General features: G+C 29.9%; 4 protein-coding genes and 19 pseudogenes across 13 annotated transcripts; 16 read left to right on the top strand and 7 right to left on the bottom strand.

Moving 5' to 3' along the window:
• LOC143194199 (endocuticle structural glycoprotein SgAbd-4 pseudogene) overlaps positions 1 to 393 on the top strand; it is a 572-nt pseudogene extending 179 nt beyond the window's left edge.
• A 7,076-nt stretch (positions 394 to 7,469) lies between these two features.
• On the top strand, positions 7,470 to 8,034 carry LOC143194198 (larval cuticle protein 65Ab1 pseudogene; annotated as a pseudogene).
• A 3,102-nt stretch (positions 8,035 to 11,136) lies between these two features.
• Positions 11,137 to 11,547, bottom strand: LOC143193687 (larval cuticle protein III/IV pseudogene; annotated as a pseudogene).
• A 2,375-nt stretch (positions 11,548 to 13,922) lies between these two features.
• On the top strand, positions 13,923 to 14,401 carry LOC143193326 (larval cuticle protein III/IV pseudogene; annotated as a pseudogene).
• A 1,660-nt stretch (positions 14,402 to 16,061) lies between these two features.
• Positions 16,062 to 16,888, bottom strand: LOC143194196 (larval cuticle protein III/IV pseudogene; annotated as a pseudogene).
• A 12,220-nt stretch (positions 16,889 to 29,108) lies between these two features.
• Positions 29,109 to 31,880, top strand: LOC143194194 (endocuticle structural glycoprotein ABD-4). Its single transcript, XM_076400789.1, has 2 exons — positions 29,109 to 29,322; positions 31,544 to 31,880. Exons 1-2 carry the CDS (start codon positions 29,143 to 29,145, stop codon positions 31,745 to 31,747), a joined length of 384 nt encoding a protein of 127 aa, XP_076256904.1. The 5' UTR covers positions 29,109 to 29,142; the 3' UTR covers positions 31,748 to 31,880.
• A 2,972-nt stretch (positions 31,881 to 34,852) lies between these two features.
• Positions 34,853 to 36,345, top strand: LOC143194195 (endocuticle structural glycoprotein SgAbd-1). The gene is made up of 2 exons (XM_076400790.1): positions 34,853 to 35,137; positions 36,064 to 36,345. Exons 1-2 carry the CDS (start codon positions 34,961 to 34,963, stop codon positions 36,262 to 36,264), a joined length of 378 nt encoding a protein of 125 aa, XP_076256905.1. The 5' UTR covers positions 34,853 to 34,960; the 3' UTR covers positions 36,265 to 36,345.
• A 10,059-nt stretch (positions 36,346 to 46,404) lies between these two features.
• On the bottom strand, positions 46,405 to 46,934 carry LOC143193355 (endocuticle structural glycoprotein SgAbd-1 pseudogene; annotated as a pseudogene).
• A 4,436-nt stretch (positions 46,935 to 51,370) lies between these two features.
• Positions 51,371 to 51,742, top strand: LOC143193685 (endocuticle structural glycoprotein ABD-4 pseudogene; annotated as a pseudogene).
• Positions 51,743 to 55,218: 3,476 nt separating this feature from the next.
• Positions 55,219 to 55,567, top strand: LOC143193021 (endocuticle structural glycoprotein SgAbd-1 pseudogene; annotated as a pseudogene).
• A 3,585-nt stretch (positions 55,568 to 59,152) lies between these two features.
• LOC143194193 (endocuticle structural glycoprotein SgAbd-1 pseudogene) lies at positions 59,153 to 59,643 on the bottom strand (annotated as a pseudogene). The gene has a single exon (XR_013005211.1). The product of XR_013005211.1 is annotated as an endocuticle structural glycoprotein SgAbd-1 pseudogene (transcript).
• A 6,205-nt stretch (positions 59,644 to 65,848) lies between these two features.
• On the top strand, positions 65,849 to 66,321 carry LOC143194192 (endocuticle structural glycoprotein SgAbd-3 pseudogene; annotated as a pseudogene).
• Positions 66,322 to 72,844: 6,523 nt separating this feature from the next.
• On the top strand, positions 72,845 to 73,330 carry LOC143194191 (endocuticle structural glycoprotein SgAbd-3-like). Its single transcript, XM_076400788.1, has one exon. The coding sequence runs from the start codon at positions 72,875 to 72,877 to the stop codon at positions 73,265 to 73,267; it is 393 nt and encodes a 130-aa protein (XP_076256903.1). The 5' UTR covers positions 72,845 to 72,874; the 3' UTR covers positions 73,268 to 73,330.
• Positions 73,331 to 77,439: 4,109 nt separating this feature from the next.
• On the top strand, positions 77,440 to 77,962 carry LOC143194190 (endocuticle structural glycoprotein SgAbd-3 pseudogene; annotated as a pseudogene).
• A 2,234-nt stretch (positions 77,963 to 80,196) lies between these two features.
• Positions 80,197 to 80,674, top strand: LOC143194188 (endocuticle structural glycoprotein SgAbd-3 pseudogene; annotated as a pseudogene). Its single transcript, XR_013005209.1, has one exon. The product of XR_013005209.1 is annotated as an endocuticle structural glycoprotein SgAbd-3 pseudogene (transcript).
• Positions 80,675 to 87,260: 6,586 nt separating this feature from the next.
• On the bottom strand, positions 87,261 to 87,746 carry LOC143194189 (endocuticle structural glycoprotein SgAbd-3 pseudogene; annotated as a pseudogene). Its single transcript, XR_013005210.1, has one exon. The product of XR_013005210.1 is annotated as an endocuticle structural glycoprotein SgAbd-3 pseudogene (transcript).
• A 3,677-nt stretch (positions 87,747 to 91,423) lies between these two features.
• Positions 91,424 to 91,923, top strand: LOC143194187 (endocuticle structural glycoprotein SgAbd-3 pseudogene; annotated as a pseudogene). The gene has a single exon (XR_013005208.1). The product of XR_013005208.1 is annotated as an endocuticle structural glycoprotein SgAbd-3 pseudogene (transcript).
• A 2,850-nt stretch (positions 91,924 to 94,773) lies between these two features.
• On the top strand, positions 94,774 to 95,234 carry LOC143194185 (endocuticle structural glycoprotein SgAbd-2 pseudogene; annotated as a pseudogene). The gene has a single exon (XR_013005207.1). The product of XR_013005207.1 is annotated as an endocuticle structural glycoprotein SgAbd-2 pseudogene (transcript).
• Positions 95,235 to 99,993: 4,759 nt separating this feature from the next.
• Positions 99,994 to 100,475, top strand: LOC143194184 (endocuticle structural glycoprotein SgAbd-2 pseudogene; annotated as a pseudogene). Its single transcript, XR_013005206.1, has one exon. The product of XR_013005206.1 is annotated as an endocuticle structural glycoprotein SgAbd-2 pseudogene (transcript).
• A 2,407-nt stretch (positions 100,476 to 102,882) lies between these two features.
• Positions 102,883 to 103,251, bottom strand: LOC143193684 (endocuticle structural glycoprotein SgAbd-3 pseudogene; annotated as a pseudogene).
• Positions 103,252 to 106,715: 3,464 nt separating this feature from the next.
• LOC143194183 (endocuticle structural glycoprotein SgAbd-2 pseudogene) lies at positions 106,716 to 107,181 on the top strand (annotated as a pseudogene). Its single transcript, XR_013005205.1, has one exon. The product of XR_013005205.1 is annotated as an endocuticle structural glycoprotein SgAbd-2 pseudogene (transcript).
• Positions 107,182 to 109,065: 1,884 nt separating this feature from the next.
• LOC143194182 (endocuticle structural glycoprotein SgAbd-2 pseudogene) lies at positions 109,066 to 109,515 on the top strand (annotated as a pseudogene). Its single transcript, XR_013005204.1, has one exon. The product of XR_013005204.1 is annotated as an endocuticle structural glycoprotein SgAbd-2 pseudogene (transcript).
• A 4,417-nt stretch (positions 109,516 to 113,932) lies between these two features.
• Positions 113,933 to 121,453, bottom strand: LOC143194181 (endocuticle structural glycoprotein ABD-4). Of its 2 annotated transcripts, none has more exons than XM_076400784.1 (2): positions 121,221 to 121,453; positions 113,933 to 114,308 (listed from the first exon to the last, which is right to left on the bottom strand). In XM_076400784.1, exons 1-2 carry the CDS (start codon positions 121,404 to 121,406, stop codon positions 114,093 to 114,095), a joined length of 402 nt encoding a protein of 133 aa, XP_076256899.1. In that variant the 5' UTR covers positions 121,407 to 121,453; the 3' UTR covers positions 113,933 to 114,092. The 2 variants fall into 2 exon arrangements, with proteins under 2 accessions (XP_076256899.1, XP_076256900.1); XM_076400785.1 differs by lacking the exon at positions 121,221 to 121,453 and adding an exon at positions 119,668 to 119,951.
• Positions 121,454 to 144,179: the final 22,726 nt, after the last annotated feature.

Genomic DNA, 144,179 nt, shown 5'->3' with positions numbered 1-144,179 from the left:
GGAGTTTTGAATCTGGCGACGGCACCAAACTTGAACAATCCGGAGCTCCCAAACAAGCAGAAAATGGAACAATCGAGGCTCTCCAAGGTTCAGTGTCCTGGACTGATCCCGAAGGTGGACTGCACTCCTTGACCTACACTGCCGACGAGAATGGTTTTCAACCTCAGGGATCTGATGTACCTGTCGCTCCTGAGGTTCCCGCAGCAATCGCGAGAGCTCTGGAATATATCGCAGCCCATCCAGCAGCAAAAGAAGAGAAATAATGGGAATGAAAAAGTGTTCAGGATAAAGTTGGCTGTGGTACATCAGTAACATCATCAATATGGTACATTCATAAACGCTGAATATCATCTTTTATATGTTTTTTAAAATTAATAAACATTTCATTCTGAATCTCAGTATTTTAATTATTAAAGACTCAACACCATTAAAAATTACTACCTAATATATAATGACCTGTATATTGACATATAAATACATACATACATTAAATTGGAAAAAGTAATTATTCATTTACGAATATTGGGAATGAGAAACAAAACTAAATTTCTTCAAAATACTCTTTCTGATATAAAACAATTATTTTCCTAAGTAACAACTTATTCCATTGGTTTAAAACTAACAGGTAATACATTAATTTCTATAACTATCTACTTTCTATAAATAATACAAAAAATATTATATTAAAATGTATTAATTTATTAATAAAAAATATCATAGATTACCTAACCTCAATCGGAAAAACCATCAAATATTATTTTCTTCTTCCTTACTCTTTGAAGGTTCAAGATATCGATAAAGGGTATACAGCATATATGGAAATATGTATTTGCACATGGACATATTCGAAAAATCATTGAAAGGATGAAAACATTTTTAACAACTTTGTATGTATGGTATATATAGGTATAACACAAGATTTTAAGTCAGTAAATCAAATAGGCCGACTAATTTCTCTTAAATTAATAATATGGTATCATACATATATATTACTTGAATAAAAATGAAAAACCATTAAGTTAAAAAAACTGGGTTAAAATTCTATTATCAATACATGTTTTACATGGACTTAATTTATACGGATTCTTCAGAAATCTTAATTCAAATAAAAATATACAACGAAGTTAAATAACATACGATTGCTGTCAATAAACAAAGCCACTGTTTTGAATTGTTTATGCACTAAAAGGTGATGTATTCACTGGAACAAATAATACTGAAATGGGATCAATTCTAATAAATATGTCACGGTCTTTTAAACAATGTAAGGTCGTATATCTCTATTTCTAACATAATATTCAATTAGAAGCAATAATCTGTATAAATTAGGTCATGCAACCGATATTAGACTAGGTAGGTATTAGGTATTTTAAATCTTTATAGACACACTCCTTGATATTAATGAAAAGTAATAACATGTATATATAACATCCCATTTGTTATATACAACAAATCTATAAAATAATATCCAATAAAATGCTAAGAATAATAATTTGATCAAATCACTAGTACTAATCATTTACATAAATACAATAATAGGTAACTAATATTCAAAATATTTGCGGTGGTAGTAAGACAAATTCTCCACTTATTGTTAGACGATATCTCTAGATCATATTTTCTATGATTGAAGATTAAAACAATTCCTTCAAGAGAAGAATTAAGTCAAGTCAAGAGACAGAAGACATAGAGACAGAATAATACTTTAACAACCAAAAGAGTACCAAAATATAACCATTAATCTTAAATTAATTCGAGTTAAGCTATAGAATTTCAAAACAGTAGGCTCTCTCTACTTAAAAGATGAATTTTGCAATAAAATTAATGTTACTTCAGTTAGTTTATTACTTTGATAATTGTATTTTCCTCATTTTAGTTTCTAGTGGTGTAAAATTATTGTGAAATTTTGAAAGTTCCACATTATAGTAATTATAAATAAAGTATTATAGTAGTTTTTGTATTCTTGTAATTATTTCATATATTACACCGCATATACAAAATTATTCATAAAAGCAAGTATATTAATTCGTGTAAAATGTGCTTCTAACTTTTCACGGTGGTCAATACGACCCAATAGTCCTCCACTATGCGATATTTCTGTTCGAAACCCACTTAAGGAATAAATGTTTTAAATTTTTATTGATAATTGTTTTATTAATAGGCTTTATTATATTATTTAATTTATAAAATTTAATGCCAATTTAATGCCAAACACCATGACTAACAAGCCACATTAAACAAAAAACCCACAGAAAAATTATATGTGATAAAACTATAAGAACGCATTAGTCAAGTTTTAGTCAAAACAGTATGAAGAATCACAAGAAAATGAACATATACAAATGGACTTTAAGACAAAAGTTGCTTTATTTTAGGTCCATGGATATGGAGATATTCAATTCAAGATATTCAAGTTCAATATGAACGCTACTTTCTATTTATCCTTTGATCTCTAGTAATATAGACACTTATAGTTCTTTTATATAGATCATAGAGAAATGTTTAATGCACTTTATTAGAACATCGATAGTAGTAAACTTGTTAACTAGTTTTTAAGGAACTCTTCAAGTTTAAAGGTGTTTAAGAACGTAAGATATCAATATCCAAATAGAAATATTAATTAATAAAATTAAAACAAGTATAATAAAGTAATTAAAACTAAAAGCACTTATAAAAAATTGACAAGTACAACCTAAATAATGGGTCTAAATTATCCAATTTCGTATTGTAGTTGATGATCATTCTTAAATTAATAAATTGCATGAATTTTAAAAGACTTATTATGCCAGCTATGTAGACGCATTGGTTAAGATCCTCCTACTGTTGCGATAGTCGCGAGGCAACAGCCTGAAATCCGACAAAGAATAACCATTCCATTAACCAGGCTAGATGACACCAGATGCTTTCTGGGATTATCTCCGTGTTGGCCACTGTTTGACTCACAAGACTATGGTTCGGAGCCAACATTAAGCAGCAAGCCCAGTCCAACAAAAACCCTGGTTCGTAAACTTCGAATCCCACGTTAAGTAATAGGTATAGTAATCACAAGAATTCAAGAGATTTAAAAATCAACAAAACAAACAAATAGAAAAAACCTTTGACAAAAAAACACTCATAATCATATTGTTTCATAAAATATGAGCGCATTCTTCCATGTACAAGACTGAATCTATTTAACTTTTTTTAATGGTTTATCAAGACCCCTCATAAATAGTCATTCGTTGTCATAAGTTCTGTTTTTTTTTTTGCTAGTTTGTATGAAGACTGCAATTAAATTGTATACTTAACAGTTACCTACTTGTAAATTCAAGGATAAAAAAGCCCAGACTTCGCCGGTATCTAAAGAACAATGTACATAAAAAAGATCTATAGTCGTACCTACTAGTTTCAATCATACTCAAAATTTAAAAATAAATAAGTAAATACTTGAAAGTTTCTGGTTCTATTAATTTAAACTGCTGGCTAATTTATTCGCGTTCAGCTTCGTGTTGGTAATACTTCATACTGATACTCAGTCGCTAGCATGTAATTTAGACTACAGAACTTTAGGTCAGCAATTATATCTAATGAAAACTCTGGTCAGATTTTTACCACGAAGCTTTATCACTTACTTAGTAACTTATCACTAGAAATTTTATTATTGGAATCAGTAAATGACAAAGTTTAATAGATATAGGCAATTTTAATGTCTAGGGACTATCTCATGAGGACTTGAGAATCTTGCCCTATACTCGCATAAGCCCTGATCATCATTGTCACAATAGAAAGAGCTTACAAAAATTATAGAGATGTTAAATGGATAAAAATTCTTAATTACTTTTGAAATTTGGGATAAAGTGAGCCGCAGCGAAGGATTTTTATCAAATATAGATAAATATAATAAAAATATGATTCTGATGAATCGTGAAATGTACAAATAAATGTAATTATTAATAGCCCCCGAACTTACTCTACAAATAATTTCTACAGTACAGTACAGTCACATCTGTATAATATAACAAATTATATGAACGGTATATGAAGTATCAGGCTATTTACTCTCCAACTATTATATTAAATGAACCGGTGCGACCAATAAAAGTGTATCATGACTCAGTCTTAACAACAAAACGCGACTGAAGAATTTATTAACAAGCAAGGAATCGTCTTCCATGATGAATACATATCCAATGTATGAATGTGTATATAGTTTCTTCTGTTACTACCTGTATACATCTTTATTAATAAAATTAGATTTAATCAGTGCTCCCTAGTGCATTTGCCATATCTGGAAAACTATTAGTATTCTTTCCTTCGTCACATATTTTGACCAAATGTTCATGAATATTATAAACAACTAGACACATATCTACACAAATATTATAAACAACTAGACTCATATCTACACAAATTTTGCATATATATATATATATATATATATATATATATATATATATATATATATATATATATATATATATACCAACTTTCAGTTGTTTCCACTCTCATCATCATGTCTGGGTAATTGTCAGCATCATAATCCCACATTCAGAAATGTTCACTCAATCACTGTCACTTTCGCCATACAAATATATAACTAATCTGTTAAATTCCAGTCTATCTAACACATGTTCATGATTCCATCATTTCACATAACATTCCACATATCTAAACAATTCCTGATTTTATATCCTTCTCGACTTGAATTTCTATTGTAATAATTCTTTGTCATACAATATATCGATTGGATTTAATATACAGTGATATGGAGCAAGACGTAATACTCTGACCATTCGTATGTAATCTATCATGTGTTTCTTATTAGGCTTCTTTTTAAGTAAATTACATAAAAGGCAATTTGGAATGGTTTCTTTAAAACTAAGGAATAAAGCCATTCCTGTTTCCATTTCTTAACACTATTTTTATTACGTTGGCATGGCAAATATCTATGTTTCATCTAATTACACAAATTGAAATAATAAGTCTTCCTTGATTTTATTATGTACTTTTAAATACTGTATTCTTTTAAAAGTAGTTTTTCAGAACAACTCTTCGTGGGTTATCCATACACCATTTAAATCCTGTATTTCCAACAGAGTATGAAAGGATGTTCCATTTCCCTCAAACAGTTTCATACAGCTTAGCTTTCTATGGATACCCTCCAGGCTAATAATTTGGATAGAAGTTTGGTTTGTTAACACATGGACTGATAATTTAACGGGTGTAATAAACAAAACGGGATTTTCAACGCGTTTTTCAACAAGTTCAAAATTGACTTTATTCGTCAACGTAATCTTCATCAAGAACCTGAATCGTTCTAGCGCCACTCATCATTTCAATACAACTTTTGTAGAACAAGTTATCTTTTGCCTCAAAATAGACCTGTCACCAGTTGCTATCCACTCAGATGATGATCGTATTGATTCCTAAGTGAAGTGATGAATCCATGTTTCATCCACTATCACATATAGATGCAAAAATTCCGGTTTTCTACATTTAAATATTGCCAAATGCTGTTCAGAATCATCAACGCGTTCATGTTTTTGGTGAGCAAACGCAGCACCCACTTTCAACAAAGCTTTCTTATAGTCAAATGCTTATGCAGTATAAAACCAACACTATCTTTTAATATCTTTATGATGTTGGCTAACTCAAGCAACTTCACTTTTCGATCATTCAGAACGATTTTGGGGATTTTTTTAATGGTTTTCTGGTATTACCGCCTCATTTGAACGTCCACTGCGGGCTGCATCATCGGTATCTCTCCAGCCACATTTGAAGTCAGCAAACCAACGTTTTGTTGTTGCTTCTAATGGAGCAGAATCAAGGAACTGAAGAACATATAAGAAGCAATGTAAAATTAAAATACGAAATTGTTTTTGATCTATCGTTTTGAAAATAACAGAAGTAGTGTCTTAGCACAATAACACACAAACTCTTGAGTGGAATGTTATGATATTTTCGAAGCTTTCTTTTGAAGATTAATACTCACTAAAACGCGGTTAATGCAACTAGCGTCACCTATGTGTTAGGCCTGGGAGTTTTCATCTAATGTGTAAGAGTTCATGAACATCTCTCAGAGGTACTTCAAGTATGGAATTATGATTTTACTACAAAAATGATAAAACACATCGACAACAAAACCTCATGTATAGGATAATGATATATGTTTAGTATTTACATTTAATTCTAGGAATACATTAATTTTGTATAATATTTAAGAAAACGAAATTATCCCTAGTCTATTATATCGTGATGATACCCAGACAACTCCCGAAATATGATCTTGATACAATCACAGATTCACTCATAGATAATTTTCACCTAATTTTTGACAAAATTTGTTTTTTTGATAAAATCATATTTTTTTCCATAATCATTATATACTATTTTATAATGCATTATATAGATTGCTATTGAACCCAATAGACGTTAGTATGGGTTAAATTATTTCGACAAGAAAACAAATAATAAAGACATTGTTAAAATTATCACTTAGATTATGTTATGATAAAGGAACCCTTTACATGACAATACATGACAAAGGTAGACTTATGCATTTTTGACAGCTTTTGTAATGATTTTTTGATATGAATTGATATGTTAAAACTGTTATTACATACTTTTCAGTAAATGGAAATAACTTTATAGTGTCTACAATTAAATTAAATTGTAAACCTCGGAATTCAGCCTACCAACTGGGCCAGAAGCAACTTAGAGATCATCTTAGATAGCTTGTATATATATATATATATATATATATATATATATATATATATATATATATATATATATATATATATATATATCGGAATCCGAGCGCTGTTCAATTGAACTATTAGCCTTCTAAATCGCAAATGTATTTAAGAAAATATTATTTTTTATTCTTTACTCTTTTTTCTAGATCACCAACAATATAAAAAATTCGGGTATTATTGTTTGGTTTGGTTTGATTTGGTAACTTACCAACTTTCAACTTCATATACAATGGTTCGTTGCATGGGAAGTCTTTTTCGATATCGAAAGAAAATGCTCAACATGTTTCTGTAGTCACTTTGAAAAAAACATGTTTACCTTGATGGATTAAAATACACAAATTAAAACATCTTTAGTAGAAATTATTCTTGATCTCAAATCCCGAAATATAAAAATCAGCTATCAAACCAAAGAAGAAAAAAACAAAAATTTAATAATTAAATAAATCGTCACCCTTATAATGCAATTATTTAAAATAGAAATGACAATATTAAGTGATAATATAAATACATTTATTTTAATTATACATTTGTAGAAAACTAGTAAAAGGATTTGGTTATTCTATTAACATGATCTAAAATATATGTCAAGTTCATCGATGATGTGAACCTTGTTTAATAACAAATAGGTGCGATTTTGACACAAAATCAGTTTTATTTGCATTCCTAATATTCCTTCATGGTAACATTCAAACGAAAAGAAGGGAATGAGAAGTATAGTATAAAAGACGAAGCTTTTCCATTTGCCATTATAGAGTTCTACCTTTACAGTATTAGCATTATATAAAAAAGAAACATGTTCAGAAACATTTTTCCAGTATATGCTTTATTAGCCGTTGTGTTAAGTGCAGCTGTACCTGAAGAACCTGTGAAACAGCCGGTACCCATTATCTCTCAAGAATCCGATATAGAACCTGATGGAAGTTTCAAATGGAGTTTCGAAGCTGGAGACGGCACAAAACTCGAACAGTCCGGGGCCCAGAAGCAAGTCGAGAACGGGACAGCACAAGCTATCCAGGGTTCAGTAACGTGGGTTGATCCTGCAGGTGCTCAACACACGCTTAACTACACCGCAGATGAGAACGGTTTCCAACCACAAGGATCGGATATCCCTGTATCTCCCAATTTACCTGTAGCAACAGCTAATTGATGGGTGAAGCTGAACATAAATTACGACGAGAATGCGAACACGTAAATACCAAAAACAACATATATTTTAACAATATTATATTCATATAAAAAAATATAAAATGCTATTATATATTGTGCCAAAATATATTAATTAAAATATTTAATTCAAGTTGCCTTTTTTTATTCCTATTTGTACAAAATTATTCCAGTATGTAACCGAATTAATAGTAGCGATAAGGGACACTTTAAATCATTTTAAAAGAACGTATTCAACAATATAATAACATACTCAACATAATTAAAAGTACGGCACCAAATAAAATCAATTATTTTGATAAATATTATATAAACTCAATCCAATAATATATTACATATATTTTTTAAATAAAAATATTAACCTATATATAATAACCAAAATTTTGAAATATTCTTAAATTTAGAATTTATCAATGCCATTGTAACACTTCGCCGAGCAATTCAGTTTTCCACATATAAGGTTGAACTAAATAATACACATGGTTGATAGGAAAAAAACAAATTAATTATTTTCTAGAACAAACTAAAGAAGAAGCAAATTATATGTGAATCTTCTCAACTAATACTTTCTACTAGCACCATCGTGGTCAGTGTCCCGAATGAGTATCTGTTTTTCATCTAAAATGCTGTGCTGTTAGTACCGCAAGACCTCCAATATGTTTCATCGTCTCGCTTACTACTCTTGGCGTTGATCTTCAACTGTTCAGATCCATTTGCATGATCTCAAATGTCTGTATGGATTACTCACTGCGTTTTCTACAAAAAAAAGATCGATTTCTCGATGTCCAAAACATTTTAATCTCTTTTATTTTAGTCTCGGGGTGTTTTCCTCAACTGTGCATTAATTACCGTATCTTAATCGAATACTTTCATTTTAAATATAACATAGAAATTTAGACAGAATATAGATATCTCATTTCAACAGAATCCAGTTCACAGAATTATGCAGAAGAATTGGAAAAATAAGCGTTTGGAAAAGCGAAATTTTAGTTTTAATTATATTTCCTTTCTTCCATGTAACTTTAGAGAAGTGAAAACTACTACAGCTTATAGTATTCGGTTTATTACTTCAATATTGGATCCCAATTTTATTCTGGCCTTCTACAAACTTTACCCCTACTCAGTGAGTGCCGCAATATATCTATGAACTAAGAAAATGTCCATTCAAATGTTTCCCATAACGAATTTATAACGAAATTAAACTCCTCATTAACAGAAATGAAAATGATACTAATGATCTAATAACTTTTTAAAAAACTCACCAACTGATTACCACAGTCAGTAGTAAAGACAAATAAAGCTTTGTGAATTACTTCAATTTGTTAATATAACCTTAATTAAGTTACTTATCAAATGTCAAATGCAAAGAGTGAATGCGAAAAGAAATGTTCTATTTTATAATATATATATATATATATATATATATATATATATATATATATATATATATATATATATATATATATATATATATATATATTATACTGTATATACTTGTTTGTAATTGAAAATATTAGATAAGACTTTATGCAACGTCGCCATATAGTGTTTTTCATTAGCTTTGTGCGCCTAGCGAATTAAATATTCTAATTGGACGAAAAAGTCATAGCTTTTTATTCTAAGACACAAACATATTAACACCTATTGTGGAGTAATATTATCACTTTTCGAATGTGGATAGAACCTGTTCTTTTTATATTAATGATTTTGCCAAATAAAAATTATTTTAAAATAAATATACAATACTTTTTCATATATTAAAACTTATAAATTAATGAAAATATAACTTCTACTTTACTTACTATAATGAGACATGACATATGGATATTTATGACAGATATTACGAATATTACCTCATAAATCAATTAATTTATGTTAATATTTTCCCAGTACGAATCCTTATTTCAACATTTGCCTTTTTTAGCAAGTCAACGCATGAACATAATAAATATTTTTATGTTATGTAAAAATTCACATAAAATGTTGTGTTTTATTATCTCTTATTTTATATTTGTTGGAAATAATTTCGTATTTGCTATAAGATATACGGTATGCTTCTATGAAGTATTAGTTTTATAAATGTGATATAACCTTTATAAAAAAAATATTAGTAATCATTGTACATTTGGTTAGTATAAACAAACTTTAACCATGAGTATAAATTATATTAATTAGTATCGCTTTTAGTTTATTACTTTAACTTATCTAGAATATTTTTAAATAATAGTTAATTTCTTTTAATTTCAAGATATTGGTAGACATATATTTATCAGAGAGCTATAAGAGACATTAAGACAGATTATTTAGAATCTGACTAAAATTACAATTTATAAATAACATCACGGTACAACCGCCTACTTGGTTGTTGCAGTTGCATCAAATTAACTTTTGATATGATTTAGTTTTTTCGATATCTGTTCAGATAAAAATTCTTGATCCTTCTGAAGCTTAGTGGGTCGTTTGTCAAATGCATTAATCGAATGTGAAATGCATATATACATGTCTCATTGTCAGTGATAACATGAATGATTATTGTGAACAATAATCTTTAATACACCCAATATCATACCAATTAAAAGACGTCTTCAAAAAAATTGTAGAAATTCGACTTTTTGGTTTTTAATGTCCATATTACTCTATCATACCTGAACTATTCCACAGAAACTGTATAAGTTAGGAAATGTGAAGTGTTAAAACATTTCATTTACTTTAAAACTATTTTATTTTAAAGAAAGAAGCGATCGGCGATACAAAAAAACACTGATGGTTTATATTAATTATAACAAACCAAAACACTATGCCTATATATCTCACTTATCGCTGTCATTCAGTATTATAACGAACAACTTACTTCCGTTTCGAATACACAGTTTTCACAGCAATAGTAGGAACTGTCACGCTGTATAATATATACCACTCTATTTACCAAAAAATTGTTACCCATTTTACTCCTACCATTGCAGCACAAAAATTAAAGAGCAATTTTTTTTTCTAACTATTGTTATAACTAACAAATATGTTTGAATAAAAATGAATTTGCAACCAAATTCAGATCATTCATTTTAAAAATTATATTTTAACCATCCGCTAATTTGACATTAACGATGTTGTAATGTCAATTTAAAGAATTTTAGATCGTAATAATATAATAAAAAATATTTTAACTATACTTTAATAAACACTTTTAATAATTTACATATTATCAATAATTAATATTTTATAAATACAAACTAAATCAATGTTTCGTTTCCGATTCTGGATGTGCAGATATCCATTCCAGAGCTCTCACTATAGCGCCTGGAATTTCAGGAGCAACCGGTAGGTCTCCGCCTTTGGCTTGATATCCATTTTCGTCAGCAATATAAGTAATTTTGTGATGTTCTCCTTCGGGGTCAGTCCACGAGATAGAACCTTCAATAACAATAAAGGTTTCTTTGTCTACGTGCCTAACCGTCCCTTTCTGTTGATGCTTGGATCCGTCAGCGCCTTCATAATTCCATTCAAAACTACCATCAGGTCTAACATCACTGTTCTGCGATAGTATAGCCACTGGTTCCTTTATTATTGCACCGTAGCCAATCGCAATGATACCAAAAAGTAAGAAAAGTTTTGACACCATTTTAAGGTGATGAACGTATTTGTCTTAATGATTTGATGAATATTGGCGAACATATTTATACGAAGAAATTTTCAATATTTAGCTCATACATATTCAAGTGAAAAATAAAATGTCTATTAGCGCGTAAATTTTGTGGTGCCGTTATACAAGGAAATAGGTAAGAGGTGAAATGTCGCTAGTAGATACTCACTTTAGGTCATGATGGCAATAAAATATCTGAATATTAGATCTAAAGAATTTAGGAATATATTATCTTATTGTTAAATTAAATATATCATCTAAATAAAATATCACGTTTAAAAATAAGTCTCCAAGATTTGGAATAACTGGAAGCTATCAGGATGAGAGTAAATTATATAAAAACTATTTTTAACTAAAAAATTTAACCAAGTTCAAAAAATAAATAGGGAACTCGCTAAAAATTAAAAAATAATCATACTTAGATTTTAACACAACAAAAAAACTTTTAGAAATAAAATATGTACATAATAATCGTTGTAATAAGTAATTAAAAATAAACAGAAACCTTACTTAAGCTATCTACTACATGTATATTATATTCTACTATATACACTCAATTTAACTTATTACCGACCTAAACCTATTTATCTATTTACAATATTATTTTAACTAATACCACCTGACCACTTTGAAGTCGGTGCCGAGCAAGAAATCAGAATTATTTTGTTCTCAATTTAATTTTAAGAACCAAACAAAACACAAACAATTAATCATACTTAGATTTTAACACAACAAAAAAACTTTTAGAAATAAAATATGTACATAATAATCGTTGTAATAAGTAATTAAAAATAAACAGAAACCTTATTTAAGCTATCTGCTACATGTATATTATATTCTTCTATATACACTCAATTTAACTTATTACCGACCTAAACCTATTTATCTATTTACAATATTATTTTAACTCATACCACCTGACCACTGTAAAGTCGGTGCCGGGCAAGAAATCAGAATTATTTTGTTCTCAAATTAATTTTAAGAACCAAACAAAACACAGACAGTTTAGATTTGGATTGTTGGTAAATTAATTTTTTGTATGTAATGTAATAAAATTATATTACTATTTTTGTATTGTTTGAATTAATCCAATCGTTACTCCAATCAATCAATAATTAAGGCCAAGTTGTGAGAATTTACAGAAGATATAAAACTGTATTTTATTCAATATTATGACACTATACATTGCTAGGCCATGCATTTATATATTTGTCCAGATAAAAGCAGAAGAATAAAATCTGGCAAAATATATTTCTACTATATTTAATTTTACATTACTTATCCGATGCCATGTGACTTTTTATTGGAAGCTTGGCATTATTAAACATAACTTGGTCTAGAATATTTTAATATTGCGTCATCATATTGCCGAAAAATGATTTGTTGAAGCTCGCATTGTCTGACAAATGCTAAAATGGCTTGTATTGATTTAAGCGTTGCAAACATTTTAAACATACGTTCAATGTGGACTTAAAACTGTGTGCAACATCTACACAGGTGATAAATCATGAATATATGCCTATAAACCCGATACAAAACAAGAACTGACTATATAACTCTTCCAATAAACGCCAAACCCAATTTCTTCCCTGAAGAAATAACTGGTCACAATTAACGACCAGGTTATTGATGACACATTGACTGCAATAATCACGTTTTGCTATTTTCATACTTTAAAAATAAATTACGCTGTCAGATATAACAGAAGACAATATTTCTCGAAGAAGCAGCAGTTCAAAATGTGCATTTTGGAATAATCTCAATCACAGCGGAAAGAGTATTACAAATGTTGTTTCCAATGGCATGGAAAAGTGCATTGATTTTGACGCAAAAAAATATTCTTAAAAATAATAAATTCACACAATATTTGCTATATATTTGTCCATCTAAAAAGTAATCTTTATTCGAATCATAATTGGTGGTAACGGTAAATTATTTATTAATATGGTGCAGACCTCCAGTACTAAAAAAGTTATTATGTTTAATATTTATATATTAACGATATAAAAATGTGTTCGTAAATGTTCGTTTGCAGCTTTCCGCCAAAATTGCAGAACAATTCGTAACCATTTTGTGTAACCTAAATTAAAAAAATATTGTTATACATCATGGACAGCTTTTCAAAATGTTTTTAATTTATTACGCTTATTTAAATTTTAACAGTTATCAATAATTTAATTACTATTTATCACTCTCAAAGCTTCTGGGAAATCAACTCTTGACATTTCTCTCTTCCAGGTGTACCTATAACGGTATGACTTAAGAAAAGTGTGGCAGCAAACAACTTATTATAAGTTCAAGGAAAAACAAATAATTCCTGTCCTTGGTTAATAGCATTACAAACAACGAAAAATTAATATAAATATAAGACAAGCTTTCAACACAATCAGTATCAATTAATCAAGAAAACGTTAAATATGTTGGCAAAAGTATTAATGTTCTGCGGCTTTGTAGCTGTCGTGTTTAGTGTAATTATTCCTGAACCTGTTGCCATATTATCGCAAAGTTCTGACATTCAACCAGATGGTAACTTCCTGTGGAATTACGAGTTAGCTGATGGGTCCAAACACCAACAAAAAGGCTCTGTAAAACAACTCGATAAGGAAACGATCACAGTTGTGGAAGGATCCGTATCATGGACCGATCTGGATGGTAACCATCATGAAATAAGCTATGTAGCCGACGAAAATGGTTATCAAGCTAGAAGCGCCGATCTCCCAGTTGCTCCAGAAATCCCGAAAGCCATTGTCAGAGCTCTAGAATGGATTGCGGCTCATCCAGAACCAGAAAAGAAACATTAATTAAACATGTGTTTTATTATTAATATTTTAGGTTATATGTAATAAATATTGTTTTTTAATTTTTTTTCATTTATTTGATACTTCAAAATATTTAAATACAATTTCTTTAAATTTTTGTAACAAATACCTTCTCATTTTGATCTCTTCTTATGATCTTGATCATCATTAATTTATTAAGCTCATGTCAGTACATAAAACATTACAATTATTAGTATATAAAGGCAGTTTTTCAGTTTTGTGTAATTTTAATATTATTAAGCATCGTAGGCCTTTAAATTTTAATTAATGCTTATTTGAATGTATACCCGATATCATAAAAAAATTATCATTACTAGGAAACTACGACCAAGAAGTATTCTTTGATGATATATAAAGACTATTCTTTTTCTTTCTATATATTAAAATAATAGTACTAGTTCAGTATTACTTTTCACTCCAGTAGTTTTTGTTTATAATGCCACGTTTAAAGGAATTAGCTATTGTTAAAATGTACGCTTTAGCTAATGTTGACTAGATCTTGTTATAGCTAAATTCTAGGAACGAAAGGGTGATTATTAATCTTATCTATAATCTTTATTCAATGTCTAAGTACTATTGATAAATAGGAAATGCATTTGATATGAAAAAAGATCACAAAATTATATATCAACAAGGAGTATGTTCTTGTTCTATATTTTGTAATACTAAAACAGTATTACTGTATACAGGCTCGCTTCTAACTAATTCTACAGTAGATAATCTGATTAACATCGGATGTAAGATGGAATAATGCTATGGGATGGTTTCTATGTTGGTCACTGGCCAGTCAACAGACTTAATACCGTGAATATACCATAATAACTGAAAAAGTTGTTTTTAATATTATTTCAAAGCCGTTATACATATATTCATTATTCATATATTCATATTATATATATATATATATATATATATATATATATATATATATATATATATATATATATATATATATATATATATATATATATATAATTAAATGTAATTAACTTCTCTGACTATTATGCTATATTCTATAAAAAAGACTATGTACTAAATAGAGTATTTACAATTAAAAAATAAACAATTAATTTTTCATGACAAAGCTTTCGAGAAAATTCTGGAAAGTTTACCCAACTGTGATTATCTGAACTGTCTACCAGTCTGGACTCAGTTAAAACTCACTTCAATCTTCTTTCGCAGTGGGATTTTCTTTTATTGCAGGAGGTTTGTCATACTTCTATTCGTAGAACAAAAGCCTTGGACACAGTTTACAATAAAAACAGTTAATACAGTACAGTAGCATCATCAATAATAATATCAATTCCACAAAATATATCTGTTTGTCCTCCTTGATTGTAAGAGAGATTTATTTTGTATGGAGCTACAGTTAAATGGTCTTGATACCTACTAACAAGTAACCGACTATGGACAATCCCAGAAAACCCAGTATCACCAAACATGGTTATTGTTCCAAATCGCATTTTTCATCGTTGTCTCGTAAACTAGGACAATAGCAACCGGAGACCCGCGTTCGGATTCAGATTATTCTAATATAACCTACCTGGGAGTTAAAATCAATATTACTTTTTTGCACAGATTTTTTAGAAAATAAAGATAAAAAGAAGTAGCGTAGGAGTTAGAAGCTGAGGTGAGTACGGTAAGAGAAGGAATGAATGAAACACAAAATATTTTAATTAAAAATCACTATATATTGCTCAGGTACCCTATATATACATAAAACTATTTCTAATGTTTTTTCTCTGGCTCAGGGTGGGCTGCAATCCATTCCAATGCTCGAACTATAGCTTTTGGTACTTCTGGAGCAACAGGCAAATCAGCACCTCTAGCTTGATATCCATTTTCATCAGCAATATAACTAATTTCATGACGGTGTCCTTCGAGATCCACCCAGGAAACTGTCCCTTCAAGTGTGGTTGCAGTTTCTTTACCTACTTGCTTCACAGATGCTTTTTGTTGATGCTTCGATCCATCGGCAGCTTCATAAATCCAATCGAAACTGCCATCTGGTCTGATATCAGAATTCTGAGATATAATGGCGACAGGGTCCTTGACAGATGCACTATACACAACTGCTAAGATACAGGAAATGACTAGAATTTTGTATGACATGTTGGACGATTTTATCTAACTGTTTGACATCTTCAAATTTCCTCGCCTTTATATATGAAATTTTACTTGTATCGGAAAAACAACCGAAGGTTAAAGTCACTAAACGAACAGCTAGGTTCCCTTGATAATATCATTGTTATTGAAATTATAATATATATACGTTTTCCTTAGTTACTGCCATATTAGATGTTTTTAACAATTTTTAAATATGCGTTGATTGTGAAACATTTAGGTTCAATAACAATATTTTCCTTAATTTATTTCAGAAACCGCTATGATTAATAGATTTGTAATTATTATTTCAATTAATAGTCAGTTTTCTTCACAACTAGGATGCAACAGAGTAGCAAACCTCAACCTTTTACAAGTATTAAATGCATTTGTGCCTTGGTAATAAATTTCCCCAAATCAATCATGAAATTGAAAAATAACTAACATTCTATTTTAAACAAACCATTTTAAGTGTTTTAAAACAATAAATAAAACAATGAAAAATATCGCTTGTGTAAGACAAAATTCTAAACCCAAATTTGGCATTATAGTCTACATAAGTTACAAAGTTTAATTGGGTTGAAATATTTTACAGGCTACAGAAGAATCTAAAGGTATTAAGATATCGTACAGACTAATATTTTGGATAATACAGAATTTATTATTAAACTTATTATTTCTTAATAATATATTTCTATAAACTGAAATAGCAAATAAATATTTTTTTTAATATACTGACAAAATATCTGTAATCTTTACTACCCCGTATCTGTCAGGAAATATGCCAGCCACTTCATGCTTTCCAATTGATAACATAGTAATTTAGACTTCATGGGATCTTGATATCGCAGTATATATATTAAAATAAAATAAATTGTTCTACAATATAACTGTATATTGTAATTAAAATATCTCTAGTAAAAATTTATATATGTCTATATTAAGTATTAATATATTATTATATAATATATAATATAATATATTATATAATTAATTATATATAAGTTCAAGGAAATCAAGTAGTCTCTATTTAGATTTATCACAAACGAGTCAACATACCATATATAAACGTGGGACAACGAATGACATATTATTTTCAGTTAACGGTAATTAACAAACATGTTGCCTCATCTATCAATGAGTCAATTGCTTTAACAGAACCTAGAATGATTCAATCTGAATACAAGTAGAAATATTTAATAAGACAAATAAGTAAATAAACAGCACGACTATTATTATTAAAAATATGTATAATGAATCAACAAAACAATAATTTGTGTACCACTGGATCGAAATCGTTTTTCAAATATGATTATTTTGAGATATGAGGCCCCTCAAAGCTCAGAGAACCTTCTCTAAAATTCTTCACAAATATTTACCTGGACATTTTAAATTTATTAATTCAACTCACTTGAATGTGCTCTTGTAATTCACGATTAACATAAAAAGTCAAGAGTTGAGGCCTACTTATGTTATAACCCCAATCAAATCACTCTTTAACATTTTTTTTTCAATCAAAATGATGGCTGTTGTTTCCAACATTCAGATCCAATAATCAGGGACATCATGATTATTGGAGAACATCATGATGTCCATAATGACGAAACGTCGCATGATCACTTTGTCTAATCCGATAATCAACTTCTTTTCTGGTAAACTAACATCCGTATCAGGTTTTCAGATCCTTTAAATTACTCGAACGTTAATGTGGTGGTTAATGTTTATTAAAGTTGATTAATCATTCATATAATAAGACACAGACTCAATAAATAAATGTTCAACTATATCTTATATTATTATAGCTCTCCTACATAACTATGGAATGCTTTGGTATTAACAAAATTAATTCTAAACAATTACTTGACCTGATTCTATGTTAATACTACGAATTTGACAAATATTGCTTCCTAAACATTGATCTTAATAATGATGTAAACTAGAAAACACACTAAACCAGACCCCAGTATCTATCTTCGACGTTATGAGCAACTGCCATCGCCTTTCCTCTGTCAGAATGAGATTCAAACTTAATAAGTATAGTAATAACAGGCTAGTAGGCAAAAATAGTGATCCGTTGATGGGCTTTTAGCGATTATTATCAAAAATATAGCGTATATGAATCCCGTAATTCTCAATAATTGTCGTCTGTCTTTGTATACTTTAACTGTTCACCCCTGATCCTGTCATCCTGAACGTGTTGCGCTGTTACACGATTTCGCGGTTGACATTAATTTTTTCTATACCAAAAATTATTTCTTTGTCTGTATTTTTGTATATTTCTACACATAATCATTTATTTTCTCCGCGTCCTTTGTATCGAATGTCCTGTTCTAATCGCAAAAGCACGTCGTAGCAAAAGTAAATAGTCGCGAAATAACCATAAAAGCGACAAAAAATGTATATATGCATATGTATTTTCCTTTCAATACCCTCTTATTTTAATTAGATATGTTGATGTATATCAATTTTAAAGGAATATGCACAAGCATGTAATGCCAATAGTAGTGCCAAAAAATTAACATATTATGGTTTAGAAGTAATTCGTGCCATGTTTTGTAACAAGTAACGTTTTTGATAGAACCACATCTTATGAATACAGAGAAAAAAATATTAAATATTTTTTGAGCGATTTTGGAAGGTTTGGACGAGCATTGTAGCCAGAAAAATGGGTTTCTCGGTATATTCCATCTGCTTTTCCCTCAATAATGTTAAAACTTTGAAACAGTTCTCCATTTCATCATCACCAATTACATATTTTGCAATTCAAAACCAAGACATTTCAAATCCGTAAACTTTCGGTTCGTCTGTTTAGCTGAATCATGATTTACTAAAATTTCAGCATTTCTTTTTTAAATTAAAATAGTAGAATAAAATCGTCAGTAAAATTATTCTGTCGATTTTTCGGTATAAAAACCAACATATTTCATAGAATGAAAATTATAATTATTTACTATTTAACCAAATAAGATGTATTAAAATGGTTAGGGTTGGTTGCATCTACATTACGACAAATTGAATGTAGGAAGAAACAATGGAATATTCTACTCCAAAATGCTACCAATTTATTCCAGGTTAAAGTAAGAAAAAATAATTATTCTGCTGAAGGAAGCAATGTATTAAATATAAATAATAGGTTTAGTAAAAAAAATCCACTATTTTTACTTGACGTAAAACGATTTATTTAACATACATCGAATGTTCTAATTTAAGTCAAATATACAGAGTTTGTTTAATACCTTGTTGACTTTTGATTTATGTGACTTTTGACTTTATTTGACTTTTTGTTTATTTGAACAATTGATTCCTTGGACATTTTGTAAGTGATCGATCCATTTTTCGAAATTAGTCAATTTTATTCCAATTCGCAGATTGAAATTCGGACCATGAGGCTTTTTTTGTTTATCTTACTTTTGTGCAATGTTTAGTTCCTACCAAAAGAAACCAAAAGAGACAGTTCTTATGTGACAGTGAAACCGTACTTGTATGAAACATATTCAACAAATGGTCTTCCATAGCTTGGAGCATCTTCCAAAACTATGCTTATTATAAAGTATTTTTATCGCATTGCATTGCAAAATATAACGCATATTGTCTTTATTAATCATTGACGTGAATTCAAACAAAACTGAGTTAACCATTCACAAAACTGTCAAATAAGCTTTTTGGTACTAAATGTCAGAATTTATTAAAGCCATCCATTTAAAAAATAATGGATTTCTTTTTACTTGACCTAATACTTATAAGGTATTAAACATGTAAATGAAACGACATTTTAAGAATTTTTTAATATCCTAAAATATCTCTTACTATGATTAATTTAAAATGGTATTTATTTTGTAACATATATTTAGCAATTACCTACAAGGATGACTTCTTTAATTGCTCTAACACTTTAAGTGTAATGCCTTATATATAATTTTACATAACTCCGAGCGTTTAAAACTTTATTATCTTGATATTACATTTAATGTTTAATAAGTCCATAAAAGTACACAATTAATTTCACTACTAGTCCCATAAATACCTATAAAAACAGTTAAATATAGTATAACCAAAATATTTAATTAAAATCAAAAACATTTTTGATGCTAAACCCATTAATGTATTTATAATAACAGGGACGAAAAAATAAAAAATATTAAAACTGAAAAAAAAAGTTCCAAGAAAAAATAATTCAAACTAATTAAGACATTTGCGTATTAAAGGTCGACGTGTTTCGCTTCTACTAGCTTACGTAACATAATGAAGTTATCACGACATCAGAATAAACGACAGACAGAAATAAACAAATAATATAAAGGGATTGGAATTATAAATGTTGTATAAAATTATTTATATTTTTTTTGAAAAGTATTGTTTTTTATTCATTATTATAGACTGAAGTAATTGTAAGCTTTTTTATCATTAAGCACAACTTTTTGTCCTTTACAACTATATTGCGGCTATAAAAAAGTTAGGTAAATTTTGGATATAATTGATGTTCTAATTAAAAATGTTTCGCTATGGTGTTTTAAATTTTAAAACCATATTTCACAAAAACTGTTACATATCTTTAGGGAACAGTGATGTTCAGCTACCCTGGCTCATTTTTGGTAACATAGGGAATAACATAACATATACACAGATCGACAAAATAAATCTTCTTTAGTGGCGACCCGAGAACAGGCAAAAGTTTTGATAATTTCAAAAGAATAAAACTGATAGATGCGCCAGTTTAGGACACAGTGAGATATTTTAGTATAGTATCAAGTATTCACATATTAGAAGTTGAAGATGCGTGGTTTAAATTTCACTGGCTCAAGAACCATTTCTGGTTCACCTCATTATATATAATTAATTGTTAGATGTATTTACTCAATAAATATGTTAGACACTATGATATGATATTTTGATCGCATCTAATTGAAGTTCAATTGTGGGTAACCAATGCCTCTAGAAGAGGAAGATGACACCAGATTGACACCAGATAAGGTTATTCAATATTTAAAGGAGAATACACAAATATTTATTAATATACATACATTTACAATGGTGAAGAATCGTTTGGAGGAAGGCGCTAAAGATGTCGAAGATATAAATGAGTAAAATTGGTAAATATGTTTCTAAAATTTTAATACTCATTTCCCAAAATACCGCTTTTAAATTATCTGAATTTTTATAGCTTTATGGCGGTATTTTGCCTTTCCGGCATATTGTCTGTCAGTATTTGATCATGTTTTGTCACCGCTACCCGACTTTTGCATTATTTGGTATATGGAAAACAGTTTATAATTGAACATTAGCCAGAAAAGAAGGCCTGACATACATGCCCCCTTAAATTCGTCAAACCAAGGTGCTCTAATTCTCCTTTACTTCAATTCGGTTAACCATAATTCGTGATTATTGGTAAAGTCAGGATCGAGGAATCTAGATAGAAAGATCCATATTAAAAATCGCCTTGGTTAACTTAAATTATAATTAGTGCAAATAAAGTAAGTAGTGCTATGTAAAAGTGTTTCATTAATTTGCAAGAAATTCTAGCTGAAATCGTCAGCTGTGAGTAACCAGGGCGCGAAGAGAATTAGCAACAATAAACAAATAATAAGGCTCCAACGGCAGGCGCTACGAGAGCTATCCAAGAAATTCTCCAACGAGGAAGAGAGAACTAGTCTAGTTTTTTTACTAAGAGAAGGAACAAATAATTTGCCTTCATCTATCAAATTTTCGTTGGCCATTTTGAACTCCTGTTTTTCGTAATTTAGGCATTTTTAAGTTAAGCAGTAGGTTTCAATTTGTAACGCTATCATTTAAAAAATGGGCACTCGGACTTCGCATTGGTCACACTGATTTCTACCCTATATTATATTATTTAAATATTTCTTGATAGGTTTATATAGATTTCGCTCAACATACAGATGAGCCTTTTGGTATAGTATAACAATAGTTTTACAAAAATTTTCTTTTTCAATAAACCAACATGACTTGTCAATTACTTCATTAAAATAGAATATTAGAAGGATTATTCGACAATAAATCGTCGATAATGAAAAATGATTATTGACTGTGGAGAAGCCGTAATAAGCCTAATGTCTAATTCAGTTAACATACAGAAAAAGACCTGCATTTATTATTTACCAAAAGTGTCCATTAGATCGAAAATTATCGAGATGTGATGATGCACAGTTTTTGATCTATTGCGTGTATTATCACCAAAAAAGTAATTTAACTCATATTTTATATAACTAAGACATTACATTAGATTACTAAACATACCAGGCACCAAGATAATAGCATCATAAAAAGGAGAAATTAGTAACTCAATATTATACCGAAGATGAAATTATTAGATATCAAATGTAGCGCGATTTACGGTATTTAAATAAAGAAACTACAGTAACCTTAAAGTACATAAGTAATTTCAAAATTGTACATGTATGGTCATGTCAATACAGATGTGGAAAAGGAAATATGTCATATTAACAAAATTATATAATGTATACTGAAATATATATGTTCAATAAATAGAATAATATAATATCCCTGTACTTAAACTTCTTGTGATTCTGTGTATGCAAACAATATTAATGAATTATCTAAACATCTAAAATGTTATAATATGATCTGTTTCGTTTTTTATCCTATTTGATATTAACATATTTTTCTTTTGCCATAAAATGATATGGTGATACTTATTCAGATAACTAACTTTAATTTAAAATTCACCCTGAACAGTTTTCTAATTCGATTATTAAGTTCTGAGTGTCAAATACGTTATTTCTGTGCTATAATTGTATAAGTACTATTTGCAAAAAGTAAGGGTTAGTTGCTTAGTGTTAAATATAACTTATAATAAAGTGAGAGCGATTATAAAAGGGAAAAATTTTGTTATTTATAAAACAATAATCCGAAAATATCAATAACTTTATTTGTACTAATTAGAATTTCTGGGATTTAATAAATCTTATACTGACAGTATAACAATATTAAATTATGCAAAAATTACATAATGACATTCCCATTAGTCACTGTTTAGGAATTATAGATACTTCATAAGATAAAAACCAAATACTAACGCTATTACAAAGAAAGTTGTGGGAGATACTTTACATGAAAAGATTTTGCAATTGCCAATACGATAAATTCAATAAGAATTACAAGGATTGCCCGGTATATAATTATACGTATATTTTTATGACATATTTTCAATTGAATAAGAAATAAGCCAAAATGTAATCTTCAATAATTGTATACCAGGTCTTTGTCAGTTTATTGTATTAGGAACACATTGCATAACAGCCTGACTTCGCATCAAGTGAAATAAATCGGCTCTTCTATGCGTTATTTAACAATTTTTAATAAAATAAATAAGAGGTAATAGTATATATATTTCGCATACATCCATTCAGAAGTGATTGAAATACACGACTATATAGTAGTATAATATGTTATTATAATATTTTTATATCCCAACGAAACGAGTCGATTACAGTCTACAAGAATTGCCTACAGATACATTATTATTAATATAATAACTTCAGTAACTTGAATATAAGATATTACCTATGATAATAACTATCGTGATAGTCTATGGAATTCTCAGAGCTCCCACTGCGAAAACTGCTGTTGGTACCAAAGGATTTTCAATATTCAATTTTTTACATAATAAAACTTTGACATTACTGAAAATTGACAGCATTAAAAGGTGTTAGCCTACAAGATTTCCTTTTTTCTATTCATTGAAATTACCAAATCCGTTTCTTTATATTTTTTATAAAATTAATTGAGACAGCGTCTCAACAGAATTATATGTCCATTGTAATTTGTGTTATTCATTTCCAGGTATTGTTCAGATACTTTCTTTTCAATTCCATAGGTTTGTAAGCAATATTTAAGAGCTGTTTAGATTTCGTAACGTAATATTTTCCTTTTTAGGTGTGCGAAATATGAAAATGGCCTCTTTTTTGAACGTCACGTTTCTTGACAATTTAAATTGACAAAAATATATTAGGCGTGTTAAGACATCAAAATAGGCAATAAATATAGACAAATAGACTATAGACAATAGACCTAAAAAATATTATTTTATTAATACACCATTAACGACATTTTTTTTTAATCATATTTCATATTTGTCTCATATTTGTTCTCTAGTACACATTAAAACCTTTTATTTTTCCCGGCGAGGCTCCTTTTTAAACATTTTCGCTTGTGGGATAAATCTGAAAGGTATGTCTAAAGCGTCCAGTAGTCTGATATTAATGATTTTCTTTGGTATCTTCTCACAATCCCTTTAATATTCTCGTCAAATCACCTTGATCTTCACACACCTCTACCAAATTTTCCGGAAAGTGGTCGATGTGGGAAGAAGAATATGTGCTTTTAGGCTCATTGGGCAGCCTAAAGCTTAAAATGATTTTAGCATTATGTTGACTATTTGTTTCATTCACACTAACCACTGACCTTATCCCATTCGTTTCGTGTTTCACGAAAAACTAAAAAACCCTTTTTTATTAAAACTTAACTTTTCCCCTATTTTCACGTTCTCCCCTTCCATCGCCATCCCGTAGCTCTGATTCGACTCGAACTCATCCAATGAGTTTTCTAACCTTGCCCTTACTTCATTCTACCACATACTGGGCGAGTGATCTTTAAGAACTTTAAGAATTCCTTAACAGGAGAAAATTCAAGAAATCGATTATTTTCATATAGTCTAGCCTATGATGAAATAAAAATCGATGACCAAATATCCATTAGTACTTCGGTTTGGGTGCTAATGTGTGATATTTGGAAAAAGTGTCTACTTCGTCGTGGTTGTGTTTGTTGACTTATATTTCTGTCCATTATTAAATTGGTTATACACTTTTTATACTGTTACTCCCCCCTATTTGTCTTATTCATTTTATTTTATTTATTATTTTATATATACACTTCATGTCCGCCCCCTCCCTCTTTTTCAACACAGTGCTCTATTATAGTCGCGAAATGACGACATCCGTCTAAGCGACAAAAAAATTACAATAGTATTTTTCAAATTTATTTCTTCTTCTTTGAAATCTTCAAAGTAATATATGTTGAAGCCGTCTTGGTTGGCGCAAGTAAAGGTCCTCTTACTATTGCGATAGTAGCCGGTTAGAATCCTGCTGGGACATGGTCGTAAATTTATGTTTTTGATTGTCCTTAGGTAAAATGCGACCAGGAAAATGATCCCAGTTATGCCAGTAACTAGACTGGGTAAGACAGGATGTCTTCTGTGATGATTTCTAAGCTGGCTACTCGCCAGTCAGTAGACTTAATGCTGTGGACCGTAGTTATGAGACCACGTTAAATAGGTCCAGTCCAGATAAAGCCTCGTTGGTAAATGTTGAACATACACATTCTATTCAGTTTTGAAAGTAAATAGTGTTGAATATTGAAATAATAATCATTTATAACATCTTTGGTCTGATGGAAGGAGTTAATAATGAATATTTTATGTCATATTTTTGTATGAGAGTACTTCCATCGTTAAATTTGACGAATATGAGGCCGAATCAAAAGCTATTCGTAACATTTTGAAGTAAATTAAGCCTAAAAAGATAAGCTAAATGAAAATTGGAACGTTTCAGAGTAAAGTTCGCCTGCTAAATAAATCTTATTCACTGCTAATCTATTAATTTATACAAAAAATCCAGAATAAGACCAAATAATTATGAACTAATAACCGTGAAGATATAACAAGGAAAGCAAATCTTTGTTCCTTAATATGTTACTGCAAGTTACCAGCAGTGAATAAAAAAAACAAAACTAAGAAGCACCGTGCTATATATACGGACGTGTTACACTTAGTATGCACTAGAATGAATTATTCTTAAAAATTAAAACTAAAATATATCTTAAAATAGCTAAGCGCAAAAAATAATATCTATTACTATGTTATAGAACTAATATGCTTGAATTTAGTCACTGATTTGCAACTAACAACCTTACTATTTGTGTTTATACATGTGTTTTATTGTATTTTAATAAATATTATATATCCAAAATATAACACAGATGATAAATTATAATAATACAATTAAATGTTAATCTTACAGTTGCACAGAACATCTAGGATATTTCGTATGATATAATGGCTAAATAGCAATAAACTATGATAATTTCAAAATATATTACCCAGGCTAGATATTGACATATGTTGAACATTATCCTTTATTTACACAATCACATATTGCTTTCGAAGTCAAATTACAAATGGACTCACTAAATATATACAAACAATTGCAAATTAGATTTTTGCTTCAACTCGTATCGCCAAAAAAAATATTACAACTCACAATTAGAAAGCAAATAATTAATGAAAAACTTTCCAATACGAGAATATGCTAAAAATTGCCATGATTAAACATTAAGCTAAGATAAACATAAATAACACTATCAATAGCAATTCGCAGATCTAACTTATAGTAATATTCTAAAATCTCTTAAATACTGATGGAAATCTAGAAAATCTAGAATATAAAGTAAATTTAAATTAATATTACGTTATATGTGTATTAAATAAAATATGTTGTTATTAAACGTTTGACCATTTAAGTTTTCGACGAAGTTCGTGCAAAAATCGATGAAACCTATTATTGAAATATTGATAATTATTGAAAATCTAGGGGAACTCAATAGCACTTCTCCTAATTTTATCTACCTTTTCTTAATTACATGTCAAAGACCTTTTCTTGCCACTTGACTTTGGAATACTTTAATAGTCAGTTTTAATATTATAGCTTAGAAGAACCTAACAACTGAAACTATTGTAACTATATTGGTTTTAAAACATAATATGAATTTGTTTAAAATATGCAACAAACAGTGTCTTTACAGTTTCTCTCAGGTTCCAGCTTCATTGAAGCTTTTACAAGCAAACAACAAGTTTTACACGTTTTGTTTTTATTTCACCATGCTCCTTTCTATAATTCTTTATATGAATAAAAATGAAAATTAATTTCATTAACGCTGATCAGAAATTATTTGTTTCATGTATTTAAATTGAAAAGCTTTTTATGTAACATTAACAAATGTTACTAATCTAAATATCCATTGAAATTATATGATGGACTTTGTAATAGAATACAATACAATAAAAGTATAAAGAATATAAAGAAATAATAGAATATAAAGGAAAACATAAAAATAAATAGCGCAATAAGTACAAAGTGTTATATTTGCGTATAGAATACTGGCATTTTATTCAGCAATTTTAATTAACACAGATTGCCAAAGCATCAAATGCTTAGACCCAAACACGATTTTAGCTATCATATTTCCATCAGCTAATTTGACTTCGTATATTGACAATTATGTGATATTTAATAAATCATTTTAACACCTACCTACATCAACTCCATCTTAAATAAATTGAAACTGTGCACAGTAAACCTTCACAAACAACTACAAAAACCTAATTACTCGTATCACCAAAGATCGCAATAATATATGTCTATCGGGATTGGAAGGGAATTCTCCGATGTACTACCACCAAGTCCGTCCACTAATTCGAAACCTAAATACTAACATAAACGCATCTAAAACTAAAATACAATCAAGATAAAATGGAATGAAAAAATTGATAAATAACCTAACTTTTCAATATAAAAATTTACCAGAAATATTTACCAAAATTTAAGATAAGGCAAATAGACCATTAAAAATTAGTTTTTCAGTTGTATTCTTGTAATCGTTCAGAGCATCTATGTTTTATTTAACAGATTCTATATTTAATAGAAAATCAGATAAACTCAGAAATTTTCAAAAACATATAATCCCATCTTGTTATAAACTAAATATTATAATAAATAATAGGATTTTTGACTTTCGAAGCTTCTAATATCCTTGAAAATAGAAAATTCGCAATGGTTTTCTTATATCCAGTTTTCTTAACATAATAATAGTACAGTAACATTTTTAATAAAAAAATTACTTAATTAAGCACTTAGATGTCCAGTCTTTAGTAACAATTTATCAAAATATTTCATTTTAACTAGATGTTGTTAGTCACCAATTAAGCGAACAAAATTTCGTAGATTTATATAACCAACCAAGAAACTAACGTAAGATATCTGGTAATTGATCTAGCTGAATTGAAGATGTTCCAATCCCATTTTAAGAAGAACAATAAAATGCGACAGTTGGGTCGTTTCATATTACATAATTGTCTGCGCTTTATTCTATAATAAACGTTTTTATTGAAAATGTCGTGGTTATTATGTTATTTAAAAGGTATAATAAAATAAAGTACATATCGTACGTAAGAAATAAAGAAATGATGACACTATGCACTTACTATCTCGTTAAAAGATGTATAGGTGAGATGGTGACGAGCTTCAGCACGCATTGCTTAATACCATAATACATGGTGTGTATAATTTTGTCGTAAAGGTCATTTTGGTCGTGAAATGGCTTTAGCTGTGACACATACAACTTATTCCTGCGGGGTAACGCCAAAAAATGCCGAATCGGATCGTTTCGTCAACTCCAAACTCGTTATAAATCATTTTTACGATGGGACGCGAACCACGCGACCGTTAAATAATCAACGCGTCACCCTGTATGGAGCAAGACAACAACAAACCTTAATTTTCCTTTGTACAGGAGGGGTCGATAAATAACATTATTTTCATATAAAAAGACCGTCTTCGTCGTCAGGTAATCAGTAATTGTCATCATCAACATGGCGTTTGGTATAGTCGCGTTGGTCTTTCTGGTTAGCGTGTGTGCTGTTTCTTGTGCTCCAGCCGAGCCGGTGCCGATCATCTCGCAGGACAGCGACATTCAGCCAGACGGCACCTTCAAATGGTCTTACGAATCTGGCGATGGTACAAAACAAGAGCAGAGCGGCCAACCAAAGCAAGTTAGTATTTAAATATTCAAAAACATTTTTTTTTCAATCTCAAAAGGCTTATAACATAAAATATTCCAAAATAAATTCGATTTTTATTAATAATATAATTATTTTATTAACTAACATTAAATATAAATCGACATTAATATATATCATACACCAACATAATTTTATCAGTAAATAATTTTATCATTCCATACCAACATTTAGTTCATTTCATTATTTACATATGTATAATAACACAATAGCAATTCACCTGATTCATCTGTCACTATTACTTAAAAGTTGACCCTTTTAATCTTATCTACCTACTACTTAATATGGGCATCAAACTAAGCTCCTCGGCATTATTTCTTAAACCACAACATGTTTTATCCATCCTGGTTACTGGCGTAACTGAGATGCTTATTCCTTGTCACATTTTACACTGTAAAAGAAAGAAAAACGAGTATTATAACTGATTGTAGCTTAAAAGAACTTTGCGACTGAAAGCATTATATCTATATAAGTTTTAAGATTTACCGCTAAACCAATATTTTAAAATATACAACGAGAATGTGCGAGCAGCTGCCAAGAGCTTTTCTATATTTGTTATGTTTTAAAACCGCAAAACAAATGTTTCCAAATATACCATAAAAATTGTCCTTCTAAGTTCCTTAATGTTCCAGCTTCCGCAACCTCTTTCTAGCAGCCCTTTAAAAATTTTATCTATATAGGTTTTATAACTTACTGCAAAACCAATATTTTAAAATATATGTTACATCGAAAAATGTCTTTCCAGTTTCTCTTAGTTTGCAACTTATAACGTAACTTTTTCCAACAGCCATTAAGAATTGTATCTATATATGTTTTAAATCTTATTACAAAACAAATATTTACAAATATACCGTGAAAATTGTCCTTATATATTTCACTTTCCAGCTTCCTTACAGGCTCTTTCTATCAGCCGTTAAGAATGTTATCTATATAGGTTTTACAACTTAGTACGAAGCCAATATTTTAAAATATACAACGAAAATTATAAATCCAATTTCTCTCAGTCTCCAAAACTTCTTTTCAAAACCTTCAATCCTATCTTCAATATTTAATAACTGATTTTATTTTATTGTGCTCCTTAATATCAGATGCCTTTTAAAGTACTTTTCTGAATCCACAGTCCGGCAGCTTATTTTGCTGTTCCTTTGAATAAAAATTAAAATGACTTTCATTAAATTTCATCAGAAATTATTTCTGTCATGAATTTATCTTGTTCATTATGTTACCTCTTCTGTAATATTTCTGACTATTTCCATAATACTAACAGATACTACTATTCTAATATTCATCAATATTGCATTATTGAGACCATGACAGAAGACAACTGGTATTAAAAAGCATAAAGCATAAACAATAAAGGGAATATAAAGCGTACTGGCACTTTACGCTGTAATTTTAACTCACTTAAATTACTAAAACATCAAATGAATTTCGCTATTTTGAAGAAACTTTAGAACTATTATAACTACTATGTACATCAACTCTATATTAAATAAACTGAAGCAAAACGTATAAGAGCCGATCACTAGCAATTAAGAGAATTTATTTGACATTTTGAAACTTCTAAATCCCAATTGTTTTTTCTGTCATGATCAAATCGCCTTTGAAACGATATTAGCAACAATACTTATGATATATAAAGAAACATTTGACAGACAATCAATTTATAGTATCTTTAAAATCAAAATATCCACACAAGATGGAAAGTAATTGAATAAAAAGCGATATTGCCCAATATTATATAACTTACTTATATATTGTTGCTCCATTCATATCATATTCGACGCGAACATTTCTAACATATCTCACAGGAGAAATTTTGGGATTAGTTTAATCTATGCACATGCTTTCTCATCCGGATTTTTTATCAGAAATTCCAACAACTTTTGATGTATACAACAAGAAATTTAATTAGTAAGCAATATATTGTTATGGTAATTTTATCATATCTAAAATAGACACACAATTCGAAGACAGCCTTTCACTTACATAAAACAAAAGATTAACAAAATAATAATTAATGCAACAATTATAAATTTAGAATTATAAATATTTAAAAACAAATATACTGATATAATTTCAAATAAACCGTAATTTGTTATCGAAAACTCATTGCAGCATTTGGAAGTTATATAAAACTGGCTTTTTACTCCTTTTATATAATCAGATCGTTTTATTACATTTTTGACTTCAGATTGAAAAAGAAACTCCTGTGGTAATGCAGGGATCCGCATCTTGGACCGACAACGAAGGAGGTGGTCATCAATTGACATACGTGGCCGACGAGAATGGTTACCAGCCTCAAAGTCCTGATATACCGGTGGCGCCTGAAATTCCTCCCGCCATCCAGAGGGCGCTCGAATATAATGCTGCTCATCCCGAACAGGACGGTAACTAATCAACAATCACGGATAAAACGGCTGTCTTACTGGACCTATTTTTGTTGTGTTGTGCAAGTCTGATTATTGTTTCATTATATTTAATTCTGCATGTGCTTTGTAAATAAAGTTTTATACTGTTTCATACCACAACGATCGCCGTTCTTTATTCACCTGAAGGTCCTTAAAGATTGCTTATTTTGTTAACTGGTGATGCGTTATTAATAAATGAGTATTACTAAGGTAAGGTAAATTTAAATTTAAATTTCAAGCCATTTTCCCGATGGTTAAGTAGTTTCTTTTGTCGTAAATATAACGGAAACTCCATCCAAGGAAAATATTTGATAGGATTTTATTGGTTGACTTCAGCGCACCAACTTATTACAAAAGCTCTGCAGCTAAATAATATATAATATTTACAGAAGTTTCTATGGAAAGTGGGAAATGCTCCAATACACACAACATATAAATGTAAGAAATTGTACTCGATGCTTTACAAAGATCTCACAATAGTCAAATATATTTGAAAAAAAATTTCGAAAAGATTAATAACATTTTTTCTTTGCATCAAATAGTAACTAGATATAAAAATCCATAACGGTAACTCTAAACAGAAATGACTCTGAGATAACAACAACCAAGCACCATATTTTTCAGAAAAATGAAATATGCGTAATTTACAACTTCTAAATTTATATTGGACGATTCAATAAAAATAGCAAAAGCTAAAAAGCAAGATCTGAGAGAAAAACATTATACAGTCATTAAACGATTACAATTCTCAATAGTTAATAAATGAAACCCTTATTTGAGTAAAAAGGACCACTTTTGCTAAATTATTTATTTCTTCAACGAAATATCAATAAATACTTGTAGTTTTTAAAGGTTTATGAATATTTAGGCTCTTTAATTTTGTAATCTGTTAACATACGAATTGATGAAATATTGAAAAAATCAGGATATTCGTTATTTTCTTAATTTAGGAAAAACAATAAATTAAATTGGTTATACTAAACTTATATGTCTTGACACTAATTAATAATTAATTAAATTAGGTTATTATAAATTAACTATATGTTATACTTTCAAAAAATTAATGCTTTACTCTAAAAATGTTATTATTAAGATGCTTAAATCTAAACAGCAAGTAATAAAATTTAAATAATAAAAAAACTAAATTAAAATATTACTTGTTTATGCTATTTTTTCATTGAGGAATATTTTTAGCTTTTATTTTTAATAATACTAGACTTTAATATTGACATTAAAGAAACTTTCCAAACTTTTATATTTATTCAAAATTGTTTTTAATTTCTCGTCATTCCTATCAATTAATCTAACTAGCCACTGAACTGTAATTAAAAATCGACACTTAATTACCAACTGAAACAAGAAAAATATCTCGTCTAATAATATAATTCGAGCTATTAGAAATCAAAAAATTAAACACCAAAATATTGAATATAAAATAAAATAATTATATATTTTATACCCCTTACTGCCTAAATTCTCTTATTTAAATATTATCCCATTTTTAATATTATTAGTAACAATGAATAATTCTCGATTCATTAAAAAAAACAATAATTCATTCTTAAATATATTAGCATATAATAAAATTAAATCAAGATCAATAATAGTGAAAGATATTTTAGGAATATAAATTACGAAAGGAAGTGAAGCGTTGAATAAACATCGACATCAGCTCAGCTCAGCTTTCTACTTAAAAAAACAAAATGTAGGAAAATCCGAGAAAAGACACTCCGCTCCTAATTCTGGCCATCCATATTGAATTCAAATTTATTGACTAAAACTAGCCAACATTTCACAGTTGTTACATATTGTAAATTCAATACGGAAGCTCTAATACAGATAGAGATCAAATTGAGAAAAGTAAACTCACTAAAGAGGGGTTAAAAAGCATATAAAAATGGTAATATATTGGAAAAAAATATTAAAACAATTATTTCAATTTTATGATTAACAAAAAATATACTTTCAGTAAATGTTAACGATAAAAATATTACTCAAGAGACGTATATATGATTCGGTTAACATTATTATTTGTACAAAATTCTGAATTTGAATGCTACTTTGGGATAGGTCAAGGGGAACTATAGAATGATGTAATATTAAAAAATATACAAATTAACGTTATCTTGTTTTGGTTTATATTACCATATACTGCATATTTTGTTCCGTACATTGTTATTATTCAACAAATTAAGTATGCAGCATAAATGTCATGCATGGTACTATGTAACAATTGGGTTCGAAGAATACTCAAAGGGAAATACATTATTTATCTTTCCAAATTAATTCTATATTCTTCAGAGAATTACCCCTGAAAACAATTTGCACGTATACTAACATTTTGTGAATATGATTCTTCAAAACAATCCAAACTTCTTGAATTACCAATTCAAATCTTTCGTTGATCCTATTTTGACCTCCTTAGATTACTCTAAGTGATTGAAATAATATGAGTATAATTTTTAATGAAAAAGCCTCGAAAAACACAAGTTTTATGTAATTAAAAAAAAACAATTACTGATAATTCTGCAAAATGAAATCATATTGAACTATACATAATTTTCATCACACTAATAATATATTAATCAAATAAATTTATTCTTTAAATTAGTTTGACATCTTCAGATATATTATTTTTTTAATGTATTTGCAATAGTGAATGACTGAATAATACACTAACAATATATTTACAATTATTAATGCACCTCATAATGATTATAAACTTAATACATCGTATTAAGTTTGTAGAAATACATTAGCTCTTAATACATTAGCTTAAATAATCAAAATATGATAGAACACTTACATATACACATATAAAACAATCTGAAAATCAAATTAGCTAATTACATGTACTAAACACACATCATCAAACCAATCTAAAAAGCGAAGACATTTGCCATCACCTTTTGCCGGATTAACAATAAACAAATCTATGAATAAATAATCATGGAACTGTCTGTTATGCAAACGAGGCTCATCTTCTGCATCGGAAAGTTGGTCTCTAATTAAATCTATTCATAACAAACGTGCGAACATGAAGCGGTATCCTTGAACAAGGCTCGGTTCTAACGAGCCGATTCTTTTTGGTGGTGCAGCCGAAATTTTGATGGTTCCGATGATGGAACTTGTATATATAAGCCCGACGATTTTTTCTTTATCGCTGAGTATCAATCGAATTATCGAAGAAGTAGAAGAACATGTTCGCTAAAGTCGTAGTTTTATCCGGTCTTGTCGCCGTGGTGCTTGGTGCCGCCCTTCAGGAACCCGTCGCAATCCTATCTCAAAATTCCGATGTATCACCCGATGGTTCATTCCAATGGAACTACGAATCTGCCGATGGTACTGCTCAGCAACAGAGTGGTCAACTAAAACAGGTAATTGACTCTGATTCGCTTATGTTCATACACGAGCATGGTAGTATATGCTAATATTTTTAAAGTTAATGTAAACATAAACTGTTTTGAATACGTCGTCGAACATATTTCGCATTGCATTTTAATTTTTTCCTTTATTATAGTTTATACTATCAATGGCACCTTTTTGTTTTCGTTTACTAGTACTAGTTTTTAGTTTACTAGTAAGGGTAGGGTTTCTTGTGTAATGAGGTGTACTAGATTTAAAGGATAGGTATTACTAACAGAATTAGTCAATTAAATTAGCACAAACTAGGTTCTATAACGTATTCTTACGAATGTAGCAATCTAAGATATCTTAAGCAAACTAACTATTATTGTATGACCATATTAAACTAGATGGATTACTAATCTCTTCAGCTTATCACCACCAAGCATGCCAACTTCAACTCATATTAAGTAAATTAACACTAGCCTAAAAGAGTATCAATAATTGTAGAATTACGCAACTTAATGTAATTACGTATCATGGGTGTACAACTAATTTTTTTTATTTATTCTTGTGCATGTAATTGCTGAAAATAGTATTAACAAATGATTTTAAAATCCGGAATAGCATAAAATATTGAAATAATATTAAAATTGTTGTATATTATGTTATATTTCAATAAGTTATAACTAAGGACAAAATTTAATCAAAGATTTTTTTGATATCTCCTTTGTAGTTTTCTGAAAATAACTCCGTTAGCCATTTATTTGCCATTTCTAACAATAACAAGTATATAATAGAATAGAATAGCATCATTCAAATTAATTAACAACATGTTTTCTTAAGTTAATCCAGTAACCAAACCAACCAAGTTCTAAAAAGCATATAAAAAACGATACACTATATTGAATAATTAACTGTGAACTCAGTACTGCTTTTGTTGTTGTTTGATTATTAGGTTGGAGAAGAAGCTGGTGAAGCCGTTTCTGGATCTGCCTCATACACCGACCCTGAAGGCAACTCACATCAACTGTCTTACGTAGCTGATGAGAACGGATACCAACCACAAAGCGCTGATATCCCTGTCGCTCCTGAAATTCCCGCCGCCATCGCCAGGGCTTTAGCATGGAATGCCGCCCACCCAGAAGAAAACGAATAAACACCATGAGACTTGATTTTTTTTAATGTCTTCGTATGAAGACTTTTTTGTAAATAAAGCATGTTTTGTTTTGAACAAAAATTTGATAATTTGTATTATTGTGTGTAGAGTTAATCCATAACAGCTGGCCGATTGTCTCTCCTCTTATTGCCAACCTTCTATCTTCAGATCGGCCTTTTTTGTTTTCTATTCAAAGTACCAACGACAATATCTAGACCACCCTAACCCCAGCTTTTGTTCTTTAACTGTGAATACTTCAAATTTAGAGATGTGTGACTGTCTGTTGACTGTTGAGAATCGTTGCCAAAATCGGCCAAACAAACCTTCTAGAAAAGGTTGCGAATCTGCTACATACACTAGAAAACCGAAGGCTTCTACAGCTTAACCGATTTACTTTATGGCTCTACTAGCTTAACAGTTTGCCATCTGAATGTAATGATTTTATTGAAATATCGAAAACATGTATTAGTAACATTGTTATATCAGACAACATCAACCTATGAAAAATTAAGTATTGTCATGACATTTTCGCATATACCATATATTTCTTAAATGATAAAAACTAATTATTAAGCTAATTGTATTACTTACGGTGTGCGATGTTTATTATGTTGTGCTTATTATTCAGATAATTGAATATTAAATGTAAACACCAAATAATTATGGTTATTTATAATAATTAAGTAACTGCGATAATCACAATTTCGACAAGACAAATTAGCTACATCTACAATGGAGGTATGAAGATATTAGAAAACAATAATAACGTCAGTAATATATTAATAATAAGTATAAGTATTATCCCTCGTGTAATATAACGGTAATAACTGTATATGTAAATTTGATTTAAATTAAATGTTAATAAAAAAATAAAATTTCGATATTCCTTAAAAAACTGATTGTAGAATACTTATAAACATAGAAACATATTAGATCAATATAAAAATTAAGAAATGATTAAGTATACCGTTATCTTTTTTTTTTATATAAAACGCCCATCTATATAAGAATATATGTTCGATAGACTAGTAGACCTTCTGCAGAACATTCTACGGTCAATACCAAGGCTGGTCAACGATGTTTTAATATACCCATATAAATTAATAATTTTATTATTTCAAATATTATTTTTTTAGAATTATTACAATTTCTTTTTCTTAAATATTATCAGCAGTAAATTTAACAAGTCACTTGTAAAGTCTCTGGCCTGACACACAGATGGCGCCACTAGAATTAAATCCATATGTTTTTTAGTTAGCCCTAACCCTCAAAAGATACGTATATAAATTTGACAACTGTCGGATCATTAGTTTGTGAATTATAGCATTTTGAGTGAAGCTACTTTTGTTATTGTGAAAAAAATGGATAAAAAGGAAATTCGCGTGTTGATAAAATATTGCTTTTTGAAGGGAAAAAATACAGTTGAAGCAAAAACTGGGCTCGATGTCGAGTTTCCGGACACTGCCTCGGAAAGTCAACCATCAAGGATTGGTATGTTAATTTTAGACGTGATGAAATGAGTACTGAAGACGGTGAAAGCAGTGGACGCCCAAAGGAAGTTGTTACCGTCGAAAACATTTAAAAAATCCACGAAATGATTTTGAATGACTGTAAATTGAAGATGAATGAAATAGCAGACACTCCAAAGATATTAACTGAACGTGTACATCATATAATTCACGAATATTTGGGTATGAGAAAGCTCTGTACAAAGTGGGCACCGCGCAAGCTCACTTTTGACCAAAAACAACGACGAGTTGATGATTCAGAGCAGTATTTGAAGATGATGAAGAGTAATAAACCCTAGTTTTTGCATCGACATGTGAGAATAGATGAAAAATGGCTCCATCATTTCATTCCAAAGTCCAATCGACAGTCATCCGAGTTAATTGCACACGATGAACCCGCTCCAAAGCGTGGCAAAATGCAACAGTCGGCTGGCAAGGTTATGGCGTCTGTATTTTGGGATGCGCATAGAATAATTTTCATTGACTACCTTGAAAAGTAAAGGACCATCAACAGCGACCATTACATAGCGTTATTGGACCGTTTAAAGGACGAACTTTCCGAAAAATGGCCGCATTTGAAAAAAAATAAAGTGCTGCTTCACCAAGACAATGCACCATGTCACACGTCAGTGAAGACGATGGCAAAAATCCATGAATTGGGCTTCGAATTGTTTCCTCATTCACCGTATTCTCCAAATCTGGCCCCTAGCGCCTATTTCCTGTTCCCAGATCTCAAAAGAATGCTCGCTCGGATTTTCGTCGAGTGAAGAGGTGATCGCCGAAATTGAGGCCTTCTTTGAAGCAAAGGACATATCGTACTACAAAAATGTCATCGAAAAGTTAGAGGGTCGCTATCAGTGTATCACCCTTGAAGGGAATTATGTTGTATAAAAAAAATTAATTTCGCCAATAAAATATGTTTTACTATGGTAGGCCGGGGACTTTTCAATTGACTTTTGAATTCACCTGTTAAACATCAACTTCTTCTCTTATACTATTTGCATCTGATTTATTTTAGTTCTGTGAATGTTTTTGGCTCAGATAATTAATAATATTCTGCAGTAAACTATAAGCCCATCAACCAAGAACATAGTAGTATAAAAATTGACCTGAAAAATTCTGCTAAAATCTCAACCAGAAACTTAACTTCACGGATCATCCCAAATGTCTATAAATGAATAACTAATAGACAATATCACTCAAGAAAAAATGTAAAAGGCGCTACATAAATATGAGTATACCTACACTAAATAGGTTAAACATCTATAAAAAGCTTGCCAGAGTCTTGGAAATTTTGAATTAGATTATTCTATCCATCTATATGAACTTACACTTTACACCTGATAGTATATTATAGGGAAACTACAATCACAAAAACCTAGGTTGTTAAATATACAACTTATTATAAGTTAGAAACAATAAAAACAACAGTAACTCCAAAGAAACGAGTATTAATAACACAATGCCTACTAAGGATGAAGTAGAAAACCCCAAACGTTTTGTGGAACGTTTGTTTTCCCACATTTCATAACCTCTTGAAATATTTTTAAATCGTCTATTATTAAATTATTCATCTGATCTTACACTGAGTATTAAAATTCCTAAAAGTTCTACCAAATATCTCTCAATTACTCTAATATTAATCAACTAATAAAGCAAGCAAGCTGATAGCGCCATCTTTTATTATACAGAAAAACTTAATAAATTAGTATTAATTTTAGTTTTTTAAATTAAATTTTAATAAAACATTATTATTTTTAAAGTGTTTTTCACCATAAATATATACATTTTATCACAGAAACTGCGATGAAATGTAATGTATAACTGCAGTTAAAACAAAATCTTAGTTTATTTTTGCATTATTATATCTATAAAATATTAAATATAGTAAAAAAAAATTATATCATTATAATCATTATGCTTGAAGATTCACATTGTGGGTAATATATAGTCTAACTATTTATTATTTATTAATAATATTTAATAATAACTATTTATTAAAATTAACTTCATATTCATAATGTTGCTAAAAAGAAGAGTTAATGACGTTTTCAATCTGTAAAGCAAGTAGGTTTTGCATCTATTCATAAACATTGGTGGAAGGTTGTCCCATTTGTTTACGCTTAAGTTAAACTATTGAGCTGAAAGAGCTCAAGAGAATTTTGACATTGTAATATTATCAGAGTTAAGAAGGCAAAATTAACCCTCAAATTTGAATCAAACTACAGTAATTAACCGCAAACATGCTACAGATTTTCAGAAATTTTGGAATGATGCTATATAGAAACAAAACGAAAGTTTTGGTGAAGAGAAATATGTCTAGAGTGTTGTAGCTGTACTGAAACTTGTATGGACACGGTCACTGCAATATCTCAAAATTTAAAAAATATAATCAAAATCAGCTTGATGTATGCTCTATTAAACATAATTTAATACAATTATATCAAAGGAAAGTGCCATTCTAAGAAGTATCGAGAAGATCTAATGAAACTTCCGAATATTGCTTTTAACAGAATACAAATGTTTAAACCATATAACAAAATGAAGGAAGACTATTAATTATCTTTACGTATTTAGATGAGACATGGATATTTCAGAACGGCACCAATATACCTAACGGTCACCCATATCAAGATGATATCAAAATAGTGTTATGACAATAACATTTGATGGAATAAACGTTGGATAACAATTGATTAGACTTTATACTCATAACATATATAATTTTTTCATTGCAGATATATTTCACTTCATGCTGAAAACTGGAACATTTAATAACACCTTCAATTTGGATGAACTCGGTCAGACACATTGAAGAAAAAATTGACAAATGATGGAAATGCGAACAAATGTTAGATAGATTGGAAATCAACAGCTTAGTTATCACTTGAATGAAACTTTATAGACATGATATGATTCAATGCTGCCAATTTTTTCAAACTAGGGTGATGAGAGTGGAAACAAGTAAAGGTGAGTATATAAGTAATATATGATGGCTGTAGGAAATGTCATTGTAGTGTATAAAATATTTATGTGCACAGATACGCGTGTAATTGTTCAGAATATACATCAGCCTTTGGTTAAAATGTGTCAGGAGAGATAGAATAGTAATTTCTTTGCAGATATAGCAAATGTAGTGCAGAATATGATAATTAAATCTAGTTTTGTGAAGAAAGATGTATACAGGTATTAACAGAAATAACTAAGGAGAAATAGAGTGATATCAAAATGTCTTTACAAGAAAATACTATCCCGAATAACACAAGAATTAAGCGTAAAAGATAAATGTGCTCTCTAATGGAAGTAAAATATATATTACTTGGATAAAAAATTGTTAATTAGGTGGATTAAGCCTAAAGGAGATACAACTACAAACGTTCCTAGAACTCTAACCCATCGGTTGTATGGAAAAAGGTTCAATGTAAATATAATCAAACACAACCCTAACTTACAAACTATTATAAAATTGTACTTAATTATTGTTTTAAGTCCTTCCAATAATATATGCATTAGATTTATTATAATGTTAAAATAAATTTTATTTGGTAGCAATATGTATATAGTATGTCAAAGCCAAACTGAACTAAAACTCGGAGATGATACGGCTACATTGCGAGGTTTTGACATCACAAATTTAGATCACGTATGTACAAAATAACTTTGGATAGACTGTAGAAAGGATATGGTTAAGACGGAAATGTGAACCTAAGCAAACCTAAAACAAGATGTTAGAGAGATGCTGTGAGAAAAAAAAGCCAGCCATGTCAAAAATGCTGGACGGAACGCAAGGTAGAAAGAGAAAAAATGTGTACATACAACATGAGGCAACATTTACTAAATATAACACGTATATACACTCCATGTAACGGTTCAATTATGTCATGTTTAAATATGTTGAGCTAGCTATTGTACTAGTCAGGGAAAATATTTGATGATGTTCTGATGCTCTTCAAACTAAGACTGAACTTTTTGACTGTTTATATGGGCGCCTCAACAACTTCGAATATTGGTGGCAGTGTTTGATAGCAATATGTCAGCCATAGTAAGAACTTCATCACTGAGGACGTCGAGATATTCATTTGCAATAATTCGGCCAGTGATATGAATTAGAGTATCAGCCGATATCACAATATTACCGCCCAAGTCACAACGGAACTTCTCCCATGTTTGACCTTAGAAAACAGACAGTCCGGATCGTAGAATTATTTTGGGGTTCCCCATACATAGATCCTATCATTTATAAGAAACAATGTAAAAGATGATTCGGCGGATTATACTATATCCTTCCAAACCCTAAGTTTTTTTGTCCAAGTTTTCGTTCTCGCCGATGATATTTTACCAAATTTGGTGTATACTGTTCCTGTCCCTTGCTTTTACCGATGCAGAACAAAGCCTATAATATATTGAAATGTTGACTTGAACTGACTTGAAAATAAAGACATGTAAACCAAGCAATAAATACACATCATATCATTTAAATGGAAGTAGTGTGAACAAGATGTACTGTATTATATGGTGTTTGTATTATTTGATCTATCCCTTATTAATTATTAATTATTAACAAAGCATACATACTTATTAAGAAATTATTAACAAATCACCAGACCATAACAACATTGAAATAATATTTTAAAAATGACTCATTGCTTTTTTGTTCTTTTTTAAGTTCGGCACAAATACCTAAAGATTCGAGGATTATTAATAGCAGTAATTAAGATATTTGCCTCTTCGCTAATAGGTGTCACTGACAAATTATATACAACTTCAACAACATAAATAATTAAATGACTATTATCGAATAACTTTTTTAAACCATCAGTTATTTATTGCAATATATTTTCGATATCTTTCCTCGATTTAATCTTTTAATTGCAGAATCCTTCCTGTGTCTTTTATTATACATAATTTTAATAGCAATAGCAACGTTCAAGGTTTTGTCGGACTTTCAAAATAAATAAAATAAATTATTTTTGAATAATAATCTACAATATATAATATGATCTGTGCGACTATCGAAGTTAATTAAGATTGGATACAATATATGTCGGCGTTTTAATATTTTTTGTTTTAACTATATAGCAGCCACCTCATTATACTAGACGTTTATATAATGATTCTACTTTTGAATATAGCTGTTTTGAATATTGCTGAGAAACTGAGTAACTACAATCAGCTTCTCGTGGCTTAAGCCTTGAACTGCAAGCTCCTATAAAAATTTAGGTAAATATGCTAGTTCACAGAATCTTCGGTCTGCCTTTGATGGAGTTACAATCTAAGCCACCATGTTTATGCCATGAATCCACATACGGGTGGTGTTTCTCAAAGCATGAATGATTCATGTCATCCTCAATCAACGATTTGTGATCTTGATACTTTTTCTTACGTAAAGTATGTAAAACCTACCAGTTTCCTTTAGAGTCTATAACGATTTTTAAACCATCTTGCCACAATCTTATTTCTAGTCTCGCTAAATAAAAAATATATCTTAAAATATCCAAATTAAATTCTTAGATCATCTTAATTATACTACTAATATTTAAAGAGTTATGAAAATATTTAGTTATATATTTACATTGTATTTGACGACTTAGCAATGCAAAATGGATGGATGTTTACGTTACGTTATGTTGCGTTTCAAGAACACCCTGAGTCTGCAATAATTGAATCAAGGAATAATCGCCAGTAAGCCAGATCTCGGAATTGATTCATTGTCTGTTGAACCCATTTCACGGGAATTTTTATACAATTTTAATAAATTCGGACTGGGATATCTTATAGACAATGAAAAACTTTTAATTAGCATTCCTCTCAGAAATCAACCAGAATCTACCAATTTTAATATTAATTACCCTACTGGTTACCTTGTATAATAAAACGTTTAAACAGCATCTTCAGTCAATCAACCATAGGAAACAAAATAAATAAAATCATTTAAATTAATATCAATAGCTTTGTTAAGTTTCATGAAATATTATTATTATTATTATTATTATTATTATAACAGTTTCAGTAGCCCTGTACCATAAGTTATACCATAACATTATATAAAAGGGTCGCCAAAAAATATATTTTTTAGTAAACTGGACTTGGTATATTGAGTATAGACCTCACGTTACTATTAATTATTAAATCACTAGTTTATTGTGACGAAATTATATAACACATGACCATATGTCTCCTTTGAATTTTATTAAAAAATTTGTATTGGCTGGTTAATCGCATTCACCATATAGTCGTGATCTTCATGAGAAGATTTTATTTATTCCCCTACTACTAAAAATAAGTATTTCAATTATGAAAAAAGCATAAAATTGAGAATAACCCTTTATTTGTTTGGAAGCTACTAAAATTGTTATTTATTAACATCTCTGCTGGAGCCAAGATTACTCAGATATCCTGAACATGCAAGATATCTTGTTATAGTTCATGTATTTCTTAATTGCAGTTCAACAACTTCAAACATATCTATCTCTCTAATAACAACACTTTACACAACTAATTAATTTTACGAATCTACCTGATGAATAAATTGCTTAAAACACGTGCTTCTGAAACTGAAATACAAAAACAGAACGAACATAAAATTCAAGAAAGAAAGTCATTGACAATTTAAAATTTTGTATTATTTAACAAAAATTTATTTTAAATATCGGGCTATACATATACGTTTTTGCACGTTGTTGTTTAGTCATTCATGACATGAGACATTCATAAATTGTAAAAAATATGCTCTGTATTTGTGGTAGTACCTGGAAGACGGAGCTTTATTAAGAACATTAACAGGTTTAAAACCTTTTACATATATCAACAATTATGTGCACTTTTTTTAGTTTAACATCTCTTTCCTTTGTCTTTATCTGTAACTTGTCTTAATATTTTAAATGAGTCTTAAAATTGTTGTTAATTAAGTTGTAATTGCGACATATTTCTCTAAACATCTGGAGCAACAGGCTTAGACAGTATATTCCCCTATCCATACAAAAACTCTTAAATTATTATCAGTTGTTATTATTAAAATTTACGTATTTAAAACAACGTGATAAAATATTACATAACTTAAAATACCTATTCTTAGTTATTTATTATACCTATAAAGGGCCAAATAAGTACGTGGAGTATATTTTCGACTGGAGTATATAATATATTAGTAATATGAGTAATATAATACTAATTATTAAATGGTGCTGCTTCTGATGACCTTCAAGATATGATGCCCTAAACTATTGCTTGATCTGCGTTTGGGTTAATCCTGCACAACCCATGATTGTAAAATATATAACTAAAGGCTAACTAAACTCTGAAAAATACCTCCATTTTAGCATTGACGTTAATATTTGGTTGATCTGACACTGACATAGGGGCACATATTACCACAAAATAGGCTTTGAATGCGATATTAGAATGCGATACACGGGAGTATAAAATTGTAACCAAGTTATGATCGTCCAAGTAAACAGGAGGCGCTCAAAGCAAGTTTATTTACTACAGAGGAATTAAAAAATAAGATTAAAAATACTATTTACATTACAGGGAAAAATTATTTCTATATATAATATTGTATTTAAATACTAGTTTACATTCGTATAAAACAATTTAAACAAAACAAACAAAAGGTTTTAGTGTTTTCGGTGTTCTACTGTCTGCTTATTACTAAAATGAAGTTGGAGGCACAAACATGTGTTATAATTTTCAGTTTTCTTATTTTCTCTTTCAGTTATAATTCTCAATTTACTTCTTTTGAAAAAAATAAGATATTTGTACTTACGTGTATTTAAGATCCTAATGTGAGCTGAGCAATTGCTGATTGCAATATTTAAGTTGAAATCACATTTTCCTTTTCGCTAAGTTAAAGGAAATGATCTGTGAATACATACATATTATGTGTTTCAATATACTTATCGATGTAGCTTTTAGTAAAAGACATACTATTAAAATTACAATTAGGAGTTGCATCTTGGTTAAGACATGATACTCCACATTTGGTTTTATAAACATCTGGTCGGCCTGAAATGCAATGAACAAATCTTTGTGTTCGAAAACTTCTTGTAGGAAAATATAAGAGGTTTTCCGCAATTTCTTTAAAACCGTTTATTATAAGATAATTTTTTATTGAACGCACTCATATTATAATTTTGCATTTAAACAAATAATATTTACGGTAAATGCTACAAAATTAACAACAAAACGATAACTTTCCTTACAATTATACACAAAAATAGAATGGAATTAAAATAACATGTCACATAGATGTCACAAAATTTTATATCAAAATAAAGTAAGGAAATATGTAATCATTTTAGGACCGTATCCTCTTGTGAGTTGGACATGTAAAACATGGTTAAGGGTGTGGCTACTAAGTTATCATTCTATATTTCTGTTTTGTGTACATTACCATTTACAACGTTCGTGCTTAGCTTGGTTCTTATATTATAGATGCTTTATATCATTCATGCACTGCTTTTTTTTAAATTGCTGTTAAAAGCTATTCTGAACAATTATGGTGCTACAAAAGTATTATGTTTTACTTATTTATACGTTCAATTAATATTTTATTCCCTTTAAATAAAAAACTGCATTAAATGCATTTTGAGTTAATCCCTTAGGTACCCTAGTTATAAATGCTACATGTTCCTTCACCTGTACCTTCTATATCGTTCCAAAGGTTTTTGCTGCTTGTATTATTTTTGTTTCAGAAAAAATAAACAATCAACCCTACTACATTATTCTTTTTTAATAATAATTATGTACACAATAAATCTAATCTTTATCTTTGGTATATCATTGAATTACATTATTCTTCTTCAGGATGAGCGGCATTCCATTCTAATACACGAAGAATGGCTGGTGGAATTGGAGGAACATTAGGACCATACGGCAAATATCCATTTTCATCTGCAGTGTATGACAACTGATGTAAGTTACCTTCCGGGTCGTACCACGATGCCGAGCCTTGTACATCTAACGTTGATTCTGAACCCGGTATTTGTTTAACTTGTCCGGTTTGCTGTTGTGCACTACCATCACCACTCTGGTAATTCCATCTGTAACTCCCATCCGGATTTAGTTCGGATTCTTGTGATAAAATTGGGGCATATTCGCCTGCATCACAAACAACTATCACAAAACAAGATATCAAAAAATAAGTAATCATGTCGATATCATGTAGTCTATATTATAATGATCAATAAGATCCGTTCGAACGTTTTATATATTTTCTAATTAGTGAAAAATCCCACTTAATGAAACGTATCATATTATTACAAAATAAACCTTGTCCTATTTTAAAAAATGATGATAAAAACATTGAGAATACTAAAACATCTAATAATATTATGCCTTCTGGAAATTTAAACAGTTATTTTAACGATTTATAAATATTTAAATCTGAAAAACAGTTATAAATGTTTTCGGGTTGCAATATTGTAATTATTTTACCGTTGGTTGATATTTTCAAAAGCTCAATTAATTTCAGATCTTCAAAAAATATATGCCGACCTTTTTTTTAAAGTATTTTTTAAGTGTTGTTGGATGTCAAGTAGTTTTCATTACTTAACTCGACTTTTATTACGAGCGTTAAAAATGCAACAACTTTCTTCCAATTCAAATATTTTATTTAATACAATATATTGAAGAGCAGAAATTATTTAACAATGCTATTTAATATGCTTAATATGTAATTAATTTAATGAAATTCACTTCGATTATATAATTTCAGCTAAATTGTTCATTTATTATAATATAAACAATATCGTTTTAAATTAACCAAATATGTATATTGATAGAAATTGTAATATACTTGTATATAAGACGTATGATATATAATTTATATATTAATCGTTATGAAAGGTAAAGGATTTAAAAACAAAAACCCTTATTTTACTATAAGTCTAACTCCCATCTGGATAGCTTATGGTTGTGGTAAAATGAATATCTCTTATACTTTGCCCGCCAGATTGCCTTTAAAGATATTTTTAATAACACTGTTTTTAGCCAAATGTGCATGGTATACCCCATATTGGATGGTTTCCCCCGTTTTGGTAACCTCAAATCCCAATAATTTACACCTGAGCAAATGAACTACTGCAATCTATTTTTGACTGACTGTAAGCTTCTACATATATTCTAGTGGGATGTGTTAGTTCACAACAACGTTTCGAGAGAGTCATATTAAAGAATGAACTATTTCAAATTATTACTCGGTAAATATAAATGAAATATTTAATTGCATTTTATGTAATTTACTTTTTAGAATTAGGCCTGAGAAAAGGTACATAGCAGATCAGATTACTGAATGTTATGGCCACAGAGTATTATGTCTCCCTCCCTATTACTGCATCTTTAATCCAATTGTGTTGACATGGGGTATTGCAAAGAATTATCACAATAAATATTCAGGTCGAGGAAAGAGGTATTGTCGAAAATAACACCTTCGATTTGTATGAGCGTGATCAGACACATTGAAGAAGAAATTAACAAATGGTAGAATCTTGAGCAAGTTTTTAATAGATTGGAAATAAACGGCTTGGTTATTAACTTGACTAGTATTTCTGAAAGTGACCGTGATTGAATAAAATTTTATAAATCTTGGTTTATGATTCAATGCTGACGATTACTAAGACAGGGTGATGAAAGAGGAAACCACTAAGGGTCAGTATACAATTAATATACTTTAATTGTAAGGAATTGTATTATAGAGTGACAGATTTATGAGAATGTGTGTTATTGCTCAGAATATACATGAACGTTTGGTTAACATGTATGAATAGAGAAATAACACTAACTGTTTTGCCGTAATGGCAAAGGCATTAAGGAGAATGCAGTGATTAAATGTAGTTTTATCAAAAAAGATGTATACAGATAGTAACAGGACAAACTAAACTAAATAATGACGTTACAATGATACATTATATCGAAAGAAACAAGAACTAAGCGTAAAACAAAAATATGCTCTCTAATGAAAGTAAAATACATTACTCAGATATACTTAATTAAGTGGATTAGGCCTTGGGGGGATACCACTACATACAAAAACGCGCCTAGAACCCTACCGATACTAGTGTAAAATCTCAATGTATATATAATAAAATAACCCTAACCTATAAATTATTGTGGCTGTAAAATTAATTGTAGTTTTAAGTTCTTCGATGATAAATGCATTTGATGGAATGTTAAAACTATAATGTTACTATAATGTTAAAACATACTATAATGTTAAAACAAATTATATACAATAGAATATTCGTTCAATTATTTAATTTATATTAAAATTTTGTTATATGTCAGAGCCTAAATGTATTGTAGAATCAAAAATCTAGTTGATATGTTTAGTAGACATTCTCCTTCCAATTGCCAATTTTCACTGCTGCTGTTGAATAAGTAGTAGTGCGTGTATAGATAATTTACAAGTCATACAGTTTTAGATTCAATTTCAATTGAAGATCGAATATTACCAATGATATTTTTAAAAAACCATGATAATGATGAATGGTGCTTTAAATAACACATAAGTATTTATGTTTAATTGTATTTTGCATTATTGCATTATTCATATAATTTTTTTATATAACATCTTTATTATATACGCTTAGTACAATCTTAATTTACAATTAATTTATTACTACTTTTCCTATGTACTTTGATTAATTAACAAGCAAGACGAGTGCGAGAAAATACATCAGTATGTATTCCTCAATTATAAAATTATAATTATTTATTAATTATTAACTTATAAATATAGTTAACACAATCTCCTGGCATGTATGTTGTATTGCTTCCACGTTAGTATGATCTAGTAATCTTCTTTCGTGTTTCAAGGCGAACTAATAACTTTGCAAATCCATTTGATTTCCAGGTCATCGTACAGTTCTTCGTTGATTACGTAGCGATATGCATTGGTAATCAATCGAAGAACCTTGTTTTGACAGCGTTGTATGACTAGTTGATTTCAATTTTTAGTGCAACCCCATATTTGCGCCCCCATAGGTCCAAATTGTCTTTATAATTGTATTATAGATCAACCTCTATGATTTTAGATCAAGTTGAGAGTATCTTCCGATAAACAAGTATAGTTGTTTTATTTTGGTTCTAATGTGTTTTGCTTTATGTCTAACGTGATGCTTCCAATTTAATCTACCGTCAAGATCGATTCCAAGGTATTTAGCTGATTCTGCTTGAGGAATCGGGCATCCATTGAGTGATATAATTAAGTTTTTATTATTTCGCCCCAATGCAAAGTTAACGTAGACAGATTTGGAGCTATTAAGTTAAATGTTCCAATTTTTCGCCCTTTTGTAGATTTTGTTGACTGCCACTTACACTTTTTCTATTGTCCTAGGCAGAGATATATCTTTGGCTATAATAATTGTGTCGTCAGCAAAGGTTCCAATAGTGTTTCTTTTGTTGTTGGAATGTCAGCAGTGTAGAGCAGATACAGGAGAGGTCCTAAGACGCTACCTTGTGGAGCTCCAGCCGAGATATTTTTAAATGTCGATAACGCTATTTCATGCGATACTCTAAATTTTCTTGCGAATAAATATGACTCCAGCAATTGACAATAGTTACGCGGTAACAATTTGCTCATCTTACAGATTAGTCCCAAATGCCAAACCCGATCAAAAGCTTGTGAGACATTCAGAAATATTGCAGGGCAATATTTCTTTTCCTCAAACGCTCTTTCAATAGCCGCAGTTACTCTGTGCACTTGATCGATTGTTGAATGGTGATTTCGAAAACCAAACTGGAAATCAGTTTCTCAAATAGCTTTGATATTTCAAGTAGTAGCGAAATAGGTCTTTAAGATATATTTATATAATGAAAATATATAAAGCATCTATTTTTTCAAATAATTCATAAGCAAAATATATCCATGGAGTTATTTGTGAAATACATCTACGAACAAATAAACAAAGTAGTTACACATGTGTAAAGTAGTGCTTTGAGATACAGATAATATTCCTCCTTACTACCTCCTAAGATTCATTTCGCTTAGTTTATCACTCATAATTGTCATTATACTGAAGAATATCATTGCAATTAAAGTTATAAAATTATCATATATCACCTACATATTATTTCAGCCTAATATTTCTTATTACATTTAAGTAGACTGAATGTATTCCAAGGGTATTTAATGGAATCGAACATACAATTATTAGACTAAATTAATTAGTTTTAAAATGCATTTCATTTAATACAATCCTTAGTAACATTTTGAAAAGCTAAATAGTTCCTTATAGCCTCTTAACCTTTTTAAGAAATAACGCTGAATTATTTTAATTTTTTGATTCGTAACTGTTAATAAAACAAGATTACACAATAAATTAGAAGAACATATCAATATTTATTCCCTGAAGGACAGATGTTAGCTCATTGCATAAGATTATTTTTTTCTAAGATTTTCTTATATTTTAAGTGATTTTTAATAGATTGCTTGTAAGAGGACAAGGCCTGTGACGCAGTAAAATGACAGTTATTATTATGCATAATTACTTATGATGAAACTGTTCCACATGGGAGTGTTCCTTATTTAAAAATCATATATAAGAGTGATTTCGTTCCAATTTTAACTATCATTCCCATTTCGATTTCAGCAAAGCAACATGTTTAAGTATTTTGTTTGTTTGTGTTTAATAGTGACTGTTTGTAATGCAGGTGAACCTATCCCGATTTTATCTCAGGAATCCGAAGTGAATCCAGATGGAAGTTATCGGTGGAGTTATCTAAGTGGTGATGGTAGTGCTCAGCAACAAACTGGAAATGTTAAACAAATTCCCGGTTCACAACCGACATTAGACGTCCAAGGTTCGGCCTCATGGTATGATCCACAGGGTAATTTACATCAAATATCCTACACTGCCGACGAAAATGGATATTTACCATATGGTTCGGATGTTCTCCCAATTCCACCAGCAATTCTTCGGGTTTTAGAATGGAACGCGGCTCATCCTGAAGAGGAATAATCTAAACAAATGTGATACCAAAAATATAACTTTACTATGTACATATTATGAATTAGGAAAATAAAGTTATTTTATAAATTTAATTATTATAATTATTAAATTAATAAAATCCTTTTAAAATCAAATGTGATTCGATTGCTATAAATGCCACAAAATACTGTAATTAAAAAAAAATTTAAACAAAATTTTCAATATCAATATATTTGTTATGAAATATTAATTACGTTCTTATAAATGATGATTTTTGGTTCTATTGTAGGCTAATATATAGTACCCTTTGAACTTATTCAAAAACCTATCCTACCTATCACTCAAGATCTATGAGATAACACTGATTCAGAAAAATTGTTTTTATTTGTTTTCTAGAGTGACAATTTTATCTGATCTTTCAAAAATTACACAACTACGTTTAAAGTCCGTATAACCGTTAATGACGGTTGATTATCGCGTTAAATCGATACATTTTTTAATTGATTGTAGCAACATATGTCAAAAACCGCAATTCTTCACCTTCTGTTATGTCCGAATACTACACCATATCTTTAGGAAATCATAAATCCTAACTAGTGGTAAACTACCAATTACGTGAGTTAATTATTTCTTGATATACTTTATACTACCATATATATAAAGTCGCAGAAAGATAGTAATTGGTGGAACTTCTTAACCCATAGTTCATTTTTCTTCATATATATTATGTTTGTTCTCCTTAGTTTTTACTAGATATGGTGACTCATTAAATTAATTCCAAATACCGATACCTCCATTTTACACTGCATTTTATGATAGATTTGCCTAATGTAGAATATGTTATATCCATTAACTAACCTATCAATTATATTCTGCTCAGCTTTTACTTGATTCCAATACCACTAATTTAATAACTAATTGTTTTATTCGAGTTTTACAACCCATGTTTGTTGTACTTATAAACTTTTTTCATTTTTTGAAATATTATTACGAACATCGAAAAATTACTCAAAATTTCCTTATGCAGTACGTCAGGTAAGATGAGTTTTGCATTTGGTTTTAATTGTAACTTTTGCAGAAATATGTTTGCACCTAAAGTTTGGTTTAATTTTAATTACATCAATGTTTAATCTTTTAATATCACTTTGAAATTTCATTTCGAGCGCAAACATATTTGATATCCTAAATTATTTTGCTTTATATGTAACAATATTAGGTCCAAGTTCTGGGAATTTTTCCACTCTTACCATGACCGCAAGAACATATATACTGATAGCTCTAAATCTCGTAATGAGCTTGGCAGTGTATTTGTGATAACAACCGGGCATTCCGTTTCAAGTTCCCTGAACAGAGTTCAATATTGACCGCTGAACTATTTCCGATACTCAAAGCTTTATCTTATATTACAATATCATCTTTCAAACAAACAATCACTAGTCCTACTGATTCCCGAAATGCCCTCGAATGTTTCGTGGTACAGAATTCCAACCATCTCCTGGCCACCGACTCACTGTTAATCATCCGTACCTTCTATCTGAATAGGTACAAGATAACTTTAGTGTAGATCCCTTCTCACGTTGGTATACTGGGAAACGAGCACGAGGATAGTGCGGCTAAATCGGCAGCCTTCTCTCACCTCCACATCACAAATGTTTGTATCCACACTGACCTACAAAACCCATCCGTTTGCTGTTTCACAAAGAACGAGGGGAACCATAACAAACTCTTTGAAAGTAAAACTGATTTTTTCTCCTCTCTTCGCGTTTCTTCCCTTCGTATCATAGCTCTGAATGGACTGAGATTGGGTCACTGACGTTTCTCACATGGTCACTTGATGACTTCGAGCCCACCTGCTTAATGTTAGTTTTGTTACTTTTCTCTTACCTCTGTCCAAGGCTTAGGCAGATTAAAGCTATGTATGATCTGCATAACTTTAGGAATTCCGTAACAGAAAAAATATAGACAGACTCTTCGGATTTTTACGAGAAATCGATTATCTTCATAAGGTCTACCCCATAGTGAGATAAATGTCGCTGACCAAATAACCATTACCACTTCGGTGTGGGTACTAGTATTACATTTTAAAATTGTATATGCACTATTTATATTTCTAATACCCCCTGTTTCTGTTATTAATTTTCTTTTCCTTATTAATATAGTATTTTATATATACACTTTATGTTTGTCCCCCTCCCCTTTATAACAAAACCGTACTATCTTATAGTCGAAAAATGACGACACCAAAACGACAATAACAAACTTAGAAATGTTTATTTGAGAATACATTCCTATTGCAATTGTTATATATGGGAGATGCTAAAGGGAGACTTAACTAAAAAAAAATGTTATAATAGAAATTCTGGCTCCCCAAACAAATTGACAAAAAAGATAGGAGTTTTCTAAATTTAATTTAAAAATATATAGGTGGCAATGGGAGAACGAGTCTACAAAAAACCAAATCTATATTCCACTGATATTACTTACTTTCTATTACTATTTTTTAATTAAAATATTTAGACCGAAAATTAACTGTAATATATGGCTCTCATACGATTTCTGGCTTCAGCATAAAGTTAGAAAAATAACTTATGCAAATACTTTTTTTATATATATTTTAAAGTATCCTTTTTACCAACTATGGGTTTATCTGCACTGGGCCTAAAGCTTAACGTGGGCTCCGAACCACGATCCTCAACATTAAGCCTACCGACTGGCGAATGACCAACTTTAGAAATCATCCCAGAAGACATCCGGTCTTACCCAGCCTGGTTACTGGCGTGACTGGCATCATTTTCCTTGTCGGATTTTACACTCTTGCCTAAAACATTCACAAATTTCAAAGAATCACAAACATAAATTTACGACCATGTCCCAGCAGGATTCGAATTTGCGGCTATCGCGACAGTAGGAGGACCGTCCCATCGCCTTTACCACTGCGCCACCAAGCCGGCTTTGAAAATAGTTTTAATATGAGCGACATTAAATATATTGTGTTTGACATTACTATGGTAACGATGACGTTGATGTTGGTCATAATCAGTATACAGGCTCTGTATAAACTACCTAAAAAAAATTAACACTACAATTACCACAGAATAAAAAGGTTATGGAATAAAAAGAATAAGCATACTTCCAAGGATCTGTAACAAGAAACAAACTTCAATAAAGAATTAAGAAGAAAATTATTAATTAAAATAAACTAACTTACTTATACCAATGTCAATACCCAGGAAATTAAAAAATCTCTGAATAATATTATAATTTCTATTATAATATGTAATTATAATTAGTTTGCTTTAGAACTCTAAAATTATTATCTCAAAATAGCATCAAACATTTTTCTTCGGCCAATTTAATACTTTTTTATGTTTACATAAAATGGTCTGAATATGTATGAATAAATCAATATTCTAATTTATATCATCCTAGCATTGAAAAAGATTTTTATGTTGATTTTTTTTCAATAGAACAAGGTCAGTATGTCAAATCAAAGTATCATGAAACAATATCTTGTAATATTATCTGGTATTATGGTTGTTTGTAGTGCTAGCCAATCGACTCCAATTTTAACCCAGGAATCTGAATTAAATGAGGATGGTAGTTATCAATGGAGCTACTTGAGTGGTGACGGTAGCGCTCAACAACAAATTGGAAAAGTAAAAGAGATACCGGGTTCACAACCAATAGTAGACGTTCAAGGATCTGTCTCTTGGTATGATCCGGAAGGTAAACTACATCAGTTGTCGTACATAGCAGATGAGAACGGATATTATCCATACAGTGCGGATATTCCTCCAATACCATTAGCAATTTTACGAGTATTAGAGTGGAATGCTGCCCATCCAGAGGAAGAAAGAACCAGCTAAATGTGATACCAAAATATTTTCCTAAAATGTTAACTTGACTTAAAAACAATAAAAATGTTATATTATAGAATAAATATTATGACAATATACAGATGTATATAGACAGATTGTATAAATTAGATAGGTCTTTAAACGTAGTATTAACGTTAATAATTATTAGTGATGAATTACAAGGTAAACATATATTACTGTGATAAGACATAGCAACATTTTCAAACTGGTTATTTCTCTTTCCAAATTTGATTTGCCTCTTTCAAAGTAATTCCCTTTGGATGGATTCGATTTGATTCGATTTTAGTTCCAACAAACAACTCAAAACTATTCATGTGTTTCAAAGTATTTTGTGTTTATTCTTGGTATAGGAAACAGCTAGAAATGTCATGGATTCGAATTAGGCAATTAAATTGCCGTTACAAAGTGATAAGTATTAAGAAGTCGCTAAGAAACATTGTTGTCCTTTATCTGCACTAAATATTGTTACTTCATTTGCAGATAATACTGCAGTCCTAGCCAATGAAGATAAAATTACTGAATAAATCGAAATGTATAAACAGTTATTGCAAAAATATGATGCTGAAGAGAAAAGTACCGTATTAAAATAAACCAAAATAAATCATAACTCAAGTTCAAGTACACGCAAAGTGTACTGGCTACTGGGTATATATTCAGGGCTATAAGTCAGTATATAGCTTTTACTTTACCAACAAGTTTTGAAACCAGTAAGAAGTTATGGTGTTTAACTGTGATATTGTACGGGCCAAGGAAATATTACACCAATATTTCAACACAAGGTACTGCGAAGTATTATTGACGCTCAGTGGTTCATTAGTAACGACAATTTACATTAGGACCTAAAAGTATAAACTGTCGATAATTTACAAGTTATTTGTAAAACTCAGTATACAATGACATATTAATATAAGCTCAAAGTGTCTATTTTAGAATAGGTATTGTGTAATTTCAAAATCGTAGCAAATAAAGCTAACAAAAAATAGTTTATTAGTGTTAATTTACTACACTGCTATAATTTTTGTAAATATTAACAACTAATTAATTTATAATTTCAGTTCTATTAAGAAAAACAACTTCAGCCAACCAATGTGTAACACTCATAATCTTGCATGTCCAGTTTTATCCGAAGGAAGATGTTCATAATGAACCATAATATAATTTTATATCTTCCTATTTTTTAATAATATAAGTTAAACAAATAAAATTAGCAAATAAAATTATAAATACTAAGTATACTCGCTAAATTAACAGTTACATTCTATAATCTGTTTTCCTTCAAAATCTTCAATAAATTATCTTCACTTACATCAAGCCTATAGACCCATATTTGTTGATCATAACCTGTATATCAGATAAAATGGGTAATATGACTAAAAGATTTTTTTTTATATTCTAATGTCTCCTTTTTACTAGTGAGGGTTTATCTGGACTAAACCCACTGTTTAACGTGGGCTCCGAATCACGGCATTAAGCCTACTGTCTGGCGAGTGACCAACTTAGAAATCATCTGAGAAGACAGCCGGTCTTAAGCAGCCTGGTTACTGGCGTGACTGGGATCATTTTTCTTGTCGGATTTTCCACTCTGGTCTAAAGACAATCATAAATATTAAACAATCACAAACATAAATTTACGACCATGCCCCAACAGGATTCGAACCCGGGACTATCTGAACAGTGAGTGGACCGTCCTGTCACCTTTTGCCAATGCGCCAACCAAGCCGGCGACTAAATAAATTGTGAACAAAGTATTTTCTAAATGAAAAAAATTTATTGTCTTTTTTTCGGCTTATTGACTTAAATCAGTTCCTTTCTGTTATAAATTAATGTATAAAATGAACCAACCTCATTTAGTAAAACATTATGTTACATAAAAGACAGCAAGTTGACAAGATTCATCTTTAAAAATTAAAATAATTGTTATCTTATCTAGATCAGAATAATTTATTTCGATTCGATATAATATATATTCAAGTATCATTCAAGTATCTAATATAAAAGTCAAGTATGTATTGACCTCATTAAAAAATATATTTTTTGCATAATTACTAACTAATTTATCTTTCCGAATCTGACATTTGGTAAAATGTCTGCAGTTTGTTGAATTGACGTCATATTTCATGCCTACAAGCTTATTAATACATTATAATATTTTATCCAATAAAATAGCTAAAAAAGAAGGTAATATAAATAGTTTGTCTTTAGAAATTACTTGGTAATAAAGATATTTGAAAGACCTTATAAAGTTCAAATTTATAGCCTAGTCATCCTAGTTCTGGACATTTGATATCAAACTCAAACAAATATTTTCTTCTACTTTCGCTTTATTAAAATAAACATCAATATTAAAATAAGTTTAGAAAACTTGAGAAAAAAATAAGAACAGTATTCCGAATTACATTTGAGAGAAAACAACATAAATATGTAATATAATTTTAAGAATAACAATACTAATCGTAAACTTGGACAAGAAAAGATTAATGGTTACGTTAAATTATACATATCAATCACAAAAGTTTGAGAATTAAACAATTCATTCTAACAAAAATAATCAGCAAGCTAACATTATGTTTCCAAATGTACTATTTGGGAAAAAGTCTGATGTCTTTATACGTTCATAAACTAAGCTACAATATTATAAAAAAAAACTATAAATATAAAGAAAATATCTCATAATTTAACGAAATCACTAAGAAAAAAAACATTCGTTACAGCATAAAAATATCTTACTATTCAATTCCAAATAATTCTCTTAAAAATAATGTAAAATTAAGAAACCAATTTTTAAAACCTTGTATTTAGAGGCGTTTATTCTATAAAAAGGATGGTGCTGTTAATTTCCAAAAGTCAAGACAGTAACTATAACAATGCACCAAGATGCTGACAAACTCTCGTGCCGTTAGCCATACAAATTTCAGACATTTAAAAAGTAGATATGAATCACTAAAACAATTTCATGTTAGCCATAATTATTTATATCAAAAATGCTGAAATGAAAATCCTGAACGAGAAATAAAACTACTGCTGGAAAAAACAAACCATAAGCCAAAAAATATTCCACATAGGTAATTTTCCTAGAGGTAATATCAGGTAAAGCCGAGATCATTTTATTGAAGAGAAAAGCTAAGAATGCAAAGTACTGAAATATAAAAAACATTCTCCATCAAGGCAATGTATGTGTAGCAATAGCTATTTAAAATGATATATTAACATAATTTGTTTAAAATTGGGTGATTATGTTGTAAAACAATAACCAATATTTATATTTCAAATTCGCATTCACTGCAACTTTTATTATTAGTTATTTTAAACGGTTTTTTAAATATTTTAAAGTATCCTCTTTACCTATGTGAGTTTTGAACCTCGTCATTCATCATTACGCTTAGTCGCTTTATTATATAGATCATCACAAACATAAATTCAAAAGCATCCATGCCGTTCACAACTATTCTACCAAAAAAGTTTAAATACTTTTAGTAAAATAAGTAAATACATAAAATGTAATTGCAAACATAATTACTATTAAGAATTATATAACTTAATAATCGTACTACTGCGATAATAAAACTAATATGTACTTGTTTTTTGTTTTATTTGGTATAAAAATAATCTATCAGAAAATGAAAAGGGGTTAAATTAATTCCATTCTTTGGTGCAACATCTACTGCAAAGATTCTTCTTCTGGGTGAGCGGCATTCCATTCCAAAGCCCGAAGAATTGCCAAAGGTATTGGAGGAATATCTGCGCTTTGTGGTAGGTATCCATTCTCATCAGCTGTGTATGTCAACTGATGGGCATTTCCTTCTGGATCGTACCACGTAGCGGAACCTTGCACGGCCACTGCTGGTTCAGAACCGGGTATTTGTTTCAACTGTCCCGTTTGTTGTTGGCCACTGCCATCACCACTCTGGTAACTCCAACGATAACTACCATCTGGATTCACTTCAGAGTCCTGTGAAAGAATCGGAACGGGTTCGACGGCATTACAGACGGCCACAGCCAAACACGACAAAATGAAGAACTTCAACATTGTTTCTGTTTTGATTGCGAATTTCACGACCTGGATGATACTGAGGTCCGAAAAGAAATTAGTCACTTATATAGACCTGCACACGACTGCCACTCCCACATGAGATAATTTAAAAAAGAAGTATTCAAAATTTACAGGAAAAAAACATGTTAACCTAGTTGGAAGACGGTTATTACCCAATTTATAAGATCAGATAAAAAATATTCGAGTTCTTGGGGAAAAAACGTATTGTATATTAAAGGTGAAATATTTGGTAACAAGTGCCTCCGAGAAATGTGAATATTGATGTTCCTATCATGTTGACAAATTAGATATACGGCTATTGCGTCCGTATTTAAATAATATAATTTGTACACTGATAAAATTTTAAATTGCTATAATATAACATATAAATATAAATCTCTAGACCTCAAATTTATTATTTTCAAAAATTATATGTTTTTCTCGATGAACTATGTGAAATTCATGTTAATTGCTTGTCGGAATATTTAAACGATAATTTAAATAAATAAATAAATTTAATTTCGGCGATTAATTTTCATAGCATTAGTTACATTAGTTAAGTACTTACTAGAGTTTGATGATAAATTATTAATTTAAAATCGGAAGAAACATAGTGATTGACTTAGTTCTTTCAAATACCATTTGGAACTATTTTTATATTTTTATTAATTTTTTCCTATGTTATATTTTTACAAATTTAGTGTAAAATAATGCAAGCTTTCATTTATGGTGATTTCCAAAGATTGCAAAATATTTCTAAATATTTAACGCTTGGTGATATATATATACTCATTCACATGAGTAATAAATATGACCAAAATTTTTTGGATTAGCATAGTATGGAGATAGCAAACAATTTTTATTTCCTGATAAGCAAAAAAAAATTTATTGTAATGGCATTTTCAATCAATTATATAAAGAGTTTTTTCTTTCTGTTCTTTCTTGGTTCACTAATTCAGTTCACATTCTATTATTTTTCTTAGTTTTTCCTTTGTCCCTAACATTTTTCTAGTTTTTATTTTGTAATCGACTTCATATAATAATAATCAATATGTATAATAAATAATAAATCAATATGTTCCAGCATTTTCCAAGAATGTCGATAGAACCGATGTTGGTTTGACAGCGATCCTATATTCGATCTATTTTCGCGCTCATGTAACATTTCGTAACTGTATGCCCGCCAAGCCAAGCACGGATCTAAACAAGTGATAATCAGAAGGCACTATATCTGACGAGCACGTGTGTGGCCTAACCTCCTATTCGAGCTACAACAGTGCATCCCTCACAGGCCTTGCAACGTGTAGCCGAGTGTTGTCATGCAAATTTGCATACAAGAATATGTAATTCAATTTATTCAATTGGTATCGGTAAACATCTGCTGTAACAGCTTCATTCAGTATTACAACAGCTTGTAATACACAACACCCAGCTAAGCCCACCATATGTACACTAATATTTTATGACCATAAATATTCCGATATATTAATGTCAATGTCGAGCGCTCTCCAGGAATACCTATGACCTTATATTTGGAATATTATGCACCCTTCATTGACAGTCACAAAAAGCCACAACAAATATTTCTTTGTTTACGTGAGAAGCAATGAAACCACTATGTGGCATTGACTCGAAATGGTATCTTAAATCAATTTGTCTTCGTGAATCTTTCTCATTGCTTTTAGGCTGGATTTTGGAGATTTGTCAATAGCGAAATCACTATAACTTTTCCTGTCATAACTTTTCTAAAATTATTTGATGGGCTTCATATTACATCAAATCAAATAATAAAAATAAAAAATGTCAAATACCATTTCGAGCCTGTATATAATATATTTTATAACACTGCTTTTTTATAGCTCTTAGAATGTTTTTAAGTTAACAAAATATTTTAATACATTTTTCGATGTACTGTTTTAAATTCAAATCACCAACATGTGTTATTATATCACGTATGAAATAAATTGAATTTCAAACTATAAATATACATGTTACGGATTAATTTTACAACCAAATTATGCAATATCAGGAAGTTAAATAATATAATTTCAAGATATGATCAAATCCAATAACTAACCCTAATGTATATTAATAAGTACTAAGTAAGTACTAAACAGGTATTTGGTATTTGGTAGGTAATTTTCTAGCAAAATAATAAGTAGTAGAAAGGACAGAAAAATACAATATTGAGTAATTTGCAAAAAAAAAGAAAAAGGAATCTTTTTGTATTTAAATATGCTTAACATAAAAGTATTCCAATGCCTTCACCTAAAAAAATGTTCTTACAATGTTAGAACTATTCAATTAAGTGTTTGAATTAATTCGTATAACTTGTAGGTTTATTGAAAAGGATCCACTTAAAATGGAATTGAAAATAGTTGTTATTAAAAATACTGTTCATCAGTGGGGACTTATAATGTTCGGATACAATACATGATTCAACCATTTTTTCCATTCTTATAAGGTTGTCACATAATATTTATTGGTACAAGTGGTTATCAAACAAAGCAACATTTAGAAGGTAAAAATATATCAATTTTTTTTCTTAAATAGATGCTTTTATTACATACAATGTAATCAGCAATGATTCCTACTTATAGTTTCATTTGATTTTAGTACTTCAAGTATCTTATTGTCCCTCTAATCCATTTTTTCCGGCCGAGAATAATTATATTCAAGAGTTTTTTCCTTCTTATCACTGGATCAGTAGGCTATAAATTAAACTAGTCTTTAATATATATCTATTATAATTCATATGAGATAGAAGTCCCGTTTAGAAAAACGTATACATGGTTCGATACATTAATATTTTATGTAAATATTACAATATTTGAAAACAAGCCCATATCCGTTAAAACATGATAATATAAATAAAGTGTATGTTAATATAGTTTTCATGAAATTAAATCCAGCAGAATTATGGGCGTTAGTTAGTTAACACCGCGGTGTATATTCTAAACAGAACGCGAAAATCATCTGTAGATGTTGATGCTCTTTAGGAATTGTGGAATCGAAAGAAGCCACGAACCAAACATCTAAGGATCATTACTTGAACATGTTATGACCATATCCCTAGTCAAAAGAGAAGACAATTAATAGAAAAGCTCTAAATATCTCCGTTAAAGCATAATAATATAAATAAAATGAATATACGTATACTTTTCATGGCCTTTTAGCAGAAATTATAACATAATTCATATTTATGTAGCCGAACACGGCATAAAATTATAATATTCTCAACATTACTATTCATAATTTAAAAAACGTCTCACTAAACAAAGAGGTACATTATGTATGCTCCGTATTACTGATATCCGCATTTTCATAAAACGTATGTCTGCCTAGTTCTACTTAGCATAAAAATTTAATATAATGATGCCCAAGAGTAAAATAATTAATTGTAAATGATGCCATTTAAACTACAAAGCAAGTTAAAAATATTTATTTACAGGACATTTTATTATACTCATTTTAGTAAAGTTAGCAAACGTTCCAAAAAAATACGGTATAAACCTTGAGTTGTGTTTTCCTGTTTCTAACAAATTAAAAAAACTATAATAAGTATACGTTTTGAATCAAGAGGATGTGTTTTAAATTAGCTAAATTATATGGCAATGTTTAAAAAATACAATGCCTACATACAAGGGCTATATGGCTTAATTGTAATTAGCGGCATTTTGAACAGTAAAGCTTTTGAAACTGAATATCTAGGAACAATCATATTATTATTTTCGTAAAACATATTAAAAATTAAAATAGAACTCAGAATAGCTGACAGATACTTCGAAAATACTTTATGAAATTACTATATTAAGTATGTTATGTGATTTAAATCATATAATGATATAATATTTATCATTGATACTCTTTCACTGTACTTTACACTGTCACTTTTTTATCGCTTGTAGGGTGTGGCAGTGGTCTCAAATGGGTAGCAAAGCCTCTAACAAGTATTTCATGTAGGAATTTTCGATAATGATTTTTGAAAGGAGATCTGACGTATTTCTAAACGCTCGAATATTGCCATAGAAGTTTGTTTGTTGGACGCTACTTGAAATTTGTCCATCTAGTTCAGACTGATGTATCAGGATCAATTTTTTTTATTATAGGTGAGAAAGTAAAGAACGATGGCGACCCACGGCCTTTTGGTGTAGGCCTTGTTTTCTTATCATAGACTCTCAGTTGGTGAACGCGAATGTCTGTGGGGCTTTTTCTGTGACAACGGCCTGGGTTTCCTGTGGGTTGATATTTATACGTTTAATTGATTCTGTAGTTTCTTTAGCGAAGTTTTCAGAGCATGCACTGACAAAGAAAGTCATTCGGTTCATCCACACATTTCTATGTTCTTTTTTAACAATCGCTAGGGCTAGTGAGGAACATTGGGTGACATCTGCTTTAATTACACAGCCACTTTATATCACACTCATTATGACTTCTACGGGGATATATACTGATATTGGATATGTTGGTATAAATTGAAATATTTGGAACACTGAGAGCCTCTATTGAATATTCTAGTAGTACGTCCAAATAGACCTAGGAATTGACATATACAACAATACTTTGTTATCTAAGGATAATTTATATTTACCTATAAGCTAGCTGGTTCAACTGGGCTTAAATCCAATTTATTTACGTTTTATTAATATATATTTTTCCAAGTTAAACGTCGATTCAAATGTATTCTCAAATATATAATATTATGTACTTGTCAGAGTTGATGATTATATTAAAATTCAGTGGAGGGCCAATCTTTCTAGGTAAAGTGTAGGTCACTTAAGTATATTTTGTCCCATTCGCCTTCAAACGCCATATTTGCAATCAAAAATGAATTTTGTTGAGGTGAATTTCTGTTTGTGGTTTGTGGTGTGAAATAGATTCCTTGCAGCTAATATAAAATATAATGGATATGGTTAGCATTTGTTACCCCACTAATATTTTTTTATTTCGGGAGTTATATTATCAATTTATACAATCAATTATATGCAACATTTTAAATGAATTCAACAGATAAAAAAATTATAAAGGAATAAGAATATGTTTTGAGAGAGATACATATTCAAATTCAAATATTTAGTATATTGAAAGCTTAGCGGAGTCTAAGTCTCATACAACAATACAAGAATTGTCAAAATAAGTATTCAAAAAAACTTTATTTTAAACATTTTCCTTTAATCAAGAGTCAATCATATCATATCATATTAAAAGAGCTAGTTCAACTGTATTTGTTCCTTTATTCGCCACAATGATATTAAGTATTTAAAGTTTAGCATTTAACAGATAATAATACATTAATACCAGTAATATTATTAATTATAATTTAATATTCATGTGACCAATTACTTTCATTTTAGCTCTGAAGCAATATTCGTACCTGTCACTAAACATCTTTTAATATTTCTCCTGAGTGTACAATATATTATATATGTATGTTCTTATTAAAATCACTATTTTTATTCGTTGATTTTTATCCAATAATTTGGTTAAAATATCTTTATTTTCTACGTAAATTGGCCATAACATTCTCTAAACTAATTTTTATATAATGAAATTAAGAACTTTTGGCTGCCAAATTGAAGCCAATGTTAATTTTTAATTTTATTTTAATTAAAGTATACTTAAAGTAAATCTAACAACACATACAGACTTATTGGGATGTAAACGTAAATTTTTTTATGTAATAGAATTAGTTTTGCTTTAATTTAAGTCCATAGTATTCGACTAATAGTTTTTAATAGTTTAATGAGTTTAATGTGTTTCCTAGTTTTTACAATGATAAAAAAGTGAAAGTAAATTTAAAATTTCAAAATTATTTTTCATTGTTCTTTTGTCCAAATCGTGAAAATACTAAAATATTCGGCAGATAATTATTAAGAAATATTAATTGAACTTTAACATCCATTCTGCTATTCTCCGATGGCATTTGTGCAGCAACGCAAAATTTCTCACAAAATACATGAATCACCCACGCGTTTTGCGTTTTGAGGTCGTTAAAATTTGGTTGAGAAATGGTCGGAATTAATTTTCTTAAACATATTATAATTTTTATCTAATCGCTTAGATGCTGACAATTTTTGCATAAAAAATCATCAAATTCCACGAAATTTTAATTTTAAATTTTACCTGATGCAACAAGTGACGTTTTCTCTTAAGAAATTCGGCTGAATTTTATCCTTTTATGGGCCTATAAAAGATTCCAACCAAAATAATATCGTTAGTTATCTAAGTGTTTCTAAACGATATAGCTACAATCAAAATGTTCAAAACCGTTTTAGCTTGTGCTCTCGTCGCGGCCGTTTACGGCGCTGCTTTACAGCCCGTACCAATTGTTTCACAAACTGGTGACGTAAGACCCGATGGATCATTCGAATGGAGCTATCAATCTGGTGATGGATCAGCCCAGCAACAGTCCGGACAGCTGAAGCAAATTGGTAAAGAAGCAGGTGAAGCCGTTCAAGGATCTGCTTCCTGGACCGACCCAGAAGGTGGTCAACATCAATTGACCTACGTAGCTGACGAAAACGGATACCAGCCCCAGAGCGCTGACATCCCAGTACCACCACCAATTCCACAAGCTATTTTGAGAGCTCTTGAATGGATCGCTGCTCACCCTCAACCTCAATCTAAATAAAATGGCTGTTTTTTTCAATATAGTTGTATAAAATAATGCGTACGTCAAATGTGATATTGCTAAATAAATATTATACAAAGTATTTATTTCCTTTTCTTTTAGCAGTTAGAATTCTTAATTTTATGTATTTCTTTTAAATTAAACGTAAACGTACAAATAAACGCAAACGTTGAAGTAAATTTATATATAAATTAAGTTAGGGAAGAATAAATAAATATATATATAGTAAATAAATCAACTAAATTCATGCTACTTGTATGGATTGATTCAAATTATGCTGTTACATTTTTTTAAGTTCTAATTCTAAGTTCTGAAAATTTTTTGCAAACCTTTGAATCTAAATTCCAGATTCAGTTAATATATGATTCCGAATCATATCATAATATACACTAATTTAGAACATCTAAAAAAACGTTTGCATTGAATACCTCAGATTACTTATTCAATATATACCCAAGATTTTGGCAAAAAATAATATAACAGTTCAATTGAAAAGTCCCTAGCCTGACACATAGGTGGCGCTACTAGAATTAAATCCATATGTATTTTAATTAGCCCTAACCCTCAAAAGATGCCTGTGCAAATTTGAGAGCTGTCGAATGATTATTTTGTGAAATATAACATTTTAAGTGAAACAACTTTTGTTATTGTGAAAAAAATGAACAAAAAGGAATTTCGCGTATTAATAAAATATTGCTTTTTGGAAGGAAAAAATACAGTTCAAGCAAAAACTTGGTTTGGTGCCGAGTTTCCGGACACTTCCCCAGGAAAATGAACCATCAAGGATTGGTATGCTAAGTTTAGATGTGGTGAAATGAGCACCAAAGACGGCGAACGCAGTGGACGCCCAAAACAGGTTGTTACCTACAAAAACATTAAAGAAATACACAAAATGATTTTTAATGACCGTAAATTGAAATTGAAATGAAATAGCAGACACGAATCAATATATTAATCAATATGACACTTCAACAACATAAAAACCAATCATTCTAGGAAAAAAACATCGACAAGTTAGAAAAATGCTGGAATAAATATGTTACTTTACGCTAAAAAGGGAGTATATAGATAAGTTAATTGAAATGTATGTATGAAAATGTGTCATATTTTGTTAAATATCATATTTATCAAGTCAGTGGCAGATTTACACATTTGCCGCCAATAAACTATTCAAATTCTTCTGCCTCCTCTCTACAATTCTATGCCCTAGTTCACAATCAAATTAATTACTTTTAATACATAAATAATAAATATTAATAATAAATAACAAATATTTTGTATTTCCTTAAAATATTGCAAACTTTCGATACTCGATTTCTCCATGTATAGTCTATTCAAGTTATTTTGTACATACGCCATCAGGATGTAATGTAGTCCTGCAGCAATTTGTAAATTCATTTCAGAATCGATCAATGTTCTCATTCTCATTTTATTGTAGTTAAAAAAGACACAATACTATCTGATTAGTTCGAACGCGTAAACGAATGAACCTGTCCAAATCGTCCAATTATCAGACCTATGGAAAATTCTTGAAAACAATAGTGATAAGATGTTATAACTCTAACCAATAAACCATTGTGGCTGTATCGTTAACTATAATCTTTAGATGTACTATGATGTTAAAAAAAATTATATTTCATATCATTATCCAATTCAATTATTTTATTTAGATTAGAATTTTGCTGTATGTCAAAACCAAACTGAACTAAAACTCAGAGTTAATGCGGCAACATTGCGACGTTTTGACGTCACAAATTTAGATGTCGTATATACAAAATAACTTTGAATATACTATATATGATTATTATTATTTGATAAAAGTGATATAGGAATTAATAAATTAATAAAATTTAATATAATAAATAACATTTAAATTAACTTTAAAAATAAATATCAATTTTTGTCAATAAGTGTTTAATCATTTGATATACTTTTAAAAAAAAATTAATAAATACGCAAGAAAAGTTCCAGTGAATATAAAACTTGGCTGGTCGAACTACTACGAGTTAGTTTCAAAAGGTAGCAACAGTTAACATGTTAAACAACAGTGAAATATGTTTTAATTGAAACAAGAATTATATTTTATGCATAGCGAAACGTTACTTAAAGTTTATTATTTATATATTAGCGTATTTTCTATAATTGAACAACGAAACTACAATTAAAACTTGTTTAAAATTAAAGCCATATAACAAGAATGAACTCTTTTGAAATAATCGTAACGCTGACACAAGTCACGTCGTCATCTTTCAAGAAACAAGTGCATCGATGTACCACAACTAAAATTTCACAAGAAGATTAGTTTAGAACAAGAATTCGGAAATTATCCATGAATAATTTAATATTTTCTTGAAAGTTATAAAATTAACTAGTGACTAAAATGGTCGTCGATGAATCAGTTTTGTCGGTTCTGCCCAGGGATAATTTGCATCGATGCTCATTCTTAAAAGGAAATACCGCATCAAATTTTGTTTCCATGAACTTAAATCTTTTCATTTTTTTTTTCTGAAGACCTTGTCTATATAATTTACATTTACAAAAAATGTCATCTCCTATAGTAAATGGGCTTGCTTATTAAATATATTATTTTTCGAGACCGTTTTGGTTAGTCATAAAAAATCACGATTATGTCTTGTACATCCTTTGTCGTGAAGGAGGATGGCTAGAAGATAATTCCCAAATATATTGCCATTATTATCTAGTAATAGTTCTTTGTCTCAAATAACCAACGAAATAAAATTAAATGATAATTGATTTCAAGAAAAATATTATTTAAATAATGGCTTAAGTGAACTGTAGGCTTTCTGTTGTTATTTTATTTGTATTTCTAGACTTTCTTATTTCTAATGATCATATCGACACCTATTTTGGTTTTACTTCTACAACGTTAGATATACACGCTATGTTGATATATCAATACATTCAAGCCAAATTTCAGATCAAGTTAAAGATCTTAATGATGATTTAAATGACATTTGAAAGCAGTTATTTTTAATTTTTTCAAAAAAATATGTAGTAGGCTAAAATGTAGTTCATTTCTAAAATATAATTGCTTTATAGATATTTCTTCAGTTTCATATTCACTATTATAATGACACTACCACAGTAGCCCAAATTTACATAAATATATAAGGCTCTAAATTTTATTTTATTACAGAAATAAATTTGGAAAATAATCCTAATCACATCCAGTTATCCTGAAGTTTCCACTCGCCAATTTCAAAAAAGTATCAAATTTTACATCAATTTCAACATTAATATTTTTCTGTTTTTCTTATAAGTTATAGAATTAAAATTTATGAAGCAAATAAATAAGATATTAAGAATATTAAGAATATAGATATATATTATTATTATGTTTAGCATAAAAAATGTTCCTAAAGTTTAACTTTGACTTTTGTTAATCAACGATGAACTTTTTGTGTATATATGAATTTCAAATTTGTATTTATATAATTTATTATTTTATTTTATTTCTATATTAGTACGATTTATAATTAAATAATTCTTTTAAGTATAACTGGATAGATATAGCTGAATAATTACAAATATATATCAATTTATATATTCAATCTTAATTTAAAAGTACAAATAGAACATATGTATGCATAGGTAATAAGGACAATATAATTGTCCTTCTCTACTCAACTTTACATCATGTAAACTTATGTGTGTACCTGTAAGACTAACCGTAAAATAAATTGTAGTCATATTTAAGATAGTATAATTGCATATACAATGCTTGGGCATTAAAAATCTCAAATCGTTCAACATTATGAAACATATTCTAGATGCGAAAACCAAAATACAATCAAGTAACTTTCAAAAATATTAATAACAAGAAATGAAGAATACCACGGTCAAAAATCGTAGGCGATCAAAAACGACCACAATATCCTTACTGATATCAAATAAGGTGACGCCAAGCATCTATTAAAATAGAAAATAGATTACCATGTATGAGATGGTGCCAAACTATTAATTGTTTTCTATTAATTAACATATACATTACTAAAAACCAATATGATTTAAAAGTGTAGCAAAAACCAAATTGATTAGCTTTTCTTCATGACATTAAGTTATTCCAGTTTTCACTGACTTTTTATTACTTTGAAGACACCCTTACTTATGTTAAACTTTGAAAAATATATATAGACATCTAAAAATGTATTTAATGTATCAGCTTTGGTGATTTATAATGCTTTTTACTAGAACATAATGCTACAGGCTCAGTATACAGCAATAGACAATATCGTAAAATAAAATATTAAAATATAGTAAAATAAAACTAAGAGAAAGAAGTGTGCAAAAAGCAACATACATAATGCAAAACGAACACATGGTCTAATCACATGTCTACAGTTCCGCAACAAGTTACAGTTACAAACAGTTACAAAGTTAGGAGAAAGTGAACCATCAAAACATAACTAAAGAAAGATTACTGAAATCCCAAACCTTTCGCTACATCTCACCTTTTTCTATATCACAAAAATTAAATTAGTAGCATACAAAGATATTGTATATAAATACAATAACGAATACCATCACAATAGTCAAAAAATTATTAAATAATATGTTCTATCATGTGATTACTTTATTTATTACCATCTATTTAGAATCGTTAGTGTAAAAATGTATAAATAACATTCGTAAACATCTGTAACACTCAGTTAAGAGTCCAATTTATTACTTTAAAATGAATACATACTTCATATTTTAGAATAAATATTAAATACAATCTCTCAGAAAAGTATAAACTTTTGGTCAACAAAACACAAAATAGCCGGCTTGGTTGGCACATTGATACGGGCGACAGGACGGTCCTCCTACTGTTGCGAGTTCGAATCCCCTGCTGGGGCATAGTCTTAATTTTATATTTGAAATTGTCTGACATTTTTACTCTTTAGACACCTTAGACATCTTAGATAACACTCCTTAGACAAGAATTTAAAATCCGACAAGGAAAATGATGTCAGTTACGCCAGTAACCACGCTGAGTAAGGCCGGATATCTCATCTCTAAGTTAGTCACTCGCCAGTCGTTTAACGGAGCCCACGTTAAACAGTAATTCCAGTCCAGATAAAATCTAACTGGTAAAAAGTAAACTGTAAAATATAACAAAAAAAACAAAATATTTATTATTTATCCAACTTAATTTTAATATTTTTGATAACATTTTTAAGTTAATTTCCACTTTAGTTATATTTTATGCTTTTTATCGACTATTTTTTCTGAATTTTGAAAAGAGAAAGAACCCTATTGGACAGCCGAAACCACATCAGGTGAATACAGCAGTTGTTCGTTGATATTTAGAACTGATATTTATTTGCTGAACTTTTCTGAGCTAGAAATTCGTCCATAATGATAGATATTTGAAGCTGGTTAATTGTTTACATTACGCCTTAATTACAAAACGCCTAATGCCATTAGCCGAGAGGAAACACCTTCTACTCTCTCAAACTTCATTTCAAACCCAAAATCGGTTCATGATAAATTTGCTTCAATGTTTTGTCGATTTAAGAAATCACAAAATCAATATCAGATTTAAGAGATACTAACAACATTGAAATAGATAACTTTTAAATACAGTTTAAGTATAACGGGCAGCTATACCAACAACAACAAAAATCATTTTAACAATCCTTTTCCTTATCAATAGAATTAAAATTCCATATTGTATTGTATAACAAACATAGAATGAAGTATATCGGTACAGCAGAACATAAAATATAATAGAAAACAATTTATCGATCTCAAAATATTGATATTGATCACAAAATCGCAATAAATAATATATAAATTGTTTATGACCAATCCTACCGATCCAATGAGTATTATATATTCAGAAAGTTTATTCATTTATTAGAAATGTGTTAATATATATGCATGTTCTTATTTTATGGACTGGCAATATAAATTTTACTGTATGTATGTATGTATGTTTTTAAAATTATATGGCGAATAAAAGTTAAAACAGTACCTAAATATACTACCAACGAAACACAATAACTTTTATTGATTTGCAGAATCACTGCCAAAGAATGTTAATGCCAGTGAAAAATATGTCGGTATTTTTATACATACAATACAAAGACATACAAATTAATCATCTATTAACCAATAACATCGGGGTCAGATCATAATATTTCCAAATACCGTGTCATTCAATTAATTACTACATCATACAAAACCCGAGACAAGCTTCTTACGAAGAACATGTTCATGTTCATGTTCATGTTCACCGTAGAGATATATCATTTCAAAAAATTACCACAAAATATTAATACTCGAAGCATATCAAACAATAAACTAAATATTTATGATTATTTCATTATATTTTATTCACAAAATTAGTTTTCACCTAAAATATTTACGATAGCCATCTAGATCGCAGGTTACTCGTGCAGACGTTATTACATAATATATTAGATCATCTCGGCATTGTCTGTGGTTCTTCGAACCATCTGGGATTCTTATTCTAATGTCATTAACTTTAATATATCCAAAATGGTTAAACCTAAACACCTACTATTACGACATTGGCTGATATTCTGCTATATAAAAAGGAATCGGATCCGTAGGATCGTCAGTAATCAGACAGATTCCATACTGATACCTACAAAAGTATTATCGCAATGTTATTCAAAGTAGCTCTTGTTTCTGCTCTCGTCTCGGTCGTATTCGGAGCCGCTTTACAGCAGCAGGTACCGATCGTCTCGCAAACTGGTGATGTGAGCCCTGACGGTTCCTACGAATGGAGCTACCAGTCCGGCGATGGATCAGCCCAACAACAATCCGGTCAATTGAAACAAATCGGCGACAGCGCTGGCGAAGTCGTTCAGGGATCTGCTTCCTGGACCGACCCAGAAGGTGGCCAACATCAATTGACCTATGTAGCTGACGAAAACGGATACCAACCCCAGAGCGCTGACATCCCAGTACCACCACCAATCCCACAAGCTATTTTGAGGGCTCTGGAATGGATCGCTGCTCACCCTCAACCTCAACTTAAACAACCCAGATATTAGAAATGTTTTATAGATGTTAAATCAAGTGTGATATTTGTCAATTAATATACGATATAAGTTAAATCACTATTTTTTAAATTCTTTTAAGAACATTTACACTAATCTCAAAAATATATTCAAAATTAACATTACTAATTGGTTATCCAGATGTCTTACAATTTACACTCATATGTATTTGGTACATAAGCAAAATCCAAATTTTTAATTGCTATATAGATCCTCAAGAAAAATTTTCAATATAAGAATAAAATGTTTAATGTAAGATCCAATAATTCTTATTTTTCCTTTAAATATTTTTATCAAAAAAACAATTTTATATTATTCATATTTCTGGCAACATATCGATAACCTATCTATAAAACCATTTCCATATAATCATATGTCCATATAAAGCAAAACCATATATAACTATGAGTTTAAGCAGTATATTTTAATAACACAATTTTCATCCCTTTTGTATATATCCCAAGCTACACAAATATATTTTAGCGGTTGTTTAACAGGTCAACTGAAAAGTCCCCGGCCTACGATAGTAAAACACATATTTTGGCAAAATTAGTTTTTCTTATTCAATATAATTCCCTTCAAGGGTGATACACTGATTTTAGCGCCCCTCCAACTTTTCGATACAGTTTTTGTAGTACGATTTGTCCTTTACTTCAAAATAGGCCTCAAAATCACCTCTTCATTCGATGAAAATTTCTTCCCAGATAGCATTCTTTTGAGATCTGCGAACAGGAAATAGTCGCTGGGAGCCAGATCTGGACAATACGGTGGATGAGGAAGCAATTCGAAGCCCAATTCATGGACTTTTGCCATTGTTTTCACTGACTTGTGATACGGTACATTGTCTTGGTGTAACAGCACATTCTTTTTCTACAAATGCGGCTGTTTTTGGGCGATTTCGTCCTTCAAACTGACCAATAACGCTATGTAATAGTCGATGTTGATGGTCCTTATTAATTAACATAAAAATTTAAATATTAATTATTCCATACGCATCCCAAAATACAGACGCCATAACCTTGCCAACCGACTTTTACGATTTCTCACACTTTGAAGCGGGTTCATAGTGTACAGTCCACTCGGATGACTGTTAATTGGACTTCGGAGTGAAATAATGGAGCTATATTTCATCCATTGTCACATATCGACGCAAGAACACTCGTGTTTATTAGGCTTGATCATCTTGCTCCGAATCATCGACTCGTCGTTGTTTTTGATCAAAAGTGAGCTCGCTCGGCCCACTTTACACAGAGCTTTCTCATACCTAAATATTTGTGAATGATATGATTTACACGTTCAGTTGATATCTTTAAAGTGTCTACTATTTCATTCAATTTTAATTTACGGCCATTCAAAATCATTTTGTGGATTTTTTAAATGTTTTCGTCGGTAGCAACCTCTTTTAGGCATCCACTGCGTTCACCCGTCTTCGGTGCTCATTTCACCCTTCATTTCATTTCACTTTTTCCCTTCAAGAATCAATATTTTATCAAGACGCGAAATTCCTCTTTATCTTTTTTTTCACAATAGCAAAAGTTGTTTCACTCAAAATGCTATAATTCACAAAAAAATGATCCAACAGCTGCCAAATTGATACACGCATCTTTTGAGGGTTAGGGCTAACTAAAAGACATATGGATTTAATTATATCAGCATTCATCTCATCATATTCATTTATCTATGTGTCAGGCCGGGGACTTTTCAATTGACCTGTTACAATGTATAATAATACTTGCAATTCATAGACATTAAACATTTTCTTGGAGTGTCTTTATTATTATCTTTAAAGTAAGTAATTTTCAAATAAATAAAACTGAACTAGATAGCTGAGATGTGATGTCGCTTTTATGCATATCAAATATGCCTGTACTAATCGTTTTAACTTTGATATCTCCAATATATTAATTTAATAATTTCAATTAAATTCTTGATGATTTCAACTACAATGGTTTTTCGAAAATTTTCCAGCTCTAATATAATAATTATACTTACATTTAAACAAGAAGAATGGCTTCTAAACCTACATGCAACCTATACGAATGAAAGAGAAAATAGTTTCAAACCTTTGAAAAGTAATGACACCCGCCAATATTTTCCATTATAATGTTTATAAACTACGTTTATTAAATCTTCTACAATTTTATAAATTAAAGCAAAATTAAATAAATTACGTTTATTTTAACATTATGACAAAAATATTAATTATTTGCAAAAATATTATTATACCAAAAATATTAAATATTTTGTCTAATATTCTTTAAATAATAATATGCATTATTATATTAATGAATAAATTCAACTTTTATCAGATAAACAACTTTTAATATTTGTAAACAATAAATATTTCTGTTCACTATCTAAATGAACTAATAGTGATATCTAGATTATCTCCAATAATATATTTGGATCATCTCATTTACATTTATTTCAATTTTGAATTTATGAAAATATATATATTGTTCCAAAAACATAATATTTGTACTGATTTTTACACTATCGGTGATTTTTAATCCAATTTGTGATTATAATTTGAGTCCAACATTCTGGACTGGGCATCAAGCCCTATATTATCCTAACTTAGGGCTATCTTAGAAAACTTCGATCGAATAATGAATTTTTGAATATTACACTGTTGCCACTACAACCATATACACTACAACCACTATATAAATTAAAGATAATCATATCTGTAGCGGAGGAACTTCCCATCTCCTTGTCCACTGTACTGCTACCAGTGATAAAAGAGTTAAAATCCTAAATCAATAATAGTTTCGTCATTAACTGAAACAAATGTTGAGAAGTAATGAGAATATCCCAGCTAATCCCATAGGGATTATATCTTCAATTGAATTACGAATAAATGACCCAACCTTTGTTGTATAAAATATTTTAGTACGTTTTTTAGCACATCATTTTCTCTCCTTACGTATATTTTCACATTTAGTAATACTACAATATAATTTTTAGAATTGATGAAATTTACAAATCTTGGTATTAATCTTCATTCTTTCTTGCTAAATCATCGAAATGGAAGCTCACTCACTTCTTAACGTTTATATGTTACTTAAGTTCAGATCATCTTGAACATAATATTTGGATATAACATGTCATTTTGATAACAGATATGCTCAGAATATTTAGTCCTAAAGTCTGGGATTGCTATTCACAAATCACGTACTTTTTCATTTGTTCCCAAAGTAAGCAATTTTTTCCTGTTTCTGTTGAAGTAACAGACTTCTCAACTTTTACTCATAACCTACAGCAAACGTGACAAGTAAATACCAAAACAGAAAGAGCAGTAAATGGTCATTAATACTTTATTATTATATATTATACTGAAATTATCGATAGCTATTAATACTTAAAAATTTTTGAAAACTAAATGCAGGAAAGGATTTATAATAGTAAAAATGGCTTTTCAACTTTTGACTATTGAACTGGTAATTTAGCTTAACTTTTGAGCCATAAGTCAGAAAAAGGGAACTCTTGCTGATGAAACAACTCATACTTTAATTCCTTTATTTTATTAATGGCTTTTTAAAAGCATGTAATAATGAAGATAATGATGAATCAGAATTTACTGTTTTTTATTTTAAATTTTTATTTTCGTCGATCTAAAGTTCATATATAGCAACTATGATATACATTTGCAGCCAACAATGAATAAAATCCTATTTAAACTAAAGAATATGTTTGGTTTATATAATAATGTTTGTTAAATCGGGTAATTTAAATACAATAAAGAATTAGTTGCATATTTTAAATAAATCCGATTAAAATGCACACATAGTTATATCATACTATAATACCTACACTTAATTTATTAAATAGCTACGTATCATAAACCATATTCGCATATTTTAGCAAATATTTGAAATTCACAAAAAAATATTTGAGCACCTCTTAACGTAAAATATTTCAGACGGTCTGCATCTTATGCATATTTATAAACATTTTCACTGAAAAAATCTGTGTCAAACACCCAGATAAAATATCTATTATGTAACCCATTGTTAAATATTAATATATTGCGTAATGATTCAGTGTTGTGAGATATTAATTTAGACAATTTTACTATTAAATTAAAATTCTCAATGTTGCAATACCAATTCATCTTGTTCTATAAAAGAGGCGTCGCGTAATACGATCGCCAGTGATCAATACGAATTCGCATCGATTAAAATCAAAATGTTCTTCAAAGTAATTGCTTTGTCCGCTCTTGTAGTTGCTGTTTACGGCGCTGCTGCACCACCAGTACCTATCGTATCCCAAACCAGTGACATCAGCCCTGACGGCGCATTCGAATGGAGCTACCAATCAGGTGATGGATCAGCCCAACAACAATCCGGCCAATTGAAACAAATCGGAGACAGCGCTGGTGAAGCTGTACAGGGATCTGCATCCTGGACAGATCCAGAAGGTGGACAGCATCAGTTGACCTACGTAGCTGACGAAAACGGATACCAACCCCAGAGTGCTGATATCCCAGTGCCACCACCAATCCCTCAAGCTATTTTGAGAGCTTTGGAATGGATTGCCGCTCACCCCCAGCCGCAACTTAAAAAACCAAATTACTAAATAATGGTATCCATGTATGTACATGAAATGTGATTTATCAATTTCGACATAAAATGAGTGAAATTGTAGACTTAATGTTATCGTTAATAAACTGAAAATGTTTAAAAACCAAAATAACTCTTTTACTATTTCACCGACGGACAATACTTTCTATGAAATATATTGTACCGATTTATCTGAATTATGAAGTTACAAAGAAAATATTTATTTCTGCACCCCATATTCATAATTATTTGTCAGTTATCGTGCTTAATAATCATGTTAAAAATGTTAAATGCCGGCTTGGTGGCGCAGTGGTAAAGGCGATGGGACGGTCCTTCTACTGTTGCTATAGCCGCGGGTTCGCCGAAATGTTCTAGGCAAGAGTGTAAAATCCGACAAAGAAAATGATCCCAGTCACGCCAGTAACCAGGCTGGGTAAGCCCGAATGTTTTCTGGGATGATTTCTAAAGTTGCTCACTCGCCAGTCGGTAGGCTTAATACTGAGGACCGTGGTTCGGAGCCCACGTTAAACTTTAAGCCCAGTCCAGATAAATCTATAGTTGTTAAAAGGAGACTTTAAAATATATATATTTTTTTAAATATTAAATAAATTCAAATAAAAGTGAACACGAATTAATTGTTCGCCACATAAAGAATATGCTACTAAATTTCAACAAGCAAAATTTGTCGGAAACGTAATAGTATATTGACCTAGCGTAGTGGTCCAGCGCGGTAGATCCGCTAAATAACTAACCAGGATTGTAATCACATTTATTATAGTAGTAGTTTACTACATACTACACTACTACATTTACTACATTGTCTACATCATAGAGGCTTATCTAAAAATATAATACTTATATGAAAATATATTTCCCAACCTAGTATATAGTATAGTATCGATTGAAAATGTTAATTAAAGAATGTTCTTTTAAGAAGTTGTAAACAAACATATATCAAAGAGGATTTAAATAATTTCATATGACATTAAATATGCATCGAATACTGTAAATGGTATCGATTATAACGCATATTAATTACTTACAATAATCATGAATGAAATCAATTATCAATAAAATACGAGTATATAATCAATAGTATGCTACTGTCTTAAACCAGTTATCGTACTACTACTTTAACATGTGATATGTAAAAACATGAGTCTGTAATAGAATCTAAACCATATATTACAATTTTACAACGACAAGAAATAGTACATTGGTATAGTACCAAATTTTCTCATTAGATGCTTTTTTTAAAGTAAGACACCAAATATATTAAATAATGCAAAACTGTTATATTTTATTTATTTTATAACACATAATAGGGATTTTTTAGTTTCGCAAGCTGCATCTCATAACTTAACAACATACTGATTAATCACCATACACCATAAAATAAGGTAGATAAACAAAAGTTAAACATACCTAAAAGAAACTGAACCTAAAAATGACTTTAATATTAATGGTATGCAAAGATCACTAATATCAAAATGATAATAAACGATTGGAATAATTTTATTTATAAAATAAAAACAAGATTTCTATTTTTTTTTCATAAATATAAATGTGTTATAAATATAAATGTGTAAACAAATGTATTTTTGCCAAGATTATAACCCACGTATATTTTTTATTAAAACATATAACATAGATAAAATTAATACTATAAAACCTTAAAAAATAAAGTAGCTCTTTATGCTTTATATAGTACGATAATACATTATTAAGTGTTTAGGTAACTTAAATAAAATTTAATTACGAATAATATATTATTCAAAAAATTAATATTGTATTCAAAATAATGTAATTTGAACATTATATATGTAAAAAATAATAAAAAATGTATCATAGAAAATTGTCTGTTTTTTTACATTAACATAATATTATATTAACTATATTATTATTACTTATATCCCTAATTCGCATAGCTAACATATATTAAAAAAATGACTTTGAGGCCAAAATCATAATTCATTATCTTAAACAATATTTATATTATAATTGTTTGCCATTTATGTGATCTGCATAAAGCGCCCATTAATATCTAAAAAATATATATGTATTTACATCAGAAGCATATGAAGCCCACGATTTAGGCATTGATTAAAATGACATTTTAAAAATTCGAAAAATTTTGATGTTGCAATAATGTTTTTAACTCGGAATTCGAAAATCCCATCTACGTTAAAACTTTCTTTTTTTTTGGAATCTCAATGATAAAAAATAAATAATTTTAATTTTTTTTACCAAACCAATTTATAATATAACGTTTGCATACAAAATTCAATGCCTCCGCATCAATCTTAATTAGGAACTGCTGCATATATAAATAGTCCACAGGATTCAGAAGTCATCAGTGCAGATACCGTTCTCAAACAACAATGTTTATTAAGAGTGTTTTCTTGTTCAGTCTTTTTATTACAGTTTTCGGTAACCCAATCGAGATTCTGTCTCAAAAGAGCGACTTAAGTCCCGATGGTACTTTCGAATGGAGTTATCAGTCCGCTGATGGCACCTCTCAACAACAATCCGGTCAACTAAAGCAAATTGGAAAACAAGCAGGCGAAGTTATCCAAGGATCTGCATCATGGACTGACCCGGAAGGTGGTAAACATGAACTAACATACGTTGCTGACGAAAATGGTTATCAACCGCAAAGTGCTGACATTCCCGTTCCACCTCCTATCCCAGCGGCTATACTCAGATCTCTGCAATGGATCGCCACTCATCCTCAGACTTTGCCGAAACTATAATTTGAAGGGTCGATAAGTCGTTCTGTATGTGGTATGAAATGTATTTTTATTTAGTTTTGTACATATAAAATAGATTTGGAAAAAAATCTGCTTTTTATTAATGGTTTTATAATTGTACCCGATTTGTAAAAAAATCCTCGTTAAAGAAAAAAGATGGAAGATATTTTGAAAGCACAACTTTAACTAAACTGTGATACACTGACAAATATTTTAATCTTCTATAAAATAGCAGTTTTCCATTAAGTATCCGGTTAAATGAAAACCTCAAAATTAAATTTCCGATATACGTGACTTTTGTCATTTAACTTAAGGAAATTTTCTGCCAAAGCCTATGATACACTTTCATAAACTTATGGTGATATTCCTCAAAAGTTCGAATAGTCTGAAAAAGCTATTTTGAACTGTTTGAACATCGCTGTTTCATTGTTCGCTCGGCAAAAAAGAAACATTTTCTGTAGATTATTGGTACTGGGGATGTAAAGTACATGTACTACGGAAATCCTTAGCGCAAAATGTTACGGCTTAGTCGAGAAGATGGTAAATACCTTTCCAAAACAAACCGACACTGAAGTCTATTGAACAATTTGTACAAAGTATAAAGACCAGCAATAGAGAACAGCCAAACGTTACAAAAATAGTAAAAGATATTTTTTTTAATTGACTGACGATTTCGAATGGAAAGTGATGTTGCACCCAGCGTCAGACTCACCATACAAAGCGCCATCTATTTGGACTGGTTTAGATCGATATAGCATTGGCTTGTCCGCACAATATTTTGAAATGCCGAAGAAGTGCGAATATGGACAGGTTGTATTGCTGTCAAACCAACACCGTTCTTTCGACATAATGATGGCGTTTTGTCAGATATATGGAAAAAGGAAAAGCTGTAATAAATTATAGGAAATATTTTTATTAATGTATATTGTACAAATTGCATATGAAGGTTTATATAATGAGACGATATTCGGATAATTGCGAGAAAATAGGAAAAATAACAATTTTGTGACATTGTGACAAAAGATCGACATTGTTGTTGGTTTTTTTTATATGCATTGTGCATAGAGTAATATATAGAATGTTAACTTAATACAAATAATTTCAGAATTGTTTTTCATGGTCTCAGTAGGAAAGCCCTGCGAACATAATTTCGCTGAATTTCACCGGTTAGTTTAAATTACCGTTACAGGCAACTGTAATTAAAAATTTTTATTATGAGAGCATTTCATTGGTCGACAATTTCATGCATCACGTGACTAACCTCTGAGGTCACATTCCACTGACCAATTAAATTTAAAATAAAATCAAAATGTAATTTTTCAAAACCATTTATTAACATAAAATTCCATATAAATACAAATATTATAAAATATCAAAAAGCTAAAATACAAGTATATAATGAATATATATATATATATATATATATATATATATAAAATATAATGATAAATAAAAAATAATGAAACATAAATATATACATAAATAATAATTAAATGGGGATATAAAAATAGCTGTAATCTAATTGAAAACATAACATATCTCGTAGCAAATATCATCAAAATTGTCTATAGCTCTTTTTCCATATTTCATATTTCTTTAGTGCTATCAATTCATATAAGATGTATTAAAGTTTCAATCTTATTGTTCCCTCATACTGAAAACAGAACAGCACAGCTGAAAGTCTGTGTCTGTTCATATTTTACTTGCTCATTCAACGCAAAATGTATTAAGACAAGATATAATTATTGCTGCAATGTTAGGTCAGAATGGAGAAAATATACCAAAAAACAATACTTAGCAACAAAACATTAAAATGTAAAATATATATGAAAATTATTTCTGTGCTCTTATTATAATAAAATCGAATAGTTCAAACGACAGCTTAAACTTTTATTATTAACAATATAATAAAAGGGCCATAACAATATCTTGTCTATAAAATCAAGCTCATCTTGTTGGTCTACATATTGTATTATATTATTTTGTATTAATGTGTTTTATTAACATCCTTATTGAAAAGGTTATCTCGGATAAGAAGCCAAAATACTAATTATAAGTATATTGACCAATATGCATTTGTGTCAAGTAAATGAACCCCTTCAAAGTATTTAGGATTTTAATTGACGGCACTTTACAAATAACTTTTTAAAGGATAACAAAATATTTTCATGTAGTATAATCACATTTACCTTCAATGTAATTTTTCCATCACCCCATTTGGACACATTTTGTGTTTATACTGTGGGTAATAATTTCATGACTTCTTCTGTTGTATTCCTGTAAATAATAATGTATGTGAACACAAATGCTTTATATAAATAACTGTATACGTACCAGGTAGAAATAATGCTAAGTCACACTCACATCCTTAATCTAGTTAACTTGGGGTGTTTCTTCTAAGGAAAACTACAACCGGTTTATTCCGATTATTTCCGCACATACACTGGATACACAACAAATTTGAGGGTGAAAATACATTATAATCAAATAATAGTGATTATATTTAAGATATAAAAATGTTAATTGTATTTTATTAGACACACAAAAATAGTGTCGTAAACAAACTGAAACTAACAACCGCGTTATATAAATGAACCAATCAAAAACGTGGTCTCAGAGCCAGCATTGAATGGACCACGCAAAACATTTCCTCCGTTTCGCCCAATTAAGTAAAACCTCTATATATGCTCTTGTGTTTTGGTGTATTATGTAAAAAAATGTGATTGGAACTGGTATTGGAATATATAATGTAATTTTTTGATTTATTAATATTTACCACGATTTAAATTTGATATAAATATAGATAGTTTTTGATAGGTACATCAATTTTATGATGTAAAAATCAAATAAAAATATTGACATATACGTCAAATATGGTACAACTATGTGCTAGCGGTTATTTCGAAGCATATTCTACTTGCGGTTGAGTAAACATTTACCAAGAATAGTGTTGAAATATGTAGTGACTGTTTATGGTAAAACATGTTTGTAAAAGTGTGTCACATTTATTTTTATTTAACCACAAAGTTAGTTCCCAAGAATTTTCTTTACCTTTATTATAATTCTTATAATTGTTACAATTTTATTAACAACGCCAAGGATAAGACCACCAGAGATAGATCATCGAAGTCAGTTAAATGTGCGACGAACTAACCGCACTAATGGACCAGCGAGAAACAAAGATCATAATACTCATATTGGTATCTCACAAATGTGTTCAAGAATGACTGGGCATGAAGTAGATATGCTTAGAATACGACTTTATTGCACATCAAACACAATAGCAAACTCAACACGCTAAAGCTAAGTGATTCCGTAGACAGTCCTCCTGTAATCCAGCTACGAGAAGCATTCCACTACGATCCGAAAATAGATTATAATGCGAAAAATACGGGTGCAATTAAGAAAATAACAATCATTTATCATTAGTGTAAGGATCCAAAATACAACGATAAATCTACTGGGTTATGTTGTGCCAGTGGAAAAGTAATATTCCCATAAGTGGTCGCACCTAATCGCTAACTATTTCTTGACGAACATTCAAAAACATAGTAGTTCTTTGGCGCAACACTTATTGTAAATGACGCTTTAAATGGCCACTTTTAAAGTACCACATACTATAAAAGTTTTTTGGTAACATTAAAATTTGTATCAAAAGTATTACAATTGATACAATAATTCACCATCCTACAGTGAAGCGAACTATTGTCCAAGAACTACAAACATTTCTTCATCAAACCAAGGATTCAGTCAAAATCTTCAAAATATCATTGGACAGCCATAATATCCTCATTAGATCAGACAAAATATCTGCTTATGAGCACGCGAGGAGATTTAACTCACCAATAATGGACGAATTGATATTGTTATTGTCGGAGAAAGGAATGTTGATGCTTATATGATCTATTAACTCTTCTATCTTATAATATCTCGATTTGGTAAAGAATATTTGAAGTCTTGCGGTACCAACAGCGGAGTATGAGTTGAGAAGTTTCCCCGATATTTAAAATTTTCTCATTCGAAATACTGATATTAAAAGTGTAGTTAATTAAATTTGCAATTTTCTGTAATATATTAATACATCTGATTTTCTAATAGTATATTATGCATACATATGTGTACATTTGGCATAAATAAGTTTTACATATTGAATAAGCAATACAATGAATTGCGGAGGACCAGAATGTATATTTGTAATACATGGGGATGTAATAAGTAAGGTATTTATACATAAATAGTTCAATAGAATAGGATTGAAATAAAATAGTTCTAAGTGATATAAAAGTTTTTGTTTACATTTCATAACTTTCATGTTTTAGGTGTTACAAAACTATATTATAGGTTAATTATGTTTAAATGGCGTAAAAATTTGTTTAGTTATTGCTAAGTTTAACTATAGTCCGTTCAATAAAACTTTCTTTACTTTCGTAATTACTTTCATTAGAGAACATATTTACCTTCTACAATTAGTACTTATTTCCTTCGGTACAGTGTTTCCTTGTAAAGTCTTCTTAACATCACTGTATCTCTCCTTACACTTCCTTGATAAAATTAGATTTAATTACTGCATTCTCCCTAATGCATTTATCATATCTGCAAAACAGTTACTATACATTCTCACCTCATACCGTTTAACCAAATTCTCAGGTTTATTCTGAACAATTACACACATATCTATACACATAAATCTTTCACACTCTATAATACTAGCCTTTAGTTGTTTCGACACTCATCACACTGTCCTGGTAATTGTCAGCATTGAATCATAATCCCACAATTACATAGCTGCATTCAAGCACTATCACTTTCGGAATCGCTAGTCAAGTGAATAACTAAACTGTTAATTTCCAATCTATTTAACACTTGTTCACAATTCCATTCTTTGTCAATGTGTTCTTCAATTGGTCTGATCGAGTCCATCTAAACTGGAGATGCTATTGTAGATAATGCTTATTTCTACATATCCAGGTAGTTCTGGTTTGAATATGTTTCTTGACCTGAATGTATATTGTAATAATTCCTTGCCAAACACCATATCAATTTGATTGGATTGAATTTGCAGTGATAGGGAGAAAGACGTAATACTATATGAATATATTGTTCAGCAATCTGATATACCATGTATTTTTACACCTATTTCTAAACGTCAAATGCAATAAAATATTTCATTTATATTTATCGAGTAACAATTAGAAATAGTTCACTCTTTAGCTTGGTTTGTTCAAAATATATTAAACTTATTACATTACTTTATGTTCTGCAAATAATTCCTTAATTCCAGCCTTTGTGAATGTTATAGCATTGTTCATAAAAACAAATGACAATATTGACAACAATAACTTGGTTCCTCCAAATTTTTTAAGAGCTAATTTTCAACACACAGTAAATACATGTTATTGTTCATTTCTTCTTGTGGTCACTCTTAGATTTAGAGGATAACACTAATTCTACGCCGGGAATAAAACCATTCCTGTTTCTAGCATGAAGAACAATATATCTACAATGAATTATTAATAGATGTTATGTCCAACAAAACCTAGTCAATTGCTATTCCAACGTTTACTTTCTTCCATCAACTTCTTTCTTAGCACTATTTTTATTATCATCTTGCCGTAAGTGATCATATCTGATTCCATTCTTGAATATCCATGTCTCATCTAAATACACAAATTAATATAAGTCTTCCTTAGCTTTATTAATCGCTTTTAAAAATTGTATTAATTTAAAACTTCTTCGTGGATTATCTTTACACCATTTAACTCCTATATTACCTAACAGTGTAATAAGTGATGTTCTACATCCCTCAAAGCATACATATCTCTAAGCTTTCTGTGGATATTTTCCAGGCTGACAGTTTCCTCTAAAATAATTGTATTAAATGGTGTTTATATTGAATGAACTACTCACTTCTATACATTTCATATATATGATCCCTGAAAAGCTAACATCAAGAATAGCTTTTCTTGATTATTCCCCGCTTCATTTCAGTTTCTTATGCTAGTTGCAGAGGTTATATTGCTAGATCAAACTATAACCGTCAGAGGTGTCTATAAAAATCCATACTCTCTATTATATTTTGAAAAAAATCTTATTTCTATATAATTTTAACATTTGGCTTTTAAAATACTCATATTTTGATAATACTTGAATTTTTCAGATCAATCATTTAAAAAATTTCGAATTCAATTGAAGCAGTAAATATTTTCTCAATAAAAAAAATTGTAATGCTGTGTTTGGTCCTATAATTTTTTAATTAATCTCCTAGAACGTCAACAATCTGCCCATGGGTAATAAGAATTATTATATGATTTCAGTTATATAATATAATATAACTATCCTGACATGTAGTATATTACTCCAATAAGTAATCTACTGTAAGTCCTACAATAACGTTTAAAAAATAAAATTGGGAAAGAATTATGTCATAAAATAATTGCAATTAAAAGTGATTAATTGTATTTTTCCAACTGTTTAATAAGAAAGTCTATTTGAGAGGCATTGCAAATAATTAAATAATCAGTTCAAGCTCATAACGAACATCAGGATACTATGCCAGCAACTACTGATTATTACTGTTTTATCAGAAAATCATAACGGACGTATTTGCACGACCAAGCGGTCACTAGTATTGATAATTACTTTTGTGTATTTGTAATAAAAATTAAATAACGATAATATGATTGAAAATATTTATTCAGTATTTTTTATATTCATATTTACATGCATATTAAATTTGTACATTTATTTATTCGACAGGTGCCGGATGCGCTGCAATCCATTCCAAAGACCTCGCAATGGCTGCTGGGAGAGGCGGCGGAACTGGTATATCGGGGCTTTGAGGTTGATATCCATTTTCATCAGCCACATAGCTCAAATGATGAGCCCCACCTTCTGGATCGGTCCAAGAAGCAGATCCCGAAACAGCTTCGCCAGCTTCTTCGCCTACTTGCTTCAACTGTCCCGATTGTTGTTGCTCGGTACCATCTCCGGACTTATAGCTCCAGTCGAAGGCACCATCGGGACTGACATCAGAACTTAGTGAAACGATCGGAATTTCCTCACCCAGTGCCACAGAAATTAAACCGATGCAGATAACTGCTTTGAGATGCATTTTAAAAACTTTATATCTATCAAAAATCTGAAGGATTACTGATTACTTTGAAATTCTCTCGACACTTTTATACTTGACTTTTTAATCAGGATAAATATCAAGGCAGATTGGGAATATTAAAAAGGCGCATCTGAACTTAAGATTGGCAAAATGCATCCTATTAGAATAAATGTTTTATTCAAATTCATCAAATAAAAATTAAATATTGTAAACAACTTTAACGATCTGTAAACTAACTGCGTTTCGAAAGAATTCAGTTTGGCATTAAAAGTACAATTAAATCTATATCTATTAATGTTTAATTACACAGGTCTGCAACAAAACAACTGTTTCAGTATTTTTAACTGATTTTTATGTGTATTGGTATGCACAAAACAAAAATAATATTGAAAAAATTCCAAGACTTAATGATTTGTTGCTCTTTTTAGACAATCATAAAGACACTAGCACTAAACAAATCGTAAAAAAAGCTAATAAGCCTAAAACTACATTTTCTGCAATCCATCCTCAACTAATTTCCGGAAATCTGAGAGATGTAAGTGAAGGTCAAGGTGAACGATTTCATCAGGGCATTAAAGATATTTAGAAAAAACAACAATGAACATGGCCTCACCAGGAAAAAGAAAAAGTTTCAATATGTGGTAGTGCTTATAAATAAAATAATATTTCTATTCAAGTCAATTTTCTTTTATTTTACTGTAATGACTCATGACCATGATAAATGACGATCGATTTGTCAAGAAGATTGTCGTCCTGACAAAAAAAACGAAGTCATTTGAAGCTAGTCATGAAACAGCAAAATTTTTTACAGGCCTATACTATTGATTATTTCACCAAGACAAGGCATCAGTATGGTTAAGACCAAGTTTAAGAAAATGTGTTATATTTTTAGCATAAAAAACATTATTAGTACTTTTTATTTCCACATAAATTATCGAACAAAATAGGTACTTTATGATCTCAATAATTACGATATTGCGTCAGGAATTATTTCCTACATGTAGCTTCTAGCTTCTTTAACTATATAAAAGATATACAACGTGGGGCAAAAGTCCCGCTACCGTTAAGATTTAATGGGACGATTATTTTTAATAAATATTGTCACTATTTCTGCTCGTTCTTATGGCATATATTTATCCATAATAAAATTCGGACAACAACACACAACACAATGGTTAAAGCAAAACTAAGATAAACGTGACATAACCAAAATGGTGCGCAATCAAAATGATTGCACGACTTTTACGCCGCTTTAGTGTCAAATCAAAATGGCAGCGGGACTTTTGCCCCTCTTTATATAGAATTATTACATCTTCATCAGAATGAAATTATTCTGCAGATTAAACATACGCTAGAGAAAAAACACTGATCAGAAGGAAAGAATTTTTATAATCACAATTCAATGTTAAAATACCTCCTTTTATATCTAAAAGTTATTCGATTCTCACCGATTATTATATAAGCATTTTCCTTATTTCTGGACTATACTTCTTTATAGTAAATATATATTTATAATTTCGTGACAGATACTTAATATTGTTGCAAGTTATTAAGTCTAATTTTAATCTTCGTCTTTTTGTACACTAAAAATTAGCTGATTTTATAAAGTGACAGGTCAATTCAAAAGTCCCCGGCCTGACACATAGATGGTGCTACTAGAATTAAACCCATATGTTTTTTAGTTATCCCTAACCCTCAAAAGATGCGTATATAAATTTAGTAGCTGTCGGATCATTAGTTTGTGAATTATAGCATTTTGAGTGAAGCAACTTTTGTTATTGTGAAAAAAATTGATAAAAAGGAATTTCGCGTGTTAATAAAATATTGCTTTTTTAAGGAAAAAAAATACAGTTGAAGCAAAAACTTGGCTTGATGCCGAGTTTACGGACACCATCCCCAGGAAAATCAACCATCAAGGATTGGTATGCTAAATTTAGACGTGGTGAAATGAGCACAAAATGAAGACATTAAAAGAATCCACAAAATGGTTTTGAATGACCGTAAGTTGAAATTGAATAAAATAGCAGACACTCTAAAGATATCAACTGATCGTGTCCATCGTATCATTCACGAATATTTGGGTATGAGAAAGCTCTGTGTAAAGTGGGTGCCACGTGAACTCACTTTTGACCAAAAACAACGACGATGATTCGAAGCAGTGTTTGAAGATGATCGAGCATAATAAACCCAACTTTTTGCGTCAACATGTGACAATGGATGAAACATTGCTCCATTATTTTACTCCGAAGTCCAATCGACAGTCATCCGAGTGGACTGCATACGATAAACCTGCTCCAAAACGTAGGAAGATGGCCGCATTTGAAGAAAAAGAAAGTGCTGCTTCATCAAGTCAATACACCGTATCACAAATCAATGAAAACGATGGCAAAAATCCATGAATTGGGCTTCCAATTGGTTCCTCATCCACCGTATTCTCCATATCTGGCCCCCAGCGACTATTTCCTGTTTTCAGACCTCAAAAGAATGCTCGCTGGGACGAAATTTTCCTCGAGTGAAGAGGTGATCGCCGAAACTGAGGTCAATCTATTTTGAAGCAAAGGACAAATCGTACAACAAAAATGGTATCGAAAAGTTGGAGGGCGGCTATATTCAGTGTATCACCCTTAAAAGGAATTATATTGAATAAAAAAAAATAATTTTGCCAAAAAAATGTGTTTTACTATGGTAGGCCGGGGAGTTTTCAGTTGATCTATTAATATATTGGTTCGATTTTTCATTTATCTGTGTAAATTTTCCTTTTCATTAAATTATTCCTAAAAGTCTAATTTTGATTCAAAAACTTTCTCTTAAATCTTTATTACCGACCGGCTTGGTGTTTTAACATCAGAGATACAATCAGTTTATGTTCCTTACTTTATTGTCGAACTCAGTGTATCTTACTTTATTATGTTTTCATTAGGACATTTTGAAGTACGTTAAGAAAAAAAGTGTGTAGTTATTTTTATTCTACTAAAATTCAATCAAAGACAGAATTATGCCAATATGTCTACTTTATACATTAATATGGTTAATTCATTACATTTAAATAAGGTCAAACACTTTGCTCGACTTATCATCCTTATTCTCTTTTTGCCAACCTGAATATATTGCTTAACATGAGTTCCAAACCACGATCCTCAGCATTAAGCTCACCGACTTAGCAATGCCCAACTTAAAGACAATGCCAAAAAACAAGTCTTACCCTGCCTGGCTACAGATGTAACCGATACCTTATTCCTAGTCGGATTTTACATATTTGTCTGGAAACATTTAAATTAACGTCACAAACATAACATACGTCCATGCCCTGCAGGATTAAAACCTTCGAATTCGACTATCACAGCAGTAGGAGGAACATCGTGTGCCTTTAACCACTGCGGCTACCAAACCAGCTGTAACTAATTACAGTTCTCTTTAAATGTGAAATACAACAACCTAACTCTTTTACAACTTGCTTGGCTTATTATTACAATTAAAATAATATTTGCACTAACATCGTTAATTAAATTTCTAATACATAATTCTATTCACCTTTAAATTTGAACTGCATCTCATCATATTTATATATAGTTTATTTTTAAAAATCTATTTGATAATTAACATACAAATTTGAATAAGACATTTATTTTGATGCATTCTGCATCTTCAAGCACATAAAATGATCGAAACCTTGAAATTTACTTTAATTGGCAATCATTTGACACTATAAAAGGACCCAAAAATACTAAAACAATCAGTAATCTTTCAAACTTTCCGAACGACTCAAAAATATGAAGATATTTTCGAAAATTGTGATCTGCATTAGTCTTTGTATAGTAGTATTTTGTGAGGAAGTGCCAATAGTGTCACAAAGTGGTGATGTAAGCCCAGATGGTTCTTTTAAATGGAGCTACGAAGCCGGAGATGGTACTGCGCAAGAACAATCTGGGCAACTTAAACAAATTGAAGATAGTGCAGGAGAAGCTGTTCAGGGAGCTGCTTCTTGGACTGACCCAGAAGGTGGAAGCCACCAATTAAAATACGTCGCTGACGAAAACGGATATCAACCCCAGAGTGCTGATATTCCAGTCGCTCCAGAGGTTCCACCAGCAATTTTAAAATCCCTTGAATGGATCGCCTCTCATCCCCAACATAAAGAATAACTAACGCGAAGCAATATTAAGGACATGTATTATATATCTATACTTAAATAACGTATTATAATAAAGCAGACCCAGCACAAGATAACGAAGTGTTTATTTTTTACTGAAACTTTTTTGTTTTATATTTTGTTTACCCTTAACATATTAAAGATTTGACATATTTAACATATTTAAGAGAAGAAGTGTTGACGAAGTATTAACAAATCTATTTAAAGCTGTATTTACAATACCATCAAAAATTCAATATCATACCGAAGCTTATTATAGAAGCTTAATGAGTAAATATGAAAATGAAAGGAATTATTCAGAACATTTTAGGTATTTACTTGGAATTATCCCGGGTTCGAATCCCGCTGACTTATTGCTAAAATAACCCTTTCTGTGCCAAATCCTTCAACGTTGTGGAAAAGTCGGCTTTTCTAATATTTTTAGAGATTTTTGATATAGAAAAAATAAACGTAAGGTGTATTTTTCCCAAAAAAAAATTATGTCCATTCCAATGGAAAGTAAAACAAAAAACAATCAAGCTATTTATTATGAAATTTTAAAAAACAATTTTCTGCCCTTTTGCTAAACATAAATGTGTATTACATTTGACGCAGATTTTTTGATGCAGCCTTACAATTTACAACGTTCAGCCCCTTTTCTTTGTTTTTTGCAATCGATATGTCAACTGACCTGTCCCAATATATTAACATAGCATAATGGCATAGTTCATAATGACGTAAATTCTAAAAAAATTAAACTCAACAGAGTCGATGGATGCAAATCGAAAAATGTGCAGTTGAGTCGCATAAAAATTAGTTTTATCAGCCATCTCGGTAAAAATATCATTCGTAAAATATTTGTTAAAGAAGATGTATGGTTCTCGGAGGTCGATTACTTCTTTTTCTACTGGTACACCTCATTTTATTTCCCGTATTTCATAGGTCGCATAATTCACATAATTTTTATTAGTAAAACCATATTTTACATAGAACAACTGTTTACATCTTCAATTTTTTGTGGTATCTGTGGTTCCTCATCTTTGGATGTTAAGGTGTGGATGCTAAAAACATCAAATTAGGCCTATAAAAGTACTGCATTCGTATAACGTGGTGCCGAAAACATTGAAATATGTCTATCTATTTTGTGGAGCCATTAATAGCGTAGTCAAGACACGGTGATGCGGCTCCATCAGCCGGATAGATCAGATATCGTTCCTTTGCACACCAATGCGTTCATATCCTGCGGAATAATACCTTTGAGTAGATTTATATTCGTAGACGAAGATTTTTTACCGTCGTCCGTAACCGATCAAACACCTTCATCGAAGAAGGAAACTCAAACCAGGTTCCGAATCAAACCGCTGTTATAATGGATGTTGAATTCTCTAGTGATGACGACATACCTTTAATAGATTTTACTAAAGAATCTCAAAAAGAAAATACATTTAAACCAAGGCCTAGCACATCACCTAAATAGTCTACATCTCGGGAGTGCCAGCTAGGTGAAAACACTTCATGTCAAGAACTTTTCATGCCACTATCAAACCCTAAATCAATGATGACCTAATATCGTATTAAGTCACCAATTTGTGACAAAAAGGAAAATCATCAAAAATTCTTACTTCGACCCCAAATAAGAGGGAATTAGAAGACGAGCGAATACAAAAATTAGATGTGGAAAGAAAAAAGAAGCTACCAAATTAATTAAAACCCGTGGAAAAGAAAATTTATCGTTTGATATTAATACTAAACTGGATACCCAAGATGAAGAAATAATCTGCCCGCTTTGTAGCAAACTTATGGGCAAGAATCTGAACCAAGTAACTCGATCCAGTGCAACCAGTGCAGAAAGCAATAGCACGAGGAATGTTTGGGCTATGAAAAGGGGAAATTTGTCCTATTTATGTCGTTAATGTTAAAATATAAAAACGTACAAAACTATTTAGAAATTTAAAAATTCGTTCATTATTTCACTTAGAAAAAATATGTCGTATTTTTTTGTCCAAAGAGGAGTTAAAAAGAAATCTAAGGTCTTGATATCAATATATGTCATTCATTTAAACATTGGTTCTACTGAGTAGTTTCTTATTCTAGTGAGTAAAGAAGTTTATACTCATTTTTAATAAAAATGTATTTAAACAAATATTTGTTTCACATCAGGACTTTTACCGCATGAATAGGATTGTATCCCCATTGACACGAAACATTTACCCCAACCCATGGGGAAAAGTCTTATTAGGCAAAGAAAAATTTAACTGAATAATTATTAACTGTAGGTATTTATTTTTAACTGAAACTCCTAAAATAAAGTATGAATGAAAATATATGAATGAACTACAAGCACAAAGTAAAACATTGTTCAAATTCTAACAATTGACAGACATTTCGGCGTTTATTTGTTAGATGCAGCATTTTGTCCGGGTCTACGCTATGCGAAGATTACATGATTTTTAACATTTGCTATCTATCTATCGTATCATAAATATTTATATGGTTATATAATAAGTCATATATATCAAACGTTTGAACTCTGATCATTTATAAAATAAAAATAATATTGATACTAATAAATGTAAGTTGAACTGAAAGTTGTCTTAATTGTAGAGAAATTATTCAAAAGAAATATCTCCATATGACTATATAAAGTATTTAAAACAACAAATAGTTATGGTAGAACAGATAAGTGTTCAAACATCTAATATTTGGTAGACTAATAAAACGAGATTTTTTATAACCTATACTCGCGTTAATACTATAACATTTTCAGAAACCAAAAATATTAATAATCAACTTTCAATTTTGGATGAAGACATTTATGATAATTTGATGCATTTTAATTTATCTTTATAGTTCAGATTGTTGCAGTAAAAAAACTGTTTTAAAACCTTGATATTTATCCTAATTTAAACGGTTTAGTATAAAAGAACCAGAATGATCCATGATCATCAGTCAGCATTCAGACACCTGAACGACTAAAGACATTAAAATGGTATTCAAAGTAGTACTTTTCGTCGCTTTCTTTGCGGTAGTGTTTGCCAAGGAAGAAGTACCAATTGTATCGCAGAGTGGTGATGTAAGTCCTGACGGTACTTTCGAATGGAGCTATCAATCGGGAGACGGTACATCCCAACAACAATCTGGACAATTGAAACAAATTGGCGAAGAAGCTGGCGAGGTTGTTCAAGGATCTGCATCCTGGACCGACCCAGAAGGTGGAAAGCATCAATTGAACTACGTAGCTGACGAAAACGGATACCAACCCCAGAGTGCTGACATCCCAGTACCACCATAAGCTGCTATTTATTTGGAACGAATCTCCTGCCCAACCTGTACCAAACCAGTAAAACCGCTCATACAAATCAAGCACAAATGTTGAAAATACAATAAAAAGTAACCTTATTGTAAGATATATTTTCTTTTACTTATTTAAAACCCATTTAAATAAACCTAATTTTTTTAAATTGGCTCTGAGAAACATATTAAAAATAACAGTCATTGTTGATTATATATTTCGTTCTCATTCAATTATTGAATTTTAAATTTTATATCAGCACCATAATAACCGAAAATGTTTAATTAAGTTTTGACTAATACTTGCAGAATTAATTAAAGCAAGTTAAAATAATAAGGAAATAATACTAATTATAAAAAATAACTAAAAAAACAAATAAAGCAAAGAAAATATAATATATAATATTATAAAATATATCTAATTATGCGAAAAACAATAGATCTAGTAAAAAGATTATTAAGATCAAAAATGATCAAAAAGATAATTACTTTTTCATGAAATTAAAGGCATTATATAACATAGTTAGATCTAACTTGTTACTATTTATGCTATATGTTTGAAGGTAATTCCACAGTTCCATTAATGAACGAGTGGTAATCACTTAGTGTCAGTTCAGTGTCAGATAACAATACGAATATATAAGATTTATATAAACCTCCAGAGCTCACTTTTAGCGTGTCACTACCGATATATAGCCTATGCAAAGTTTTTTAGTAATGCATCGTGGATATTTGTGACGTCGAAATATTACAATGTTGCCGAATCAACTCTGAGTTTTAGTTCAGTTTGGCTTTGACATACAAAAAAATCAAATCTAAATAAAGTAATTGAACAAAAATATTTTGAAATATAATTTATTTTAACATTATAGTAAATCTAATACGTATATTATCGAAGGACTTAAAACTACAATTAAGACACAGTTATAATAGTTTGTGGGTTAGATTTGTTTTGTTTAGTTTTAACTCTTTTCCACACCATCCATGCGGTAGAGTTTCTAGGCGCATTTTTTATGTAATGGTATCTCCCTGGAGGCCTAATCCACCTAATTAACAATTGTATATCTGAGAAACGTATTTTACTTTCATTCGAGAGCATATTTACTTTTTTCGTTTAGTTCTTGTTTCCTTCAATGGTGTGTCAAGTCACCTTGGTATCATTGTATATTTTATTACTTCTGCTAATATTTGTGTACAGCATTCTTCATAAAATTAATCACTGAATTCTGTCTAATGCATTTATCATATCTACAAAACAGTTAGTATTCATTCTCTCCTTATAAGTTGTAACCTAATGCTCATGTTTAATTTTGAATAATTACAATCATACCTGTGCATACAAATCTTTCACTCCCTGCAATATTATTCTCTACAATTATATTTAATTAATTATGTGCATACCTTTAGTTGTTTCCACTCTCATCACTCTGTCGCGGGAATTTCTAGCATTGCACAGCATTATCATATATCCTGAAAGTTTCCTTCAGTCACTTTCACTTGCCCACTCATTGTCCAATTCAATAACTAAACTTTTAATTTCTGATCTGTCTGAAACATGTTCACAATTCGACCACATGTCAATTACTTCCTCTGAGCCTATGTATGTTTAATCGAGTCCATCCAAACCCAAGGTGTTATGGTTGACTATGCTTCCTTCCATATATCCAAACAATTTTTGATGGAATATTCTTCTCGACCAGCAATATATCTGCAGTTAGTTATTAAAAAATATAATGATCAAAAAACCTAATCGAATGCTATTGTAACTTTTACGTGCATTAAGAGTGCCACAATGAACCATTTTGAAATATCAAAATTTCATCAACATACACAAATCCAAATAGTTTATCTTCCTTGGTCTTATGTTGTGCCTTTAAAAATTTAATTCTTTCAAGGCAATGTCTGAAAGTTCTATTAAACCTCTCCGAGGGTTATCTTTACACCATTTAAACCCTATGCCCTGTAAGAGTATATAAAAAGAGGTCTTACATTCCTCAAAGAGCTGCATGTTCCTAATTCTTTTATGTATACTTTTCAGACAGACAATTTTCCCTAAAATAATTTTATTAAATTATGCTTATATTGATAAAATAGTTTGTGTACTTACTGTTCTTATACATTTCGTATATTTGGTCTCGAATAGAGCCAATATTAAGATGGTCAAGATTCGTCACCCACTTTGTATGTAGGCGAGTTTTCTTGGGTGAATCTAACGTATTTTTCTTCGTTTTGTAAGCGATGTTATTTACAGTACCTATACTAATATTTAGAGCGGAAGCAACCCGCTAAAAACATTTTAAATAAAACTGTAGGGACTTATATTATTTAATATCATCAATAATTACCTCTCTAACGGAATTTACCAGCAAAAGGGGGCCTCCATTATATCGTTCCTTTTCAAAATAACCTATTAAAGCCGCAATCAATTTGTGACCCTGAATATCTATTGCTTACGGCATTTTCAAACAAAGTAATATGATATATTACGGAGCGACTTCAAATTTATCAAAATTAAGGGCTAAAATAATGTTTGTCGGTGTATAACCTGTAGTATTTATAACTAATATTTTGAATAATTTGGCGTACATCTGACAACCAGACGGCGACCGGCTGTCAGATGTATAAAAAATTCTTGAAAGCAATAGTGATAAGAGATGAATGAATTATTGTGGCTGTATAATTAATTGTAGTTTTTAGATGTGTTATAATGTTAAAATAAATAGTATTTGATAACATTTTTATTCAACTATTTTGTTTGGATTAAAATATTTTGTATGTCAAAGCCAAACTGAACCAAACCTCAGAGTTAATTCGGCAACATTGCAATATTTCGACGTTCTAGGCTATTTTACGGATCGCTGTATGGGTTCCAATTAAGAGTTTAGAGGTGAGGATCAGCTCATTGAATATGATTCCCTGTCACCCCGACATCACCGTTTGTCACGACCCATCGTACCTTCAGGAAGACAAAACTGATTCCAAAGAGCCATTTACAAACTTTCAAATATTTGCAATAATGCCGTTTAGTATATATCAATCAAGGTATTATAAAGGATACTCTAACAATTATTATTAAAACAATTTTTTACCAATTAATTGTCGAATCGCACTGGTTTTGATAAGACTATTTTTAACAAAAAAAATCATAAATATAAAAATGAGAAAGCTTCTGCTTGACACAATTCTTAACATTAACTATTTTAGTTAATTTGTATTAGATGTACCCATATTCAATAAAAAAGTTCCTATTCGGCTAATTAACATTATCGTATAGGATAAGTTTTTTCTCTATTCTTTTTAACTGATAACCAGTGCTCAAAGAGATTATACTGATTTATTTGATACTATCTTACTTCGTTATACATTCCTTTTTCGCGTCACATCATTTTTATCTTTACTATTGATATTAAACGGTAGTTATCATGCGATTGTTTATATAAAACGTAAATACCTTACCTATCAAAATATGCTTACGATAGCAATCAATTGTGATAATATTTAATATAACTCTCAATATGCAATATGCTAGATGTACAGTAAGAGGAAAATACTAAAAAAATAGGAATATTAAACGAAAAATAGACATTGCAAAATTTTAGATGTAATAGATTGTTTAATAAGTGATGTATCCGATAAAAGATATTCCTTATTAATTTTCATTTTCCAATTAATTATTTTATTGTCTATTATATCGTATTATTATCGTATTGATAAAATGTAGACCTGCCATCCTAATTTTGAGAAATAGGGTCCATATACAGGGTATGAATGCGATAGCACCTTTGGCAAACAAATCGAAAGAAGACATTATACGAGGAAACGTATTTCGCGGATTTTAGAGACACAGTCGGTACATTAAGGGACCAATAAAACAAACTGAAACACAAAAAAATTTAATAAAATAATAAATTGCATTTTTATGATTATGTTCTTCTAAGTTAACGACTAAGATATAAAACCCAAATAACATAAATAATTATAATTTACATAGATATATAACATATTAACGATATAAATATCGATAAGTTTACAAAACATAAACAAAATACAAGAAATACAAAAAAAACAAGACAAGGTATTAGGAATAAGATTACGATAGCTGCGAAGCACAAGAACTAGTTGCAGATTCAACAAAACGACACTAAAATATTCCAGAAATTTCAAATGGGTGATCACCATGTCTACCCCATAATATGCAGAATCTCTCCTCATAAGTCATAACCTCATAACCCATTCGCTGTATCTGAGACTTTGGTATACAAAGTTGTAGTTATATCCAACAACACAATTGTACAAATCGCAAATTTTGTATAATTTTGATTCGTTGACTCAACCAACATTTCTGACGGAATAAAATTTAATACTGCGAATGATCCTTGATTTCTACTATACATAGATCACCCATCTACAAATACCCACAAATGTCCAATTTTTTCTCCAAGATACAGACGACTTTTCTGAAAGACGCTTAGTAAGTTGACGACGACTTAATTAACGAAAATACCTTCAGATTAATTTAAATTTAATCACTTACAAATTATTCGAAAATGTGTGCGTACTGTATATATTGCTAATTGTCAAAATAAATACTTTATTTTTTAATCTATTGTATTAATTATTCTTAAAACAGTCTCACAATCTCATAATATAAATTGCATCATCCATAAGTATCAATTTAATTAATTATAAATACATGGAATTAATATTATTCGAAAACATTTGAATAATACATTGATCGTAATATGTTGCATCTTAATTCAAATTTAAAGTTCAAATCAAATGCGTATAAAACTCGAGTAAAATGAATTGCGTTTAAAAATTAACAAAATCCTTGATATTTCCTGAAATATTTAATGATTCAATATATAAACACCAACTCAGCCTCAAAAAATTATCAGTTATCATTCAGATTTTGAACGATCGCTATTGACTAAAATGTTTCTCAAAGCAGTGCTTTTCATTGGTCTCTTTGTCGCTGTGTTCGGCGAAGAGGAAGTCCCGATACTTTCTCAGAGTGGCGACGTAAGCCCCGATGGCACATTTGAATGGAGCTATCAATCCGGAGATGGTACAGCCCAACAACAATCTGGTCAGTTAAAGCAAATTGGCGAGGAAGCAGGTGAAGCTGTCCAAGGTTCAGCTTCTTGGACCGACCCAGAGGGTGGAAGTCATCAACTGACCTACGTAGCTGATGAAAATGGATATCAACCCCAAAGTGCTGATATTCCGGTAGCTCCTGAAATCCCAGCAGCTATTGCAAGATCTTTAGCGTGGATTGCCTCCCAACCACAACCACAAGAATAATTACATATGCATCACTAATGTATATAAAAAATAATAAAATAGTATAATATATAAATCGTTTTTTAACATATATTCCCTGCTGAATTAATTTCTAGTAATTTACAAGACATAACTATTTAAATAATTCATAATTATGAATAACTATTATTAAGTATTAAGGTATTTTTATTAGGATTTCTTTCTTTTCTTTCTAAGCCTCAAAAATATCAAACTACTAATTTTCCACAGTATTTCGCGTTTTATGAATACAAGGCAATAATAAAATATGCACATTTTAGAAATAGAAATTTTGATCAAATAAAAAAGCAATACTACTAAATACAGAATTACAGTTACATAAACAGAAAGATGAAAAGAAATTATTTTTTCAACATAAAAATTTGCTAAATCTGATATTACAGAACAGATAAAACTGGAAACGCTGAAATAAAAATGCTACTGTACAAGCTGTATATATATTCAACAATGTATCAATAGATTCTTAATAAAAAAAAACTAATATAATATGTTCAGTTGACAATGAAACATTAAATCTATAAAAAAAAACTATTCAAAATAATTAAACGAGTATAATTATAAGTCTATTTGTGCACTTAAGGCCTTATACTAGCTTGTTTCCTATTCTTTAATGATTTAAATAATATATAAAATAGTTATTATATTTACAGGAAAATAACTTGTTAAGAAAATGATAACTTAACTATAGGTCATAACTGATGACTAGGCCAAAATGGTGTTTATAGAGACTAGTACTTAAATGCGCGTAACCGTTAAAATTCTTCTTCTTATTTTCGTTCACCTTGACCGGGCAATTATTGAAAAGTCGATGAAAGAGTTTTGAACCATCTGCTTAAAATTGGATACCAAAATAAAAGTCAATGAATGAATGAGAGATAATCAAAACGCTTTTGAAAAGAATTATTACGAGAGATGAAAAATGGGACAGTGTGTAAAAAAGGTCATGATCGAGGCCCAGAGAAGCTTTACAACCCCAGAGGAGGTAGGTAAACATTAATTTAAACTAAAGAATCTGTTTACTGTTAATAACTAAAGCGATTAAAAAAGATAATAATTTGTCACTAAGAAAAATGTTGTTTTAACCACCGTTAATATTTATTTCAAACTCGCAAAACTCTTAAAACTGTAAAGCTGGTTTCCAAGAGACGTGTTAAAATAACTTGGTTGAATTTTTCGGCAAGTAGTTTTGCTAATCAAAACGGCACATATCCCTGTTTGGTGCTTGAACGATTAAATTCGTTTTGAAAAACATTTAAGAAACGAAATCTGTTCCATGTATGTAAAAGACGGAAATATAATTTCAGAGACTCAAATAACTGAAAAATAATACAATTAGAAAGGCATCATCGTCGACTTACCAATCAAAGCAAAATTTCTCGGATTTGGATTCAAACTGTTACTGAAACTAAATTTATAACAATGCTTATAAAATTGATATATTGCTTTTGTTATGAAACTAATCGATGTACGTCATCAATTTTTCATATAGTAATCACATTTTGTAACTTTAAACACGTTTTTCAAAACCTCATTAGAAAACCAAACGTATTTTCACTAAACCCTTAAAATTAGGTTTAAATTTGACTTTATTTGAAAAAGTTATTTATTTATTTCTTGATGATCTTTAGTTCTTAAAACTATACATTAGATTTATTCATTTAAAGTCACATATAGCAAACATTTATCACAAAATATTTTTGCATGGATTTCAAATTTATTTGTCAATAATCAAGATTGAAATTCTATAACAAATTTTCATTCTAAAGCAGCTTTAATGAAATTAAATAACATTGTTATTAAAAATATTGACTTTTACCCATCTTTCAATAAAAAGACGAATGTGATATCGAACTGACTGCCATTCTATAGATGAAATTCATGAATCAGCCGAATTAAAATACACCTTTTCATATCACTGGGTTGAAATTCATAAGAGACTCGATTTTTTTTCCTTCGTTTACACCTAATTATTTAGATACTTCTTGAAATAATTGATACTTGAAATTTTGATCAAACAATCCTTCATCACTAATGTATTGGCTATTCGTAATTACCACTTTTAAAACGCGCAAAACACTTTCGATAAAATTTGTTTAGCTAAAACATACTCTTCATATACTTTCACTAAAACAAGACGACCTTTGGTGGTACTAATCTCCTGTTAAAATGGTGAACTAAAACTCTTCGCAAAAAACACTTTTTTAACATAAAGTCCAACAGATATAATAAAGTTATAGTTATATACTCTTTAATCAAACAAACTGTACTGGAATGAACACTTTACAACAGCTGGTTTGCTGGAATTGACTGTTGGAGTCATCTGTAATTCCGAAATTAAATAAAATATAAAAATGAATATTTATGAGTTAAAAAATCCGTTTATACATTATGCTATTTTATTATTTTTATATACATCATTGTATATACATCATTATATATACAATTTATTCTTCTGGTTGAGGATGGGCAGCAATCCATGCCAAAGACCTAGCAATAGCAGCTGGGATTTCAGGAGCTACAGGAATGTCAGCACTTTGGGGTTGGTATCCATTCTCGTCAGCCACGTAAGTCAATTGATGACTTCCACCTTCTGGGTCAGTCCAGGAAGCTGAACCCTGGACGGCTTCACCTGCTTCCTCGCCAATTTGTTTCAATTGGCCAGATTGTTGTTGAGCTGTACCATCTCCGGATTGGTAACTCCATTCGAAGGTACCGTCTGGACTGACGTCGCCACTCTGTGAAACAATTGGCACTTCTTCTCCACCGAAAACGGCAGCAATGAGACCAACGAAGACCACTACTTTGAGATGCATTATTGTTAATATCACTCGCCTAAGGTCTGAGAGATTTCTGATAATTTTTTGAGAAATTGGAAGCTTTTATATCGATTTTAGAAAATATCAAGGATTTTGTCGTTTTTAAACGCAATTTACTTAATTTGATTTTTATACGCATTTTAAGGCTGAATTAAGATGCAACATGTATTATATTATTCAAATTCGATATCGAATTAATTAATTCTAAGTATTTATTAAAAAAATAAAATAATACCGACCGATGATGAAAGCGATATTCATAAATTATATAATTTTAAAACAAGGGAATCATTATTTTATTCACAGTAGATCGAGAAATAAGCATGAAAAACTTGACAAACATATAAAGCCAAATGCTATGTAAAAATTTACAAATATAATAAATAATACGAAAATTCAACGTAGAGAATTAATTAAATAAGCTTTAATACAATAAAATTCCTATAAAATGTCTTCCAAAATTTACTATTTAGTGGTTGACTAATCCTCAGATAGATACTTAGTTACCAGTTCTTTCATTTTTTGACTTTTCAGTAAAATGTCCTCCAAAACTCTTGTCTCGACGGTATTCAACTTATTTATTTGCTTATAAATATAAAGAAAAGCTATGTTAAGACAAACGCGTCAACCAATGATAATGTGAGTTCTTAGAGAAATCATTAAATAAAGGACTTTGAAGTCAGCTATTAAAATATTCATTAAAATGTTTTCCTAAAAAAATGGAAATTATTACCGCAAAAGAAAACTAAGAAGAATTTTACGTGAAATTAGATTTAACAATGTGTAACTAACTGAGTAATTTAAGTTTTGAAAGAACCAAAAAGGTATATATACCGATACTAGAGAACCCACCAATTGAAAATGTTAACCCAAATTAAATTTAAAAATGTTATCGTTACATGGGCAAGAAGTAATATACAATAGACTAGCAGATCTGCAGAAAAAAACCTCACAATTACTTTTCAGGAATCAACAAACTCTTAACTCTGAAATAAATATATGCTAGGTATGGCATCCTAGACGTAGAGTACTCACATGTGTGTGTAACCGTCTCAAATCTGCAAGTTGATATGTTGATCCGTAAATCCAGACGCTGAGTAGTTGAGTTGTAATTTGAACATTGCACACCTAAATCAAATTTATGCTTGCATCCTATTTTTTATTATTGCATCTTAGTGTAGAGCACTAAAATGTGTGTGTGATTGTCGTAGACCAAGACATTAGTATGTTGAGTAGTAAATCCGAACATTTCTGAACCCTGAGTCACACGCAAGGTAGTCAATGTATGCTAGTTATAATATTCTAGGCATAAAGTACTAATTCTGTATATGTGATTATTGAGAACTCCCTCCACTTCTCCTCCACAAATGACAACAATAACCAGAAGACAGTAGATTTATGCAGCGAAATTAGAGTCTTCCAACTACTTAACAATATGCTGAACACATTCTAGTGTTCTAAGAGATGTTGCATAATATATAATTTTTTCAGTCTGGCCGTGTTATAGTCTACCCATGTATTGGGTAGATACCCCTTACCCAATATGGAGGCGTCCCACCCTCTTGAAGGGTAAGTACGGATTAGTACAAACAGTTGTACTGGTACCGCGACAGGGACCAGATCTGGCACTGTTAGTTTGGTAACCCGGGTTCGCGTAAAATCTAGCAATATTGTCATAAAATATGATGATATTAAACTTACTAGTGCAAAAAAGTGCAATACAAAAATTTACCCATTTAATTAGTGCTCAATTTAAACTAACACGTTTATCTAAGATATGGAATACCTAAAATAGCGGAACATCTCTTAGAATAGTAATATGCAAGTATTTATGCTAATACAGCTAAATATCTGAGAATGACTTTGGCCCCTAGGCTACGCTGGAAAGCTCAAAAGCATGAAAAAGAAAGAAAAACTGATATTAAATTAGAAACACTTCTTAACTATTTGAAAGAAATTCTATCCTCTGAAAATAATAATACTTCTATTTAAACAAATTAAGACCATATGGACATATTCCATTCAGATATGGGGTTACACCAAGAATAACAATTTAGACATAATTCAGCGGTCTCTGGACACATTGCTCTTCACAACCTAATTAATCCAACTTTTTCCTAATACGTATTCTGCAAAACGACCCACGAAAACCAAACCTTTTTAGTTAATGTAGTGTGGTATTGGAGTAAACACATTATTTGGAGTTCCAATTAGAGATTGTAACAGGAAAATCTATAGTTTTACGTGTGTAGTAATTTAAGTTTACACAAAATTACTAATTATTTTTTCAGATTGTTACTATAATAATCTGAATACTGATCACGTTCAAGTCGGCGCCGAGCAACAAATTAGATTTGTTTTGTTTTTTTGTCACAAATTTATATCATTATTTTTCTGTTGTTCGTGCTCGGCACCGATTTCAAACTCATCAGTTCATAATAGTTAAAATAATACAGTTAATAGATAAATAGGTTTGGGTAGGTATTAAGCTAAATTATGTACATATAGTAGAATAAAAATACGAGTAGTAGGTAAGTGAACCAAGGTTTTTGCTTATTTTTATTTAGTTGTTACAACGATTATTATGTACATATTTTATTTTTAAAAAAAATTTTCTGTGTTAAAAATATAAATTTGATTATTTTTCAATTTTTAGTGAGTTCCTTATTTATTTTTTTGAAGTCGGTTCAATTTTTTTATTAAAAATATATTATTATTCTCTTTTTAGCGTTAGATATTTATTCAATAAATTATGCAGGTATTTTTTAAATATTACAATGGACAAGTAAATGTGCCCGCATGAGAAAAGCTTGTGTCAGTAAAATTAGAATAAACTGTCAATAATGACACCTAAAGCTTAGTGTAAACCAAAAACGTACTGGCTGATCGAAAATAATGATGTGGAAGTTCAAACCGAACTAAATGAAGTAAAATTGACTTAAGACCTGGTTACACAACGTCATTGTAGAACTAAAGATTAAATTAAGTTATTTTGTAGCATCAAAAAACCCAGTCGCATTTTGAAATACTGGTGAAGATTTATATGAATATACTTAAATAGAGAACTAAAAAGCCCGAAAGTCGTATTCATCAGAGATTTCTATTATCGAGTATCATTTATTCCGATTATAACCTGACTCTTCACTTCTTACAAAAGAAGGCAAAAATTGAATTAACTCTATCTTGGTTCAAAACTATAAATATTTCCAACGCAAAATAACTATGCCACCTGAAAATAACTTTGCAATATTCTAAATTATTCTAGTCACTTGTGGAATAGCATTATTATCATCTTTATTGTTAATAAAAAAATAATCTCTAAATAGCATTTGGTTATGATTATAATAATTGCATGTTAATTCGGAATTAAAATATTTTTCGTCTAAAACATTGATTAAAACCTTGATATTTAATCCTAACTAATAATCATTTGATATAAAAACGATGCAAAAATCTGAAAAATTTAGTAACCTTTCAGTTTTTTAACAGTTACAATAAGCAACATGTTTATCAAAGTCGTGGTTTTTATTGGTCTCTTTGCGGCTGTGTTTGGTGAGGAAGAAGTACCCATTCTTTCGCAGAGCAGCGATGTCAGCCCCGATGGCACTTTCGAATGGAGTTACCAGTCTGGTGATGGTACAGCTCAGCAGCAATCTGGCCAGTTGAAAGCAATTGGAGATGGAGCCGGTGAAGCTGTTCAAGGCTCTGCTTCTTGGACTGACCCCGAAGGAGGAAGCCATCAACTGACTTACGTGGCCGATGAAAACGGATACCAGCCTCAGAGTGCCGATATTCCAGTGGCCCCAGAAATCCCAGCCGCCATTGCAAGATCTCTAGCTTGGATTGCAGCTCACCCTCAACCAGAAGAATAGGATATCAACAATTATTTGTAAAAAATATTAAATAAAACAACTTTAATTAGTTAAATGCCCTTTTTATTTTCTATATGATGCTTTGAAAATCACATTAACTGTGAGAATCATTAGCTGTTTCCATAATTATTTTACAGAGACGCTCTATGGAAAACCTCAACATTGATTGCATAAGATATCATTTATAAAATACAGAAAACACATTTTTCTCTTAGTTTAAACGCAAGCTGTTGTTAATACGATTGAAAATATTATTAACTAAATTGTAATTAATTAAATAATTGTACTATTTTTATGGAGAGTACTTTCAATTAAATGGGTGTAAAAATCTAACAGCGCTTCGTGTTTTTACAATTTTCATTATGTTACGCATTACTTTCTCTTACTAAGAAGATTTTACGCTATCATATCAATATCACTCAAAACAATATTACTTTTTTCATAAATTATTCATATATTTATTAAGTGAGAGTGGTAAGAGTGATAAATATAAATCTAATATGAATTAAATAAAATAGAATGCAAAATTATAAAAGTCTATGAACTAACTTCACGTGCAGTACTAAATGACTAACTTAACTAAAATAATCTCCGAAAGTAGCCAACCTTACTCAATCTGATTTTTATATAAATGATATTGTTATTCCTTGGCAAAACTGGCATTCTTGTCTATAAACAAACAATCATCCACTAGATGGACATGGACATAATATAAACAAGCATATCATTAAATTATTATGCGAATATTAGTCGCCTATTTTTTTCATAGCTTTTTCTCCTATGCAATGCAGTTTCTTGTTCTCTGTGACACCCATCATGCATTCTATCATATGTTGTTATTCCATCATTGCTGTTATCATTTCTTAATCTCCTTTATATCCTGATGAAACTATTCCCGTTGCTCTTCACTCATATTTTGAAGAAAAAAGCCAAGATGGTTTAAAGCTCATCAAATAGCCATCATTTTTAAACTTGCCTATTGTATTAGCTACGATAAAATTTTTGTATGAGGCTTTCATATTACCTAAAAACTTGGCATCCAAGCCATCTTTTTCTTTACACTCATCAGAGCAATTTATCAGACTCAACCATAATACCTTTTTTCAGTTTAGCTTCTGATTTCTGACGAGGCAGTGTTTTTAGAACCAATGTTGATTATTTGCTGTACTTTTGTCCGTACTCATATATAAAACATGAAAACTTTGTAAATCCCTTTTGTTCACCAAGGAGACCCAATTCTAATCATCTCTTAGATGTACATTCCCAGAGCAATATATCTTCATTCAAAGCAGGTCTTTCAACATTCTTGATGTTAACTTTTTCTCTCCCCCATTATTATAAAACATTCATCATATCATAACAATCATTATAAAACTATATTGATTTTTTTTTCTGATAAGGTAAATTTGTTTTCTTAATATTTTTCTATAGCTTTAAAGAAGTAAGTTCTTACAATATGAAGAAATACACGACTGATCCATATTGCCATATTACACATTAATATCATTACATATCATAACATTTAAATAATAATTAATAAACACATACAAACAATTTCTAACGTTTGTGAAAATAATATTATCTGTTAATGTTAGTGCATAGATTAATACCAACGGTACCAAGCTAATTGATTTCCTAATTACTAATTTAAAATAATAAAACAATATAGATACTTTAGGTATTAAATATATAATTAGCTAACAAAACTACTATCAATAATTAATAATACTGATTATGATGATCGGTTTTATTTGAAAAAAAAATTAATTTAAAATTTTAAATACATGGAATTTCAATAAGACATTGATTTTAATATGTTGCATCTTAATTCCACATCAAAAAATTTGCGTTTGAAACTGTTTTTTTATTTTAAACTAAACCTTGGTATTTATCCAAACCGATAATAATCCATATAAAAAGGTCGAAAATGTCTAAAGGTTTTAGTAATCTTTCAGACTCTGATCGGTTCAAAGTAAAAAAAATGTTTCTCAAAACAGTTCTCTTCATTGGTCTCATTGCTACCGTTTTCGGTGCAGAAGAAGTACCCATCGTTTCGCAGAGCGGTGACGTCAGTCCAGATGGTACCTTCGAGTGGAGTTACCAATCCGGAGATGGTACAGCTCAGCAACAATCTGGTCAACTGAAACAAATTGGTGATGGGGAAGGAGAGGCTGTTCAAGGATCTGCATCTTGGACTGACCCAGAAGGTGGAAGCCATCAGTTGACATATGTAGCTGATGAAAATGGATATCAACCCCAAAGTGCTGATATCCCAGTAGCTCCTGAGATCCCCGCTGCCATCGCAAGGTCTTTGGCATGGATTGCTGCCCATCCTCAACCAGAAGAATAAAATGTGAAGGCGTATAAAAATAAATGTTTTAAAACCGCAGACTATTGGCTATTATTATTTTTAATAAACCTATAAATATTATCCGACGATATAATATCTGACACAATGCTTTCGATATCTATTGGACACAAAAAGAATTTGTACATCTATAGTTATTTTATATCTATCGTAAAAATCTTAATCATAAAATAACATTAGTGTCATCATTCAATATTATTTTATTTTTTTATATAAACTATAATATTCTTTACATAAAATAACCACAATGTAAATCGTTTTCTCTTTAGTATTACTGAGTTATTCAATTAATATAGGTCCTAATTATGGAACAGTTTCGGTTGAAAAAGTCTACTTTCGAAGCCCATCAAATAATTTAAAAATATGATAATGCTCATCTGCATGGAACAATAGAACAAGTGCATAGACTTGTTAACAAAATAAATATCGACTTAAACGCCAAAAAATATTGTTCAGCCGCATTCCTCGACATACCCCAGGCCTTTGATAAAGTATGGCATACGGGATTGCAAGTTAAAATGAAGAAACTTCTCCCTCATCCGCATTATGAGCAGGTCTAAGTAAAATCTTACCTGACAGATCGTCATTTTACCGTAAAACAAAGCGATGAATTTATCGAAATACATGCAATATATTCTGGAGTTCAATAAGGTAGCGTGCTAGGTCCAGTACTACATCTTCTGTAAACAGAGGACCTACCTACAACAAAAATAACCAGTGTTATCCTATAACGGCAGCCTTGGCCTCTCATGAAGATCCAGCCATAACATCAATTAACCTAAAAACACACCTAAATCAAATACAAATATGGCTGAAAAGATGGCTAATGAAACAAAATCCATCCATCTAACCAAACTTTTAAGTTCTTTAAAAGAACGTCCACCAGTCTATATCAATAATTATTAACTTCCGCAAAACAGACTTTGAAAAATAAATAAGCTAAATATCTTGGTATGCAGCTAGATCTACGCCTAACTTGGAAGAAGCTCATACTCGCCAAACGGAAACAACTTGGACTTAAACTTTACCAAATGTATTAAACGGTTCCAAAAAAAAGTGTTGCGTGCCATTGCCGATGCTCCGTATCTCGATATTCATCTAGAACCAATAACAATATCAATTCAACATGTTTGTGTGAAGTAGTTCGAAAGAGTATCAGTGTACTCGCTAATCAGCTAAATATGAGAAGTGACTGAAGAGCGTGGACTAAAACGTCTAACAACATCCGATCTGATTATTGGACATATAGAAGCTACAGAATAAGCTTTAGAATAAGACTAATTAATTGAAATAGTATTTTATAGGAGATCACTTAACAAAGTGATTTTCTACATGCCACGTACGTATAAAATATACATAACAAATACCTATTAGCCTCTAAACAGATTATGGAACAACTAATAGTAATAAAAAAGTGTCAAGACCAAAAAAGTTGGTTTAGTAGTATGCATTGCTTGGTAATCAAGAATATTCTATGACGTATTGTTACTGACGATGACAAAAGGTTTATCATATCTTACTGTGCATATAGTAGGATCAAAAAAATGTAGTTGTATTACAAGCTACTAAAATCGAATTAAACTATTACTGTAGATGTTAACGTATTGTTTAAAAAATCAAAATTACAAAAGCAATACGTGTCATACGTGGTAAGAGTTGCAAAGGATATACTTTCCATTAAATATTGCAGCTCGTATGGGTATACCCAGCATAGTCACCAGATATAAACCTTCTGACAAACGATCTCGAATTGCTGAAGAAGTGCGAAAATGGATCGATGATTAGATTGCTGTCACACCAACATCGTTCTATCGACGCGATATCTTCATATTGGATTATGGCAAATATTTTGAATAATATGTATTGCAGGAATTTTTCTCAATATATACCTTTTTAATGTGAAAAAGCACTTAATAAATAAAACAGCTAATTGATATTCCAACTTAATTTATTTACACAATGCTATTAAGTGAGCAACAACAAAATTTTATTATATTCACTTATTCCATAAAATTAATTTAAGGAGATTTTCAATTATTAATATTTTATAATTGGACAGAAAATGGTAAAGTCGTGATATTGTTTATTCAATATTTCCATTTTACCTTTACTTAACAATCATGCAATATAATTGATAATATATAATATACATTTCAACAAGTTAATTTAAATGTTAATATGCAACATGCCAGAAAAAAAAAAATTTTCTACGCAACTAAAGGAGCTAAAATCATATATGTTAAACGAATCAATTCGTACCTCCTGCAACATATTCAGCAACAAAATAATATTCGTAATGCAAAATTTAAGACAAATTCTTTATTCAGTAAAAAATTCCAAAATCACACATACAACGGGCACAATAGAACACTCTAAATAAATTAAATTATGAATGATATTCAAACTCTACGGTGGAGAAGACAGTTGTAGTAAACAAAAAGAGTTTTTTTTTACAGAATGCACATCTATATAATTTTAATAGAACTCTAAATTAGTTTTAAGAATCTCACAAAATATAGTATGTTATATTATATTGCACTGGAAATTTCTATATAGTTACTTATTACTTATTCTTATTAGAATTTTTTTATATTTCAAAGTTTGCGTTTTTCCGAGTAGGGTTTCTACGGACTGGACGTACTGTTTAACGTTGAGCTCCAAACCACGGTCTTCGGTATTAAGTCTACCGACTGGCGAGTTACTAACTTAGAGATCATCCGAGAATATATTAACAGTAATGAACCAGCAAGATTTGAACCCCCGACTATCGCAATAGTAGGAAAACCGTCCTGTCGCCTTGAAAACTGTATATCTAATTTCTGTAATATATTCATACCAAAGCTCTATCGTAATGTATCAGTTCCAAATATGTTGAAACATTAATTAATTTTCAAATTATTTAAATTTTTTAATTATGAATTAGTTTTCAAGCAATTCAATAAAGTCTTGATTATCCCATCAACAACCGTACCCCTAATAATGATAACGAACAATTAGTGCTTATATAATATGCTCCTAATTCTGAAAGTAATTTTAGCTTCGATAAATTGATTCTTTATATTTTTCTGGACATGCATTTTTCTAGAAACAATGCTCAACAGCTCTAAGGTTCTACTTTATCACTTTAAAATTTGCTGTTGTAATAGATTTTTAGTTATCAATCATCGAGTTGGATACTGCACTATCTGACATAAATCATGTGTTCTTGGCCGTCATAAGATATGGACCACTTTCCAAATAAATCATACTATAATAAACTTATAAATTTTAGCTAATTGGTATGACAAATTAAATAGTTCAATAAAGAAGCTGTCGTCAAGATTTACACGAATATGAATATACTATGGGGAAAAATAATGGGGAAAAAATTAATAATCAAACCTCTAATCCAGCTATTTCAGTTACATAATAATATCTGCATTCACTTTTTTTAAAATTTTACATAAAAACATTTTAAAAATACTGTTTTATAATATGATTATGACTTTGATTGTCATTTATACCTAATCTAATATAGGTGAAGACAATTGCCATGCCACCAAATCTTATATTTAGTGTTACCTGATCAAAGGCCATAATTTATTTTGGTCTATAATTGAATATAATAGCAATTAATTCAAAATCTACTTACATCTGAATACTCAGCGCCACCCATTATTAAATGTTTCCAATTTGACTGCTTCGTATCATCCTTCATTCCTTCTGCCACTAGTCCAACGTTTTTCTAGACCTCTCGTTTACATCATACGGGTATAGTGTAACTGGTTACTGAATCAGCTGAATCATATTTCCTTACCAACTAGTACTGATAATTATTTTTGACCATATAACTTAGTAGTCTCCAGGCTTTCATTACCACCGTAACTTTTCACCAAAATTTGTGACTAGAAACCCCAAATTTCACAACTGTGGCTTCACCACCACGGCCACTAGATTTGGTCAAAATTTGATCGATCTTATTAGAAAACCTATTATCTACTTTATTAAATTGTCATTACTAAGTTGTTCATATATCTGTAGCGACCTTGAGGCATGTCGAATTTTACATCATGGAATAACGGTCTACAAAATACCCATAAATATAATCCCAGATGTTGAACACGGGCGGGGTGCAGCGCAGCAGCGACAACTAGGACCCGATAACGAATAGCTGGCGGTAACCCCGAGACGTTTATCTGGGATATTATTGAAGTGTATTTCGATTCATTCATTGCTCAACCCTCGTTTGGTTTAGACATGCCACCATCCACTGTCCAATCCTCGTCACCAGGTAACACCGCTGCCATCCGTTTTATTATTTGTATTTTTAACATTTTTCTTATATCGCCAATAAATAACGGTCACATAATGTAAACACTACTGCTTCATTTCGTTTTACCTCCATTCACTGAGTCACATCATTTACCCTAAATATCTATTAATACAAAAATAAGAATAATCACTTGAAGAAAGCAATTTATTGATTATATGATATTATACAATGTAAAATATTTCTCAATCACAATTTATACTATATTTACAATATTTAACGAAACACGGCATAAGTTACTCATAATAACAAATGATTTAAAGCTTCATAGTAACGTAATCATTCCAACTTATTGACTTTGTGGTTCGCCATCTTGTTCGGGATGAGCAGCGTTATATTCCAAGGCCCTTGCGATTGCGGGAGGAACCTCTGGAGCTACAGGAATATCAGCGCTCTGTGGTTGATAACCATTTTCATCAGCTACGTAGGTGAGCTGATGGGGGTTTCCTTCATTATCTGTCCAAGAAGCGGATCCTTGCAGGACTACAGCAGTTTCTTGATCAATCTGTAAATAAAGACGATACGGTAACTATAGTTTTAAAGTATTAATATATATTTTTCTAATTAAATAACCGTCACAAGAAATTTGAAAAACAACATTTTATTAACAAAACATCAAATTATTTTTCTTGATTCTTTGTAGTATTTATCGTCAGTAGGAATTTAAATTAATATAATAACATACTAAACGCGATGCTTAAACCTTAATCAATATCCTAAAAAACGAGGAGAGTAATATTATCGGAAACCAGAATAATTGCCAATTGGCAACTGCGATGAGTAGAGAATATTCCACCTGTGTCACCAACAAAAGCATGTTCGTTAATGATGATAACATTAATATGATACTCATCAGTAAGTGCAACGCTTCTTCATAAAGAGTATTATGAAAATATAAACCTATTACTGGATGCTAATCTATTAAATTAAAAGTTTCAATGTAATTTCACTATTGAACACTCAATGTAATATATGTTTTCAGTACCAACCAAATCAAAAAACATCTTAACTAATTATCTTATCTAATTACGAACTAATTGTATTTAAAAGTTGTTTTCGATAGAATGCCAAAATGCAACTGATTAATATTTCTTCACAATCAAGCATAACGTTATAATTTCCTTGAAATATACGTAAAATATATTTAAAAAATAGGAATAATTTCCACATATATATTAATATTACAAGACTATAAACTATAAACGTACAATATATTAAATAAACAATGGTACTTATACTATATCACATCAAATACTTCTAGTATTAGGTCTAGTATTATACTTTTTATTTTTATGATTAACATTATTATATATTTTTATAATTATGAGTAATATTGCTGAAAGATAAACACTATGTTATTATCAGCTGAGAAGATGAGCTAACAATTGACTTTTATTATTAAATATTAAAAAATAATTCTTAAATTATTCAATAGCAATAGAGCTATCGGACAACACGCAGGAAATCAGATGATTGAAGCGAACCAAACTACCCAAACTTGTTTAGTGTATAAGTGTATTCATAACTTTAGCTTAAGTTGATTAGTTTTATTTTAATTTGAGAAATGCATTGTGATGTATTAATCTCGTACTCGCCATTCTTGTATATTAATGCAAGTAGAACAGAACAGTAGTAATAAATTAATTTGTAAATTAAAATTGTACTAATCATATCTAATGTAAGATGTAATTAATAAAAATAAATAATAAAAAATTATTCAATAGATGTTAATGATTTGCACAGAATATACAACTATCATGAAGATTGATCATTTTTTAAATTGATATCCAAAAGTTAACCAACCCTTGGGATGTTTTTGTTATATATTTTTCATGTATTTTTTCAGTTCAAATTCTATCCTAGGATTTAAAATAATTAATTGTCGCTATAAAGTTACACTAATAAATATGTTAATATGGCATCTATGAATACATATTCATAGTATTTCAGGAATTAATATTATTTACAAAGTATTTTATTATTTAAAATTGACCTATATACTATGAAAAATTATTTCCACTATGATAGTATATGACTAAATAAATACCTAATGTGATCTTTTAAAACAATAGTGTCGTTTATAAAAATATTCATTAACAATTTTGTGTTTTTTCTTCTTAATATTACAAAAACAAAATATCGCATCGAGAGAGTCTAAATATCTCTTTTCTCAATAACGTTTGAAATGTCAGCGCGTTAAAATGTAAATTGTATTTTAATCATTTTTCTAAATAAAATAAACGATTGCGAAACGCGCCGCGACCCAAGGATTTTCGATAAATTCGGAGACGACAAGCAAAAAAAAAACATTTAAACACTATTAATTTAGCGTTTTCTTTTTCAGTCGACGCGATGATGCTGTGGACGTTTAGCACCAAGGTTCGAAGGATGATTACTTTACAATAAATAATGAAGCACAAACAATAATTTACCGTGTGTCCCCAATATGTGCGCAGTTCAATAGAAAACATTGCGTTATTCTTATTTTCGTGTAAACAACATATTTACGAAGATGACACAATTGTAGTTTATGTCACCGAGCGGCGTAATTTATTCAAGTCAGGTGACTGTTAATTTGCGTTAAGTATATTTCCTCATAAATGATCTCGTTCTAAGAAATGTTATATTAAAGATATGCTTGATATTTTCTTCCCGACCGCAGCTTAATCAAATATTCTAGTAAGCAAATTGTGAAAAAAATCTCATAATTTATATGAGGTCACTAGGATTATACGTATTCCAGCAAAAGAGAAATATTTTTTAATAATTAGGAACCTTGGCAGAATATTTAATACAACAAAGAATAAAACTCAATCTTATGAGGGTTTTATTTGACTTTGATTGGTTCTTGAGGTTTCCATGTTTTGTACTGAAGATCATTGGCAATTTAACCAAGTGAAACTGAAATATACAGCTTTGCAATGGACCATATATTGCTAAATATGTCATCATCAATCCAGAGACGGCATTAGGGAAACGCGTCAACTTCTCAGCCAATGCGTTGCATTTGTTACCGCAGGACCTTGATTATTCATCACTAAAGCTCACTACTGCTGGGCATTACCGCAACTATTTTCCAGGTCGCTTTTTATGTTATTTATTCATGTATTTTCCGGAGCTGTTCACTTTGTCAGCAATATATAAAAAAATCGTTCACCTTTTATTCGATGGACATGTCCATACTATTGTAATATGCATCTCTAAATTTATTTCTCAACTGTACATTGATTGTTGCATCTTAAACGAATGACTTCGTTTCTAACACGATCAAATATGAAATATATCCTAATATCTGAAAATATATGTGTAAAACACTGAAAACGCCAAACATTATTCCTTGAAATCATCATGTGTTTGAATCAGTGAATGGTATAACTGAGCAGAACTGAATCAGAAATACGTTAGACAGAAAAGTGTTATTAAGTACTAACTAGCTATAATAATGCTTTATATATGTTACACTAGTATCACGCCACATTCAATTTTTCATCTTTATATTTTTCATTGTTCGTAATATTTCACACAGGTACAACAAGCAAACAACTTTTTCTAAATAATAAACAAAAACAATGAGAGGTTTATTTCCCAATAAAGAAAAATAATTAACTTTGAAAATATAAGGGACAGTTTAAATGACCCCTTCTTTTTATATTTGATAAGTTCGTGGCGGACCATTTATTCGTCAATAACAGAGCACAGCAAAATTCGACGTCATTTTAATATTTCATCATTCCTTAAATCATAAACAATATTTTATGATTAAATTAAACTTAATTCGACGATCTTAAAAACGGTGTATGCCGTATTCACTAACAATGAGACAAAATTGTAGATTCCATTTCATCACTTAGATAACACTCTAACATCATGATTCCAAATCAGACCTGGTTATTCGACCCCGAAATGAATTTACATTGAAAAATAAACCAAGAAAGTGTTTCCGTCCAATTTCAGATGCAAAAAGGATTTTTTCATATAGTATATTGAAATTATTTAAAGAATACAATCATATTATTATTTAATCACTTGGGCCAATGGTTCTCTGAAACTCGTAAAAACAGATATCGTTTTCAGAAGAAAAAAATCAAAATTATCATCAAAAATAAAAGATCGTCAAAAATCAATGTCAAACTATATAAAAAATCTCCGCGGAAATAGACGAATTAAAGTGAATATTGTTTTAACATCCAGCTTATTTGCTAGACTCAGTCTTCCTTAGCTTCTATTATACAAAAATTATTATCTTCTGTAAAAACAGCGAAGTAATTTTATTCAATAAATTAGAGTATCACTGGAAAAACTGTATTGAAATTGGGGAATATTATATATAAGAAATATCGTTAAATAATATAGGTTCGTTTTTTATTTCCGTTTCTGGAAATATCTTATCGTATAAAACAATCTAGTATATGAAAGTCACAAATTATTATACCTTCTGAAATATTCTAGCTAAACATTAGATTCATTTATTATTAAATTTCATGTATTTATTATTATATGTCATCAATACAATGCTATTCGAAATTCGAAATACTAAAAATACTCTTATCATAAAAAGTATGGTTATATTGTATAAAGTATTGAATGTATAAAGTATTGATATATTGAAATGTCAATTAAATATGACTGTAAAGGTCTTCAGCAAAAAAAGGATAGAATTTTTAAGTGAAAATATTTTTGTCGTCCTTTTTCAATGAATATTTCTTTTTCAAGCATATTACTTATGATATAATGATGAAGTAGAATCAAAAATGAATATTAAATTAAATTTAGTATTAGTTATGTAATAAAGGGGAATTTTTAAATATAAAAAATATTTTAATATTTAATATACACGAACTATTATAAAAAAAATCATAAAGAAGGCAGCCTTAAAGATGTAAATCAAAAAATATTACAGAAAACGTTATATGTGGAGAATGAAATTTACAAAATATAAAATTAAATACAATAAAATGCATAAAAATAGTTAACAATAAAGTATAAAAATATAACAGTAAACTGTAGAAACGTTGTAACATTGTTTGCAAATAATGTTGCAATTAAATTTGTGGACATTAACGAACAACAGTGGATGATGACAACAATATTTAAGATATTTATAACGATTATATAGAGCCACTGAGCTGTACAATACAATATAGCATATCCAAAAATCCAAACGAAATATCGTTAAATAATTATAGGTTCGTTTCTTATTTCCGTTTCTAGAAATATCTTATCGTATAAAACAATCCAATATATGAAACTCACAAATTATTATACCTTCTGAAATATTCCAGCTAAACATTAGATTCATTTATTATTAAATTTCATGTATTTATTATTATATGTCATCAATACAATGAAATTCGACAAATAAAGCATTAAAAATTCGTAGTATACCACTGATTTTTTGGTTTTAAAATTTACTATACTTAAAATAACATGCTAGAATACCTAGTAAAAATACTCTTATGATAAAAATTATGTTATACACATGCACTTATATTCAAAAAACGATTAAAATAGAAACGTCAATATTCAACAACTTTAATCAATGAAATAATGATTCAATAAATATATAGTAGTAGTATATATAAAAAGCAGTTTTGAAAAAAAATCAAATACACAAATCATTTACAAAATCAAAATAACATTGTGAAATTGGTTATTTATTATCATAACAACATTAAGATAAAAATATTAGATATTTAGGGTATTTCAATCAGATCAAAATTAAATTTCTAAGAGATAATTGAATAAAGCCTAAAACACTAGCCTTCTTTATAAAGACATGACGCAAATAAAATGAAAACAAAACTATATAGTTTAATTTGATTTTAATCAAGATATCAGGTTAAAAGAAAATAAATAAAACTGACTTGTTTTAGTTGTCCTGTTTGTTCCTGTTTAATTCCATTGGCAGTTTCAAAAGACCACCTAAAACTACCGTCAGGTTGCAAGTCACTTTCTTGTGCCACTATGGCAATGGGGTCATCTATGGGAGCACCGAGAACCACACCCCACATAAGCAACAGGATTGAACGTATCTTGCACATTTTCATAAATAAGATGCACTGTTTTCTAACCGTAAGGCCATCATTATATAGCTGCCACTAAGGACCCTAGACCCCCCCGGTAAAAGCGCTTCAACAAAAGCCGCATTAACTGCTTGAGCGACACCATTTCAAGCATGCCACATACATAATTATCGATGTCAATACACATTTTTCTTTGTCCGGATCATAAAACGTCAAATCGATGATAAATAATGACGATTTCGCAACATACCACGGCACGGTATAATCGAAATAGGTTTTCGTCAATGTGCTATTGAAAACAAAAACATAAAGAATATTTCGTAATTAGCTTCATTTTCATTTTTAAGTATTATTTTAATTTATACTGCAAACTAAACTATATAATTTATTATATAAGATCGTAAAAACCAAATTTATTTGAGTAAATATTAATCTAAATAAGCAATTTAAAATATATAATATATAACTCAATATATCAATGTTGTGATAAAAATTTTATGGGATAAATACAATATATTATACTACTAACAAAAGCCGTATTTTAACATTACTGTTACTTTTCAGTCTTACTAACATATTGTAAACCCTATTTGGAGCAATACAGTTTTTTTAATGATGAAACAACAGACGTGTTAAATAATAGGTAATATCTTAAATAAATAGCAACAATACGTTTTATTAGTATCACTATCCATTAAACAATCAAATATATATTACTAATAAATAACAACAATGTTACAATTAATATCGCCACAAAAACATTGCAGCTTTAGAAATACTTGTTAAAATATCAATTAAATATGACTGTAAATATCATCAACGAAAAATGGATAGAATTTTTAAAAGAAAATATTTTTGTCGTCTTTTTTCAATGAATATTTCTTTTTCAAGCATATACTTATGATATAATGATGAACTTACTAGAATCCAAAACTGCATATTAAATTAAATTTAGTATTAATTATGTAATAAAGGGGAATTTTTAAATATAAAAAATATTTTAATATTTAATATATACGAACTATTATAAAAAAAATCATAAGGATACAAAATATATTACATAAAACTTTATATGTGGAGAATGAAATTTACAAAATATAAAATTAAATACAATAAAATGCATAAAAATAAAGTATAAAAATATAACAGTAAACTGTAGAAACGTTGTAGCACTGTTTGTAAATAATGTTGCAATTAAAGTTTGTGGACATTAACGAACAACGTTGGATGATGATAACAATATTTAAGATATTTATAACGATTATATAGAACCACTGAACTGTACAATACAATATAGCATATCCAAAAATCGTGAAAACTGTGTAAAAATGATCAGCCAAAAATGGTAAAGCGTGTATAAAGTTTAAATTTTAATACAACAATGTACTACAAACCTGTTTGGGCTGGCCAGTTTGTTCAACTTTAACACCATCTCCAGTTTCAAAGGACCATTTGAAGGTACCATCGGGTTGAATGTCGCTCTCCTGGGCAACGATCGGGACAGGTTCGTTTTCAGCTGGTGCTGAAAGCACAGCGGCTACACAGAGCAAACCGATGAAAGAAACAAGAAGGGAATTCATTGTGTTTGATGCTTGAGATCACACTAAACATGACATACCCGAGGAGGCTTTTATATATGAAGTATTGTTTTTCTTTATGTAATCGTCTAGATGTATGTTGACAAAGATGTGTTAATTAAACAAATACGACCAAGGATCCTCGGTATGTACTGACGGTGAGATTTTCGATTCAGTTGGTTTGACAACCTACTTGGGTGAATATTGTCTATTTCTATTAACACTAATTAGAAGTAATAAAATCCTCAATTATAAAATCAGTTTCATTTTTACTTTCGATACTAAATATATCTTAATTTTAAAAATATAACATAACAATTCTATTATAAATTTTTTTCGAAATTAACTGTATTTACGACATTATATAAATGCACTATATTTTGCAATATCTACAATATGGTACCAACATAGGAAGATTTTAAAATTTCGAACATCTTCCAGTTCACGTCTTCCTGTTCACCCAAATGATTAGTGCTGAGGGATTGCAATGAGGTCATTAACAGTCAATACAACACTTATGTTAAACCAACTTTAAGCAAGGTGTTCCGTACCTACTTTTTTGCTTATATAATACTCTGAGCTGTTTTCAATCCTTTCTGCACTAGATACCATAACAGGGCATCCAAAGCGATGTTCGAAAAGGTATATCTAAATTCAGCATAACAATAATAATAATAATAATACAATAAAATGGATTGGTTTTACTGGGTCGGAATGACCAAATGGCTTATCCTGATTAATAAATATTTTTATTTAGTACTATTTTTCCAGTCAAAAGAATTATTTATAATTTGTTTCAAATTCTGCCAATGCCCGACAATATTTTTAAATATATAAGAGCTGACGGCCAAATTGAATGTTTAATAAATCAAACTTTCACTTCTAAAAGATTTTAACAATTTTCAAGTTATTGTCCATTGCTGATTATTACATTTTGCCAGTTTTCTGGTTTATTCAGTTTTTAATACAATGCTTAGCCAACATGATAGTTAGGACTTTTAAGCAATTTCATAGATCTGCAACATGTCACATAGTTAAATCATATTATGGCATTTCCGCTTGCATAATTACCGATTTTCTTTCAATTTTTACCCTAATGCAATAACAAAATATTTCCCATAAAAGTTTAGTCCATCTAATAATCATCACCTAACCTAATTTCTCATTTCTCAACATTGCTAAAATATCGATATTATCATTTCGATGAATTAAGTAAAACTAACAATTATTAAATTATGTTAAAAACGTATTATGTTAACGTAAATAAAATGACACATAATAAATAGTAGTTAACCCTATCTAACCCTAGTAGAATTTTTGATAAAAATATAGTAAACATAACAGAAGTTTTAGATGTATTAGTATTATAAATTTCTCCTATATAATATTTCAAAATTAAATTCACAAAAAGTGTGGATATTACAAATCTGGAAACCTCTCAATCAAGATAATACTCTAATAAATCCAAAGATTTAAGAACCAAATATTATAACGTGACATAACCAAAAATTGCGTTTTTATACATCACGAAGTCATCACCAAGGAGTAAATACACCCAGACATTGATAATCCAATAAAAAAATTGAAAGGATTAAAGTAAAGTAATAATGGCAATGTTAACAGAGCTTATATTTAGAAAAACTCAAAATCAACAAAATTATGTAAAATATGTTAATTAAAAGGCCCCTTAAAAATTATAATATACATTTTTATGTAGATTATGTACAGAAAATAACATTCATTCATCATATTAATTATAAAATATCATTTTACCTTCCTTAAATTATAATTTATTTTATTGTTATTATATGCAAGACATACATATATCTGAGACAAATTAACTGTTATAATATTAAATATTATATATATTTTTTAATGTTAAGTTTATTGTTAAAGTACTATTAAATATGCAACAGGTAATGCGTATTAAATTACTTTATATAATATATTTTGGTATATATAATGTCGTGATATATGTTGTATATTTATATTAATTGCATATCAAGCATAATTATATTATAAAGAAAGCAGAAACTGATAAAATGCAAAATAACCATCAGATAGAAAGATTAAAAGATTTTTCTTATTAGTTCTCTTTTTTGTTAACTTATTTTTGATATGATAATTTGATTGACTTGATATTGATAAAGTTTTTATTATAAAATAATTTGTTTCCTATGACCACGTTTTAAACTTCGCATAGGGGCACATAAGGACAAAATCGATATATCTCCATTATTTAATTCATAATCGGACAACTCTAATATTTCTTATTACAACAATCTTGACTAAATGGTGAACATAAATTTTAAATGTTTAAATACTTGTTAATTGTATATTTTTAGTTAATAAATAAGTAATTTATAGTGATCCGATCATAGGTGCCCTGTCCGAGCGTTGGATTTTTATTTGGCTTGTTTAAATTTATTTAGGACATAAACTAATTACTGTAAGATGATCACAGTAACATCCAATTAGTGATTTGGTTGTGATATATTCTCATAATAGAAAACTTTTTATAAGAACCCTATCGCAGCACCATCTATTTGAACATATAATATGTATATATATATATATATATATATATATATATATATCTATATACATATATATATATTACGCAGATTACGCAGAATCTTATGCCAATTCCACTTCAAATTACTGTAGCACCACCCTGACCTCAACTTTAAAAAAATTGGAAAACATTAATTTATTACGTGTCCCGATATTTTTTATCAAAGGTTTAATAAGAAAAATATAAATGATATTAATATCAATACACGTCTATACCAATCACGTTAATATTAAAAATAGACAACACAGAAATATAATTATAGAAAGGAATATTTGTCAAAATGTTTGGAGGCCAGAATAAAAACCAACAAATATTGATATATTACAATGTTTCAACGCTTACTTAAGAATGACAATTAACACCGCCTTGATAATGACCGTGATAGCCTACAGCTTCTTTGAACATATACCGTGCAACTACTGATTAAACGTGACAATAATAAACGAAAATAAGGAAGTAGATCTTTAGATTCGTTTAAATGCGTCGTCGGTTTTATTGGAATCAAACGTTTCGATCAGCAAATTTAATCCAAGATAAATTATAATATTAATGAATAGGTATTTACTGATTTAAGATGAAATGTCGTTATACGTTAAAACCAATACATTAGTCTATTCAAATTAGCAGTGAATTTACGTCATCAAAATGTATAATAAAAGTAAATGTATATTGCTTAATCCAATTTGTAAATTCGTTTTAAAACCAGACATTATTTTCCTTCTCATTATATTTCAGTTAGAAAGAGATACTCTGCTTTTGATTACTCTGCTTCTGATATGTTCGTTATATGATATATAACATACAAACAAATCAACCTGAAAAAGTCGCTCGGTTATCAAATACCTGCGAAATTATCTAACCTACAAACTATTGTGGCTGTTTAATTAACTATACTTTAAGTCCTTCGATAATATATGCATTCGATGTATTATAACGATAAATAAATTATATTTAAAACATTTTTATTTTATTATAAATAATAATATTAAAATGTTGTATATCAAAGTTAAAATAAACTAAAACGTGTAAAATATCAAAGGTAAGTGCGGCAATATTACGACATTTTGACGTCATAAATTGAAATAGCGTGAGTGTACTGCTAGTTTGGATGGACTATACATTAATCTACACGATTCAAAAAATAAAAAGTCATATAATGAGTACTAGAGCTTTGTGGATTGTTTTTACTGTTTGCGATTGCTGTTCGACTAGATCTAATTCGCTAATGTTAGTTTTGCAATATTTGTAAAAGTCCAGAGCAAGTTTATTTTGTCTTTCATATCATAGAGTATTATCATAGTATATTTCACACCACAGAATTTCGAACATGTAACAGTAAATTAACTAGCCTGTCAAAGTCGTCCGGTTATCAAACGTCTGCAATTTTTTTCAAAACAATAGTGATAAGAAGTTATAAACCGGAAAACGTAATTTTAATCCTTTGCTCGTTTTGATACATTTCAAATCGCTGCTTATTATTACTCTGAATGAAAATTCCGAAGGCAAACAGAACAGATTGCGTCAGATAATTAGTTAGTTTGAGCAGGAACGAGATAATGGTGACGCCCTCTTGCCAGTAAAATTCGTTAGAGAGGTAAACATTTTTACTGTTAAGTATTAATTTGCTGCGATTTTTATTGAAACTATTTCTATATTATGTGTATAGCTGCACTGAATATTATAATCTTCAATTCACTGAAAACCGTCCTCATACGAAGCAGGTGACGAATCAAGACCAGCTTGATGTTAGCTCTATCGGAGATAAAATATATGAAATGTATAAAAACAGTAAGGTAGTTTTTAAATACATACATAATTTAATACAATTATTTCAAAGGAAAAGGTCTAATAGAACTTTCGGATATTGCTTTTAAAATAACACAATTTTTAAAAGTATATAATAAAATGAAGGAGAATCTATTATTTCAATTTTTGTATTAAGATGAGACATGAATATTTCAGAATGAGACCAAGATGATAATAAAAATAGTGTTATGACAACAAAATGATGGAAAAAGGTAAACGTTGGAATAACAATTGATTAGGTTTTATTAGTCATAACATTTATTAATAATTCATTACAGATATATTGTAACAGAAATGGTTAATTAGTAAGTTAAAACACCTTTGGCTTGAATGAATTCGAGCAGACACATTGAAAACGAAATTTCCAAATGATGAAATTGTGAACAAATTTTAGATTGCAAATTAACAGCTCACACTTGAATGAAAGTTCCTGAATATGATATGATTCAATGCTGCCAATTTCTACTACAACAGGGTGATGAGAGTGGAAACAAGTAAAGGTAAGTATATAACAAATATATTAACTAAAATGTTATTGTAGAGTGAAAAAGATCTATGTGCACAAATATGTTTGTAATTGTTCAGAATATACATCAGCATTTCGTTAAAATGTGTCAGGAGAGAAAGAATAATAACTGTTTTGCAGACATAGCAAATACATTAAGGAGAATGCAGTGATTAAATCTAGTTTTATCAAGAAACTTGTATACAGGTATTAACAGAACAAACTAAGGAGAAATACAGTGATATCAAAATGTCTTTACAAGGAAACACTGTACCGAAGGAAACAAGAACTAAGCGTAAAAGGTAAATATGCTCTCTAATGAAAGTAAAATATATTACTTGGATATACAATTGTTAATTAGGTGGATTAGGCACCAGGACTCCACATAAAAAAGTGCCTAGAACTCTAACTCATAGGTAATATGGAGTTACAAGTAAATAAAACCAAGCACAACCCTAACCTATAAACTATTATAACTGTGTACTTAATTGTAGTTTTAAGTCCTTTGACAATATATGCATTAGATTTACTATAATGTTAAAATAAATTATATTTGAAAACAGTATTTTTATTTAATTATTTTATTTGAATTAGAATTTTGTTGTATATCAAAGCCAAATTGAACTAAAAGTCAGAGTTGATGCGGCAACATCGCGACGTTTTGACGTCACAAATTTAGATGACGTATGTACAAAACTTCTTTGGATAGACTATTTCAACAAATCTACATACTGCGCCACATAATAATGCCACAATCGGTGCCACCAGCAGATTCATTACACTCATTAGTTCCTGGGGTGAGAAATAATTTTAACCACTTCTTGGCAAATATTCGAAACTATAAAGTTTCTTCTCATTTTCAATGTTCCCTAATTATTTTGGTTTATATATTTAAACCACAAAAAACTAAATTTATATTCATCATGGCAATTAGTTAGTCGTTAATGAAATTCTTCGCCTATGTTCATATCCTGTTCAAAAGACATGATCATTATATATTTATTGCAACCGACCATTGAATGAGCTGATTGACAAGAGCTCTCATGTGCATACGTAACTTATTGCATCTACTATATATGATATATGCTTATCCTGGTAATGTTCAAGGTGTCTTAATCTAACGTTGTATGTGTCTCATATATGATGATCTTACAATAACAGTTCACTCACAACATCAATATTTACCAGAACAACCTAAAATTCTGGATCCCTTTGACGATATTTACCCATAAATAAATTAGGGTCATAGTATTCTTTATCTTGTAAATTCAACTCTATATGGACATCTAACAATGTTCAATCACATCGTTCAATCATTGATATTGGTTTTATTATCTTTAGAGCTCAATATCTATATATGTATCTATGTTTCGTAATTCTTTTTCTTGTTCTATCAAATAAGTATAACCCACCGATTTATTATTATTATCTTCTTTACCTTATAATCTCATTATTGGTCACTCACCAGTCGATAGTTTTTAGAACTTAACAATAATCAATACCCCAATTGGGTTGGTATGCTCGTTCAAAAATGTATGGTGCGTTCATATTACGTCGAATATTGAATGAATATATTCAATACATTCATATATTATATCTAGTTTGCCAAAATATATTTAATGATAGTTTTAATTTAATATTAGCAAGATTTCATATGTACAATATACACGTTTATACATATACTACACTATTGCAGAGACATGGTGTCATCTAATGGAATTTAAAAATACAACAGTCAAGCGCCATCTAAAGACGACAAGACACAATTAAATATTTGATTCTTTTATGAAATGCTTCATTGATTATCATACTAACTGCTTTATTTACATATCGTTAAAAAATATTTTCTAACTTAATAAACAGATTTTATTAATATATGATTTTGTTCACAGCTACTGAAAGTATTTGCACAAAATATGCACCAAAAATTTTGCATCATTCAGCAGACAAACTCCAACGGCAAATATGCTAAAGGTCACATTATATAATTGTCAAACAGAAAGACTACCTACTTTTGTCGTGTTTAATTTTCGAATTATTCAAGATATATTTGCCAATGGTGAAATATATTAGACAGCGATATTTTATAATAGGTTTTAGCTTAATAATTAAATTTTGTTATTCTCTAGGAATTCTGAATAATTTAAAAGGTCATCATGGTTCACGTAAACTATTTTGTTGTTCGCTTTCACCAGAAGATGAATCTTCATTATAAAAATATCTTGATGTTTTGGTGAAGGTATTTTTTTAATATTTTTAAAAATACATGTGTATTAAAAATTATTAAAACAGTAAAATATCACAATTAAAAATTATCATGAATTATAATGGTAACTGCATGCTTTAATAACTTATCTTCATGACATCGTATTAACCTTTCAATTTCAGTGTAAAAGAAAGTTCTCTTAAAAATGTATTCATTAACTTAATTTGCATTCAATGTACTTCACGGACGAAAGAGTCTGACCGTTTTATGTCAACATTTAATCATTTCCTCTTGTTATGACCTCAATACAAATGGCGATAAACACAATTTTGGCATCAGCTGATTTAAAATCACTTCTTTGACTTCACCATTTTTTATTTAATTTTAGTACTACTCTGTATTGAATGTAATAAAATAAGTTTAATTTTACTTAAGTTCGCTGAAGTATTTACACTTACTTTTTTTAGTGTAGTTCCGGCCAAATAAATAAAGGATCTTTTATTTTAATTTATAAACTGTAATGATATATTACACATGGATTATTTAACAGTGAAATACTTATTAATAGAAATATCATGATTTAGGCTGAATAATAAATTAAATCTAATGTTTAATTTGTGCATCTCTAACAATGTTATCATAAACAATTTTGAATATTTGCACAATATGCCTATCTTAAATGCACCTATATCAAATTGCATATATTTAATGTACCCTCAATAAATGTTTTGATTGGACAACTGTGCTACATGTTTACAGCGCTCAAGACTGCTCTTTATCTCAACGTTTGACCAAAACGTTCGGATCAAGATCATATTAACAAGGTCCTACTTTGATATGATATCCAACATTGTCTGGAGATTTTGATTTGTGTTATATTCAAGTTATCTCATGTGTATACTTTGTCAACTAACCAAAAAGTAATGTCAGAGCTACATACATACAAAGCTCAACAGAAATAAGAAATCAATTGAACCGTTTGGTCAACTGAAAAGTCCCCGGCCTGACACATAAATAGCTCTACTAAGGTTCGTCCATCGATCAATAGTTTGTGAATTATAGCATTTTGAGTGAAGCAACTTTTGTTATTTTGAAAAAAATGGATAAAAAGGAATTTCGCGTGTTGATAAAATACTGCTTTTTGAAGGGAAAAGATACAGTTGAAGCAAAAATTTCCGGACACTGCCTCAGGAAAATCAACCATCAAGGGTTGGTATGCTAAGTTTAGACGTGGTGAAATGAGCACCGAAGATGGTGAACGCAGTGGACGCCCAAAAGAGGTTGTTACCGACGAAAACAGTTTAAAAATCTACAAAATGATTTTGAATGACCGTAAATTGAAATTGAATGAAATAGCAGACAATCTAAAGATATCAACTGAACTTGTACATCATTTCATTCACGAATATTTGGGTATGAGAAAGTTCTGTGCAAAATAACGAAAACAACGACGAGTTGATGATTCGGAACAGTGTTTGAAGATGATTAAGCCTAACAATAGATGAAACATGGCCCCATGATTTCACTCTGAAGTCTAATCGACAGTCATCCGAGTGGACTGCATACGATTAACCCGCTCCAAAGCGTGGGAAAACGCAACAATCGGCTGGCGACGTTATGGCGTCTATATTTTGGGATGCGCATGGAATAATTTTCATTGACTACCTTGAAAAAGGAAGAACCCTCAACAGTGACTATTACATAGCGTTATTGGAACGTTTGAAGGAAAATCGCCGAAAAACGGCCGCATTTGAAGAAAAAGTAAGTGCTGCTTCACCAAGACAATGCACCGTGTCACAAGTCAGTGAAAACGATGGCAAAAATCCATCCATCCGCCGTATTCTCCAGATCTACTGCAATCTGGCTAGGAAGAAATTTTCGTCGAATGAAGAGGTGATCGCCGAAACTGGGACCTATATTGAAGCAAAGGACAAATCGTACTACAAAAATGGTATCGAAAAGTTGGAGAGTTGGAAAATATCTTGTCTTGTATAATTATATACAATTATGGTCTTCCTCGACCTAATTGTGGTTTAAAAGTAGTTCATATGAACTCAAAAATTGTGATGTTGCCAAATTCACAGCAATGAGTACAAAATACTTGTAGAACTGAATATGGAGGTGGAACATTAGTACCACAGTAGTTTTTACAAAATAAGCTCAGCGACCTAATACAAGATTTTTTTATAGACTACTACTACTATCTACTTATTGGTAGATTTAGACTACTTATATATTATACTTATTATATATCAGATCTACTGGGTCATTGATAAGTGCAATACTATTAAATGTCTTTGATTATATAATGGAAATCGATTCGCATCAATATCAAGGGACCATTCAACAGTACTTATCAAGATATAAATTGATTTGGTAAAAAATAGTTAACTTTTTACTGGTTCACAACTTGGAAACACAAAATACCCTTGACATATTTGATTATGGGATAGCGAAGTGAAGCAACTTCATTGGGAAGATAATGTGAGACCGTTTATGGTTGATAAAGCTAATGTAATGATCTTCCTCGACTACATTATAAAGTTAGGTATGATAAAATAGTTCTTCAAAGCGTTGAAGGAGGAAGCAGAACGCTTTAAATGTATTTATGTCTGTGTAAAATTTGGAGAATTTGATGAAACTCATATTCGAATATTGACGAAAGATAACATATAGGGCAAAAGTCTTCCAAAGCCATCTTGGCTATGTAACGTTTATTTCAGTTCCACTATTTATTGAAAATAATCGTCTCATTATTGCCACTCAGCGAAAATAGCGTCAAAAATATCCTAATCATGCATTGCCTCAAAATACCACAAATTGTCGTTTTCATGCGAATTTTCGACAGTACGGTAACGGATGTCTCGTAACGTTGAAAATGTGGCTCTGGTGTGCGCTAGTATTGCAGAGTCTCTAGAAACATCAATTCGGAGACGTGGTTCTTAGTTACACATTTCTGTACGCAGTTTAAGGCGAATTTTGAAAACTGATTTGAAAATATTCCCGTACAAAATTCAATTAGGCCAAAAATTGCTACCGAGAGATGCTGACCAACGAGTTGAGTGCAGTAATGCAATCCTAAGGTTGTCTGGTGAAATCGAAGATTTTTCGTCTAAACTGATAATGATTGAAGCTCATTTTCTTCTCAGTGGCCACGTCAATAAACAGAACAGTCGCTTTTGTGGAGCACAGAATCCTCAATTAATTCATGAAACATCATTTCATCCACTAAAAACAACTGCATACCACACCATTCATGCTGGAAACTTCATTAGTCCCTGTAAGGTGTTGCAGTTTCTGTTACTTCTGAACGGTCCCCCAAAGACATGATTCAAAATTTTCTTGTACCTGAAATGGAAGTGCAAGGACTAGAGGACATGTAGTTTCAGCAAAGTGGAATCACAACACATACAGCTCGTTCAACAATTCAATTATTAAATGACGTTTTCCCACATAGTCTAATTTCGCGAAGTGGTGATTTAGCATGGCCAGTCAAATCTCCGCATTTAACAGCATCAGACTTTTTCTTATGAGGTTTTTTAAAATCAAAAGTTTATGTGAATAAACTCCAAACTATTCAACATTTTAAAGACAATATTCATCACGAAATTGAAGAAATTCAGCCTCAGATGTTGCAGGATGTCAAGCAGGTCGCGGTAACCATTTAGCCTATATATTTTTTTCAATAATAACAAAAAAAATATAAAGACCAAATAAACTTTCTGTGAAAACCAAACTTGTCTTTTCTTTGAGCAAAGTTATAGGTAATCAAACTGACAGCGGTTGTGGTGTTAATGGTGGAAAATTTACTAAATAAGTATAATCGACGAACTTGTTCAACAGGTGTAGGCAAGTTTCTAAATTTTATGAGCAAATATAAGCATAATATTACACTTTCTCCAGAGTGACATGGACAGACCTTCTAAGAATTTAGGAAATTACTGTAAGGAAACGAGAGAGCGCTTTCACCAGGATCTAATATGGATAGAAGAAAGGTATCAGCGTATAAGGCGGTATTATATAATGGCTTCTAACCTTTAAAAAATCAATTCGACGATCAACGGTTCTATTATTGCTACAAATCCGCCAAATTCACTACAGTAATCAGGCTGAATAAGATATAGATGTCTACAGACGCAGATCCAACTCTGTTAAACTATAGTAGGTAAAACAAACACACAAATAGTTTAATTTTACTAAATAAATTTGTTAGATTTTACTAAATAAATAATTTTTCATTAAATTAATTAAATTATCTAACCAAAATATAATAAATTCAATACAAAAATGTTTAAATACACTATTAAAATGACCATAATATATTTTCCTAGACCTAGATCTTAAACCATTTTTATTAAATTTTACATATCTTATATACGCATCAATATGTATTCACTTTATACAAAAACGTTCTTGAATATTTTCCAATAATAACCGCAAACCAACATATTATACCATTTAATATCGATCCTTACAAAACCTGATATTATGAAAGAACTGGTCATTTTCTACACCAAAACATTCTGGGTTATTTTGTAATATCAATCTTTCACTTGATGATCCTCGGCATTTTTTCGAAGGTAAATTAAACTAAAAACAGACGAGATGCGGTTAAATATTTATTAATTAAATAATTAGCATACTGTTTGATTTATTAGTGTTATTGTAGCTGATAACATATGGTTATATATATATATATATATATATATATATATATATATATATATATATATATATATATATATATATATATATGGATTTGTAATACGTATAAAAATTAGTATTTTGTTATAGTTTGGTTTATTTATTTAATACCTAATAAATAAAAGCTAATTGATGTATCCTTTACAGGGTGTGTGCTGCATATAAGTGTTAATTTTATTAAATTAGATAAAAGTAGCAAAACAACAATAAATAACAATAACATGGACCTTTAGCACTAATATAGTTAGCCGGTTTCGAAGTTGCCTCCTCCCGTGGCGATAAACAAGTTTAAATGTGCCGCAGGCATTATCGGTAATGGGCCGCAGGTCTTCTGGAAACAATCGGTTCCATTCTCGATGCAGCGATTGCTTCAGCGACCCCAAACTTTTGTGGCGTGTAGTACAGGCCCTGGTCTTGAAAATGAACCGCATGCTGCACTGCATCGGATAGAGATCCGACGAATAGGGAGGTCATTCTACCGGCCATGTGATGAAGTCCGGAAAATGGGTTCGGCACCAGTCCTGCGTCGCTTTTGGCTTATGGTCCAGAGCGTAGTCCTGTTAGAACGTCCAATTCTCATCTCTTGTCTTAAAGCTTTTGAGCCCACGGAAGTACGAGAGGCTCGAAAATGTCTCCACGATATATTTATCGGTTGATTTTGACCCCTTGGTCCACAAAAACGAGGGGAGTCTTGCTGCTGGAGCAAATTCTGCCCCAGACCATAACGAACTGCGGATTTTGGCGATGTTGAACAATGGCCGACGTGCTGGCAATCTCAACGGACCAGCATTTTTTTGACCAGCGGACACCACTTTTATTTGACCTCCTAAAAAACACGACAAAATGAGTTTGCCTAGAGTCGAAACTTAACACAATAGTAAATAAACACAAAGAAAATCCGAACAAAAAATAGTATATTACGGTACAATATTTTCGTGTTCGAATAAAATAAACTTTCATGCTGTTTTTAGGACACCCTGTATATTAGACAACAGTATTCATAAAAGTTTCGAGTTAGATCTAAGATTTTCGACAACACTACAATAAAAGAATGCACAGCTAATTTACAGGTGCCAAGTACGTAAAAATATTACTCATATTTCCTAAAAGTTGAGTGCTATTTTTTAAGTGCGCCCAATAAAATGTTACATTGTTAAAAATTAATAATGATCATTGGCAGACTTTTCTCATTAACGGCAATATGCCAAATGATTTAACGCTTGCATAAAATAACTATATTTTACTCGGTGTTAATTTAATTTTTATATACGGATTTTGAAAATCTTTTTCAATACATCTTCTGTTCAGCTAAACCATTCGTAAAGTTCAAATAGACCCCAAACATAATTAAAATGTCGTTAGTGTCATTAATATTATTATTTATAAAGTATGTTCGTCGATTTCTCCGTCAATTATGGACCGATTTTCAAAATTCTTTTTTTATTCGAACCAAATCAGGATCTGATGGTGGAAGGGGGGTGAAATCGAGGGAAATGCTCAAATTGCAAACACACGTACAAAGTTTTCACATATTTTTTATCTAAAATAATCAGATATTTGAGTCTAATGTTATTGCTGAAGTGATGTGACGGAAAATCGGAAGTCGTTCAGGTCAAAAGCCGATCAGCTCGCTTTTTAAGCACTAACAATAGCATATAAGACCTCATAGAAACGATATAAACAACTGATTCTATAGTGTAATGGTTAAAACGTTTAGCTCCCAAATGGTTGTCAAGGGTTCGATTCCCGGCGGGGACAATAACTTTTTGTTGTTTTAGTTTAATTAGAACATTTTTCAAATCGCCTAAGTTATGTAGCGGACCCCGGGGACTGAAGCGTCCCTTATTTTCAATCATTGTTTCTTTACTCCTATATTTCCTCATATGGGCTACACCTTTACTTTGCCTACCGATTGTAATACTTATAATATAACTGCGTAATTTATTAAGTAAATATATTAACACTAAAAAGAGAAAAATAAAATATTTTTAACAAAAAATTGAACTGAATTCAAAAAATAAATAAGGAACTCACTATAAATTAAAAAATAATCAAACATGTTTTTAACACAAAAAAAAACATTTTAAAATAAAACATGTACATAGTAATCGTTGTATTAACTAAATAAAAATAAACAAAACCCTTATTTAACCTATATACTTCGTGTATTTTATATTCTACTATATAATTTAGCTTAATACCTACCTAAACCTATTTATCTATTTACAATATTATTTTTACTAGTACCAATATCTCACTTTGAAGTCGATGTCGAACAATACCAAAATATTAATATAATTTTGTAACATATACAAAAAACAAAATTACCAACAAAACAAATCTAAATTAATATAACTGTATACATAATTGTATATGTATTACCTCCTTATTTCTTGAATTAAATATTCGTTTACCATCAGTTATTCTTATTCTTGTTCTTAAACTTTATAAAACGGGTATTTTCTAACAGTATTAGTAAGATAATAAGTTTATTAGTAATATAACTGTGTTATTCAACCAGTTCGTAACCACTTCACAATCAAAATAACACACGCACTAACACAACGGCTTGTTAATTTGATTAATTTTGGACTTTAACTCGCCTGGAAACCAAAATACTAAGTTAATTTCCCACATCAGTGGTTAGTCTGATTAAAAAATATAATAAACCTAGATCTCATCCATAGCAGCAGAATAATATATAATTTGATCTTTTGAATTGCCTAATGTCTAATACATTCTATTAAATATAATTCCATCAGTTGGCAATCCCATAATCAATTGAAGTATCTAGTAATACTTCAATGTCTTAAGAATTAATATAGCTTATTTAAAAGTTCACTTGAGCATATATTTTTGTATAGCTATCCGTGTTAGCCATTTCATGCGAATATAAGAAACTGTTTCATACACAATTTCTAATCTTTTATACCGATGAAAAGCAAAAAAAAGCAAATAGAACATAAATATGAAGTTATTGAGAAACTATTGCATCCTAAAAGAATAAAAGGTGGTTTTTTTTGTATAATTGTAATAAAGATGATAACTGCATCACGGTAAACAAACTACGCCTTTCAGGGACAAAAAAACACATGACCAATGCAATGCATTACATGACGGTCACTTTTATCATTGCTATTTTTAAATTATTCTCAACAAAGAATAAATAAGAAGATACTGGTTTTTTTGCGATTCTTTTTTGCGCAAAGCTTATGAATTATTTCAATTGAAAGGCTTGTCGTTGCATACGTTGTAAGTCAAACTAAAACACATTCCCGAAATATCTCTAGCAGCAATCTACGTATATTTCAATCGAGTTAGTACGCCATAACCCGATATCGATGCTAATCTAATACAGACAATGCAGGAACTATTCATGAGATTCGTTTAAAATTCCCACAATACAAGCAACAATAGAATAGGTTATTCTGTGGACACAAAAACAAACGTTATTCTAGTAATGTGTCTCTATTATTTTGTTTTCAACTGATTTCTAATATACTGTTTAATTTTTTCTGTATTTATCGTATAATAATTTTCTCGTATTATTGGAATGATTTTCTTATTCGTTTTCAAGAAATATCGAAGTTCCTAAGAATAATGCTCTGTGTAGAAACGATCTAACCTTTATATTTGTAATATTAATAATATTTAATATTAATAATGTTTAATATATAACATATAAATCAATACTAACCAACTTTGTTAGTATCGGTCACAACTCAGGGTTAAAATAGCATGTCCCTTTTAAACAAGATTATACACATTTATTTATATTTTATTAGCGGAATTATAAACTGATTTATTACTACTTTTCGTTAATAGTTACGTCAATTCAAAAGCAAAGTGAGTGCGGGATAAATACATCTTTGTGCAGTTCCCACAAAAACCTGATCTAAAGTTAAGAGTGACATTTATATACCTTATACAACATACAACACTTATGTACATTCGTGTGATTTAGTTCACTTCAATCATGTGATTTCGTGCGCATTGTCCAGTAGCAGTTGTTTTATGGCGATATCATCAATTTGTTTGTTAATTAATATAAAAGTTTTGTTTTGATAACAAATAAACTTAATTACTTACTCTCTTTGATCTTAGGTTAAACTAGTAGTCTAACTAGTATCTTCTGACTAACCAGTACAGTTGTTTAATTTTCAGTCTTGTTTGATTAGCCAATATAATGTTTACCAATTATCATCTGGGTGGATTTCTATATTCTTGTGGATTCGTTGATTCTGCTTGAGAAATTGGACACTATATGATAATTCGGACAGTGACTAATTCAAACTTTTTGTGAGATATAATTTGTCCTTTTTAAATAACTAGTTGAAATAGATTTCGATTCTCAAGTAATTTTCTAATTCCTGATGTTTAGCTTGAATAATTGCTTGTAACAATTTTCTTACAGACGATCATATGAATAAAATACACATCTTGAAATTTGAAAATCTTAAAATATGATTCAAGTTTTTCTCAAACGGCGATTTTCTGATTTTCATTAATAGATAAAATAATTGAGATGAATATTAACATACTTTCCTTTACGAATTAACTATTTTTATAAACTTAATATATATATATATATATATATATATATATATATATATATATATATATATATATAATATATATATATATATATATATATATATATATATATATCATATTTACTGTTAACAGTTTTTGTTTTTTAAAGTCTACACATTTGATAACTAACATAAGACTGTTAGACTGTTAGCTTTTCAATTCAGTCATTTAACCGAATTTAAAAAGACACAAATTATCAATAAAAGAAGACAGGTTGATATTGGATTGGTAACATTCCTTGGCATAGTGGCTATCTATCGCAATTGAAATCGTAACACCCCATAAGGTGCATTGAAGGCGATCACAGTCCCCTTGTTAAATTATTACAATTAGGAGGCATCATTGCTTTAGAATATACCCAGAGTGTAAGACCACCAAAGAAGAAATGAAGTTGTTATGAACTGTAGTCTATATGTCTGTAGTCTGTATATCTGGAATTAGGATAGAAGCTTGCGGTTTACGGCTAATAAAAGCGGATTGCAATAGTTTAGTTTCTCAGCCGTAAACCATTGGGATGTGGAGTCACCAATACTTGGAATACTATTTTATACATAATATAGCACGGTAAAAAATGCTATTCAGAAGATCCTCAAACGCAAACTGCCAGACGAAAGTACAGGGAATATTCACAAATAATAAAGTAAAACAGCTTTAAAGTAAATGCTTGTTCTGAGCGCATATGTAGATTAATTTATTATTATTCTCTTTATTTATATGATTCTTACATCCCATGATGTTTCTTCACTGTTAAATCTGTGTTATGTGCTTGTTCTATATACTTTATTTATAAGTTGTCATTCCACATACGTTTATTGCAAGTACATAACTTAAACAACGTCTCATTTCTATTACGATTAAAAAGTTTGCTAATTTTATAATGATAGCATAAATATTTAACACTTGTTATATCTCTGTTGACATTATTTCTAACGGTATCTTATTAATATTAGTTAAAAGTTTAATGATATGCTGGCATATTGAGTAAGAAAACCGTTTACACAAATTTTTCTGAAATATGACGACATTGACATTAATACACAGATGATACGAAACGTAACAAAATTACCAGCACATTTTCTTAATTAACTCATAATTTTCGTGTATTTGCCACAGACTATACCTTTATATCACCAGATATAAAAATGAAAAAGTAAAAAAATGTAGAAATAAGTCTCATCAGTTCAACAATAAGAAAATGCTATCAGTTGTGTAACGCAAAATTGTCTAATTGCTTGTATCATTGCAACTTTAACTACAATAAATGTGCAGGCGAGATTCATCGACCGTTTTTAGAAGAATATGGCGATGTTTATTTAAGCGAAGCAAGTTGAGTTGGTTTCAAAAGCTTAAGAAAGGCGACGGGATCGATTCTTAGGTCCAATCAAAAGACGAAGCATTTTTTCAACCTGAAATCCACATGGTACATGGAGAAATGTCATTACTAAAGATTTTTTATGATTTATTTATTACATTGTGACTAGTCGTTGCCGACTAACATACAATTTGTTCTTACAATAGCTTAAATCTAGGTATATATTTAGGAGGACCCATCGGTCCTATCTTAGTCTCTAGTGAAATAAGGTTTATGTTTCAACACTGATGTTTTTCAATTAAATACACCTCATTAGACTATCCTACACAAGATCAAATGATTCGATCCTTTTAAATCTGTTCCCTGTTCTGGTGTTATCCAAAAATTGTATTACTTCGATAATGATATGAGAACGGAGTCTGTCCTCGTATCTCCTTGCAATTCTCTTGATTTCCTGAGTGACAGTCGATATCTCAAACTCTCGGTGTAACTAATCAGTCCTGTAGTAACTCGGTGCATCTACAAAACTTCTCAGGACTTTGTTGTAGAAAACTTGTATTTATATTAATTTTCGCGGAACATCCCTATTATTAAATATGCCCATATAGATTTCTACACTTGTACAATAACAATTTATTATGTACTAATAATTGTGATTTTCTTTCAATTAACCATATATATCTCCTATAATATAATATATAATACATTTTCCTATATTTGTTTGTTACAGTTGTTTCCTTTGCTTTTTTATAAGTTCATTCGGAGATTGGTTTTCATACACTTTATTGTAGTACCCGTGCTTTAGATTATTTTATTCTAGAGGCCTTCCTCTTATTTGACTCTACACATTCTGGCTGTAATGTAATATTTTAACAGTTCAATACGTTATTTCAGAAACATTTACGGTAATTTTTGACTAAGGCCCTCAGCTAAAGGCTTCTGTTACAAGAATATTGCTGAATACCTTTTTACCATCATAGGAACTGAAGGTGAACGATAGTTTGAATAAAATAAAATTGCAACTATTTTCAAAAATAAAACCTCACCAATTTCTAAAAAAGTTAATCTGCTAATAAAGTCCAATAAAGCTAAAAAAAAATCCAAACTTATTGGCATAATCTATTATTTTTTTACCGATTTCGAAAAAGGAGGATGTTCTATGTTCGGCTGTATATTTTTTTAATGTATGTTCTCCGATTTTCAACAGTCTTTTTTTATTCGAAAGAGTGCACTTCCGAGCTGGTCCCATTTTTGGATAATATTTCATCGCCCTCTGTCCACTGTCGATAAAAATATTAGAAATATTTCAAAAATATTAATTTCTTTGATCATAGTATCTTAGATCATAGTAACATACTAACTACTAATCTGCCAATTTCACAATAAACTATTGCTAAACTAATAATACAAATAAAATTTAAAATACAACACTTCGGAAATACTAAGAAAATTCAAGCGTATCAAACTTTACGAAATATAGGACGTTAAGTTGAAAAACTCTCGGTCTAAAACCTTCTTGTCCTGTTGCACGGTATTCAAGACCCTCAAGAATGGTCTATGTTAAAGATGGGCAAAAACCGCAATGAAGAAATTAGAGGGTCGTAGATGAATATTTCCATAACCTTCTAAACTCTGGCTTTCAGGAAAGAATACTGATTTTGGAGGAACGCTGGACCAACTGTGTTGAAGTCGATGGAGATCATCTAAAAAAACAAAAATATTTTTTTAGACCGAGAACTTTTCAACTTGGCCTAGTAATTATCTATTACAGTGAGTTAAGGTAAAAATATTACTCCTTATTGAGAGAATTACCAGTTTAAATTTTAATAATCATAAAGAAGGTATAGAATTTGTTTTATTAGTCATATAACTATTTCTATGAAAATATAGTTATTTATACAATGTCCGATGAATAACACGAGTGGGGTAGAATTCTTTACCAGATTTGCAACGCATGGTCTAGCTTAAGTGCTTGTCAATGAGAATTAATTTGATTAAGTGGGTTTTCCCCTATGTACACATTGAATGAAACATTAAATATTGAAAAAATATTAAGGACGTTATCACAAATTAACTTTTATTATAAATCCATTATATTATAAGAATTTTTTTTCAATTAAAGCATTGTCTATGGCTGTCTATATACTACTACCAACATTTTTATTATAGAGAAATTGAATATACAAATAGATATAACAACGAGTGATCAGCTGATTAATTTTGGTCAGTTGACCACGATGAGGCATTGCTAAGTAAACTTCTTAGGTCGTATATTTTTCTGCTTGCGTATATTCATCTGGGCTTGAATATATTAGCGGCCCCTTTGCCTTTTCTTTGAAATGAAATCTCTACGATACAAATCTTGGATTTTTTTATTTATTTTTATATTATTTATTTTTATATTGTAAAAAGACCACTATTGCATTTCCACTGGGTGAAGAGAAATCATTTTTGGATTGTGCTCATCGTGGAAATTCTATAGTTATTTATTCAAATATTTACTGGTTTCCATCAATAATTAGTAATTAGATGAATTTCAATTCAATTTCCGCCGTAATATTCGTATCACTGACGTAGTCGTTTCACCACGCATGTGAATCCTCTATTCACGTGGATTGTTTAACTCATCATTCATAGAATAAGGTATCCTTAATCAGGACCTTGATAAAGAGAGAAACTACATCAAAACTACAAATTAACAAGAATAAACTTTGGGTGTGTACGATACATTTTATATTAATAATGCCGGAATTTAGGGGACTAATATTGGTTTTTTCGGTATCAGTATCATTATTCGCCACCATCACCATCAAGTGTACATTTTGAATATTTGAATGAGTATATTCTCGTTCTCCTGCTATAATTAGAAACAGGAAGTTTGATGCATTTAAGGATGTTGCTGTTCATCTGTAGATATTCCTTTCTGTTTCATATTCTAGGAGACAGTAAATTTCAGTTTCCACTTGGATAATGGTATCCTTCTTTGAATTTTGTGTGAGGGTTAGTATAAAATTAAGTCATTATGTCGATTTCAGAAGCAATATTGAAACTAACATCGATTAACAGATAATTAGAGTTTGGTGTTTTATTATTTTTTACCGTTGTCGGTTGTACACGAACAAAATTATTCCTGAATTTAAAAAAATCATTTAAATTTATTAAAAATGCCGTTAGAATGTTTTATTCTAGCATTACACATTTTGCACACATATTTTTAATAAATCCAAAACCAAAAATGCCACCAAAATGATAGGTTATTGTATTCTAACTTCATTGTTTCACTTTAAAACGTCAAATATTGAAAAAACTTGGTACATTATATTGTTAGATACCTAACTCCCATGTTGGCTAGGCACTCCTTCCAAATTCATAGATACTCTTTCCCTTAACAAGGTCAGGAACCTGGTGGTACAAACAGTTATCCTGGTACCATTATCGGGATGATATCACTTCGTTAAAATCTAACAATGTATTAATTGTTTTCCATAGCATTTTCTGACAACATGGCGATATCGTGTCATCTGAACGAAATTGGTTTTGCAACGATCCATTTTCACACTTCTTCAACATTTCGAAATCCTGTGCCATTCATCTTGCATCAATCTGAGCAAGTGGTAATCAGATGGCTCCATACTTGAGAGTGCGCTGGGTACGGCAGAACTTCCCATTCAAACTGCAACAGTTTATCCTTGACAATTCCTGCTGCAAGAGGATGACTTACACACTATTCCTGATCTTTTTTGCAACAATACGTCGTTCATTTTGTTTGATTGACGTTGATAATAATGAAGTAGTAATGACATGGATTAAACAACAGTTTAATTGGGTTTCAGTAGCTTAATACTTTATGGTCATAAATACTCCAACATTCAAGTGTAGATATGGATGATTCTTCTGGACTAATCATTACGCTTGAGATTATCAAGCAACGAAAACCATTTCCAGTCACTTTATATGATAATAATGTTTCATCCATTTGTATGTTTCCCATCGTATATAAACAGTAAACAGTCTGAAAACACTATACGTATCTATGAAAATTTGAGCTGGATTGTCGTCCAATAAGACTTTGATTCTCTTTGAACATTTTTGGTCCTCCAGGCCGTTCTTTATCATTGACATTAAAATCACCACTTTTAAATGTAAAACCAAAACCGATAAGTAAAATAATATGGAGTAGCATCCTCATAAGTTTTTAAAAGTGTCTGATTGCCTTCGATAACAGATTTTGAGATGGAATGTCGAAAATGCCAACTGGTGGGGTGGAAAACTTAATGATACAAAATGAGAAACTTTTATTTTAGGTAGATAAATATCAAAACCATCTAATTTAACAGTTATTTAGATTCTATACTGTAGACTGTTGTAATAAATAAGTAAACAAAGCGAATAACATAATAGGTTAATCTCTTGTCGAGTCCAAATTGTATTAAACAACCTATTATATCTAAATAAATATATAATCAGTAAGACCGACGTGCAATAAATTTCTCACTTTTACCGATATTGTCAATATGAATATACAAACACAAAAAGAAAGTGTTTTTATTCAGCTCTGCAACGACTAATTTACATAATCCACACCGAGAGGTACATTGACCACAGACCGCAGACAGCGCTGTAACAAAGTTGGTCAAAATTTAAATATCGAATAAATCGCTCCATTCCTCGAACGGATTCACAAGAAACATAAAAGTGAATCATATATTGTCTTCTTGAATGCAATCTGGTTATTTGTAATGATGCTTTATACGGCTTGATAGCGCGTATTTGCGGTAATCGTCAATATTGCCCAAGAAAGATCTTATTAAGCAACGATAATGTATTGAGGCGACGCTGTTGTAAATACAATGTTAGAAAAATCGTTGACAACTGATGAATGAAACTCATGATCTATATATGGACTGATGATTTTAATCATTCTTAACGGTTTGATAATATTTGAAACATTCACACGCATGTACAAAGTTTAATATGTAGAATATATTTCCAATATATTATAAACAAAATATATAATAATAAATGAAATTTTGTATTAATTCCTATAGTAATTAATCTTATTTATAGTTATACTA

The sequence above is a fragment of the Rhynchophorus ferrugineus genome, unplaced genomic scaffold (genome assembly GCF_030347505.1).
Source record: "Rhynchophorus ferrugineus isolate W39M unplaced genomic scaffold, kcgeb_rfMv2 rfM3, whole genome shotgun sequence".
NCBI classification, from domain to species: domain Eukaryota; kingdom Metazoa; phylum Arthropoda; class Insecta; order Coleoptera; family Curculionidae; genus Rhynchophorus; species Rhynchophorus ferrugineus.
The sequence above is the reverse complement of the archived record's forward strand: the minus strand, read 5'-3'. Positions and strand labels throughout refer to the sequence as shown.

What these genes read in the sequence shown, in the direction of transcription:
- LOC143194181 (XM_076400784.1), bottom strand. Translation starts at nt 121,406, where the DNA reads ATGAATTCCCTTCTTGTTTCTTTCATCGGTTTGCTCTGTGTAGCCGCT. An exon ending in AAACTGGCCAGCCCAAACAG is followed by an intron (nt 114,309 to 121,220) that starts GTTTGTAGTACA and finishes CTTTATTTACAG; the next exon opens with ATTGATCAAGAAACTGCTGT.
- LOC143194191 (XM_076400788.1), top strand. Translation starts at nt 72,875, where the DNA reads ATGTTATTCAAAGTAGCTCTTGTTTCTGCTCTCGTCTCGGTCGTATTC.
- LOC143194195 (XM_076400790.1), top strand. Translation starts at nt 34,961, where the DNA reads ATGTTCGCTAAAGTCGTAGTTTTATCCGGTCTTGTCGCCGTGGTGCTT. An exon ending in AGAGTGGTCAACTAAAACAG is followed by an intron (nt 35,138 to 36,063) that starts GTAATTGACTCT and finishes TTTGATTATTAG; the next exon opens with GTTGGAGAAGAAGCTGGTGA.
- LOC143194194 (XM_076400789.1), top strand. Translation starts at nt 29,143, where the DNA reads ATGGCGTTTGGTATAGTCGCGTTGGTCTTTCTGGTTAGCGTGTGTGCT. An exon ending in AGAGCGGCCAACCAAAGCAA is followed by an intron (nt 29,323 to 31,543) that starts GTTAGTATTTAA and finishes TTTTGACTTCAG; the next exon opens with ATTGAAAAAGAAACTCCTGT.